General features: G+C 49.5%; 3 protein-coding genes across 3 annotated transcripts in view; 2 read left to right on the plus strand and 1 right to left on the minus strand.

Moving 5' to 3' along the window:
* Positions 1-2,924, minus strand: part of UBALD2 (UBA like domain containing 2) — a 12,859-nt gene extending 9,935 nt beyond the window's left edge. Inside the window, exons 1-2 of the mRNA XM_065416141.1 lie at positions 2,759-2,924; positions 1,278-1,340 (exon numbers count right to left, since the gene is read on the minus strand). Coding sequence (XP_065272213.1) covers positions 1,278-1,340; positions 2,759-2,878 — 183 coding nt within the window. The 5' untranslated portion in view covers positions 2,879-2,924. The remainder of the gene's footprint in view (positions 1-1,277; positions 1,341-2,758) is intronic.
* A 17,472-nt stretch (positions 2,925-20,396) lies between these two features.
* On the plus strand, positions 20,397-99,447 carry RNF157 (ring finger protein 157). Its single transcript, XM_065415828.1, has 19 exons — positions 20,397-20,484; positions 34,742-34,860; positions 60,342-60,430; positions 64,470-64,616; positions 65,446-65,563; positions 69,479-69,545; positions 72,079-72,122; positions 73,165-73,212; positions 73,582-73,653; positions 74,500-74,659; positions 75,599-75,711; positions 76,243-76,481; positions 77,440-77,548; positions 78,862-78,973; positions 79,675-79,859; positions 81,320-81,385; positions 82,765-82,813; positions 85,808-85,918; positions 99,320-99,447. Exons 1-19 carry the CDS (start codon positions 20,397-20,399, stop codon positions 99,445-99,447), a joined length of 2,064 nt encoding a protein of 687 aa, XP_065271900.1.
* An 11,874-nt stretch (positions 99,448-111,321) lies between these two features.
* FOXJ1 (forkhead box J1) lies at positions 111,322-116,843 on the plus strand. The gene is made up of 2 exons (XM_065416146.1): positions 111,322-111,855; positions 116,028-116,843. Exons 1-2 carry the CDS (start codon positions 111,322-111,324, stop codon positions 116,841-116,843), a joined length of 1,350 nt encoding a protein of 449 aa, XP_065272218.1.
* The last annotated feature ends 21,506 nt before the right edge of the window (positions 116,844-138,349 follow it).

The following is a 138,349-nucleotide window of genomic DNA, read 5'->3' on the forward strand; positions in this document are numbered from 1 at the left end:
TGAATTCGACGTATCAGATCCGACTTACCCTGTTGTGAGGACGGCGGCAAAATCGACTGCCGCGGCTCCCAGTCGACGGCGCTTACTCCCACCTCCGCTGGTGGAGTAAGCGCGTCGATTCGGGGATCGATTGTCGCATCCTGACGAGACGCAGTAAGTCGATCCCCAAGAGATCGATTTCTACCCACCGATTCAGGCGGGTAGTGTAGACCTAGCCTCAGGATATCTGACTTTGATGCCCAGCTCAGCCACTAGCTTGCTGCATGACCGTGGGCAAGTAATTTAATCCATGCCTCAGTTTCCCCTCCCACACTCAGTCTTGTCTATTTAGACTGAAAACTCTTCAGGGCAGGGCTGTCTGCACAGCATCTAGCACAATAGGGAACTGTTTCTGCTGGGGCCTCTAGATGTTACCATAATACTCTAATGCTGGCGAGAAATGTTGTGCCAGAAAGGAGGGAAAAAAAAGTATTAAGTGAGGAAATAAGAGCGTTAATATAAAGTTCCCAAGAGCCATTTTTCTGTTTTATTCCAAATCTTTTAGAACTGGCTGCAGGTTTTAACAATGGCAAGTACAGGAAAAGAAAAATCTATGGCTTAGCCTCCATCTACTATTATCCTCACACACAGCACTGGTTTAGTTTCCTAAAAAAACTTCCTCTGTTTCGCTAAAGAGACTTGCCCTCAGCCAAGGTCAAGTAAAGTTTTGCTGAAAGTTCTGAGGAAACATTCAAGGGAAAGGGCCTGCCCCCCTTTCCTATCCCAATTCACTTAGATCTTTTACTTGTTATAACTATCTAGATCTATGTGAAGACAAACTATTTCCTGGCAGACATTTTGGCTCTTGTTTACATTTGCAGTCTGTGTATTTCTCTTGTTGCAGACCAATATGGCTGTCACGAGAACTGAGAGTTTTGAATGCACACCCACTTCTGCTTGCAGCCTCCTGTTCCCCTCCCCGGTATCAAAGGTGGCCTCCAAAAATGTGCAAAACAGGGAATCCCTCCCCTTGGTTCCATATTTTTATATGGCTTGTCATAAGAAAACTTTAACAGGTAAGGGGGTGGTTAAGACTGGCATCTGATGAAGCATTTGTAGCTGCTTTTATGAGGCTCTCCCAGATAAGAAATAACCTTTTCAGATTTCATTTATTCAGATTAAGGAATATTTGGGGGGGGAGGGAGGGAAGAACACACCACTGTAAATTTCGTTCTAGCCCACAGGAAGTGAAGATAACATAGGGAACAGCACATGTCTGTGAAGTTTGGGTCACTTACCATTTGATGGTGGTGATGATTGTTGGGAATGTTAGTTTCTTGAAAAAATGCACTCAAAGCAGTCTGCAAAACACAACAACAATTAGTTAATTCCAGCAGTCAGACAGAGCAAAGGGGGAAATGCAACCACACGGGATAGAGGCTAGTGCTAGTAAAGACCCTGGAAATGTTTTGTTTTATAAAAAAAATGATTGGATCTTGTTTTTCCTCCCTTAAGTATGTTTCAACTGTAAACAAATAATTTAAGACAACAAACAAACATGATTGATCTAGCTGTTTGCATTTCACAACACAGGCCTGGGCTGGCTTTGAAATGCTAATTTTCTCCTCTGCAAAAGGAGAAATGAAGCTACAAAGGAATCCAAAACAAGAACACAGCCCCGAGCCCTTCCCCAACTGGACTGATCTCATGCCTACCTAACCCAGAAACAAAACACTGCCAGGCAAGGAAGAATCCGGCTGAAGTACCATCAAAGCACTTCAGTACACTCTGGCCAAGAGACCCCATGTCGGTTTCGTTAACACGAGTGACATTAAATCAGGGAAGGAAAGGGGGCAGTGTCATGAAGTCTCCCCAGGAATGTACACACACAAAAAAGCCTTCGCCCACGGGGCAGCAAGAAATTGACAAAGCCCCACGTGTAATTATTTCCTTTGATGTGAGCCTTTTTTTATATATAAAATACACTTGTCATCCGCTTCCTCCCCCGTCTTTATCCACGTGAAGGGAGTTAAAGCCGTTGTCACCTTACATAACATCCCCCCTTTAAAAAAAAAACACAACCGAAAAACGGCGACACCACATTTTACTACACAGGCTTCCTCCGTATTCCGCATCCCCGTGTGGGGCTGGGAAGCGGTTCAGCCCATACTGAATCCTCTCCCCAGCTCCGGAGCAAGCTTCCCCACCAGCGGAATCGGGGCGAAGAGAGACCAGACCACGTTTCTATGCTTCATTCCAAGGCCCGGGAGAGCCACAGATTTGGTTACAGCGCAATATATAAATAGGCACCAGGAGATCTGCAAGCCGGTTTCTCCCCCTTGGAAATTACATGAATAAAATGTATTCTTCCCTCCTCCCTTCTACCCACAACAGCAGCAACAGACATTACGTGCGAGGCCTCGTGAGTTGCTGGCCCCCGAAGGCACTTGCTGCAATAGGTAATCGTAATGAAGTCCTAGTAAAATGATTGTTTATGTGCAGCTCCCTAGCTTGCCTTTCAACGGCGGCGCCAGGGCTCCGTGTGGCACGGCCGGCCGTGTCCCAGCTCTGTTGTTATTTAAAGCCGCGTACACACACATTCCACCCCCACAACTGTTTCCAAGACCAACTGTTTTAGCGAGAAAGGGGGAGCGATTAGGTGGAGGAAAGGGGTGAATCCGAGGGTGAGAGGGGGATGGCAGGAGGAGCAGCACGCGAGGCCCCCACGAACCCCGCTCCCCTTTGGGGTGTCTCTCTCCCCCCCCCCCAAGCCACGCACCTCGAACTGCCAGTGAGCTGCCTGCAGCAATTGCTTCGCCTGGTCGGCCGCGCAGCCCGCGGCCAGCACGAACTGGTTGATCATGACCTGGTGCCTCAGCTCTTCCATATTCACCGACATGGCGAGAGAAACGAAACCACAACAACGAGGGAAGCGGGGCAGAACACACACACACGGTGCCGCTGCGGCGTGCGTGGGGGGGGGGGGGGAAAGAAATCCACAAAGGCCCTTCTCTCCTTCTCCTTCTCCACCCCACACTCGGCTCCCCCGGCCCCTCGGCTCGGCCAAGCCACCCCTGCTTCCCCCCGCCTGCTTCAGTCGGCACCAAGCCGGTTATGTTGTGCTCCCCCCTGCCTCAGCGCCTCGGCTGCTTGAGCACCACAAACAACAGCAGCAGGGGAGGAGCATGTGGGGAAAAGGGGGGGGGGAGGCCGGAGGTGTCTCAACGTTCCGTTCCCGGCGTTCCGAGCCCGCTGATTGGCCACCGCCGTGTTCTTCACATGTATGAACGTTCGATTCGAATCTTCCAGCTCCCCAGGCTGTGGCTGTTTCTCTCGCTCCCTTCCCCCCAGCTCATGCTTCATTGGGGGAGAATGAGCCATCGGGCTCTTTCCCCATTGGATGGCTGCTGTGTTTTGGATCGGGAGAGGCCCATCATTGGCCTCTGTCTTTCCAGGGGCGGGGTGAGGCTGTGCTCTTGTGCGAACTGAGATGGAAAGCCCGGCCGGCTTGTTGATTGGCTATCACCCCCTTCTGTTTTTCTCTGGTTGAAAAAAAAAATGTTTGTAAAGCCAAGTTCATTCAGGAGCTTCATTGAAACCAACATGCTCAGCTGGAAAAGCAGGACTCGACTGAGCAACAGCAGAAACAGCTCTGACTCATTTCCTTTGAAAGAACTAGTGATCCTGAGAACCAAACTTATCACAATAGAAAGCACATTTGCAACTTCCGATTCTTGCAGTTTATTTAATCCTGGAGGTTGAGGGTTGCTATTTCTTGTTATTTATTTATTTTTATTAGTTTTGAGACATGGCAAACAACGGCAGCCAATTTTCCCCCTGGAAAGCACAGTGGTAAAAAGCTGCAATGTCACAATTCTGTAGCACCTCAACCCATAGTGTCCTTTGGGGGGCATGGGAAGGATTCAGAATCAGACCCTTGGATGGATGTGTGTGAGAATCTCACTTCTAGTACAAAGTTAAATCTGGGGTGCAGGGCCCTGTTATCTCACTAGTTGCATATGTGGAATTCCCACTGACTTCGGCCCATAACTGCAGAGACAATCAGGTCTCTGTGGCATCAAAGCTGGGCTGTGTTCCTGGCTCTGCTACAGCCTCACGGCGTGACCTTGAGCAAGTGACATTGATGCTCTGTGCCTCAGTTTACCTATCTGCAAAATGCAGTTGATGATACTTCCTCACAGACTTCAAGTTTTTGAAGAGCGCAGACAATAAAGTGTTGAGTGCCATAGAATTGATGACAAACCAAATTCAAACAGAGGGTCTTCATGAGGCATAAATGAATGAAGCTGCACACCGTCCATGTGGGACAGGTAAGTGTCATACTTGTTTTACAGATGTGGAACTGAGGTATAGAGAGGTCAAGTAATGTGAGACCACACACAATGTATTGGGAGCGCTAATATTAGGGCTTAGGAATTCCTGACTTCCAGCCCCTTGCTCAGTCCACTAGCCTATGTTGGCTCTCTTGCTGAATTTGTGTGAAGAGCAATTCATTTTTCTTGAATGAGTTTCCCACCGGGACCATCTTTAGGAGCAGGCGATCAGGGCAGTCACCCTGCACAGCAACATCTGAGGGTGCACTTGGGTGTTCTGCTCTCTCTCTCTCTCACACACACACACACACTTTTTTTTTTTTTTTGCTCAGCTGCTCGGGAAGCACCAGAAAAATTTTCTGCCCTGGATAGCAAAATGTCTAGGGTTGGTCCTGCTTGCCACAGTCAGGTAAAGGTGACCTGCAGAGGCTTTTTACTTGCCAAAATCTGAATTTAAAACTCTAATTGGTATTTTTCCAAGAGCGGACAGTGTCAGGCACTTTAAACAGTGTATGAGATAGAGCAGCCTGCGGGAGTGGATCCATCCAGACATTTATGCTGAGGCAGGAGTGGGATCCAGGTTGCCAGGAGCCTGTGTGGCTCATTGCAAACTGCCTTAAAGGTGGGATTTGGGGAAAGGGTAAGACAAGGGAGGTCTCAGGGCAGAGCTAGTAGTTCCATGACTGTGCAGATCCATCATGCTTCTCATATTGGCTACTGCATCTGTGGCCAGCTCCATGATCCCAGGGGTGAGAATTCCTCCTACTCCAGTAGAGATCCCCAGCACATAGCCCAATTACCCAGATCTGTGGTCAATGAGAGGCTTTGCTACCTCCTATGCAGCATTAGGTGTTAGTGAGATGATTGACTTTTGAAGAAGAAACAGACACATCACCAGCTTCCCTCTTCTCATACTTTTAGGCCCCTGCACTCCACCAATTCGATTTCCCACAAGGGCCCCTCTGTTTCCTTTTCAGGCAAGCACTTCTGTACTTTCACTCTACACCAGCAACATCCTCCCTGCCATGTTACTGCCCTCCCCTTCAGATCCTGCCTTTAACCCCACCTTTCATTACATTCCTTCAAACACGTACCCCCTAGAGGGAACAGCTAAAAAATGTAACCACCGAAATGCACCATGTGCCACCTTAGCACCCACCCAACCTTATTTTATGTACTCTCACCCTTTCCCATGCAAAGGTCCCGGGTTTGTCATTTGATCTTAAAGCCTAACTTTGCAGATGCTGGTCCAGCTTTTCAGGTGGTGTAAATTGGTGTAAGAGTCTCTGTGTTACTGCTGTAAGCAATTAAACCAGGCCCAGTAATAAGCACTACACTTGGTAGTAAGTGTGTGGGCCTTACAGTCTGATCCAGCACCTGTGGGAGTCCTGCTGACTTCAGCAGCAGCAGCACATGGGCCCTGAGCCTGCCAGCTACTCTGCAAGGGCAGGGACCATTCCTCCCAGCTTCTCTGTGGAGCATCAAGCACACCTGTGGAGCTATCATAGGAAAGTTAAGTAAAAGGAGGATCTGAATTTCAAATACACCATTAATGACAGGTAACTCTAGCTGGAGTTGACATTTAAAACACTAACATTTTAATAAATTGCTGTTTACCTACAAAATTCCTTTCCCTGAATTTCCATCCTCCCCCTGCATGATTTTGCCAAGAACTTTGGCCCAGATTCTCAAAGGTTTTTAGGCGCCTAAGTGCCATTGAGTTCAATGGTTGTTGAGCACTTAAATACCCTTGAGGATCTGGGCCCTTGTGTTTGTGAAAAGGGCCACGTACCTGCTTGTTGTTATTAATACAAGTGTCAAATCTGCCTGCTTCCAGGCCCGATACTTTCAGAGATGTCACAATCCAATTTGTGATATTATAGTTCCCTATCATGGAATCACATCTCAGGAATGGTGAAGCCATTGAGCAGAAAGCTGAAATTTACAAATATCTTCCCTGTCAGCAAGGACAGGCAAGGGAAATACGCAGAGAGGACAGGGAAGTTTAAAGGACACTGTCCGGGCTTATGTGTTTTGCTTCCCCCCCCCCCCCCCGAATGGTATAATACATTTCACTCAGTGTACTAACCAGTGAGAAATTTGAGACAGAAATCTCTTTCCTGATCCAGTCATTCTTGCCTCCACCTCACACACATTGATTGGTTGTTGTAGGGTTGCTCATCACGGAGTAGCCTGCCTGCTGCTATTGTTTTAAACTTCTTTAAAGTATATAACTAAACAGAGAAACAAGTGTTGTCCAAAGAACTGCCTGGACTTTGCAAACAGACACAGTGAAAACAATTGATTTAAGATGAAAAGAGCCTGCAGAGACTGAGATACTATGGTTGATGGCAATTGTAATAATCATGAGGAGGACAATATAAAAACACAGACAGCTATGTATGGATTTTACCATGATGTCATCTAGTGGGTACATTCCATTGGAATATCAGCTCTTGTTCAGGCTGTGGGAGACGGTATTCTTTGGAGCAACATTTTGATCCAAATTGTCCAGAATTGGCCTTGCCCTACTTTTGCTTTCTGTAATTCGGTAACCCCAGAAGCATGAAAACCCAAACCAAAGGAACTCGACTGACACTCAAAAAATTGTTTCTATACGATCTGGAGTTTCCGGCTTTGCTAACATTTGCTGTGATCCGAAATGTGACCATTTCTTCTACATCGTAAAGGTCAGATTCTTGTGAACAAATAGGCATGATTATTCTCTTTGTACAGTGATTCATCCCCTCCCGCGCCTCCCCTCCAAAATATAATGCCTCCTCCTATTCAGATCAGAAACATGCCTCATACTTTCAGTCCCTGAGGCTCTGTCCTCCTGTCCAGCACACAACTCCCATTCATGTTGAAGGTGAAGAGAAAACGCTCACATTCCAAATCAATAAAGGCCAGCACCAAGCCTATACACCACTTATGGCCCATTGAAATAACAGGCATGGGTGAGGCATAGGACTTTGAGCTGGCCCTCTGAAGAGGGGTGATTGTAATGCAATGGATTGGTTACATTAGTCATCCAATCCGGGAAAAGAAACCAGACCATGTGGCTGATGTAACACAGCACAATTTATGAGTGTTCACACTGAATTGTTAGTGAAGAATTATTTGTTGAAGACGTGTGGAATAATTCCAAATAATGAACAAATCAGAGACTTGTCTAATGTGTTCAAACTCACCAAAAAAAGGCAGGGGGAGACGTAATTGGCAAATAATGGTTGCTTCAGTGTCCAGGTCGCTAAATAAGATGGGGCGTAACTAGTTGCCTGTTGGATGAGATTGTACACATTCAGCAGCCATTCATCCAGTCAGGCTGCCTTTGATTAACAAAGCCAAGTGACATGGTTTGATTAGCAGGTTACTATTTGTTTTACAGTAGCACCTAGAGATCAGAGCTTTATTGTGCCAGGTGCTGTACGTACACATAAGAAGATATAGTCCTTGTCCTGAAGAGCTCACACCCTAAATATGAAAGACATACTAAGTGTGGGAGAAAGGAAGTATAACCCCCATTTTAGAGATGGGGTCTGAAGCACAGAGCGATTACGTGATTTGCCCAAAGTCACACAGGAAGTTTGTAGCAGAGCCAGGAATTGAACCCAGACCTCCTGAGTTACTCTCTGGTGCCATAGCAAGAGGACCAGCATTCCCTGTTGTGATCAGTCAGTCCCTCCCCCTGAGGGCGACAAGCTGTAGACAAAACTAGATTTTATTCCTCCACCAAAACCACACTTTGTTTTCCAAAACCTTTTGGCAAATTGTGGATTGCAGCCTGCTTTCCCCTGATAGCAGTTAGAAAGCAAGGCAAGGAAGGGTGCTGAGAATTATCGGGCCAGATTCTGACCTCAGTCACACCAATGGGAATGCAGAATAACCACACTGCAGTCAGAGGGGTCTAGATTTCCCCCAATGTGACTGAGATTAGAATCTGACCCCTGATCTCTAGGCTCCCCCATGCTGCAAGGTGATCGTCATGGATAGTCCCCTGCTCCTATGCAAAAATCCCACGGAAGTCTTTGCCTGCCTATGTGGAGCTGCTTGCGGGATTAGGGCCTTGGTATGGTAGCCCACAACCAAGTGGAGTCATAGCAATGTTTAGTCCTGGACAAGTCTGTAACAAACTTCATCGTCATCTGTTCCCATGGAGATAAAAGAATCACTCGCAATAGCCCAACGGGCAATTGAGAAGTAAGTTTATTACACTGGCACTATCAGGAACTCAGCTGCCTCTGGGCTCGGTTGCCTAGCAATCCCATGAGCTCAGCGGGGTGCAACAAACCCTCAGTATGGCCAGGTCTTCACCAGGTCGCCCCCAGCTACGTCGCGCAGGGGTGTAAAAAATCCACAACCCTGAGCATCATGTCAAGCTGACCTGACCCCCAGCAAAGACAGTGCTTGGTCCAGGGAAGAATTCTGCCATCAACCTAGCTCCTGCCTCTCTGAGAGGTGGATTAACTACACTGATGGGGGAACTACAGTTGCTGTAGTGAGTGTCTACACTGAAGCAGCTGCAGCTGTGCCCCTGTAGCGGCTTAAGTGTAGACATAGCTTAAGTGACTCCCTTATTGGTTAGAAGATCCAACAGATCATCAGTTAAGCCCTGTAGCAACAGCAGCCCAGTGGCTGCTCAGTGTGTTCCATGCCCATAGCTGTGGCAGACCTGCTTCCTGTCCAGCCTGCTCCAACCCATGCCTGCTCCAGCCCTAGGCCTTGTCTACCTCTGAACTCCTGACTCCGACCATTGGCTTGCCGCCCAACCATGCCTCTGCTTCTGCACTCTGCTCCTGCTCTGATCACTAGATCACACTGCCTACATCTCAGTATGTCACAGACAAATTTCACCACCTTCCTTCCACCTACCATCCTTCCACATATTGGGCCAGTAAAACAAAGACAAGAAGTTATTACTGGTTATATCAATTCCCCCAAATAAACAAAAAAACATTGTGGTGATCTAGAAGGTCTGGCGCATATGGCTCTGCCACGTTGGGTATATATAGAATAAGCTATCCTTTTTTCCTAGGAATTATCATTGGCCAGATTCTCCACTTACTCACACCAGTGTAAATCAGAAGTAACTCTCCTGCAGTCAGTGAACTTATAATGGTGCCAAACTGGTGTAAGTGGGAGAAGAACTAGTTCTCTTGTCTTTATATTGTTAACACGAGCTTGTATATTGTCCAAAAATGTTATTAAAACAAAGATGTTTAAAATAAGTATCTCAAGGCAACAGGAGGCATTTCTGGTCAGGTTGTACATCAATAAGTATATTGATTTCTAGCTGCCTAGCTAAGGTTTTGGCTGCTGTGTCAGCCTCCCTGGGATAAAACTGTCTCTCAAAGTCATACATATCTGTAGCAGTTCCATCCAGCTGGCCTGTCTCTGGGACAGATTTATTTGAGTTTCTAAATAATGTAAGGAGGTGTGATCCATTCAAACTACAGAATACCTCTCTTAAAGGCATTTTGGCTTCCTTACATGCATTACAAATAACTGTACAATCATCAATCATTTCTTTTCAGAAGTAGCATAAATTTGTTCAGCCAGTGTAAACTGTCCAAACTCCGAAACCAATGGTTGGACTCGACTCAAACCAGCTCTCTCTGCCTTAGCAAAATCATCTGTCATAACTATATAAGGCAAATGTGGGGAATCACAAAGAAAAGCTTATTTTGGGCTACAGCAAGCATTTGCTTTTTACTCACCGTCAAAAATGTGCATTTATCTTTCACTAGAGATGGACCCAGGGCATGAAGTTCCAGATCTGGACCAGAACTTTCCTCAAGTTCAGTGGCATTCAGACCTTGGAGGTTCCAGTTCAGATCCTTTATGGAAATCGGACTAATCCATGCAGTCTGGATCTGAATTTTCTCAAAGTTTGAGGAGGTTTGTGTGGTGTACTGAGGACTGCGTAGGAAATGCAAGCTATCACTTTAAGAGTGGGGGAAGGGAGGATGGAAGAGTTCCTGGTCCTGCTTGCAGGCTAGATGGCTCTGTAGGGAAGCATGTGACCCTGAAGGTGCAGCGGTCAGTCTGTACTGTAGACAGACAGCCTAGAGGAAGGAGGGGTGAGTTGTGCCTCCCTGTTTTAGGGAGCAGCCTGCTTTGTCTGTCTCTGTGGTTTTGGTTCTCGTGTGTTATTGTTCTGAATTCTAAGAAATAATGCAGTGTTACATTATGACCTTCCAGCAATAGTATTTTGTTTTCATCTACCTTCTCTGTGTGCATGCCATGAACATAACAGTTTGCATCTGGGGTTCTGGTTCAGGGGCATCGCTGCTTTTAAACAGTTTGAGTAAGACAAAGACAATTTAGGCAAAATCTTGCAACACATTTCCTGCAGTAACTTGCAAGTGGAAGGAAAGTTCTCACACCTACAACACAAGTTAAGTGTGGCCAGTTCAAGGTGGATGTGACTTTCCATTGGCTCCTAGATAGATACACCTCTACTGGACACAATAAACCTTAGGAACGGAACTGGATTTCCTGCTTGCTGAAAATCCAATTTGCTGTTCCAACTGGTTTGTGGAAGGATATACAAGGCTGCCTTTAACTGTTGTTTATGAGCTGCTTATTTCTTACCTGTAAACTGACTTTAAATGCTGTTTTTAAAATGTTGTTTATGATCTGCCTGTGTTTTATTTGCAAATCAACAGGTCATCTGGGTAGACAAACAATAGCTGAGGGCCTCTTGAAATACCCCATTCACTACATTCATAAAAGCAGCCAGTGTAGTAGTCTGTCCAAAATGAAACACATTCATATAACCCAGTGGTTTTCAAACTGTGGGTCGCGACCCAATGTAAGGCCCTGGGTTGCGGTGGCTCTGGTCAGCACCGTTAAAAGTCCTGTTGGTGGTGCTGCCCAGCTAAGGCAGGCTAGTCCCTACCTGTTCTGACACCGCGCTGCACCCCAGAAGTGGCCAGCACCAGGTCCGGCTCCTAGGCGGAGGGACCCATGGAGCTCTGCGTGCTGCCCCCACCCCGAGCACTGGCTCCGCACTCCCATTGGCTGGGAGCAACTCCGTTGGGTCACGGGCATCAACAATTTTCTTCAACTGGGTCGCCAGAAAAGAAGTTTGAAAACCACTGATATAACCCATATTTGGACTGAAAAGCAGCTGAATTAGGACTAGAACTCAGCCCTCTTGACGCCTAAGCCAATATGCTACCTGGTAGACTAAACTGATACATCGGGTGAGTTTCGATGCTGGTTCTAGTTCAGCAGCAATGTCTATTGGTGAGACGGGTGTGGCTCTGCAAAGACACATCTGTGGTCAAACAGAATCTCACTGAACTGGTGTTTTGAGCTGGGGTGAAAGTAATATGAAACACTTAGCGGTGCGGGGACCCGGCTCTGGGCCCCCGGAAGGGGTGGGGCCTCGGGCGGAAGGGGCGGGGCTGGGGGTCAGCCTCCCCCAGCCATCCCATCCATGCTGCCCAGGGCTCTGGTCGCGATTTAAAAGGGCCTGGGGCTCCGGCTGCTGATGTGGTAGCGGCGGCAGTGTCCAAGAGCCCCGGGCCCTTTTAAATCGCCCGCCCCGGGGCAGCTGCCCCTTTTGCCCCCACCCCGTCGGCGGCCCGGGGTGGGGGGCCAAAAGGGGCAACGATGTTAAAGTGGCTACACTTTAAGGAGGGTCCCAACTGGCAGGGCCGCCACGGGTGGCGGCAAAAGGGGCAGCAACAGCTGCGTACAGGCCGGTACCAACTTCCTACCAGTACACCGTATCAGCCCGTACCGGCCCAATTTCACCTCTGTTTTGAGCCCACATTGAGTTCCCTGTGACATGCAGCAGACCCTGCAATAGGACTGAGGAGCTGTTCATAGGTTTTTTTTCCTTGCATAGGCAAAACGCTGTCTGGCTTGTTGGATGAGGGCACAAGTTGTTGGTATAACTAGTCTCGAGTGCGCACCTGGCCAGCATTATACAGCTAACCTGGGTTTGCTTGACATTGTGTTAGCCAGAACTGATGAAGCGCTCCAGCATGGGCCCAATCTTTCTCCCGTTAAAGCAGTGGTAGAAGTCCCCGTGTTTTCACTGGATTCAACATCAGACTCCATACATCCTAGGGTTCACTAGAAAAAGATTCCCCAGCTCCACTACACGGCTTAGTCTGTATGGGGGGTAGCTTTTGCCTGCCACAATAGGCTCATTAATCAATTTTGCTTGCTTACTCGCATTCACCATCTCCATTGTTAGACGAGCGAGGCCAGCAAAATCATCAGACATTAAGTGTTTTGTAGCTCCACTGTCCAAAAGAATCTGAGCTTCTCAGTCAGATTATTGACCCGTTTATTGATCCCTTAAAAACTCAAATCTTCAGTGGCATGAGCAATATTACCGAGGTCAAAAGTGAGTAAAGTTTCCATGGGCAATTTTGATGGAGTGCATAGACTCTAACCTTGGCATGAGCAGGAAGGGATTGATTAACAAATTGTCCTGAATCCAGGGCATTTATTAAGACAATCATGCAACACCTGCCACGGTGGTGGATGAAAGACCTTCCAGCTGTAATCAATAAGCAGTGGAAGGGCTGGTAATTAAAAGGTAGAGGGAAGTGTAACTATGGGCAGTTTCAGGCAGAGAGAAGACTGGAACTCGAGTCAGTGGGGAGGATGAGGGTAGACTAATCCCAGTCTATAAACTCTTTGTATGCATAGTGGGTGTTTCATGTATCACGGGCTGGGTAATAACATGAAAGGGCTCCATGCTTATCAAACTAAACTGGCTCTTTATTAAGAGAACTATTTACAGCAGTGCTGTAACTACAGCGAATGTTCTGGTCATGTGAAGGCAGACAGAGTTCCTGTGCCTCCTGCAATTGGTGCCCCACGGTCCATGCAGGTGGCTACAGTGGGCAAGGAAGGGACCATTCAGGGATCTCTGGCTACTCGCTGTTTAGCACAAGGCCTCTATGTTTATTTGACTGTTGGCTGCTTGGTGAAAAGCCTAGAGGAGACTAGAGTGGCCTCTTACTGTACTTCAAACCTCCCCTCCCCTCTGTGTCTTCACTCGTTAGGCCCCGGCAGTAGCTGTGTGATATGTGGCTCCATGCAATGCCTGAATCTGGAGTGAGAGCCTCGGCTTCCCTTCCCACAATGGGAGGTGAGATGTAGTTATGAGCAAAGCCTTAGAAACGAGCGGGAACGGCTTCCATTCTGTGAGAAGAGAGAGGGAGCCGGTGAAGGGACTTAGGTAGGCCGTCCAGGAAGAAGATCAAGTGAGCTGCTCCATATTCAGTCGATGGAAGGGGGAGAGGTGGGAAGCTGGGGTGGGAGGGGGGTTAGAAAGAGGGCGGTTCTGTTGGTGCAGGTTAAAGAGAACCACGGTTCTTGCAGAGACACTGGAGAGGATGGGGCAGGTTTTAGAAGTGTTATCAGGCAGAATGTGGCAAGGTCCTGGATTGGGAGAAAGAAAGGGAGGAGTCAAAGATAACCCTTCATCTGAGTGATGGGGAAGGGACTGGAGTTGTCCCTGGTGAAAGGGGAGAGTGTAAAGAGGAAAAATGAGACAATCTACTTAATCGAGGGCCTGTTTAAGGCTGTGGTGTGACATTCACAAGTAGGTACATTGAAGAGACAGGAAGAGCTGGGGTGGGGAGAGAGATCCAAGCGTCACGGGCACGGAGGTGATGAGAGAGACCATCGGAGGTCATGAGGAGAGAGGTGGGGAAGGAGAGGTCCAAGGACAGATCTGTGGGGAAACATCAACACAGAAGGGGATGGGCAGAGGAGCAAGAGGACTTGCTGAAAGAGCAGTTAGGGCGGTAGGAGGAGGCCCAGGAAAGGACAGAGTCATAGAAACCCAATGGCAATTTCAATCAGCACAAGATAAAAAGGAAGGTCATGGGACAGACTCATAGTAGATAGAGATGGAAAAGAGCTACTGAACTAGATAGCTAAGCCCATCCCCCTTGTGAGAGCAGCAAACAAGCTCCTGACAGAGGACATGTCAGATGTGCTGCTGATAGTGTGCGTGATCTTAGCCAAAAGGCCATCTGGAAAGCTTTATCTCTTACAGGAGAGAGCTTGGGTCAGAGACAATGAAGGGAAGGGTGCTCTGGGATAAACTGTCTGCGAAGGTAGCATATTCCAATCACCACTGAAGGGTTAAAGAAGGAGCTGACATTGCATTAGATGTAAGGACACAGGGACAAATTCTGATAATCTTACTCCCTGGAGTAGGCCTGTTGACCTCAGCGGAGGCAGCAGAGTCTACTAGACTTGGGAGATCTGAACTTCTTTCCAGCTTCTCCCCAGCTTAGGCAAGTCACTGTCTCTCTGTGCCTTGGTTTCCCCATCAGTAAAATTATGGTAATGATATTTCCCTTCCTGTGTAACGTGCTATGTGATCTTCACATGAAAATAACTAAGTATTAATCCATACAGAAGAATCGCTTCATGTCCAGCACTTCTCTCAAGCATCAGAATCCCCTTACATTTAATTTTAGTATTGTTTACATTTAAGGGCCTGATTCTCGGCTGGCTAATCATTGATGCAATGGGGGAATTTTGTGTGGGTGAGGAGTGCAGGACTGGGTGGGTCCTAGCAGAACATTCTGCATTGCCCCTTGAAACTCCAGCCAGTCATTCAAAAGAGTATTTTATTGTGCAGCCGAGGGTTCTGTCCAGTGAGGGGTTCTACTTGATACTGATGGCAAGATACAGGCCAGCGTTTCCCTACAGCCTTCATCTGCGACTCCTGGCAGGCCAGATGCTGTGCTGTTTTGCCCTCCCGTGTGTCCACTTCATGAGGCCGGAGCGGCAGCTGTATCATTATTAAGCTGGGTGATGTCAGCAACTAATACTCTGCACTTACTGCTGCTTCTCTGCAGTGAGTGCAGCTGAGTGAGGGTCAGATCCGATTTTAAAGCAGGAACTCCAGGCAAGGGGGATGCAGTAGAGAGTACAGACATGCTAGCAGGATTACAGTTCTTGGCAATCGCCCCCTTTAATGAATGCGCTGGCTTCCTAAGCTACTAGATGAATAGGCTTAGTGCTTCAGCCCTCGGGTCTTGCACAACAGATGCAGTCAGTCTAAACACTGCCTGTCTCTCTTCCATTCCCGCCCCCCCCAAGCGAGAGACGTTGAGCCTTGTACATTGGCCCAGCTATATCTGCCTTGACTTTGTTTTGGCTGTCAATGTTTCGCCTGACGAGATACAGTATTTAAATTCTGCAAGCAATGCTTTGAAAGGGGGGGAGGGGGAAGGGAAAAAAAAGACCTAGACTCAGATCCTCCTGTAGCAATATTCTTGAACAACGTTCCTCCACTACGGCACTGCACCATAAAATACTACGCTGCAGTACGACACCGTAAAACACCAACACTGGGCATAATGACTGGTGTTTTATGGCTCTTTGCGGGTGTAACTTTGAATTATTGTCTGCTGTAAAATCCTGCAGTCTGTTTAATGGGATTCATTCTAATGAAATGTGCTGGCTCTTTCTCCCCTGTGCCCATGTTTATACTTCCCTGGGGTTTTCTCTGTACAGAAGTGAATATGGAGATGGATCCTGAGTATTGAAATTCAGACCCATCTCTGGCATTTGCACCTGCCAACGCTGAGAGTAGTGCAGATCCAGCATGCTTAGTTCACTCCAGCTGGGAAATTTGCATCCAGGTTTGAATTCTGACCCTCCTCCCCAAAATTCAGGTAGGTCTGGATACGGAGTTTTGGATCAGACCATCTCTAGCTGCATGGGCCTGATCCCACAAGTTTCTCTGAGCCCTGCTCCTGCACCTTGCTCTGCACAGCTGGACTTCATTGACTTCAATGGGGCTTGAAAGGCAGGGATCTGCCTATGCAGAACAAATTGTGTTGAAGTCCCATTGAGTTCATTAGTGGTTTGCAGAATATATAGAGTACATAACTTCTGCTATGTTTTCCATCCCCAGCCACAGACTGTATTTCTAGACTGAATGATGTTTACAAAGACAGGAATAAAAGCAAAGTCCCAGTTAGACAGTGCAGTTTATTGTGCGTCTCTGGCTCCATAACACACTGTCAGTTTAGCCTCACAAAATGTCAGGGGCCTTTGCAGACAGCAGACTACTAGCAACCTTAAAGGTGTGGTACACAGAAAAGAAAATCGTAAGTTATCAATTCGTGCGCCTCCATTTCTTTTAGTGATGATGTCAATTGCCAATGTTACATTGTCTGTCAGTCTTAGTTTTGCTTTTATTCCCTAACATCGATGAAGTTTTATTCTGGAAAAAACAGATGCAAAATCTGGTTTAAGTTTAACATTTGCCTTTAACCTGTAATTTGCTCAAACCTAACCTTGGCTGCCAGGTTATAGCTGCTTGGTGAGTGCTCAGCATCAGGACTAGAGCTGGATGAATGGCTGCAAAAGAATTCGAACATGCATGTGAAATCTGACTTGTGATTTGATCTATCCGTGTTGTCTCCTTTTCTGCAAACTTTCACAGGCCAGTCTTCTGTTTGCACTAATATTTAAGGATGAGCTTTTTTGTGTGCAGATATGGGTATTTGTGCCGGAAATACTTGCCAACCATTTTCTATAGAAATGCAATTACTTGGCGTGTCAAGAGAATAAATGTGATACAAAGACCAATTGTAGTGTTCAGCCACCAGCAATACAGAACACCATGTAACCGAGTGTATCCTCCATCTCTTATCGTTTTTATAAGGGGATCAAAAGAGAGGGTAGCTACCCCATGAAATAATAATATTGGAGCTCAACAGATATGAAAAGAAGGAGGCATAGGGTTGCTGGAAAGTAAAATATAAGCCCTCAGTCCTGCTGTAAGGTCTGGGTGGGCAGATTTACCCATTGACATCATTGGAACTCCATGCAAGTGCAGGAGGTCTGCTTCCCCAGACCTTCTGCAGGATCAGGGCCTAAGACTCTGTTTGGCAAACAGAGATGCAAGATAGTGTGTCAACATGGGGGGAAAGGGGTGGGTGGCATGGAGAAATTGTTGCTTGTAAAATTAACATGCAAGCTGCAGGGAAAAATAAAGTGAACTAAAATAATATAGTGTGCTCGAAGGGCCAGTCCTGCAATCTGCATGGGAGAAAAACTCTTGTGGCAGTGTCTGATCCCGACATGTGTCTTGCCTCTGCATGAACTGCAGTGTCAGGCATTGAATCAGTGTTGTCAGCTCTTGGATGTGATTGCTAGTCTCATTTTTGGGCGGGTATTTTTCTTAAAGCTCCAGCTCCTGGAGTCATGTGAACATGTGAGACTCAGCTTCCATTTAAAAAAAAAGAAAAAGAAAAAGGCAAGTTTCTAACCCCCAGAGCTTCAGAAAAAAAGCTTGAAAATGAGACCTGAGTGTACCCCAAAGGTTCAAAAACCAGAAGGCAAGTAAAAGGAACCCCAAAGTTATTGTTTTTGTAAAATCTCATTATTTTTGAGGGCCTGACTCACGATTTTGCGGTTGGCAATGCTGCGTGTGTTCTTTACAAGAGAATCAAAAGCAATTGTTTGAAGTGAAACACAGCCAGCATTTAGTATGTTTAGAGCTTTGGGTGTTTGCACTAATTTCTTGATCCTTCAGAGAAACAGGAAGTTATACATGAAAGAAATGTGGAACCTCTGGAGCAGAGAAAAGCCATTAGTAGTTTCATTCATCACTGAATATACATCTTAGGGCAACATGGTCATTTATCTGATTTCATACATGCTTCTCTGATTTAGTATTTGTAGCAATTGTGATATCAACTTAAAGTAAATTCACGTGATCCTCCATTAATTTGCATGGCAGGATTGATTAATTTCTAGCATTTTTAAAGAAGTTTCTGTTCTCCAACATTTATATATGAAAATAGATCAGAATGATGATATTTAAAAAATGGCATCATATTCCCATGGAATCTTGTTCTGGAGCTGATACTCAAGTAGTTTGGGGAAAAGTGTGTTTGTATGTATGGGAACTCCAGGAAGCATTAAGGGGGTATCTCACATTTTTATAATGTCTTTCCTCCCAAAGTGCTTTACAGCTGCTATATGGAGAGCACCAATGACATGCAGCCACTTCTGGGGTGGAGCCTGACAATCACTTCACAGTACAATGCAAAACAAGGACGTAGGTGGGGAAATGAGGTAAAACCTCTACACTTAAAAAAAGAGCCACTGGTTTATCACGTCTGTACAGAACAGACAGTGCCTCTGGGTGGGATCTATGAAGGGACTTCGGCATTGCGACACTAAGCGCATGGTGCCTAACTTTTAGGGGCAGGAACACATCACGATCCCCAAAGCTGAGTTAGGTGTCTAGGCTCCTTATACAACAAATGGGGAGAAAGGCACCTTAGAATGGGATCCACAAAAGCCAGCATGCTAGGCGAGGAGCCACCTAAGTTCCCAATGGGAGATGCCAATGAGAGTGGTACGTACTAAGCCTTGCCCCTCTCTTGGAGACAGGCATCTAAATAGAGATGCCTATCCCTGCTAGCGATCCACAAATGGGAACTAGCCACCTGGAGGCAGGCAGCTTAGGGGGAGACCCCTGTTCAAATCCTTTCTCCCCCTCTGCCATGGATGAATGCTCTAACCACTGGACTGAAAGTTATACCGTGGGTGGCAGCAGCTTCTCCTCTGGCAGGATTTTGAATGGGCCCCGATCCTATAGGCGGCCCCTGAGCACGCCGACCAGATTGGATCCTGCATGCAATTCAGGCGTTTGCCTGCCTATCTTCCCCGGGGTTTTGAATCGCTCTGGGGTTAGGTGGAGACAGGTGTCTGGATGCCTAGACAGATGCAGTGCACGGGCCCCCAGGTAGAAATGCAGGCGCTGAGGAACTTTTGCCCTGACCGCTTAGGAGCTGAGCGCGTTTAGGCGCCTACAGGGTTTGGTGGAGTTCTCTGGCCAAAACTGGGGCTTAGGCCCCTAAAGCCAAGACTTAGGTGCTGACGTACCTTTGTGGCTCTGGGCCTAGGTTTTAAAGTATAATCAGCAAGGTACTGGGGCCCTGATCCTGCACTGAGCTCTGCGGGTGGATCCCCAGTGCAATCCATGGGCAGGGAACAACTGGCTGGGCTGGGGCCCAACTTCTGGTTTTGCATGTGAAAAAAGACACATTTGGCCCATTTAAAGGGAGTTCCAAGACCGGTCTAGCCTCAGTGGAAAGAGCCCATCGCCCCCGTCTAGTGAGCTCCCAGCCAGGATAGGGAAGGTGCTGTAAGCAATTGGGTGCCCCTTTGGTGTGGCATTGTGGAATCCCTCGGGAGGTCAGCCCCGGTGAACAGACTTGTCTAGCGAATCCTTCCAGCCCCTTGCGCAGAGGGAGGGGAGCGGGCAAGGCCGGGGAAATCCTGCGCAGGAGAGCGGGAGGGGCCCCACACCGGCTTCTCCATGCACAGAAGGTACCTCCGGCAGGTGGCTTCTGGGTCCAGCTCGCGGCTGCAGGGCCTGCCGCTGAGCAGCTGGGGCTGCTCCTCTCTCCCCGGGCTGGGGCTGGACCCGGGGCCGGGGCCCCCGTTCTGCCCCCCGAGCCCAGACCCTGCCCCGGCTGGGGCGCTGCTGCTGCAGCCAGGTGAGCTCGTGCAGCTGCCTGCAGGCAGCTCCTGCCCCCACCCCGGCCCGGCCAGTGACAGCTGCCTCCTCCCCGCCTCCATTGGCTGGCGAGCCGCCCTAACGTCAAGGCGGCGCCCAGCCCTCCGTGCAAAGGCTCCGCGCGGCTGCCGGCGCAGGGGGAGAGGATGCTGCTGCGGGCAGGGGCTGCCTCCCGGCCCTCCAGCAGTGGCGGCGGCGGCGGCATCCTCAGCCCTGGCGATGCAGGCACCATCCCCCGCCCCTGGTGAGCCGCAGTGCTCCAGGAGGGGCCCCCGCTAGCCCCAGCCCAGCCCGTGCATTCAGCTCCGGCGAGGAAGGGATGGGCGTGAGGGCAGCTGTTCCTGTCCCCTGCTCAGCAGCAGGAGAGTCAATGCGGCAGCCTCCCCACTGAAGGAGCAGTGGGCAAAGCCAGTGCGGTTGACTGAGGACACTGTGAGGCTGCCCTGCTCCTCCTCCTCCTCTCCCGCTTGCATTGCCTGCTCTTGCATTCATCCCGTTAGGAACACCCCAGCCCAGCCCCTGGATCCCCTCTGCAAGGCTCAGCCATGGGGGCGCTGACCAGCAGGCAGAACGCAGGGGTGGAAGAGGTGGACATCCCTTCTAATTCAGTCTACAGATATCCTCCTAAATCCGGTAAGGCTTAAAGAGCGGGGACATATGGGAAGCAATGTGACTGACCTGTGCATGCTCAGGAGGTAACTCCAACCTCAACTAGTCTCGCAATCATTTCATCCTGTGTGGCGAGGGAAAAGGGCTGGGCCGGTCCTTTTGCAGGGTGGGAGGCGATGCAGTAGTTTCTGAAGTTGATCAGTTTTCGTGGAGTTTGTTTCAGGAAGAATGAGCTTCCAGGCAAAGGTTCTCAAAGGTCTGGACTGCCCTAAATCCTCTTTTCCCTTGCTTGCATGCTGATATACTTTGTAAGACTGCAATATTTTTACACGGGGCCTGAATTATATTGGTGACATTCATAGCACCGTGCTCACTGGTAAAGAAATGACCTTTCTATTCTATTTGTTTTATTAATTGTATCGAATGTGGATATAGCTATAGGGCTAAATCCAGAGACTTAAGTGAGTTTTACTCAGTCCTTACTCTGGCAAAATTCCCTTTGAAGTCCCTAGTAAAAACTGAACTGGGACCACAGCATCCCACAATGAATTGCTACATACCCATCTTTGTATGTGCATGCATGGAATACACATTAACCGTAAATGTGGTGTCTTGTGTATGTTCACACAGGTTGGAATGTTTGGCTCGTGTGTTACTTGCATTTAAAAAAATGAAATGCATAAATGCTGGATGGGGGTTATAAAATTCTGGCCTATTACGCAAAGCTGTGTCGTCAGCTGTTCTTGCCAGCGTTATGCATTATTTGTGTGGCACGGAAAAGAACGGGTTACGAATATTGCAATAGCGAGGAAAGAACTTTGGGTTCTGATAAGAACTTCAGTAAGTACAGATTCAATTCCAGTCTGCCAGCTTAATGAGTCTCTTTTAAATAGCAGATTGCATTGATAAATTGTCGTGACAAGGTGCAAACAATTGTCTGGCTTTAAAAACTTAGCTGTATCATGTTCCACTTCATTTTTCTTTTGTGTTTTGAAGAATAATTCCCAGGGTGACAATATCACTCAAGGCACTAGGGGCTTGTGCTCTTACAGATACTCACCAGGGCTGCATGTTATTTTTAAAACCATTGTTTAAACTCCCATCGGGTTCCCTGTTGACCAATCTGAGACCAACCCTTCCCCTGAAGATTTCGTGAGTGTGGTTTGCAATTCTCCTAGCCGATGAACCTGTGCTTCTGACATGATCCTGCAGGCGGGATGCCTGGTCTAGATGAAACCACACAGCGTTGAGAGTCAGCAGTTCTGGGTTCTGATCTCGGCTCTTCCTCATGGAAAAGCGGGTGACCTTGAGGAGTCACTGACCTCCTTTTCCCCCTGTATAATGGGAATGCCAATATCTATCTTATGAGAGGGTTAAATTCAGTAATAATTATGAAGAGTTTTGTGATCCTTGGATGGAAGGTGTTATGGATGTGCAAAGTATTACATTATGGGGTGCATATTTTGAAGATGTCTTGATCCACTATGCATTTGTACTTGGTTTGCAAAATGAGCCTTGAGGCACTGAATATTATTAATAGGTTAAGGTAAAAGCTAAGGGTCTTCAGTGCTATAAGAAACTACTAGCTAATTACTAGCAAGGACCTTTTTAGAAAGAATTACTGCTAACATAAACTGTGTTTCTGTACTGAAAATATGTGCTTGCCTTTGTAATAGCCAGCACAGCTGGAATTGGCCTGCCGAAACATCTGTCTGGTTATTGGCGTTTAACAACTTCATTTCCACCAATCACACTACAAGGTGTATTCTGGTGGGGTCATCATTTTAAACAGGTGATGCCTGCTGGTTTTAATCTCTTCTTGATGCACACATGGGAGTCGCACGTTTTTACAGCCAGGGGAGTTATGCAGAGTCCCTGAGTACTGCAATAGATACTGTGAGCTTGGCATGTGCTGGGACTGCTGGAGATGATTCTCTTTCCGCTTTCCCATGAGCCGCTTTAAATGCTGTCATTTTTGTTGCATCCTTTTATTTTGCCTTCCTTAACTGTAACTAAGCTTTGCATCGTGACCTGATGGAAAATCTTTGGGAAACGAGTGACATTTACAGTAGGTATCTAAAGTTCAGAAGGAAAACTGTGAAGAGGAGGAATGATAGCTTTGTAGTTAAGGTATTGGACGAGTACTTGAGAGATGTGGATTTAACTCCCGGTGCTGCCACAGACTCCCTGTATGACCTTGGGAAAGTCATTTAATCTCTGTGCCTCAGATCCCCATCAGGAATGGTGGAAGCTTCCTAAAAGTGGGGGGGCCACCGGTGCCCAAACCATGACTCCACCCCCCATATTGCCCCTTCCCCCGAGGCCACACCCCAGGGAATCTATTCCTGGCTCTCTCATCCCAGGCAAGTCACTTAACCTTTCCGAGCCTCAGTTTCCCTACCTATGAAATGGGGGTGATAATACTTCCCCCACTTACTTCACTGGGATTTGAGAGGCGGAATTCATCAATGTCTGTAAGCTGCTTTGCAGTCCTCAGATGGAAGATGCTGAGGAAGGGCAATGGGTTAGTTTAGTATTACCATGATTTGATGTCCTCAAAATGTCAAGGAGTGAATAGACTGGAGGCCGCAGTGCTGGGGGTAGATGTCTTTTTCCTACTCCTCAATAGAGTGACCTCTGCATGAATGAGAAGGACTTCCTTATCTTCAGTTCAGTTGCTTGGCTGAGCACCTGCAAAGCTCAGTTCAGCTGCTAGGTGTTTTAGATGATTGGTTGGGTCCAGGTTATCGGTGGAGAAGTCAGGGCTTATAGAGACACTTATAGACGCTGTATCAAATCTGGTACTGGAGCACTCTGTTACCAGGCCAAGTGCAGCGTGGTGCAATAGGGCAGGTTCTAGCACTGTCTGGGTTCCCCATGTGATTTTTTTTTTTTTGATTTTTTTTTTAGTGTGTCTCGGGTCTAAAGTTGCAAGGCTGGACCAGGAACTGAAGTAGTAATTCACCAAGTCAGATGTTTACCAGAAGTTGTGTTGGGAGCAAATACCACCATCTGAACCTAAGATGACCTGGGACTAGTGACCAAGAGAGATTACAATTGTTTTGCTTGTGGTTTTAAGTGGGATTTTCTTTCAATTTTTGCGGGACAGCTGAGTTAGAAGAACAGTTCTGGGCAGCGGTGGGAGAGATGCTTGTAGTGCTGATTTCTACAAGTGTCATGCATCGCTTGTGTGAAGTGTAAACATTCTCTGAAATGCAAAAGTTGGGAATGTAAATCTAGAGATGGGTGTATTATTAAAAGTAACCTTCTCCAGAGGTGGGGGAACACGATAGCTGTAGCAAAGAGGGAGCGGTGGGGCTCAGAACGTATGCATGGTCCTTGGTTCCCTGCTTCAGAGGTGCGGAGGTTTTGCAGCTCCTATTGTTTTCTCATAGATTTAGGGGTTCTGGGCCTAACTGATCAGCCTGTAGCATGGGGCTTGTCAGTTGCCCTTTCCCTTACTGCGTAAGAGTCTTATTCTACCCAGCCATAGCTGTTTCTCTGTTGAAAGTCTGAGACGCTGCTTTGGCCAAAGTCATGGTTCTGCTGACTCAGGCGCTTTACTCATGCGTGCAAGTCGTCAGACACGTGCAGCCATATTAATGAAATATGGCCATGTCCTCTTGCTTCTCGTTAAGCTGGGTCAGGGCGGTTATGCGAAGAATTGAAATGCGCTATTATTCATTGTGTGGGAAAAGGTGACTCCCTTTCTCTGCTCCCAGTTGCATCTAGTTTCCTTTCTACTGGCTGGAAGATGCAAGTAACTCAGCTTGCACCCCAGGTTTAAGGGTGAAATTTACTTCAACTCACTAGTCCCGCTCTACGCTGGTGAAGCGTGCAGGAGGCCCTGTGGGGGCGATGCACCAGGGCTAGATTGTGGTTCTGTAGCTCCTTCCCCGTGCTCTGTGGGCTGGAAGAGTGGCTGTAGCGTCTCTTGCATCCCTCACGTGAGATGTTTAGAGCCACTGAATAGGTGTAACGGTGGACACTGTGCCTGTCTCCTCTCATTCACCTCTGCCACATAGACAAACGGGGAGCATCCGTTCATAAATCTCCTGTGCAGCAGCTCTGCTGGCATCTCCGCATGCAGAGCCCCACCGTGGGATGTGGAAGCCAATTTTGAAGACTGTATGTACTGGGATAAGTCAGTGTGTCCAGAACCCAACTGGAATCAAGATGCAGGTGTTTAACAATGAGGGTAACTAACTGTTGGAACAGATCACCAAGGGTTGTGGCAAATTCCCCATCCCCTGGAGTCTTTAAATCTATTCCTGGCTCTGTCTGGATGTCTTTCTAATGGATGTGTAGTTCAGCCTCAGATCGTTGGACTATTAGGGTATGTCCACACTGCAGTGAAAGACCCTTGGCTGGCCCGCATCAGTATTGCAGTGTAGATGTACTCCTGAGGCAGGAATCGCTGGGTGAGACTCAGGTCTGTGTTATGTAGGAGCTCAGACTAGATGATCCTAATAAACTCTTCCAGCCTTAAAATCTGTGAAAGCTGCCACCTGCAGTGCAGAGATCTGAGTTCACATCGGGTCTGATAATTGGGCGCTCACTGTCACACTGGGCCTTATCCATTATGGAATTGGCTTCAGAAACTATTTGTCAAGGAGGCTTGTTTATCTTTACAAGCTGATTTCCCCCACCCAGTGTCCAACCTACTATGGTATACAAAGGTGGTTTTTATTGAAATGCACAGACTGAATCTAAGGTGCTCTGAGCATACAGGTGGCTCTGACATGAGGAGCAGAGAGGGATCTAATCAACCAGTGATGCTGTGCAAACAAAATACTGGGGTTTGATGCCACGGTTAAGGTGCAGATGTGCTGAGTCATGCTGGCACGCTGATGGAATTGAGCATTCCATCCAGGTGACAGTCAAAAGAAGAGGAAGTATCGTGGTATGATCCAGGGGATTAGGTTAGGAGCCTGTGCGCTACTTCTGCCTTTGCCAGTGCCCTTCTGTGTGGCCTTGGCCAAGTCACTTAACCTCTCTGTGCCTTTGCTTTGCCTCCCACCCATTGGCTACCTGATCTAGATAGAGGGAAGAGATTCGGGGCAGTAACTGTCTCTCATGCATTGGCACAGCACAATGGGGCTCTATACTGGGTCGGAGTCCGTAGGTGCTATTGGTATACAAATGATACGAACAGGTTCCACTGGTTATATCACAGGCTGCCATAGGGACTCAAGGACTCCACGTTTTTGGCTTGTGGCTGCCTATTTATTTATTTGTTTGTTTAAAAGAAGACTGCCCTGACAGCGTTCTTCTGTTTCGGCTTTCTCCTGAGGGCTTCTGTCTGGCTTATTGCACTAATCTAAATGAGCCATAACACAATGGGCTACAGCAGGGCCGGCGCAACCCATTCGGAGACCTAGGCGGTCGCCTAGGGCGCTACAGTTTGGGGGGCAGTGACCGCGGCGGTATTTCGGCGGCGGGACCTTCCGCCGCCTCTGTGGGGGGCGGCATTTCGGGGCGGGACCTTCCGCCGCCTAAGGCGGCAGAAAAGCTGGCGGCGCTCCTGGGCTACAGGGGGGTGGCTTTGAACCACTTCCTATAGTAGGAAATGTAGACGTGCATCAGGCCAGCTCTTGAGACAGAGATGATGCCTCCAAAATCACCTGCATCCGCTGCACCTTACAGTGGGGTGCATCAGGTGCTCCTCAGGTTTCTGCCCAGACAAAAGGTGGGATGGAAGGATCCTAGTGCCTGAACTCCTCCCCCCTCCACCTCTCTTCCTTGCATGCCTGCACAGGGTTGGGTATGATCTTGCCCTGAGTTTGCAGTTAAAACACTGCTGACATTCTTCTCTACAGGAAAAACAGCAGTCATTGGCACAGGTTGATTACAAACAATGTATGCAGGTGTGTGTGTGTGCGGGGGCGGGAGGGGCTTGCAGGTGGCTGCTGGGGGTTCCCTGCTACCGCCTAAATTACTCTGGCTGGGAAATCTCACAGGGACTGAGATTTTGCGAGCTGTTAACACAGCTGTGGAGAGCAGGTGGCCAGAAGCAGAGGCTTCACTGTACATTTAGAGAAGAATGCCTTATGTGTGTTATTAGTGACATCTTAGATGATCCAATCAGCATTTTAAAAAAAAGTAACTGACATCCCCATTTTTAGCCGGGGGGGCGGGGATAATCAGTGGTTTGAGCATTGGCCTGCTAAACCCAGGGTTGTGAATTCAATCCTTGAAGGGCCATTTAGGGATCTCAGGCAAAAATCTGTCTGGGGATTGGTCCTGCTTTGAGCAGGGGGTTGGACTAGATGACCTCCTGAGGTCCCTTCCAACCCTGATATTCTATGATTCTATTCTATGTTGTTTGCTCCACTTGGATCAGGTTGGATAGTGGCAGTAGCCTGGTCAGTTTCACCTCTTTTTAATCAGTTTCCCTTTAGGGCTGTAATGCACTAGCCCGGCCCAGTTGTGTTTGGAGTCCCAATATGATTATTTATGCATCACCAACAGTGTGCTAAGTGCTTCAAGACAAAGTATGAATCGGGGGGGGGGGGCTCCCAACACATCCGCCCGTTTTCATTGTTCTTTCAATTTCAAACCCTTCTGTAAAAATTGTCACCCTCTCATCTGCCCTGTAACACTGCCCCATGGTGCACCTTTCAACTGTAAAGTGGTTTCAGCCTTTTGTTCCTAAGAGATGGGATGTAACTAATGTGTAATCCTAAGTATGAAGTGTAATGAATGGTGTGTATTGCAAGGAATGTGGTATAGCAGATTTGGAGCTGAAATTAAATGCAAAGCTGCAGTCTCAGATGATTGTCAGCAATAGATTCTAGAAAACCTGCAAAACTGGCTTCAATTGCTTTATGTGCACAGGAGTTCTCAAGAAGAACAGTGCCTATCAGCCCACTTGATGAGGGAGCTGTCTGTGGAGGGTGTCAATTGACTCCTGTTTAAACTGCAGTGTTTTCTATAGAGCTGGATGGGGCATTATCTTTCCCCACCCACCCCCTCCTCCCGAGCAAATTCTTCATGATCAGCAAAATGGAAACAGACCCACAGCGATTGGACACTTGCAAGAGAGCTTTATTTGTGCACTTAAGTTGATTAGCCCAGCTGCCATTAGCACATTAGCCTTGTATCGCTGCCTGCTGCTTGCCAGCTTCTTAGCCTTGCGCTTGTCTGTACTCCATGGAGGAGTTCTTTGTCTCGGAGTATACAGTATTGCAGGTGGAACCCTAATTAGATCTCTTCCAGAACAGGACAAACCCAAGATTCCTTCTCTATAGCCATTCAACTGCTGGGTGTTCGACACACACACACAAAAAGGAGCCTAGTGGCATCATTTGGATCAAATATGCATTGTGTACATGTGTGACTTCTCTGACATGAATACGTTGGCACGGGGGGATGCTGATACACGAGGCTTGGCTTAGTTGTACAGGTGACATGATGCCTTGTTCAAACTTCTGTTGCGTTTTTAAAATAGCGCAGTTCGCTTATACTGTATTCTTCATTTGTTCCTTGAGGTCTCAGAAGTTTTAGATCTTATTAGAGCCTGGCTCTCCCTCAACAATTTAACCATCCTTGACAGGGTTTTAATCCTCTTGAGGCAGGTGCTGGTTAAAGAATGATAATTAGCCAATAATAGGAAGCTTGTTGCTTGACAGAGGGGACTTCAAACCCCTCCTCCCCTCCCTTCCCAGCAGTGCCCAGGCAGTTAAAGTGTTTGGCTCAAGGGTTGATCTCTGGGAGAATGTTCAAAGCAAGCTCTTCACCGGCGGTGGGTCAAGGTAGCCGGGTTTGCAAGTTTTCCTGCACCTGGGTGTCAGCGTAGAATGAATCTCTAGTCTTGTTGCTCATGGCCTAGGTCCGTGCATGTGTGAGTGACTTAAGGGAGGAAAGGAAGCAAAGTATTAATACTCCAAACCATGAACTAGCGCTGGAGCCATTCACTTTGCACTCACTACAGGCTGATCAGGAGCACTTCTACATAGAGACAGCAAACTCCATGCAACAATGGATCTGTTGTTCTTTTCCCCCCTCCGCCTTTTGCACCTAATTGGGAGGGGAGCATTGGACCAGCACAACCCATTTGCTTCCTCCGTCTCCTCTTTCATGTGGATGAGACAAAACTGTCAATTTACCACTTCTCTCTTTAATCTCCTCTGCCATGACTGACGCTATTCTGCTGGGCCTATGGAACATTTATAAGGCTTCCTGCTCAATTATGGGTTGAAAAGCAAAGAGTTTTGTAGGTGGGCAGTAGCGGAGTTTTGATATTGAAAAGAGGGCTCAAGCATAGCTAGGAGCCAAGACATCTTGCTGTTATCCAGGTTACCTGGAGAAAAATCCAAAGGCACACATTGATCCAGAGCTTTAGTTGCTTGTGTCCAAATGATTTCATGGTAGCTGGAGTGGAAGATAGACATTTCCCCTCCAGTAAGGAGTTGTTTATAGATCTTTTTCCCTGATAACAGAAAAACAAACCAGCTTGGAAATGCTTTTATTTATTTTTTCCCTTTAATGCTTTTTCTTATTCCATTTGCCAACTTATTTTCCATACCCTGACTTCTTGTGTACCAAAGTGATCCTGTATTAGTGATGGTAAAAGGAGGGGTGTTTTCACTCAATTTTGAGCATAATGAAATCTGTCATATACCCCTCACTACCACAGCATATGGTGCAGTTATCCTCACCACACCCATGTGGGGTAGGTCAATGCTGTTATCTGTGTTTTATAGTTGGGAAATTGAGGCACAGAGAGACTAAGTGCACAAGGTCACACAGGAAATCTGTGGCAGAGATGGGACTTGAACCTGGGCCCCAGGCTAGCACCATAATCACTAGGCAACTCTTCCCCTCAGCCCCTTCTCTTACATCCCCCTTCAACCTATGAGCTGGGGGCAGGCGGCATAGCAAACCCCAAGGTTCACCTGACTGAGTGGTGTTGCTATTTATTGGTATTGCAGTAGCACCGAGACGCCGCAGCTGAGACCAGGGCCTTGATATGCTAGGTGCTGTACAAGTGCACAGTAAGGGACAGTCCCTGCCCGGCAGAGCTTACAGTCTAACTAGATGAGAGAGACGAAAAGTGCGTAACTGCTCTGCCAGGTGGTGTCAGCAGCAGCAAGGGCCTGGTTCACTATCTAGGGGTTCCTCTTCAGATTACAAAACAAAAGCAGCTTGAACCCCCACCCAGAAATCTGGGAAAACTAAACACCTTCCTTGGGCATCCTTACAAGGCAACATTTCCCCTCTCGCAAGGACTGAGTCTGCGTCTAAAAGGAAGACGGTGTTTATGAAGGGGAGAGGGAATGCAGTGTGAATGTGGGAACATGCAGCCCCAATGGCTCCCCAGGGGATGAGTGATACCATGCACCATATCCCCATTTCACAGATGAGGAACTGAGGCCCAGGGAGATCATTTGGTTTGCACCAGGTCACACAGGTTATCTGGTGGATCTGGACACAGCCCAGAGCTGCTGAGTCCCAGTGGCCACAAGACAACCCTTTATCTCAACAGAATGGTCCGGACTAATGTGAAAGGTGGAGGGGCTTGGGCCAACAACAGAGGAGGTAGGCGGGACAGTCTCCAAATCCCTCTGATCTCAGGGGAAGGAAGGTCTAAGCCTGCACAGGGAGCTTTTCCAGCATCATTGCTCCCTTGGGAGAAATGCAGCCGTTGACTCCCCTGCCCACCCCTGTGCCCAGGGGGAATAGGAGCTAGTGCTTGTAGCACTGACTGCTGTGTTGAGCTTCCCTGGGTTCAGATGAGAGCAAGCAACGTAAAGTGGCTTCCCTCTGATTCCCCTGCCTCCAAGCCCCAGTCCTGCAGAGGGGTTTCCATGGGATTCTGGAGAGGTGCTGCCCCATCTACACTAGCTTTTGCTCTCCCTTGCCTGCATCGGGGGCATTGGGCCCTGGCATTCGACTTCTTCTGACCTTCACCCTGAACTTCAGTCACTCAGGCAAGCGAGAGGCTGCCGGGCCCTATCTAGAACCAGGCATTGTCGGGGCGGATGCAGTGCCAGCTTCCTCACGCGGCTCTGCGTGTGCTCTCTATGGAGTGCCATGCACAGGTAAGAGACACCTTCCTTCTGATCTGCAGCACCTGCCCTGCAGAGAGCCCTCTCTCTCCTGTGGCTGAATCATGGGTGGGGAGCGTGCTCACTGAGAAGTAACTGGAGACCATCGTTCTCCCTGTGGTCGAAGTGCCCAGTCCAGTGGGGGCCTTTCCACTGAGCGTAGTGGGAAGTGGATCTGGTGCTAGATCAGGATTTGAACCCAGGGCTCCAGGATTGTCGAGCGCACACAATAAATGGCGCTGCTGCTTACTGCAGGCTGCCCCCTTTTAACCTTTTTTATGGGGCCTAGGAAACTCCCCTTAGAAGGTTTAATGTGCACTTCTATGATTTAGTCTTCTGCCCAAGTCACTGAATCTGTCCAAGTGAAACCATGTGATGTATATCCTCGCTCTCCTCCTCCCCAGACATGTGCCCATATCGGTTTTAGCAAAGGTTGAGGGCAGCTCACTGTTGGGTTCCTTCAGATAGCGGCTTTCTCTCTGTGAAACCATCTTACCTATAAATTATGCACGTGGAAAATGGGGCCAGAAAGCAGCAGGCATCAATAATTGATAGTCGAGCCTTCCTCAGCTGTGAGCTACGTCATGTACCCGCTTAGGTGTCTGGTGGTTTTCTTCTTGTAAATTGCACAGTGTAACTTTTAGCTGCTGCTCAGAATCATGTCAAATGTCACCTCACACCCTTCTACCCCCTGGAAGGCCCTGATCCAGCCTGGATAGACCCCTGTATCTGCATGGAGTCTGCGGGTGCCAAAGGGTGCAAAGCGCTCAAATGTCAGAACATGAAAATTAAGGTTAATTACACAGCTGTGTAAGTTAAGGTTACTTAAACAATTGTATTATTATTTGTGACATGGTAGTGCCTAAAGGGGCCAGTTTCAGGTGTGGCCCCATTGCATCAACAGTGAGAACCAGTCCTTGCACCAAAGTGTTTATAAGTAAGGCTACGTTTTAGTCACGGAGATTTTTAGTAAAAGTCATTGCCGGGTCACGGGCAGTAAACAAAAATTCGCGGGCCCGTGACCCATCCATGACTTTTATTATATATCCCTAACTAAAACTTGGGCCGGGGGGCATGGGTGCTATGGGGGGGCAGTCCGTGGGTGCTGGGGGGGGGGGTGGCCCAGGATCCCTGCTGGTCCTGGGGAGGGGTGGGGAGCAGAGGTGGGCGGCAGCCCGTGGCCCGGGACCCCCGCGGGTGCTGGGGGTGAGGGGATTTGCAGGGCTGGCAGGCTCCCTACCCGGCTCCTACCTGCATGTCCCCTAACCCTAACCCGGCTCCGCAGGTGCAGGTCCCATTGGCCAGGAACCGCAGCCAATGGGAGCTGCGGGGGCGGCGCCGCGGGCGGAGCCCCCTTCCCCCCAGAAGCTGCGGGGACATGCTGGTGTAAAGCTGGGGGTTGTAGGCAGTCACTGTTCGAACTGAACAGGTATATTGAGACACACAGGGTCTGAGTCTGATCCCACACCAGTTTTTAACTCCACTGGCTACACCAGAATCGTTCCTGATCTACAGCGAGTCAGTGAGAGCAGAAATGGGCCCAGTGTTTCCTAGTGTGTGTCAGTATCTCACTATTCCGGCAGTGTTTACTGGCTTAGCAGCAGAGCTAGACTGACTCAGCTTCTGACCTCTAGCTGCTCCCTTTCCTGCAGTTCCCAGGGCCTTTGGAGATATCCCTGCATTCTGGCATGACCGTGATGGGTGATGGGACGAGGGGTGGGGGAAGAGGGGCTGCCGCTGCTGTATTCTTTAGCAACCCTAAAAATTAAATCAAGTCTATTACAAGGATTAATGCCTCTGTTTCTAATCCCCAACGTTGATCTGCTCTCCCTCCATTTGTGAAACTGAAGAATCACTGGAGAACAATCCTCCCTTCACATTATCTCTTGCAAGTCAGAGGCTATCCATTCCTGCTGGCGAGGCTGGGATTAAGGCTAGCTCGTTAAAAGTTGGTTTGACCTTTTACTGTGAAATCTGTGAATTGTTTAGAGGGCGAAGGGGCAGGTGTCAGAGGTCTGGGAAATGTATGTGATGTATTAACTCATGTTGGGGATCTGCTGTCCCCAGGGGCAAGTAGATAGCGTCCATTAACAGGCAGTGTGCAGGCGCTGAAGGAAGAATGTGCTAGACATAGGTCATAATTAGAGGTAAACCTTAATTGTACTTTTCACTAAGGTACCTATACTGATGAAAACTGACCTCAAGATTTGGCCAACATGCTACGCCCTTATGCAAACAGATTCCCATTGTCTCCATTGGGAATTTGCCTGAGAAACAACTTGGGCTCTTCAATCATTTCTGCGCTCTTGAAAATGTTACCCTCAGTAAAATCTGCATAAGGATCTCAAAGTCTGACCTGCGGTGAGGTTTTTCTTGATAAAAGAGAGCTACTGGGTAATACAATCACTCTAACCAGTTGCAAAGAGACGCAACTAACTAGACCAAAGAGGCACTTTAAAATCAGGCTAACAGTTGGACCAGAAGCTGTCATAATGCTGCTCTGAGGAAGCAAATGGGACCAAAGGGATCAGGTTTGCCATGAGAGAGCCTTAAATGTGGAGTTCTCTCTTTCATATGATGTAATAATGACTGCTACTAGGGTGGAACTCCCAGGGCCGAACTGGGTCCCCTTTTCAGAGGGCAAACCCAAGGTCTAAGCAAGTCCTAGTGGGCTAAGTGACACCTATGCCTTGTGCTGGCCTGTGGGACAGGGTTAATTTCTTTGCAGAGCATCTGATTCAACCACTACTGATGCTTTATTTCACGGGCATGTAATGGACGCGGTTCTAGATTTGCAAATCCTGATGATTTTCCCCCTGTCTTTTGTTTGTCCAATTTCCCTTATTGCGATTTAAATAAATACATTTGATTAAACAAAGCCGAAGGGAGTGGCATTGCAGATCCGCTTCCAAGAGATGGCAAAGTCACTTCTATTGCTTAAAAACACAAAGGAGTGGGGAGGAGGGGGTTGCTCCATTGAAATGACCCTTACACGCTTCGTAGCAACTTGGAAACTGTCTGCTTTCCAGTGAAGATGGCGATCCTTTCAGTCTGACGGTGAGCAGTTTAAGGAGGCCCGTCCAGGCTGTCAGTGTCTGCTGGAAATAACCCACCTCCTTACCTGATTGGTGATCCTGCTGGGAAAGCCATTTAGTAACTTTCGCTGACTCCTGAGTGTAGCTAGCTGATATTCCTGGTAAAGGAGCAAGGGAGATGGTAACGGTAGGGTAGGCATCCTGGCAGAAAGCGCATGGGAACTCGGAGGAGTGGAGTGCACAGGTCGTGATGGAAAGTCCCCTTGGAGCAGCTGCGCCTGGAGGGAAGACTTAGGCTGGGGTTTTGCATAGAGTTATTTTGGAAGTGTCGTGGTTAACAAACCAGACTCCAGGATGACTCTGTGCAGTTTTGTTCCGAGTAGGACGGGAGCGCTACTTACTGACAGGTCCTTTTGGGGAAGCGTCATTAAAATGGTCCCCTCCTCTGAGCTAGATAAGAGGAGCTGCTGACATCAGGACAGGTGTCTCTTAAAAGCTGCCTTAAATTCTCCTCTCTTCCGTGACTCTGTCTAATCACCAAAATACGGTAACAGAACAACTCCCTGGAGTTTCCATTTCAGACTAGACAGTTAATGTGGACAGTGGTGCTGACCCCAAGCAGAAGGACTGTCTCAGCTACTCAGACAGTGTGAAGAATAGGGCTCCTGGTTCTTGAGACCTTGGATCATCCCTCCACCATGTCGCAGTTTTGAACAGAAATAACAGGAGTACTTGTGGCACCTTAGAGACTAACAAATTTATTAGAGCATAAGCTTTCGTGGGCTACAACCCACTTCTTCGAAAGCTTATGCTCTAATAAATTTGTTAGTCTCTAAGGTGCCACAAGTACTCCTGTTATTTTTGCGGATACAGACTAACACGGCTGCTACTCTGAAACCTGAGTTTTGAACAGGTCTCTTGTCAGTTACAGCTGGTTTTGGTGGCTTCAGCCCTGGGGGATTTAAGTGAAGCACTTCCACAGACAAAGCAAAATCTGAGCGCATTGACTAAACGTGTTTAATTTCAGTGGTGGCTCCGCTGCCACTCTGCCCGCAGGATGCGTCATTGCCCCAAGTGGTAGCATGTGACTGAGCTGGAAATCGCTGGGATCATTTCATTGCTCAGCAGTTTATTGAATTCACTTTCCAGCGCCATTCAGTGCATTTGACAGCCTCTATTTCTTCTGTCCCTTTTTAGGGAGCTACTTTGCCAGCCATTTCATCATGGGAGGTGAGAAGTTCGACTCCACGCACCCGGAGGGCTACCTCTTTGGAGAGAACAGTGACCTGAACTTCCTGGGAAACAGACCTGTAGTGGTAAAGTGAAATTCATTCAGCTGGGTTTGCAGTTAGGGAGGAATCTGATATTGTGAGACATGGGGCTTGAATTGCCAGTTGGCCCAGGGGTGAAAGTAACTTACAGGACTTATTGGTACTGCCGGAGTCCTGAGGGGGCGTGGCCTCATCCAGAAGAGGCGTGGCCTCAACCGGAAAGAGGCGGGGCCTCTCAAGATTTAAAGGTCCTGGGGCACCGGCTGTGGCTGGGAGCCCCAGGGCCTTTAAATCAACCCGGGGCTCCCAGCTGCAGAGGTGGCTGGGAGCCCCCGGGGCTCAGGGGCAAATTAAAGGGCCCGGGGCTCCGGCCACCGCGGAGCTCTGGGCCCTTTGAATCCCCCCCGCAGCTCCAGCAGCTGGAGCTGCAGGGGGATTTAAAGGGCTCGGGGCTCCCCACAGCCGCGGGAGCTCTGGGCCTTTTGAATCCCGGCACCAGCCCAGCCGCCGGAGCTGCGGGTGGGATTTAAAGGGCTCTGGGCTCCCCCCTTTAAATCCCCGCCGTGGAAGCCATACCGGACCGTACCGGCTTACTTTCACCTCTGAGTTGGCCAGAGAAATCTGTCATGTTTGGGTTCTTATCCCACACCTATCACCATGGTATCTGGGTCCGAGCTACAAAACTCAGATCCCTGGATACAAGCTTCCCAAAGTTTGTGGGGGTGTTTGGATTAGCCCATTACAGAGAGAGGTGTGGAAGGGACGGCCATGAATTTTAGAGTTGGGTGGTTTCAGGCCCATCCTTACAATTAGAAGATGTCTAACTGATGCTCTGCTTGCTGGGTAGATCCAACTAATTTCAACAGGCCCAGGATTTCGCCTTCTAAATCTGTGGGTGACTCTAGTACTGTACTCACAAAATGGAGATGCCGATAGCACCAGTGCAGGTGGGCAATTGACGAGCTTCTCAAGGCAGCCATTCCAGTGCAGCTCAAAGCGGGGATGCAATGTCCCTTGCCCTACCATTGCTGGCTCTCTTGAGAACACACACTGCCAGTGGCGCTGAGCTGTGATGCACCCAAATGAGGCCGTGCGCCAGAGACTACCCAGCTCACACTCCCTTGTGACGTGAGCTTGTGTTTGAGTCCAGGCATCAAAGACAGGAAAGGCTGGTGCATGCACCCGCTCCACCTACCATAGCTTCCATGGCCTCGTCTTTAATTCGACTCCTGGCGCATGTGACGAGGCCCAGACTCAGCCAGTCAGCATTCATTGGTTTGTCTGAGGGCCGGGCTGAGGGGCACAGGCTACCCCTGCTGAGGCCTGCACTCTGCGCACGGGAGGCTCCATTTCCAAACACTGGGTCCTAACTAGGCCATACTCTAGACGGGTCACCACCTGGATCTGTGCATTTTCCGTGATTGTCCGTCCTGTGAGTGCCCATGTGCAGATGCTGGATTTGTGATGTTCTCTCAGGCCCCTGCATTCAAAAATCAGACTCCTAGTGCGTTTGGTGAAGGATATAGGGGAGCATGCCGTACCTCTCTCCACCCCCAGAAGTGTGTGTAAAGCAGACACTCTTTCCCAATGGCAAGAGTCTGATTGTTGTCACCCAGCATCTTTTGCTGGTAACACCATTCTTCAGTGGCAGCAAAGACACTGATTGGTCTACACTGGGGGGAGGGGAGGTTGATGTAAGATACGCAAACTTCAGCTACGCGAATAGCGTAGCTGAAGTCGAAGTATCCTATTCGACTTACCCTGCTGTGAGAACGGCGGCAAATCGACCGCCGCGGCTCCCCCATCGACGCCGCTTACTCCTCTTGATGAGGTGGAGTACGCGCGTCGATTCAGGGATCGATTTATCGCGTCTAGATGAGACGCGATAAATCGATCCCCGAGAGATCAATTTCTACCCGCCCTATTTACCTAAGTCAAATACCTAAGTCAAAGGTTCTTAACTTGCCACTCACTACCACCCGGCTCTTCCCATACTGTTAACAGGGAGAGGGGTCCTGGCAAAAGAAGTGGCAGCACCGGGAAAGGTTGAGAACTACTCTCACAGGTGTTGAATATAAATACTGATGTTAGAGACCACACCCACAGCCCAGCTGCCGTTTTACACTTGACCTGCACGCGGTAATTGGCCTTGCGTGTGAATTTTATCATTTGCACTGACACTTAGAAAACTTGGCCTGTGAAAATCTGATTGCAGATTGACTGACAAACTGTTGCCTTTCTGTGTTCCCTTTGTTTTCCTCCTGGAGATATACCGAAGTATGGGTGGGTGAGTGGGGTGGCACATAAAGCACCCGCTTGGACCAGCATGTTTAAATTAGGGTTGGAAAGGGTAAAGCAAAAGGATTATTTTATTTGAGAACTTTGCTTTGTAATTGCTGAAATACAAATAGTCTCATCACTTCTTTAACTTCTGAAATTGACTTGGAAATGAGAGAGAAATATTTTCCAGCTATGTGGCTGAAGAGGAAGAATCTTAACCACATTCTACCATATTGACTCTTATCGTAGGGGTGTGTTAATTTCAGGCTATAATATTAATGTGAGTCACCCCTGTTGGGTCCTGTTGCTTTGACGTGACCGTTATTGCTTTAACAATTGGAGTGGAAAGTTCTGCAGATTCCATCAGCCCCTTTCTTGCTTTGTGAATTGCCTTCACTTCCTGCCCACCTTTGACGCGTGATGCGTTTCTGCATGTCATGTAAATTCTATCAGCGCAGCCTTCCATCTCTGTAACCCTAAACGGTGGGAGGCTTTTTTTCCCTAAGTCCATGGTTCTGATTTTCTTCTTACTTACCCCACTGTAACTCCTTTGGCTTAGGTGGCTTTACTCCTGATTTACATGGTAAATGTATAAATTTGCTTGTGTCCTCCAGAAATACTGCATTTAAGTTAGTTCCTGTCTATTTGTGACTTCCCTCAGAGACTTGCAGGTAAAATCCGGATTTTATTAAGGACGTGGAGGTCTGAGCCCTCGACACCATGAACTAGATCTGCTGTAGTTCAAACAGGAATCGCATCAGGGAAGTCTTAAGGCCTCTGTTACACAGGAAGATGATGATCACGGTGGTCCCTGCTGGACCATGGTGGTCCCTGATGTTGCTCTTCAATTACATGCCAATACACACACTTCTGACTCGTCCCACCCTGGCGAATCATTGGAGGTTTACTCTTGCCACCTGGCCTATGTTTGCTCGAAGGGCAAATTACCACAACGCAGCAATGGAAACAGGCAGCTCAGGATGAAAATTTAAGCTGTTCTTTTCCTAGCTGAGATTTTTTTCGTTGTATGTCATTGTTCCTCATGTTGAGCCCACCCACCTGCACTGTGGGGGGGTCTAACTCAGCCGGTGTAGACTAGGGTTACGTCTCCACTACCCTGGGGATGTGATTCCCCTGCTCGTGTACATGTAGGGTTACCAGATAGCAACTGTGAAAAAACGGGACGGGGGTGGGGGGTAATAGGCGCCTATATAAGAAAAAAGTCCCAAAAAACGGGACTGTCCCTTTAAAAACGGGACATCTGGTCACCCTATGTACATGTATCCGCACTAGCACTCCTTGGCCTAGTTAAAATCGCAGTGAGTTACAGTAATTCACACGGAACATTTACAGCAGTTCATGGGGCAAGGGGCAGGATGTCGGCAGGAGAGGGGGAGCCAATCCAGGGCCAATGTCACACCAGGAAGGACGAGGTCTGTTTGACTTCTCCGTCACTTCGGTTGGACGGCTGGCTGTATGCTTTATAAAAGTATAAATAGCAGGCTAGCCGCGGTAGCACAGAGAGCGGCGACAGAGGCATGGCAGAGCCGTGCCGAGCACCTACACACTGATTTCAGGCAGCTCTGGTCCTCACCCGCTCGACTGTACAGCCACTGCCCATGCTGCTGCGGCTCCCCTGCTTGCGCTAGCCCGGTGGGAGCTAGTGCGTGTACGCGAGCAGGGGAATCGCACCCCGAGCTATAGTGTGGACGCAGCCTAAGGTGTGTGGTTTACAATGGGCTATGGCTGAGACACTGAAACAACCTTTTACTGGGGCTTCCTGTCAAGTCCTGGGCCTCTCCCGAAAGCCGCATTCCAGGTGGTCAGACCCTTTGCTGCTCGGTTACTAATGAAGCCCTTGGGGGCTTGTGAGTGCTTAGATTGTGAACGCTAATGAGGCGTGGGGGGAACCCCACACTGCTACGTGAGAGGAAAGGCTGAAGGAAGGTTGCGGCCCTGCCACCAGGCCCAAGAGTCAGAGGGCAGCGCGCGCTCTCCACACGACTCGGCTCCAGCAGCAGGTGGGGTAGGGGAGGAGGCAGGGGCACTTTGGGCGAGCGGGACAGGGTGAGTGGATGGAGGTAAACAGAAGAAGGGACCTTGCATTAGGCTGGCCATGGGCCTCAGTCAGATTTCCCTGGAGGCTCGTGTTATCTCCCCCATGGAGCTCTTAGTCCGCATGAAGCGCACTTGCCTTCCCTCACCCCCCAGCATGAGCATTACAGGTCACACTAGCACTTCTTCAGCCTGCCCCTGCCGGGGTCCCCTCTGCGCCTGCAGGTGTGGTGTGCAGTCTGCAGGGCCCAGCATGCAGGAGAACCCGTCCAAGCAAGCTAGGCTGAAATGGACACCTGGTTTCCCTCTCTCATGCTCTGGGTGTGCAAGGGAGAGAGGATGACTGTGTGTGAGGGCGGGGGCCTGGTATGCAGGAGATTTGGGATCTGCTCCCAGCATTGCTGTTGGCTCCCTGGGGCAGGTAGCTTAGGGCTTGATTCTGAAAGAGGCTGAGTCCCCTGGCCCTGATCCAGCAGAACTCTTAAGCACATACCTAATGTCAAGCACAGGAGTGCTTAAAGTCAAGTGTGTGCTTTGGGGCCTTGCAGAATATTTGTGGACTGCAGCACATGATTAAATGCTGTGCTGAATTGGGGCCTACATGGTGACTTATTAACATGATCAATGCACTGTTAATGCAGGCCATGGTGCAGAGAATGCAGCTGCTGTTTGCCTGCATGGGACAGCCCGACCATCTGATGATGTGGTTGCCTGGTGAGTTTTATGATCTAACAGTTAAGTTTATCCATTGTTTAACTAAGGGGGGGAAAAATAGAACTTACCGTTCACCATCTTTGAAAGGCCCTGCCTCCCCATGCTCAGAAATGGCAGCTATATTTTGACCTACATCCTAGCATCAGACTGTCAAGATGGTAGCTTCTCATTTGATTATTTGTCTTCATTCCATTTAAGGCCATTGAAAGTGATGTATAATATCACTACTCATACTACAATAGCAGCTGAGGTCAGGGCCCCATTGTGCTGCTGGGCATGCCCCGAAGAGTTTGAAATCTAAAGGTCTGATCCTGCATACAGCTGAGATAGAAACATCATCCCCATTTTATAGACAGGGAATTCAGGCACAGGGTAGATCAGGTGACTTGCCCAAGATCTTAGAGTCTGTGGCAGGACTGGGAATTGAACCTAGATCTCCTGAGTCCCGGTTCAGTGCCTTAGCCAGGAAACCTTCCGTCCCATGGTTAGAGTGTTTTATCTAGTAAACTCAGCTTCCCCTTTAAAATATTACATTTTTTAATCGTTAGTGGATTTTAGTTAATTCCGCAGATGAGTGGCTTCTGGTGGCAGGATATATCTTTTTAATAAAAAGGAGAGCACATATTTTGGTGGGGATAATGTACAGCTGTGTGCAGTATTCGTCCATGCCAGAAATTATTCTTCATAATGGCCAAGTTGCTGGAGGGCTGTTTGCCTTCTGCTCACAAGAGTCCCTCAATGTGCCGTGTGCACAGTACGCTCTGTGCGAGTGAATGGAGAAGCTGTGCTAAGATGCTTTCTGTTAAAATAATATTCAGAATTTATAAAGCCACAAAGTTTCCTCTTTCTTACTGTTTTGAATGCACGAAAATGAAAGGTGGATCTGAGCCTTGAGATGTTTGTTTCTTTGTTCCATTGCTTGCACATTCGGTAAGTGGAAGAGAAACTCATGAATGGTGGCCTGCCAGGACTGGTTTGTTGTGGTTGGCCTGCTTGTGAATGCCGGGTAGTAATTCCTTGTTTTTTATTCTGTTTAAAGAGCACTGAAGCTTTTGATTTATAAAGATAAACACGCATTTAAAAGACTACATGGCTCTCACAATTCGAGCTGCAAATGTTTGTCAGATATTTGGGTTCTTTGCACTGGGTGCCGTATTATTTATTTATTTATTTATTTTTTTATTTGTTGTTTGTATTATCATAGCACCCAGGTGCCCTAGTCGTAGCCCAGGACCCCACTGTGCTAGGTGCTGTACAAACACGGAACAAAGAGACAGCCCCAGACCCAGATAGCTTACAGTACTGTCTATTTTCATATAAGCACTTAACAAAATAATTATGGATTGGAAAGACTTTGCTTGCCTGCTGAATGAACCTATTTGGAGGAGGGAAAGCACTCCTGTGATGCTGCGCGCCATCACTTTGAGGTGTCGGGATACCAGTGCCATGCAGCACCAAGGGAGTTAAGGGCTGCACAAGGATTTAGCTGTCTATTTAAAATCAGTGGGAGTCCCACAGCTAAACCCCTCACCCCCCCCCCAACATAAGAATGAAAATTCAGCCTTAATCCCAGTGTATTTTTTTTCCTCCAGCAGTGATTGCGAGAGAGCCTCCTGATTACAGTAAAAGCCTATAAACTGCCCACCATGCATGCTTCCTTGTAGCAGGGACCCTGACATCAGATAGCCTTTACAGCATCTGAGAGGGTAAACAAACAGCTTGGAAAGAATTAATGCTGCATTTCCAACTAAAGCAATGACATTGTTTGCTCTTAATTAATGATGGGCCTGAGCTGCAGAGCGTTGCTTTAGAGCCGCGTTTCTCCAAGGTTTCACGTGATTGGAGCTGGGGTTCTGGTTTGGCCCATTCTAGAGCTACTAGCTAGTCCCAACGTTTGACGTTAGGTGTGACCTTCCGTGAGGTTGTGTGGGATGTTTGGGTCAGTGAATTTGGTTCTTTCCGCTCTTAGGGTCAGGGAGTTCTTTGGTAGGACTTTCTCAGTGTACAGAGTATTGTCTCCCCAAACTCTTTGCAGAGCTCTTCTGAATGAATAGTTACAGCCTCTGAGCAGAAGGAAAAGAGATGCTTTGAGATGGGATTTTGAAATAAGATGGAGCAATACAGGAAGGCACTTCCTGGTAGCAGGAGATTCAGAGAAGAAGGGTCCTGCACGGAGAGTCTGTCTACACAGCCAAAGCTGTGCCTGGGCTAGTCTGTCTGAGCTAGCTTGAATCCAGCTAGCGCGGGTAATAGTAGCAACTCCGCCATCGCAGTGTGAGCTTCAGAATAGGCTGGCAAGCCAAGTACATACCAGGTCTATGTTGGGCTTGTACTGCCTGTGCTGAGCTGTCTTCATTGCTATTGTTACCCAGGCTAGCTGGATTCAAGCTAGCGCAGGTAGACTAGCCCATGCTCAGCGTTTGCTGTGTAGGCAGACCCAGAGCATGGCGAGACTGGGTGGTGGGACTGGGAGAGAAGCAAGGCATGTGAGAGGCAGGGCTCGTAGATGGGTTTTGGAGATGGGTTTGATTCTGTGTCTCAGCCACAAACTTCCAGTGTGACCTTGGGCCAGTCATTTAATCCCCCATCTGCACCATGGGGTCGATAATATTTCCCTAGGGGCGTCGGTAATTGGGAGGCCCGTGGAGGTTAGGGTGAGGATACTCCTGAGACAGCTAGGACTGAACAAGGGTTTTAAAAACAGGGAGGGGTGGTTTTGAACTGGATCCTGAAATGTATGGGGGGGGCGGCATCGCAGAGTTCCTTTGTCCATGAAACCCGCAGTCCATCCAATGACCACAAGGACCGTTGCTTGTTCGGTTCACTACGATGACGTGCGCCCGATGGTATTGCCGACCATCATTGAGCAGCTCTGCCATTTTGCCGTTGAACGTGCTCCACGCCACCCGAGAAAGCCGGGCGCGGGTTGCATTCCTGCAGCCTTCCCCTTAAGGCTTTACAAATACCTTCCCTGGACCGGCTTACAGTAGAAATCCAGACATCACCTCCCCACCTGTGTCCTGGCAGCACTGTGGCAGATGTGGCTGATACCTAAATCCCGACCTATGCGAATAGGACTTTGGATTCAGGTTTGGGCGAGCAGAAGCCAAGGTGTTAAGCAGTATCTGTTGGACGCTCATGAACTCTTTCCAATACTGATAGGATAAATAGCTCATCCTTAACATGGAAGCAGGAAGGAGGCTAACAAAGAAGCCTGACAACTTGATGCAGATTAGTCTAGACAAGCTTTTGCTCCCCCTGCCGCCTTCTTTCCTTTGGTTCTGTGTGTCTGGATTTATTTATTTAAAGAACAGCCATGAAGTGTCTGGGATCCTCTCGGAAGCTGGAGTTTGCCGCGTTGCTGGTGAGCTCAGCAGAGCGTTAAATGTCAGCCACTGTTGGGAGCCTGCCGGACTTGGGAGACATTCATTGTGGGCAGTGTTGCGGGGGTGTGTGTGTTATGATGTGCTTTACGGAGGGAATAAACCAAAGGTGAGTTGTCACGCTGGCCTACAGTGGGAGGAGCGGAGGGCACAGGAGAATCTCTAGGTCGGATGTTAGTGGGGACAAACCAATGTCAGGGGAGGAAATTGGGGGACAATAGTTGCTCTTTAAATGGTAAGTGAACGTACTTGGGGTTCTTGGAGAAATACCCAGGGCCATAACAAATGCCTACCTTGTGCACTGCATGGAGGCATCTGCTTTGACTGTGGCCCTATAGACTTTACTGTAGGGCCAGGAGGGGGAGACATTGGTGGTGGGAAGCCAGGTGTGGATATGTACGCAGACCCAGCCACCACCACGCTGTTGACCAGATGAACCCATTGAAGCCAGCAGCCTTGCCAAGCTTGATGTTGGCCCAAGGGGTTGGGTGGGGAAAGGTGAAAAGCTGAGTGGGCTCTTTGCTGCCATCCTTATTGCCCCTCTGTGGAATACAGTGGAGTTACAGCAGGGCTCAGCCTGGCCCACGAGCCAGAGAGAGAGATGGATAGGGAAGGAGGTGCCTTATCGGCAGCCTGCTGAGACTTTAAGGCCAGAAAGGACCATCATGATCATCTAGTCCAGTGGTTCTCAACCTGTGGCCCAATCTGCACACAGCTGCGGCCCATGTGACACCCTCAGGCAGTATATATATTGTGTGGCTGTGGCTCACATAACACACACAGCGCTGCATGTGCGGCCCACACTTGTAAATAGATTGAGAACCACTGATCTAATCTGACCTGGAAATCGCAGGCCACAGAACCTCACCCACTCACTCCTGTAATAGCTCCATAACCTCTGGCTGAGTTACTGAAGTCCTCAAATCTTGATTTAAAGACTTCAAGTTACAGAGAATCCACCATTTACTTTAGTTTAAACCTGCAAGTGACCCATTTCCCATGCTGCAGAGGAAGGCGAAAAACCCCAAGGTCTTTGCCAATCTGACCCCATGTAGTTGGTGCTTTGCTAGTCTTGTCATTAGCCAATAGGGTGATAGGGAAGTTGAGATCAGTCAATGAGGTCTTACTGTAATTAACTACAGTCTAAGAAAGCGCTGAACTGGAAATCTAAGGAGGCAGAGATCACGTGTGCAAAATAGGAAATATATTGTTAATGGAGATGTGCAACAGTTTTGCAGTAAAACTGAGACCAGTCAAAATGTGCCTGTGTCTGCGTTTCACTGCAGAGTCAGAAACGGGTCTATTTTTGTACATGCAAAACATTTATTGAAGGTTTTGTATGATTTTTCTTTGATGGTCGCCTGTTTCGGGAGGCTATTTCTGGGACCAAAAAATAAAATAAAAATAGGCAAAGTTTTGAGTGAAGTTGTGCTCTCGTTAGCAGAAGTGGCTTTGAAAATAATAATTTAAAAAACCCTCTGAAAAGATGCAAATATTTGACATGCAAATGCAGGATGTAAAATTTCATGAAAAGTCCAACTGTTCTGGGTGTGAAACTGCGAACACTTTCACAAAGCAACTCTTCCACAAAACTTCCTCATTTCATCCACTCCAAAGTGCTAGCATCCTTCCTGTTCTGAAGAATGCCTCTGAAATTCACAATTGCTGGACAAATCACTGTCCAGTTCTCTTTAGCATTAGCCCTTCAGCTGGGAGAATGGCGACTCCATCTCACAATACATAGGAGAGAACAATATAACTTGCAGAGATCGGCCCAAACCAAAGCCCGCTCCAGATCTGAACTTTGCTGGCACCTGTCTCCTACAATGGGTTGACCTGAACACCCCTGGAATCACAGAGATTTCACACCCAGAGCTGAATTTTGTGGGTCAGGTCCAGCTCAGTTGAGATGGGACTTTAACCCTTTATCACGGCTCTGTCTATTCTGCGTGTTCCCAATATATGCAAGGGTATGTCTACACTGCAATCAGAGGTGTGACTGCAGCACGTGTAGACACACCTGATCTAGCTTTGATCTAGTTGGCTTGAATGACAGCAATGAAGCTGTGGCAGCACGGGCTAGCTACTCAAATATATACCCAGGGTCCCTTGTAGAGCCCATGCACAAGGGCTTGTACATCCCATAATACTCACAGCTATTGTGATTCGAGCCAGCTTGGGTATGTCTACACGTGCTGCAGTCGCATCTTCAATTGCAGTGGAAACGTGCCAGTGCTAGAAAACAACATCACAGCAGCTTTCTCTCGCTCCAATTCTATACGTGACATTGGTTCCCGTTTTCTCCTTTTTGTGATGTGGATTGTGCCTGACTGCACTGGCCCAATAGCGCGCGATGACTCCTTGACGGGAGACGGAAGCTAATAAAGACTGGAAATGTGCTTCCCTGCTTGGAGAATGCAGCTCTCGCTTTCTCTCTGCATTGAAGACATAAAGAAAATCCTGGGGCAGCTGCCATTTGCCAGGCATTGCTTTACCATTTGTGTTCACGCATGCCCTCTGTTTATGTACTTGCTAATCAGACCATTCTTGCCATCAGGAAATTCGGGCCAGATAATTGCTCACTCGCCTACAAAAAAGCCCACTTGGTGTCATTTGTCAGCGCCTCGCTCGTTGCAGCGTTTTGCCTCGGCGCTGCCCGAGGGTTTCAGATGGTCGGTTTTCTCTTCTCAATGGCTTTGCATGGGTCCCATCAGCAGCGCTAACCATCCAAGCTTTGTCCTTACAGCTGTGCATGGCGTGGCAAGTTGTCACCTGTCTCTGTGCCCAGGCGTTCTGTGTGCCAGTACGAGCAGTTCTTAATGTTTGCTGGATCTTACCTCACGGCTGTCCACTTTGAATCCAGTGCAAGAAATCCTGCAGATCACTGTTCTACCTGCAGATCAGATAGTCTTGGAGTAAGCACCCTCCTCTGAACAGAATATGCCCACTCTGTATATGGTCCAATTCTCCCCCATTTCTAGGGGTTTGGCTTTTTTGGTAACTCATCTAACACCACTAGACAAAACTCAGCCTAAGCTTTCCTCGCAAGCTTGGCTGGTCGTAGGTTTTTCCATGCATGGCCTCTCTGTCCATAACCTTAGCTCCTACCTAGAGAGAGATTCTAACCCTCTCATGTCCTGACTGCGGTTAACAAGATTCATCAGCGAACGATTCAGCAGGGAAGAGGTTGGATAGGGCCTGGACTGGGATTTGGGAGACCTGCGTTTGATCCCTGGCTCTGCCACAGACTCCCTGCGGAACTTCCGGCAAGTTAGTTCATCCACCTGGTGCCTCAGTTCTTCATCTGTAAAATGGGAATAACATGTCCTTCTTGCACAGGGTGGTGTGAGAATAAAATCCATGCATGACTTGGAGACTCTGGGATGCTACAGTGATGCCGGCATTCCAGGTCCCTGGCTAGATAGCAGTAATTCTTTGCAGGGCCCTCTGCACCAACATCAGGATGGCTCTGGAGAGGAGCACTGCACCCCTAAGCAGAGTCATAGATTCTAAGGCCAGAAGGGACCACTGAGATCATCTAGGCTGACCTGTACAGCACGGACCAGAGAACTTCCGCCAAATTCCTGGGGCGTGTCTTTTAGCAAAACATCTAGTCTTGATTTAAAAATGGTCAGTGATGGAGAATCCACACCCGCCCCCCCCCTTGGTAAATTGGTCTAGTGGTTAATTACTCTCACTGTTAAAACATTTATGCCTCATTTCCCGTCTGAACTTACTGTGTGTGAACTTGTGTTAGACCCTTCTCTGCTGGATTGAAGAGCCCATTATTAAATATTTGTTCCCTATGTAGGTGGTATGGACTGTACTCAAGTCACCCCTTAACTTGCTCTTTGTTAAGCTAAATAGTGTGACTCGCGAGTGTTCGGGTCCGTCTATGTAGCAAAAGCTGGGCAAGCGCTAGCCTGACCGAGTGAGTTTGAATCCGGCTAACAGTGAAGACAGCGCAGCGTGGGCAGTACCAGCCCAGCACAGGCTCTGGGTAGGTAATGTCCTCCGCTCTCCAGCCTGCACTGTCGTGTCTTCTCTGCTGTCATTACCCAGCGCTAGCTGTGGGAGGCCAGCCCGTGCACAGCTGTGCTGTGTCCACAGACAGTCTGCCAGCCTGTTACACTTGGGCTACTACAGAATTTGCCTTTTGGTGGCTTGCTGGGCTACTGTGGTTGTCTTCCTCTAACAGGGCAAGTTAGGTACATTTCTGGCCAGGTGATCAAAAGATGCTATTTCTTGTTATTAAGGAGATTTGTTACGAGTGAGGTGGAGGTAGGGTGACCAGACAGCAAGTGTGAAAAATCAGGATAGGGGGTGGGAGGTAATAGGAGCCTATATAAGAGAGAGACCCAAAAATCGTGACTGTCCCTATAAAATCGGGACATCTGGTCACCCTAGGTGGAGGGCAGTTGTCAGCTGAGGTCTCTCAAGTGGTATGTGCAGGCCATGAAACTATACACTAGCTGAACGGATATTAAACCTACTGTCCTTGAAGCACTGTTCGTACTCCCATGGCATGCGTGGCCAGCTTAGACCAAGCCAGACTGTCCTCTAAACCATTTGACAAGCCATGGCCTACACTGGATAGGGATGTAGGGTCTAACCCGCAAGATGCCGAGTGTCTCCTGACAAGAGCTGAGTGCCCTCCATTCCCACTGGTGTCTGTGGATGCTAGAAGACCGTAGCCATTGCGTCCCCACCTGTGTCCTTGCAGGGCTGTGGCTGCTTGTACGCGGTACCAAAGACCTGGTCTTTCCTGCTGGGGTGAATTTAGCCCTTCCCTTCTGCTTTTCCACATCCCCATGGTAACTTTGTACAACAGGCCCCTGAATGCTTCTTGCTGGGATGGGAGATCAATACCAATTTCCAGTGCTTGGTCCCTGCAACAGACTGTAGCGTGTAATAAACACGGGCCATTTGGGGGAGGGCAGAAAGGGCTGTAGAGATGGTGTTACTGTCTGTCAGCACAGTAGGTGCTGGGCTGTAGCTGAAGTTCGACTGGCCAGATTCTGCTGGTACTTGGGTGTAGGTCGTGATAATAACTCCACTGACTTCAGAGCTAAATTATAAATAAATAATTAAATAAATTAATGGAGATATAACTGGAGGTTATTGAATCCAGCCCCCTGCCTTCACTAGCAGGACCAAGTACTGATTTTGCCCCAGATCCCTAAGTGGCCCCCTCAAGGATTGAACTCACAACCCTGAGTTTAGCAGGCCAATGCTCAAACCACTGAGCTATCTCTTCCCCCTAGCTTCTGGCTCTGTGCGTCTCGACAAGTGGGCTTTTCTTCCTCCTTCTGTAGGATCTGACTGCCATCTAGGCTGCAAGAGGGACTGTCCTTTCTGTTTGTATGGGACGTGGCTATTCCGAGGTGTAAGGGGACGTGTCTTCAGAACGGGACAGTAATAATACAGTGGCAGGACTGGAGCTGTGGGGTAGGGGTGGGATCAGGGGTGTCAGTGTGGACTCCTTTGGGTTCAGGCAGGGACAGTCTTACCTTTGATATAAAATTACTCCCTGGGATTACCCAGGGCTTAGAGCAGTGCTTGGGAGCATTACAGGACCCTGTATGGCTGCAGACTGGCAATTTATGGCGCTGTAGAGCGTCTCCAGGCTCCTTAGCTACATAGTTTCAAGGCATGGAGTCCTGGACTTTGTGTGAATGGATCCGGGCTCCTGGGTTACATGGACACCAGTTCAGGAAGCCTCATTTGTTAGGAAAGTGAGAAGCGCTGTCTCCTTCCCTGTCACTTCGCTTGTCCTAAAATGTCTGTCCCAGGCATGGAATGAACATGGAAGCTCTGATGGCCACTTCTTCCCTTTTCGAGTTCTCTCTGGATCTCTTGCATGAAGAAGGCGGATATTTACTCCCAAGCTTGCCCACTCTGCAGTGTTGCGAACTATTTGGTGCTTTTCTTAAAGGTCCGGCTGCAGGAGTCAGGTGATTTATGTAAGAATTTCAGCTTTCATTTAAAAAAAACCCCAAAAGTGTCTGGCCCTCCTGCTGTCAGAGAAAGGTGTGACAATGAAGTGGGTATGCCCTAATGGGTCAGAAACCAGATGGCAATAAAAAAGACTCAAATTTTATTTTAAAAAAGTCTCATGATTTTTTTTTTTTTTAGCTATCTCAGGATTTTTCAGTGCATGAGTTTCAGTACTGTGTATGCAGCATGGATCTTATCCTGTTTTGGATCTGATTCTGGGAGGGTTTCTTAGATTTGCACTGTTCAAATGCAACTGGGCTCGTATCAGGGACTGGATTTCAGTAAGCTGTCTCCTTCCAGCTACAGAATACACAGCAGCCTCCTTTACTACATTCTCAGAAAGGTAGGGGTTGGGGATGCTCCAAACTCCCCCGAGCTCTGTGGATTTTTCCAGAATCCAAACCCTGATCCAAATTTTCTCGTCCCCTCTTTGTACAATGGGTCAAAACCAAATCTCCTGCTCTAAATCCCCCTGAATTTGGTGTGGGGAGCTTCAGAATCTGAACATCGATCCAGACTTTGTAGCCTGGTTGGGCCCATCTCTGATGGCTACCAACTCAGTGTCTGTGTGTGTCTATGTTTGAATGCGACCCCATCCTCCAGAGTTGGCGTGTTCACAGCACACCTCGGCAGGCACACAGGGCCTCTTTCAAGTCAATGAAGCGAGGGGCTGAAACCAGCCCTGTGGTCTGGAATCATTCATCATGGGGCAGGTTTTCTGCTGTTCGGTTGAGGGAGATGTTCCATGTATCATGTCCTGAGAGAGGCTGAGCATGCACAATTCTCACTGAAATGAAGGGGATGGGAGTGGATAAGCATTGACATTGGCCCCCGTTAAACATCCTCAGCAGTAAAATAGATTGGGAGAGATGCACAGAATAGGTGTGCTCATGTGAGCGATTGTCTCTGAAGAACAGGTTCATCTTCTATAAAGATGTCTCAACAGCTCCTTAAATGCTGTGACTGCTCCTGTAGGAAGCTCCTGTGGATTTCGGGGGCTACTATACCCGCTCTGGTCAAAAGCTTCCCTGCCAATGAAGCTAATTACTAACGAATATCTGGGGGCAAAGAAACTGTGTGTGACAAAGGCCCTGCTGAGACCAGCCCGGGGAACTGCATTAGCAACCACCCTGGAGGAAAGGTGACTCTCCAGAGACCTGCTAACCTGCTCCTCAGATCCAAACACACCTGTATGTTGGAGGAGTTTGGATCCAGAGCTGCGTTCTGGGGCTTGTGCCTGACTCTACAGCTAATAGGCCCTGGCATTATTTGAGTAACTATGTCAGGCTGATGTGGCAGCTTGTATTTGTTTAGAAAGCTGTCTTGACGGCATTAGAAATGTAACGGCTCTCTCAGGTGTTGGTGAATCAGTCCTTATGAAAGGCATGCTGTACAAAGTAGGGAATGCAGACCACACAAAGCAATTGGAGTTACTCTAGGATTTGCTCTATGGGCCATGATCACATTGCACCAGGCAGGTTTTGCTGAAGTGCCTACCCTGAACCAGGGCTAGAGAGGAGTTTCCTCAAGGACTGCTCATGAAGGCGTTGAAACCAAGTGTACAACCCCAGTCACACGCTTGTTTCCTGTCCTGATCACCCACGTGCTTGTTGTTACGAGAAGGCTGTATTTAGCTACCATGTCCTCAGAGTAAAACTGACAACTTCTTCCAGACTCTGAAAGTTCACAGCTTTGTCTAGCGCTGGGTTGGCTTTTCAGATGTTACAAACGTTGATGTTTGTCTCTAAAGTCGCAGCTCTGTTATTTCGATGTGCTGACTAATTATGATACCACAAACCAAACTGATTAAATAACCAGAGCTGCCTGCTGTTAGGACATGAGCCCCAATAGATTGGGGAGCACAAGAAGAAATGCTCTTTATCAAAAAGGAAAACAAGTCTAAGGTCCCCTCTCTCATTTGAAAAAGAAATTGCTTTGTGTAACAAATCCATGGTAATGCAGGTATTCTCTGTTGCCCTGTGCTGCATCTCGTGACCACTTGGAACTTCATAGTGATGCAAGGGGTAGAACGGCGGTCCCACTCCCAAAGGACAGGCCCTTTCCACTTGAGCTAAAGGAAGATCCTTCATTAGCTGTTAGCAGTATAGGGCCTGTGAAACACAGTCAAGTGGTTCTGATAAGGGCTTGTCAAAAATCTTCCCTGAAATTGTTTTTTTTTTAATGGAAACTTGGGTTTTTGACTGAACACACTTTTCTGTGTGACAAGTGGCTGCTCTCTGGAAAACGCTGATATGCTGGTTTTTGATATTTCTCTGAAAAATCCAGGATTTTCTGGGGAAAACGTTGACAAATGATCAAAATCTTCTGGAGGAAACCCCACTATTTTCCAACCGGGTCTAGTTCAGCTTCTATCTGATGCTAGCTGGACAGTCCCAGGAGCTAGTTCAGTGTGCTGTTAACTTACACTGTACACGGCCTTTTTAAAAAACTGGATCATTATTCGAGCTGGCCAGAAAATTTTGGGCAGAGCAGTTTTCCGTCAGAAAATGAAGTGTCATCAAAATCAAAATGTTGGGAGCCGTGCTGGTAATTGTGGGATAGCTACTCCGAGATCTGCGTGGCTGTAGTAATAGATGCAGAGTACAAACTGCATTTGAAATTGCATCCCCAGTGCGGCCATACTGGGCTGACCTGCACCAGTACTGTCCCACTGGTTCACTCGCCAGTGGTTCACTTCTCTAGTCTAGATGCAGCTAATCTCCTGATTCCCGGACCTGTGCTTTAACCACTCTAAACAATGCTGCTTCTAACATGGGTTGAAATGGGTTTCTGTTGACTTAGACACCCACTGCTGCTTTGAGAAATCACGTGGTGTGCGTCAGGTGTAGCGTGGCTCCGACGCAGCTCTCGGGGTTTCCTTGAAGCCGAGCCATGAGAGAATTGAACAGCTGTCCAACAGCGCTGTTAAATTAACTGCGGAGCGCTCTTTCCATCCAGGGTGCCCAGAGACGTTTATATTAATAGCCGGGAAGTCAGGGGCAGCAATCATGCGGCACAAATTTCTCTCTTCTCTAGCGTTTTGTTCCAGATGAAATTAGCAATACTGCAGGGTTTCCATTTAGTTCTCATGACTCATTAAAAAGCTCATTACCTTGAAGTTAATGACTCAGCAACCTTTTGCCTCCTTAAGGCTGTGTGTGTGGGGAGGGCGGGGGTGGTGGAATGCGAAGATGTCTGAGATTCAAAAAAAAAAAAAAAAAAAAAGGTTTACTGACTATGTCATTGGCTGGGAGCCTTGCAGTGTCATTGGCTCATGGGTGTCTGTGCTAAGTGCCTGAGTTCTGACACTTTATCACCTCAGACGAGATCTGAAGTCTCCGCTTCCCTATGATCAGCAAAATGGAACAAGCTTACAGAGGCAAATCATTTCCCGTCCTATAGAAAACTGTTCTCTAACAATCACCCCAACCTCTAGACATAGCTGCATTAGCACAGAGCTGATTTAATGCAACAGACTAAAGGACTGGATTCTGCTTTGTTACTGTGGTGACAATCGGGAAACTCCTGGAGATCAGTGACATTACATTGGTGGGAATCTTTTGTAAGTGTGGCCAGAAGCAGTCCCAGATGATATTGAGACTGTGGAGTTATGCAAGCTGTGAAACTTTAGTACTTGTATACTGCACCTTCAGATTTTGGTGTAAGCCATCTTGTTCTGGAGTCGCTGTAGCCTGTTAGAGGAGATGCACACGCTATGCTCTCTCTCATGATGCCTCTATGGCTATTCTTCTTCGGTGCAGGTGTAATCAAATTAGGCCTGAATAAAGACTGGGAGTGGATGGGTCACTACAAAAACTAATTTCCCTCTGCTGATACTCACACCTTCTTGTCAACTGTTAGAAATGGGCCACCTTGATTGCATTGGCCTCATTAGCACTACAGAAGTGATTTCCCCCCCCCCCTCCCCGTCCCTTGGTATTCACCCCTTCTTGTCAACTGTTGAGAATAGGCCACTTCCACTTTAATTGAATTGGCTTGTTAGCACTGACCCCCCACTTGGTAAGTCAACTCCCATCTTTTCATGTTCTGTGTATTTATACCTGCCTACTGTATTTTCCACTCCATGCATCTGATGAAGTGGGTTCTAGCCCATGAAAGCTTATGCCCAAATAAATTTGTTAGTCTCTAAGGTGCCACAAGGACCCCTCGTTGTTTTTTCAAAGAGTAGTTATCAATAGTTTGCTGTCAAACTGGGCGGGTGCATCTAGTGGGGTCCCACAGGGGTCAGTCCTGGGTCTGCTACTTTTCAGTATCTTCATCAGTGACTTGGATAATGGAGTGGGGAGTACGCTTATAAAATTTGCAGATGATACCAAGCTGCAAGGGGGTGCAAGCACTTTGGAGGACAGGATTAAAATTCAAAACAACTGTGTCAAATTGGAGAATTGGTCTGAATTCAACAAGATGAAATTCAATAAAGATAAGTGCAAAGTGTGTGTGTGTGTGTGTGTGTGTGTGAAGGAGAAATCAAATGGACAATTACAAAATGGGAAGTGAGTGGCTAGGTGGTAACACTGCTGAAAAGGATCCGGGGGTTATAGTGGATCACACTGAATATGCATCCGATGAAGTGGGCTGTAGCCCACGAATGCTTATGCTACAATAAATTTGTTAGTCTCGAAGGTGCCACAAGTACTCCTGTTTTTTTTACACTGAATATGAGTGAACAATGTGATGCAGTTGCAAAAAAAGGCTAATATCATTCTGGGGTGTGTTAACCGGAGTGTTGAAATTGTGCTGCTGTCCTGGGCACTGGTGAGGCCTCAGCTGGAGACCTCTGTCCAGTTCTGGGCACCACGCTTTAGGACAGATGTGGACAAATTGGAGCGAATCCAGAGGAGAGCAACAGAAATGATAAAAGATTTAGAAAACCTGAGCTATGAGGGAAAGTTTTTTTAAAAAACTGGGCATGGTTAATCTTGAGGAGAGAAGAGTGAGGGGGGACTTTGATAACAATCTTCAAGTATGTTAAAGGCTGTTCTGAAGAGGACAGGGATCAGTTGTTCTCCATGTCTGCTGAATATAGAACAAGGAGTCATGGGTTTAATCTGCAGCAAGGGAGGTCTAGGTTAGATATTAGGAAAAACGTTCTAACTCTAAGGGAAGTTAAGCTCTGGAATAGGCTTCCAAGAGATGCTGTGGAATCCCCCTCATTGGAGGCTTTTAAGAACAGGTTGGACAAACACCAGTCAGGGATGGTCTAGGTTTAGCACACGGGGTGACTTCCCAAGGTCCAGGCCAGCCCTATATTTCTATGATTGCATGATCAAATTTGGAACCCCTCCACCCAGGAGGTGAAAGGAGCATTGCCGGACCTGAGACCTCCATTTAGACACCCCCCTTTCATTGGATTACAGCTCTGGAGGATTCCAGGGCATGATGGATCCTTTGTTAGCAGGGAATGGTTTTGAATAGAAAAACATTTTTTGCGGGGGAGAGGGTTTGTTTTGGTTCCGATTTGCCATCTCCCAGCCTTGAACGTGTCCCGTTAAATGAAGCAAGAATCAAGTTTTCGGCCAAGCCTGACTCTTCATTCTTGTGGAACAGCAGCCTGCTATCCCAGCAAGGTTTGCCAAACAGCTCTAATGTCCCTTCTAAGGCCGCCCCGTTAGAGCTTCGTGGCTTCAATCAAATTCTGCACCAGAAATCTTCTGTCCTCTTGGACTTGCTGTAGAGGGTCAGAGCCCTTTAGTCAGTTAAACCGTGTGGAAGAAGGTGGAACTCCACTGACTTCAGCTGGAGTTACGCCTGCTTCCAGCATAGCTGGATCTGTCCAATTATCTGTCCCAGTTATAAAAGGCGTCATGCCCGATTGCCGCTGTTGTGCGGCTGGTTTAAGGTAACAATGCAGTTTCACCACTCGGTGGCGCCAAAACGTTTCAAATAAGGAGGCTGTTTGCAGTGTCTGCCGGACCGTGGCCTGTACACTAGGAGCGTTACTCAGGGTTGGTGTTTGAAGATCATGCCCTGCTGATTCCATTCATAACTTTAAACGTTCCCGGGGTGGTAGCGTGTCTGTGCAGAGGAAAAGCTTTCACAGCTCTCGGGCTTGGGATCCCACAGCTTTCTGGGAGTTTTGCCGGATTCCCACTGACTTACTTGCATTGAGAGTTGGGTGCCAACAAATGTACACTTGGAAAAGTCTCCCTGGAGTTCGCAGTCTGGCGCTCGCTGTTTGGAACTGGCAGTAAGTGGTTCTTGAGAAGAATTAAACTAATCCAACTGGAAGTTCTCTGGGGCGGGGACTCTCTCTTGTGTGTGCAATACCCTGCACTATGGAGCCCTCCTCCCTTATGGGGGCCTCTGAGCTCTGCCACAATAGAGTAGCAATTAGCAAAGAACAAGAAAGGCAACTCTAGCCACGTGTGTTCACTCCCACATGTGTTTTCCCAAGCATGCGTGTACCCTGAATATAGCACTTCTATTGCGGTGCAGGGAGCATCAGGCCCAGCCGGCGTGTTCAGCAGCTTCATCCGTGCGTGTCTGCGGCAGGTACCTGCCTGCTGTTTAGTGGTGCAGTTGCTGATGGAAGCTGAAAGGTGAATGTGGCGTGCGGTCTCCGGTTTCCTTTTGAACAGCCTCACAGTCGGAACAAACAAAGCTTTGTAAAAGCCACTCGCAGTATGGGAGACGGCATTGTCTGTCTTCTAGAACAAAGGAGAGAGTGCGTGTGAGAGACACAGAGAGAGAGATCAACTAATAGTGCAAATCTTTGAACTATCTGGGGGCTGATTCGGCTCTCACAGTGGAGTTACTCCTGATTTACACCAGCAGATGTGATCAGAATGGGCCCCGTTTTTTCCAAAGATTTCTTTTTTTAAGCCATGAATTTAAATAAACCCAGAACAACTGTCCGCGATGCTTTCAAAACCACCAAGAGCATCCCTGAGTCAAACTGTTCCGTTTGTGACTCCCGCCAGCGTTGGTCTATGGTGTTTCAATGCATATCTGAGTCTGCAGCCATAGATCTGACTTCGCTGGAGAGAAAAGGATACATTGGAAACACCAAAAGAGCGAACGCAGGCTCTGTTAGCACCCAGGAAATGAGATTGGAATGTCACAGCTGCATGGCTCGCCCATGCATGGAGGATCTGCTAACTGGCAGCTGCCCTTGCTATGGGCAAAGCCTGGCTTTGCTCCCCCACAGGATACTAAATGAGTGTAAATTACACTCCTAGTGTGCCCTCACTGCGTGCCAGGGTGGTGCAGCTTACGCTGCGTTGCCCCCTTGATCTGTTTTCTGATTACACTTCTTTGCTGGCCTGGCTAGGAGAAGCTGTGGGAAGATTGTGCTATAAGACAGTCTTCTCCAGAGCTGCTGGGCTGCGCAGGGGTGGGTGGCCACCCAGAGGATGGTACAGCATGTGCCCAACTCTGCATCCAGCAAGTCCTGCAGAGAGGCCGGACAATGGCCTTGTGGAACCCTTGCACCTTTCGCGGCTTGCGTGTGCCCCAAGGGGGGTGAGGAGGAGCGGACCTCACAGGGGAGTGCATGGCAGAGCTGCCCCAGGAGAATGCAATCGGCTGCCAAGACTCTAGCATCTCTAAGCCCCTCAGCATCTGGCATCGTTTCCACCCCAGTGGCCGCTCCCTGGTGATCTCAGACCTAAAGGCTCTGCCCTGCCCCTGTGAACGGCAGCCAGCCTGAGCGCTCAGCTCGTGCGCTCAAGGTCACCTCGACACACGATTGCAGTGCCTGCCATCCCCCAGGCATTGATCCTGTGTGACTCCGGGATGCCGCGGCCCCGGCCCTTCCTGAGTCAGACGCCCTCCCGAGGTGGGAGAGTACTTTGTCGCCACCTTTCAGTGCGGCTCCCGGAGATACCAAGTATCCCTCCTCATCTATCTCGGGAGCGCAGCTGGTTAAATGGGCAAATTTGTATTCATTCCATAGCAGCCAGGCAGAGACTGAGCTCTGTCCCCCTGATCCTCCTCAGGGAGTGCGTTCTGCAGCATCAGCAGTCTAAAAATACCCACCATTAGCATGCTGGACACATTAGACTCCGGCAAAAGGCTGGCGGGGAGGAGAGCCAGGGGGAACAGGATCTCAAAGGTGCATTATCTCTCCATCCAAAGGAGCTGGAAATCAAAGGCAGAAACCCCACTTCATGGAACCTTACGACCAAACCACCTGTCTGGTTTGCATGTAAAATCTCAATGCCGCGGTTTCCACGGCAGCCACATCGGAAATGTTTGCCAAAGCCTGGACAGCACTTGAATCCCTCCTACCAGATAGTTTAGGTTCCTGACTGGAATCCTACCAGGCACTCCATTCCCATAAGAACAGCCATACTGGGCCAGGCCAATGGTCCATCTAGCCCAGTGTCCTGTCTTCTGACAGTGGCCAGTGCCAGGTGCCCCAGAGGGAATGAACAGAACAGGTAATCGTCAAGTGATCCATCCCGTCTCCCTCTCCCAGCTTCTGGCAAACAGAGGCTAGGGACACCATCCCTGCCCATCCTGGCTAATAGCCATTGATGGACCTATCTTCCATGAACTTATCTAGTTCTTTTTTTTTTTTTTTGAACCCTGTTATAGTCTTGGTCTTCACAACATCGGGCAGAGAACAAGCCTGAGAAATTTCAACCCAAAGGGGAATTTTTCTGGAATGCTGTAAGTGTCCGAATAGAGCCGCAGCGTCTCCTCAGCAATAACTCTCAGCAGAGAACTCCAATCGCCCTGCTGGCTGGGAGAAATTTCCCAATCAGTCCAAAGACAAATAGGCCATTATCGGATGCCCACAGGTGCAGTGGCATTGGATTGTCAGCCCTTAATGTCACTTTCAGGAGAGAGAACTCTGGCTGGATTCTGATCTGTTACACCCATGTCAATCTGGAGTAACCCACTGACTTCTAGCCACAAGATGATGTTGCAATGCAGCCTTGAAGCCCCCAGTTGGTGAGAACGTGGTAGGGCAGGTTGAGTGGTGATGGAGGTCTCGCTCCCCCTCTACTCTCCTGGGCCTTGCAGATGGTCAGGGTTCTGTTCTCTCAGGCCAGGCAGGCTGCCTGGAGGAAAGGCCATCCCCCCTCCTGGTCTGGCTGGGCCGGTGTGAAAGGAGAACGTGCACGTGCATTGCAAGGAATTTGGTAGCTTCAATCAAAATCCTTAACCAAAGCCACCCTACAACTTGGTACCGACACCCAGAGCGGGGTGGGCTCTATCAGCTAGGTGGGCGGAGCCGTGTGTGGGAACCATGCACACTGCCCCTGCGCATGCTGTCCGGCTCTGGTCTGTGTTGTCAGTCACTTACTGTCATGAGCATGGGGGGAAATTAACCTGATTTGTAAAAACAAGCCCAGGCTCGGCCTTGCAGAGCTGGGGGGGCTGAGTGCTGCCGCGCAGATCCGGGTGTCGCATCAGGCGAGCGCACGACATGCTGCTGCTGCAGGCGTTTTGGAGAGGTCTGGCCCGCAGGGACCTGACCCGCCTCTGTCCAGCCACAGGAAACGAGCAGCCTTGTCTGCTCTGCGGCGGACGCTCGGAGGATGACCTGATGCAGGCTGGATCCTGCTGGGATCCATACCCAGGACTTTGTCCTCCGAGTAGCTGGACCCAGGGCTTCCGCAAGAGTTCCAGGTGCTCAGCGCGTCTCCGGGTGAGGCCCTAGGTGTGGATGCTGGGGACTCGTGCACCCAAATTCCCCATCTCCGTGGCTGCTCCCTAAAAGGGCCTCAGGAGCTCAGTTGATAGCACCCTTGGTATCAGGCCGATTCCGAGGATGTTTTGGGTGGAAGTCCTGTGCCAGCCCTGGGTCAGGGTGGTGGGAAACTGCACTGTCCCACCGGGCAGTGTTCAGGATCCGGCCTGGGAAGTCCCAGTCTGTTTCATAAGAGACTAGGGCAGCAGAGAGGCAGCTGCTGAAACCACCAGCGTAAGGATGCGCTCCCCATGTAGTTGCATGAGTTGAGGGCGTGCCCTGTGCTTCACCGTGGGCACAAATGGGATCCTTTCTCTGCGCTAGACTGGAGACACGGCTGGGACCTAGGCACATACGAGACATTGCTAGGCTCCTCCGCTGGCAGTGCTGTGCAGCGGGGAATAGCCCCGTGCACCATCTCTTCCTGAGCAATAGCTCGTCACGGTGCCGGCGCAGGCTTCGGCTTCTAACCTGCTCTGCCTTTCCCAGCAGGGAACCTCGATCCCTGGGCCGGGCATCGTGCTTACCTTGAAACCTGCGCGGCTCCGAAAAGCAGCCCCGGGGGAGAATTACTGAGCCAGGGCCCCAACCTGCAAGGCGCTGAGCATCTGCCGTCCTCATGGAAGTCAGGGGGAATTGAGGGTGCTCTGCACCGAGGCAGGATCAGACTCCCTGGGCCAGATCCTCAGCTGAGACAACTCAGTCTAGTTCCCTTGACATCAGTGGAGCCATGGGAATTGACTGGGTCCCCACTTTGCACAGGCTGGGTGGCATGGAGCTAGTATTGGATCCCTGCTTGGCACAGGTGGGAGGAGTCTGGGGATTATATTCCCATTTAACACGATGTGGGGACGTTTCGGGGTAGTATTGGGTCACTGCTTTGCTTGGGGTCAGGGAGTGGGTCGTCCTGGGTCCCGTTCATCCGCGGCTGAACAGCTTTCTGTGGGACGAGCTGGCTTGCGTGGAGGAGTGCTGCCGGTGCTGGCGATTTCGTCAGCGGTCTCGTGCTCGGTGGTGCTGTTCTGCGAATCTCGGCTTCCGGGTAAAAGTGACAAAGCAGGTGTCTGGGCCTTGTGGCTAGGGCGAAAACTGGAAAACGTGACCTTGGAAGTCTCAACAACCAAAAAGCAAACAGAAAGCCCCAGCACGTGTTACTGTTCTTGTACAAATCTCATGGCGTCTAAGCCGATCTCATGACTGGCGGAGGAGGGGGGCCGAATTCTGATTGTTGATGCTGGGGTTGGCCATACGGGGAAAGGGGCTCTGTCCTGTTGCAGAGATGAGGTCTGTGGCCTCTGACTTGGCACGTGCACTTACTCCTGACCAGGGGATGGTAGCCAGGCCTGCTGCAGGCTGAATGATTTCGACTTAGGTGATGCCTCGGCCCCTGGTGCTACAAAAATCAGCTGTTTCAATGTTCTCTCTTTTCACCCTAGTTTCCTTACGCCGCCCCACCCCCCCAGGAGCCAGTGAAGACACTCAGGAGTTTAATCAACATCCGCAAGGACACTCTGCGCCTAGTCAAGTAAGTTCCTGTTTGCAGCAGTGGGAGTTCGCGTGGCCTGGCTGGGAACCCTGCTCCAGCTTGCAGCATCCCAATGGCTTAACCAGTTAGGTGCTTGCATCAGCTGAGCAGTGACGAATCCACCCATGAGGTAACGTCCCGAACCGCCTCCAGAGGGAGCTCTACACCTACCCGTGTGTCTGGGTTAAAGCAAGGTGCATGGCTCTGGGCTGGCTGGGAGGGGATTTGGGATTGCGAGGAAGGGATCTAGCGGGACTGGGCCCTGAATGGAAGGAATAAGGGGTGCCCAGAATCCCGTCTACACCTGGTTGGTGAGGGGAAGCTCATGAGTAGATGCTGGAGTGGAGGAGTCAGCTCCCCTCTGGCACGGTGTGTTAAGAGCCACCCGTCAGCCGGCATACAAAGAGGACTAAGCATGATTTTAGTGAAGCCACTGACGATGAATGGTGGTGCCACGAGGCGGTGTCCCACAGAGAAGCCCCGCCCCCACTCCTGTTATTGGACAGATGGCTCGCCTCTTGGATTTTCACCTTCCTAGCTGATCTGCAGGGTCATTAGAGGTGACAGCAGGAGCTAGACCAAGCTAATCCCTCTCCCACTGCCAGGTCTGGAACCAGCAATCAGAGCCAAATGCAATGCAGCAGCGCAGAGTTCAGGCCTGGCGGGGAGAAGTGACCTAGGAAAACCAGTGCAGAGGCGAGGCCGCAGACCAGCCACTCTAACCTGCCTCCCTTGCTGGGACACACTGCAACCATTCTTTCTCTCTGCCCTTCTCTCCCTGCGTCTCTCAATTCTGATCCCCTTCCTGCTTTCCCTCGGGCCTAGAGTCCTGAGGAGCAGGAGGGAATTGTGCAAAAATGTGCCTACGCCATTGCCCTGCGCAAATGAACAGCGAGGGGCCCAAGAGCCCCATGACACCATCCCGTGGGCGTGCAGCGATTGCATGGGACGTGCGCGTTCAGTACCCACCTTGGACGGAGGCTGGGTGTTCGTGAAGTGCTTAGAGAGCCTCAGATGGCTGACGAGGGGGAGTGGGAATCGGAAAGGGGGGCAAGTGTGATTTTGTTCCATGCAGTAGAAACTGTCTCCAAGCTGCGGCTCTGTGCCGAGCACTGGGATCTCCCCTGTAGCTGCGTGGCCAATCAGCAGCCGCGCTGGAGACTGGCTTGCAGGTGACCTCCCAGGGTGATGAGCAACCGCAAGGGGTGAGGTGGGTTTGAATTCACATGGGCAGTAACGTACCGGGGGATTCTCGGGGCTGCATCGTGCAGAAGGGAATGCCCGGCTAGGAGCGTCTGACGAAGGGCGGCTACTTCTCCCCTCTTCTTAAAAAAACCCGAGGGAGAGAAAATGGGGGAGTGAAGCCTGAGGGTGGGAGGGAAGGAAAAGAGAAGAGGGGAGAAGGAGGGAAATGGGAGTGATCAGGTGACACCATTGGCGTGAGTTCATGGATTCTTCTCTGCTGTCTGCCTGTGGTGCTCCTTAGGGGAGCGTGTGTCTGGGCCAGAAGATAAACATCTGCGAGAAAGAAAAGGTGAAGGTGGGGTTGGAGAGTGGGGGCCAAGCCTGAGTGGGCAGTGGGGCAGCCAGTGCTGCTAGTGCCCTTGCTACTGCTGCACTGGGGATTGCGGCTCCGACTCCCACTGCAGCCAAAGGGGGCGTGTGTGGAGGGGCTGCACGTGCCCAGGAGGAAGTTAAAGCCCTGGCGAAGCTGCTGCCCCGAGCATCACTGGAGGCTCAGCTTAAAGTGGACTGTGGCAAGGTTAGCATGGGAAATGTTCTGCTCCCACCAGGCCGGGAATTTGGGGGGTCTAAGCAAGACAGTCCTGCAAAACCCTTGACTGTCGGGAGGTACGAATCTGTGACTTCCCAAAAGCTGAGTGGAGATGGGTTAAAGGTGGAACTGACACTTCACGGCACCAGCTTTTTGTCTCTTCCAAACTTGTTTTTCTCTTGCATCCTCCACGTTCCCAGCACGCACGAGTCACTCGTGCAGATCGCTAACCTGCTGGGCAAACAAAGGGAGTTCTGGAACATTCTGTACCCTGTCCATGGATTACGTGGAATTTACTGCTGCCTTTGCAGTTATTGTTCCAAATGGCTTTATTAGAAGGAAGGGTAGGAATGGGGTCTAGTGATTAAAGCAGAGGAAAAGGAGTGAGACTTGGGTTCTGGGCTCAGTTCTGCCACTGACTCATTGCGTGACCTTGGGCAAGTCATTTCTCCTTTTTTGCCCCTCAGCTTTGCTCTCTGTTCATTGGGGGGTGATGATATTTATCTACCACACCGGGGCGTGGAGAGGCTTTAGTCCATCAGCGCTTGGCAGGTGCTTTGAGAGCTGAGGATGGAAGGCGCTAGAAAAGGCTCAGAAGGGTGGCTGCAGTTTGTCGATTGAGTCTCAGAGCGATGGCCGAGTTAATATTCGGACATCTCGGGTTTTATAGAGCGTCACTGATCGAGAGCTGTTGCATCTGGGAAAAGTGAGCACCTCCGACTTGGCCTCAGTTGCTCCCCCCAGAGGCTAAACTGCAAATCTCAACTAAAGAATGTTGGACGCTCTTTGTACAATGCGGAGTTTGGCACAAAACTGGACTCTAAATGCCATCCAGCATCTAGAGTGTACTGCTTCTCTCCTGCCGGGCGCATTTGCCTATTCATCTGTGGACTGCGTCCTGCGCTGCTGCCTTTTACATCTCTGGCTGGCCCAGCCCCTGGGATAACTTTCCTCCCAGCAGCACATACGCCCAGGCATGGAGGCAGAGCCATTCAGAATGAACAGAGGCTGAGCTTGCTCTTGGAATGCAAATGTGGGTTTCGTTGCAGTGAACAATGCCAGGGTTTATAGCACTGGCTCCGGAGAGCGCACACAATCCCCGAGGAGGGGAAACAGACCAGACAAATCCAGTGAGTCGCTACTTTGCCCTATCATCCCGAACAGTGCAACACAAGCGTTCTCCGCATGACATTGGGCCAGGGGGTGGTCTCATTTATACTGATGTACATCTGGAGTGACTCTGATGGTAATGGTGTTACTTCAGATTTACATTTGAGTCACCCTCCAATCGGAGCACTGCCCGTGGCACCTTTTATTTATCTGTCACGTCCCTGGCCCCAGTCACCGGAGCCTCTGAGCGCTTCTCGAGCGTTAATGGATTTAGCCCCACAACACCATTGGGAGCTTGGGCAGGGCTGTTACCCTTGTTGTAACATGGGGATCTGAGGCATGGAGAGGTTACAAGAATTGCCCCAGGTCACACAGGAAGTCAGTGGGGGAGCAGGGGGTTGAATTCAGGTTTCTGGACCACTTTGCCATCCATCCATCTTCCTCTATTGTCCTCTGTACTGAGCAGAACGGAAAGGGCAGGCCAGACTCCAGCTTCGATTAATGAGGAGTCGCCCTTCCTTACCCCTAGGGCCTGAGCCTCCTTTCTCCCAGGAGCCAAACCCTTCCCTCTGCCGGGTCACTCTTTGCTAAAGCTACTGATCCACTGGCCTGGGTCTCCTATGAATTGCCCAGTATGACTTGAAATACTCCAGCTGTTTGCTCTCTATGGGGCTTCTATACACGGCCCTTGGATCCAGCCCAAAGCTCAGAAAAGCCTTGGATTTTAAGCTGATTTCCCCCCACCCCACCCCCACCCCCAAAAAGCTTCTTGCCCTCGCTTGCTGGGCAGCGTCAGGCCTCGCACTGGCCGAGGCATGGGGGGATGGGACAGAAGCGGATTCTTGTTGTCGGGTGGTTGGATTTATACAATCTCTGGCAGTAACGTTGTTACACAGCACTGGGGACCACTTCATCCCCCTGGCAGCCTTTTAGTTGCTGGTGTCTGCTCTTCTTGGACATGGCTGGGGTTTGTTGTCCAGCCAGTGCCGGTCCTTGGATGCAGCTCCGTCACATATTGGCTTTTCCAGAGGGAAGGGGATGGAATCTCTAGTTTTTCCCCAGAGTAGTTACATTGTGCTCCAGAGCCTTTCACGGGGGGTGTTTAACGGGCTTCTGGATCTGGGGTAAGTTCTGTCTCCCTCTGTGATTTGCCAGGTGCACGGAGGAAGTGAAGACCCCTGGCGAGGAAGTCAGCAAAGCCAAGGTCCACTACAATGTGGAGTTCACCTTTGACACCGACGCGCGAGTGGCCATCACCCTTTATTACCAGGCTACCGAAGAATTCCAGAACGGAGTAGCCAGGTGAGAAGAGTGCAGGAGGTTCCGGGGGAGGCATTTCCTCCATAAACGAGGGGGGCTGAGGAGTGGGGCTTTCCCCTGGCCCTTGGCTAGTATGGCTTCCCGTAGAGCCAGGCCTGAGCACAGCTCTCCCTCTGTTACTGCCCGGGAGGATTGTTGCTCCAGGGAGCGAGAAGCCCAGTGCACTGGGACAGCTCTGCCAGAGGCGGTTCCCAGTACAGCTTGTTCAGTTTTGCTGCCGTTGAAGATTAGAGGTGGGCTCCCCACACTCCTCAGCCCAGGTGTCAAGGCCTGTCCCAGACCATGGCCTCCCCCAGGAGTCCTGGCCAGCCCAGCGCCCCCCGCGGCTTTATTTCTCTTCAGTGAGTTGAGAGTCCTAGACTGCCTGAGTCTCATCCCGTCCCGCCTCCACTTCTATGCGGAGGGCACCCGAGAGGAGTATGGGCTCAGAGATGTTCCTTTGCTGGGCTTCCCCTTACACAAGGCTGAGGTGTGCTAAGCAGGTGGCCCACTGCAGGACCATTAGGCCTTGACAGAGTGTCCCCACCTTGCCAAGGGGAGTGGCCACGTGTTGATCTCTCCCCATCCTGGATGGCTGGTGGGACATCAAAACATGCCTGAAATACCTTTTGACCCTCAACTACCAGCCTTCAGCCACCTTGGATAGGGACTGATGGGACCAAACCCAGGTTTCTCACAGAAGACCTGGGAGGAGGCGGCTCTTGTCTCTGCTCTTCGGGAGCGCTCCTCACTGGGGTGAGCCGATGCACTGCGGAAAGGATAGTGAGAATGCAAAGCCTGGGCACTAACTCTGTCGCCCTGTGATTGGCAGCTACCTCCCCAAAGACACCAGCTTGCAGTCAGAGACGGTCCATTACAAACGAGGGGTGTGCCAGCAGTTCTGCGTCCCCTCCCACACCGTCGATCCTTCCGAATGGGCAGAAGAGGAGGTAAGCCAGCCCGGCAAGAAGCCACGAGACGCAGTTTGTAAGCTCTTCTCGGTCAGACACACTCGCCGAGGTCTGGGCTGCCCCTGTGGGTAACTCCCAGCCATTGGCATGTGCTCTGTGGTTTGGAACAGCTCCTGGGCCGTGGCAGCAGAGTGCACACAGCTGAGTGGGACGTGGGTGGCAGTGGCATGTTGGGAGCCAGCGCAAGGCTCATCACTAAGTAAAGAGAGGAGGAAGCTGGAAAGCAAGTCACAAAAGTCTGAGGGACCAGTGCTAGTGATGAACCAGTGGCTGGGAATCACTGATCAATAGCACTGATTTAAAATAAACAAGCTAAAGCAGGGTCATGTGGAGCCCTTCAAAGCTGCTGAGCCCTGGAGAGGTAAGGAGAGCGCTCTCCAAAGCTGTAGAGCTGCATGGCTCTGCTCCATTAGAGTCTGAAACTGGGATCCATGTGTCCTTTGTTTTCAGCATGGATAGAATCTGGTTTTGTAGAGATATGCATACCCTTGAGCTGCAGAGGTATCAAAGTGCCTCGCAGCCATATAGTCGTCCTTCTGTTGCTTGTGTGGCACCTCCATTACCGGAGGTTTGCAATCATGGTAGCCCGTTCTGAACAATCCTCTGCTAATCTCTTTGCAGATGGATAGTCCTTTTGATCCTCTCAGGATACCACATCGTCCATCCACGGTCATCTTTTTTCTGCCTCAAATTCTTCTGCCATCGACTTTCCCTGCTGGTGCCTGCAAACACACGTTGCCTGCTAAATCTCTTAAAATGTGCCCTGCAAATCAAATGTTTCTTTTCATAAGATCTCTGGCTAGTGTTTGCTGAGTTCCAAGCATCTCCAATACTTTTAGTTGGTTACGTGGTCTATCGGTGATATTTTCAAAATTCTATAATACCAGGATTGGAAGGATTCTAGTTTCTTTCTTATCAATTGTTTGGATGTCCATGTTTCACAGCCATAATTTAACGCATCAAATGTAAGTTAAGAGTCAGAATTCAGTCTTCAAGTTTATGTCCCTGCTCATCTTATGTTTATTCTTCCAGAATGCCTCTTCCACTCTTGCTATTCTGGTGCTAACTTCAATATCCAATCTTCTGTAATGATGCTTCTTAAGTAGCAATAATTTCTCACTTGCTGTACAACTGTGTCGTTCACTGGCCTCATGCATGTTTTCCCAGGATCCTTGCATACGACCCTAGTTTTTTGTCTTGTCCATGTTCAACTCTAGATCATAATCTTTGTCATCTTCATATATAATTGCCACTAATTTCATCAAACTTTCTTCTGAATCAACAGCAGTGTGTCGTCTGCATAGCAAATGCTATTTACCTGTTTTCCTTCTCTTTCTTAGATTAATTTAATCAAACACTCACTATAAATGTTGAGTTAAGTTGATATAACAACCTTGTCTTACTCCTCTCTTGATCTCTATTCAATTTTCATTTTCATCTCCCATTTTGCTTTCTGATTCCCGTATCATTGTTTTATTACTTGGAGTTCATATCCATCAATCCCCACAAATCTTCATATGTTGAGCAATTTGTAGTGGTAGGTGCTGTCACATGCTTTTTGGAAGTCAATGAAACAAGTGTACTGTTTTCCCAGTTTCAGCCAGTCTTTCTAATGTCCGCTTCATGTCCCTAATAGTGTTTATCATGCTTTTTCCACATTTGAAGCCGTTATTTCTTTCACTTATTTCCTCATCAATCTTTCCTTGTACTTGGCCTTGAACAACTCACAAAAGTATCTTAGAGGCATGAGACAGTAGGCTGACTGTTCTGTAGGCTTTACAATCTATGGCGGCGGCCTTTGGGGGGATTTGGGTACACAGTGATGTTGTAAAAAGCAACAAAGAGTCTTGTGGCACCTTATAGACAGACGTATTGGAGCATAAGCTTTCGTGGGTGAATACCCACTTCGTCAGACGCAGGTGGTGATGTTGTGAAGACTTCTGGCAATTCTCCAGCCTGACTCATTTCTCCTTACCTCTGACAGGGCTTTCAAGCCTTTGTCCCCGATGCTTTTTAACAATTCAGCCAGTATTCCATCACAACCTAGTGCTTTTCCACATGCTGCCGTGATTTCTTCATCCATTATTGGCAGATAGTCATAGTCAGATCTAACAGGGAAGAGGCCTGGGCCAAAATGCAGAGGTAATGAGCAAGGGTCAGCCAACGAGGTTTCAAGAAACCTGTGCCACAGAGGGGTGGAAAACAACCCACTCTTCATTCTATGAAGCTCAAAACAAATAGTAAAAAAACAGGGGACCTTTAACAATACATGGAACTGAAAAAGACCCTGAAAACATTCCAAGCATCAGCAACTGTACCCCATAAAGGAGAGAGCAGAATTAGCTCTGTGGGTGGAATCCTGTCTTTCTCACCCTAGAGAAAGGGTCAGTGCCTAGATGCTACAGTGACTGGTGCTGTATGACTAAGAGAGGCTTTTTAACTCCTTCGCTCCTATGCACCAGAAAAGTAGCATGGTCTGGTACGTTCTGTTCATGGTCCTTGTTAGAATATGGTGGGGGTGGGGGAGGAGGGACTTGTGTTATGGGGTTAACTAAACTGGTTTGCATGTGGTTAAGCAGTGACAGATTTGTAGTTGCATAGAGCTACTGAGTAAACTTCAGTGCTTTACGTGAAACTGAGGGTCCTTCACATCCCGGGATGTACCAAGATGTAATGGCACCATAGCAGCGTGAGAGCTTTGAGGAGCTGAGAGCCGTGAGGTGCTTATTTCTGTGCGTCCGTATCTTACACCTTCACTGCAGAGAAACATCCCTGGGCACTTCTTAAGGGTGTCAAGTATCAGAGGGGGTAGCCGTGTTAGTCTGGATCTGTAAAAAGCAACAGAGAGTCCTGTGGCACCTTTAAGACTAACAGATGTATTGGAGCATAAGCTTTCGTGGGTGAATGCCCACTTGGTCGGATGCATGTACTGGAAATTTCCAGGGGCAGGTATAAATATGCTGGCAAGAATCAGTCTGGAGCTAACGAGGCTAGTTCAATCAGGGAGGGTGAGGTCCTCTGCTAGCAGTTGAAGTGTGAACACCAAGAGAGGAGAAACTGCTTCTGTAGTTGGATAGCCATTCACAGTCTTTGTTTAATCCTGATCTGATGGTATCAAATTTGCAAATGAACTGAAGCTCAGCAGTTTCTCTTTGGAGTCTGGTCCTGAAGTTTTTTTGCTGTAAGATGGCTACCTTTACATCTGCTATTGTGTGGCCAGGGAGGTTGAAGTGTTCTCCTACAGGTTTTTGTATATTGCCATTCCTGATATCTGACTTGTGTCCATTTATCCTTTTACGTAGTGACTGTCCAGTTTGGCCAATGTACATAGCAGAGGGGCATTGCTGGCACATGATGGCATATATAACATTGGTGGATGTGCAGGTGAATGAGCCGGTGATGTTGTAGCTGATCTGGTTAGGTCCTGTGATGGTGGTGTAGATATGTGGGCAGAGTTGGCATCGAGGTTTGTTGCATGGATTGGTTCCTGAGTTAGAGTTGTTATGGTGCGGTGTGTGGTTACCTCGTTTTCTCCAGACTGATTCTTGCCAGCACATTTATACCTGCCCCTGGAAATTTCCATTACATGCATCCGACCAAGTGGGCATTCACCCACGAAAGCTTATGCTCCAATACATCTGTTAGTCTTAAAGGTGCCACAGGACTCTCTATTGCTCTTAAGGGTGTGTTCGCTGTAATGGATCAGATCCCTAGCTGGTGTAAATTGACATGGGACCATTTGCATCACTGGGCTGGCTCCCGCGACTGGTGTCAATCGGTGTAGCTCCATTAAAGTCAATGGAGTTGCATTGATTTATACCAGCTGAGAATCTGGCTCAGTGACTCTTCCTGCAATAGTCACACATTTCCTTCTCTCTCTCCCTCTCTTTACAGCTGGGCTTTGACCTGGACCGAGAGGTGTATCCCATGGTGGTGCATGCCGTCGTGGACGAGGGAGATGGTAGGAACAGACCCTTGGGATTGCAGGGCTTCATTTCCCTACGTCCGCAGCGAGGTGGATGAGCTTTAAGGCTCTGGTGCCCCGCGCGACTTGCCCTGCAGATGGTGTCTGTGTTCTTACAATGCAGCCTCCGTTTGCGCAGTGAACTTTCAGCGTCTGCTCTTGAACATGTGTGTTGCTCCAGTCCCCTGTGCTGGTACAAGACAGCCCAGATGGCCTGATAAATGGATTTACTTTGCTCTTGCTGGAGAGGGAAAATAAAGGCTCATTATTGATTCCTCGGCAGAGGTTTTTCAGCCTTATCCTCAAGGCCTTTGAGATTATCAGCTCTTTGGGGCAGGGCCTGTCCTTTATGCTATGTTTGTACAGCACCTAGCACAAAGGGCCCGGCCTGGCCAGGCTCTTTTAAATATCATGGAAATGTAAACATTAAATAATAACAAAAGGCCATATCCAGCTGGACGTACACCCGGGGGCATGGATGCTGCAGCACGGCACATCCTGCAGTTGCTTCATTTAAACTGGAAAAGGGAGGGGTTTTAATGAACGATCTCCCCTGGCCAGGAGCCCTCGAGCCTTTGAGGTTGATATTCAGTTCAGGGCTCAGGACCCCGCTGAGCACTCTGTTCGAGGGCCCAATGCACAGCTTGCTGAAGTCAATGGAAAGCTTCCTTTTGGCACCAGTGGGCTTTGGATCAGGCCCTGGGGGAAGGAAAGCGAGTCCTGAGAACTCCATAGCGGGCCTGACCCTGGACACTGAGTGTCCTCTGCCCTCATTGAAATCCAGGGCACGCAGCACTCTGCAGGATCAGGCCCTGTATGGAGATGGCTGGGGGTGTTGTAGACCCTCCCCCGGCCCCGTCTTGCAGAGTTTAAGTGGCACTGGGGGGCTGTCAGGGAATTCTGAATCCAAGGAAATGCATTTCCCCTGTGCTGCAGCTGGGACCCCCTTATCTTGCCCTATAAATATTTGTCCTCTGTTTTTATAAAGGTCACTCAATAAGGTGGTTACACTTTCTCTAGCCCAGATAAGGAGCCCGGGCAGGGCTCAGCTTTCCCCTGGGGAAGTGGATGGTTCCTGGCTTATAACAGCAGCAGCTCTCATTGGGAGCACAGGCCAGGCCCCCACCAGCACAAACAGGCCAGGAACTCTGCCTGGGCGCTCTTGGTAGGAACCCCACTTCTATGGAAGCTTTGTCTTGGGGGTAGGGTGACCAGACAGCAAATGTGAAAAATCGGGACAGGGGGGTCAGGGGTAATAGGAGCCTATATAAGAAAAAGACCCAAAAATCAGGACTGTCCCTATAAAATCGGGACATCTGGTCACCCTACTTGGGTGCTGAGTATCCGACCTGAGCCTTTCCCCTTAGCCCACTGGAGTCTCTCCAGACTCTCAGGAATTGGCTGACATGGACCCAGGCTTCCAGCGCTGCCTTGTTAAAAGCCCTTGTCCTGCCCCTGGGGAGTGCCCTCGAGCGGAGCAGCATGCGGAGTGAGGGGCACTCCCAGATGCAATGGAAGACGTGTCCTTTCGTAACCCACACGTTCCTGTTCCTTGTGAACCTTCCAGTGTGCGGCACGAAAAGATTTGGCCTGTCTCCGAGACCGTTCTTGCCCAGGGACCAATATGGTCTAGGGGGAGTCAGCATGGATTGGGGGACTGGGAGCCAGGGCCTCCTGGATTCTAATTCTTGCTCTGCCGCTGACCCGCTGGGAGTCAGCCACTCGGCTTCTTCGTGCCTCCATTTCCCCATCACGCAGTAGGGATACCATCCCCCAGGGGCGCTAGGAGGATTAGCCAGTTGAAGTCTGTACAGTGCTTTAAAATGTTACAGACCGGTTTTCTGGATGATCCTCTGTCAGAGAGGTGGGAAATAAGCTGGTTCTAATAAGGTCACAGGGCAAATGAATTGCAGTCAGTGAAGTTACCCCAAAGAGGAGTTTGGCCCTTGGCATTCCCAGTTCATTCCCCTTACATCCTTGTGCCTTCGCACTGCAGCTTTGCGACAGCGTCACGGTTCCATGGGGACGAGCCGGGCTTTGCAGCAGTCGTCTCAGTCCCATATGGGCCTTGGGTGTTACGCCCTAGCCCTGATCTGCTGGGCAGAGGCAGCACATTGCAGCTCGTACTGAGCATCCACAGAGCCATTTCCCTCCTGACGGAGCGAAAACCCTCCACGTAACAGCTGCGCCTTCAACGGGTGGCTGGGGAGAGGGACTAGCAGCCTAGCTCACATACGTGCTAACCCATAGCAGCCCCTGCCTCCAGTCTGTAGGAGTTAAAGAGAAGAGACTGACCGGTTCCTCCTGCCTGACCTTGGGAACGTGTCATCTTCCCTGTATCCAAACATGGCACCCTTCCCCCCTCTGCTTTTCCCATTGCAGTGCCCAGCAGGCAGTGCTCCTGCCCCAGATCAGCTGGATGTGGTGTTCCGTATCCCACTCCTGCAATGGGCGCTGGGGCAGTGACCCGGATTCCCAGCTGCAGGGCATCCCTTTTACCTCTCGGCCCTGCCCCTTTTGTATCTTGCAGAGCACCTCGGCCACTGCCACGTACTGCTGGCGACGTTTGAGAAGGTGAGTGAGTCTCTGTCAGGTCCATGTACCGTACAGTCTGGCTTTCCTGTCCAGTGGAGTGGGCCGTTTAACCCCTTTCCTCCCAGCATGGATGGGACAGCAGGACCCACAGGACAAACTGCCACACGTGGAAATCAAAAGGCTGGCACCTAACTCTGGGTTTAAGCCCCGAGGGCAAAAAATGATCTAACTTTTGAGGTGTCGAGCCCGATATCCAGGCTGCTTATTTATTATTTGCCTGAATATTGATTTGAGAGCTTAACTTTAGGCCCTCAAGTTGGAAACTTTCGGTCACAATGTCTAATCCATTGAAACAGCACTGGAGGGGCCTTTGTGTTGCATATTCCTGTGGTACATTTCTAACTTTACTATAGCTTGATAAACTGGTGTTTGCATACATGGAGAAAGAGAGCAATCTTGATATAAGATCAGCTGGTTAATGGAGAATCTGTTGGACGTCTACATGGTTAGGCTTGGCTGAATTTGGTTTTTATTTTTTTATCATTTTGACAGATGTTTATTTTTAAGCATTTATTTCAATTTTTATCAAAGTAAATTCTCACAGTTGTGCATAATTAGGGGGTTTAACCATTTTTATCTATTTATCCATATTTTCACGATTGTGTGAAGTTATTGGGGGGGGGCAGACAATGGGATGGCTCAGACAATCGTTATTTAATTACAGTGGACGTTGAGATTCAAAAAGTTAAAGCTTTACAACCGTTAAAACACAAATGGTCAGCATCACATGTCCAAATAGACAAAGTAAATAGCCTTAAATCAACCTCTAAGAAGTTCTTAAGCAGCATTTCCTGACTTTGCTTCTCTGTACATTTCCAGTATTATCAATGGCAACATTCTTTCATCAGTTTGCATGTGCATGTGTGAAATTGACATTTACTGATAACTATCTAATCCTGCCAAGCCTAGCTACAGGTGTCACAATATACAGCATGTGATAAATACACCACAGCTCCCTTCCCTCCCTCTAGCGTCTATGGTTGCTTTGGATTAACTTGGAGTACAATTTCCTTGTTTTCAGCATGCAGATGGTAGCTTTTGTGTGAAGCCCCTCAAGCAGAAACAAGTGGTGAGTGTATGTGGGGTTGGGGCTGGCTAGCACTGGCCTGGTCCTGGGGGCTGAGGGGCAGTTCTTCCTTGCTGGTGGGCTGGCCTGGACGGGAGCTTGAATCCAGGAAGGATTTGCGGGTCTGTTAGAATCACTGGTGCGATGAGATGTCCCCTTCGCAGCCAGGGCGTGGCATGCATAGAGACAGCCTGCACCCAGCGTAGGGCTCTGGGAGTGGGGTGGTGGGGAGGGGGTCCCTCCTCACGTGGTGGGGAACAGGAAGGCTTAGAAAGAGGCCGTCCCAAGGAGACTATCTGAAATGAGCTGGCGTGGCGGCACCAGCGTAACTCTGCATCGCCCATGTGACTTCCCCGTATCTGTGGGTTCCAGGTGGATGGAGTTAGCTACCTCCTTCAGGAGATCTACGGGATCGAGAACAAATACAACACGCAGGACTCCAAGGTAAGGGTGTGTCCCCCGGGGGTGGGACGCAGGTCCTGGGAAAGGGAGGTGCCCTCCTTAGTCGCCGTTCTCTTTGGAGCACACATCTCTCCTCTTCCACTTTAACTTAATGCAGTGACTGTTTAGCACTCTCAGGAATAGGGAGTTTATAGAACAGTGCATTGGCCTTGGCCCAGTGCTTCTATTGCTCCACAATGGTACGCTCCAGCTATCCCTGCTATCCCAGTCTTGGGTTCCCCACACTGCGTGGCCAGTGCCCCTCAGGCCTGGCCAGCAGTGCCCGCGGCAATCCCAGGCTCATCCCATCTTCGCAGCACTCCAGACTCAGTCACCCTCCTCTTGCTCTGGTCCAATCCTGGACCCACCTTAATGCCTTTTCCACCCAATAAGCACTAGGGGGAGATCTCCAGGCTCATGTTCAATAAGGATTTGAACCAAGGCCCGTGGAGGTAAAAAGCCCAAGTACTGAGGCTCTTTTCCATGGGTCTTCCTGTTCAGTTGTCTCTGCACATAGGGCTGCAGTGACTCTCTGGGGTGAATCCTTGCCTGTCAAGGACCCTAGCTGCTGTGGAGCTGGTGCAATGCTGGATTGGTGGGAGCTGCACAGGGAAGCCCCAGGCATAGCTCCTCGGGGCTCCCTGCGTGTTTGGGCAGCAGTGGGTTAAGGGCTGAGGTGGGCCAGTTGATCTACCACTCTGCAGATCTGTGAGCCATTGACCCCTGCAGAACAGGAGCTGCTCGGGCTGCTGCAGGCTCCCACTGCAATAGCAGCCACTCCAAGGGCAAGGCTTTCTCCCACTGTGCCAAGCCCAGCTGGAGGGCCTCATTCTCTCTCTTCCTGCCCAGGTGGCTGAGGACGAGGTGAGCGATAACAGCGCAGAGTGCGTGGTCTGCCTCTCGGATGTGCGGGACACTCTGATTCTACCCTGCCGCCATCTTTGCCTCTGTAACACTTGTGCGGACACCCTGCGTTACCAAGCCAACAACTGCCCCATCTGCAGGCTGCGTAAGGCTCAGGGCTCTTTTCAGATCCCGTGGTGGAAGAGGACTGATTCCTATGGGGGAGGATTGAGGGGGGGCATTGTCCCAAGTTGGTTTACTCTTTAGCTTGGGAAGATCTGTCTTGCACATTCTACACATGGAGTTCACGCAAGACAAAACTCTTAGCTTCACCCAAACTGCTCATGTGATGACTCTGTGCATGGAGCTGAGATTGGCTGGCACTGGCCTTTTCCTAGGGAATGAGAGCAGTTGCTCCTAACTAGTGAATAAGAGCTGGCTGGTCTGGAATAAGGGCTTGAATCTAGGAAGGACTGAGGGTCTATTAGAAGCGCTAGTGCATTGACAGACATCGTCATCTGCCTGGTGTTAGAGGTAGCTCCATGCAAAACCCTTTTCTATCATTTTTACAGCACTAATTTCATTTCAAGAAATTTTGCACCTGCATTGTTTGTGGGGTTTTGGTTTTTATTTTTTTCAAAATTTTGTGAAATGAGGTTTTGGCATTGATAAAAAAAATACCAAAATTCAACATTTTTTTGTGTGCAAATTCTGGGGCAAAAATCTTTGACCAAAACTTCAAGTTTGGAATTTTGAAAATGTTAGTGTCTCCTGCTTGAAAATAGGTCCGTCCTGAGTGATGAACACGTCATTTTTTTCCCCACCGAAAACAGCTGTATTTTTAAGGTGGAAAAACCTGAAATTTTGCAGGTTTTACACAAAATGTGTGAAATTTCAACAAAATGCAAAACCTCCAATCCTGAACAAATGCAAAAACCTCCAGTTCCATCCGGACGATTTTGTATGGCCTTCACTAGCGTGGAATAGAAGAAATAAAACAGCACTTATGAAAACAAGCGGCATTCTCCGGGGGGGTTGGGTCTCCCGCTTGTTATATTAGAAATGAACTTTCTGTATCCTTCCCTCCCCTCCCCCCACTGTTCAGCATTCCGAGCCTTGCTCCAGATCCGAGCAATGAGGAAAAAACTTGGCCCTCTCTCTCCAACCAGCTTCAGCCCAATCATCGCCTCCCAAACGTCCGATTCTGAGGAGCACTCGGTAAGTATTGACCAGAGAAGCCAACCCATCAGCCCTCGCGTGCGTAGTCCTGACCCCGCTGTTACTCCCCACGGTGTATAGTCACTGGGATGCAAAACAGCACCCAGGCTTCTAAACAAAGGATAACCCAGGAAGGGGAATTCCTTCCACTTTCAAGCCTGGGAGTGCTGAACTCACACAACATCCAGGAACAAAGTGCATTGACAGAGCTGTGCGGGGTGGGGAATCCGGGGCTGGACTAATCAGGGACATTGTAGCTCAGGTTGAAGGTGCATTGGCAAAGCTGAGGTGGGGCGCAGGGCTAGCGTAGTAGGGGGCTGAAGGGTGCGGTAGAAGCTTGCACAGCTCTTGCCTGCTCTATGCCTCCCTCCAAGCGGTGGTCTCGGGCCCCTGCGTTCCTGGCCACCAAGTTTCGTATCTATAGGCCGCCGCTTTGGAATGAATTGCCCTGCCTGGAGCAGAGGGGGCAGTTGTGTTGTGAAACATGGGCTGTTGAATGCTCATTCCCAGGCCTGTCTCTGCTCCTTGTAGTCTTCTGAGAACATCCCTCCTGGCTACGAGGTAGTGTCTCTGCTGGAAGCTCTCAACGGGCCCCTCACTCCGTCCCCGGCCGCCCTTCCACTGCACGGGCTTGGGGACAGCCACGGGGCAGGGATGTTGCCGTCATATGGCAGCGACAGCCACCTGCCTCCCATCAGGACGCTCTCTCCCCTTGACTGCTTGTCGGACTGTGGCAGCCAAGGGCTCAAACTCAAGAAGAGCCTATCAAAGTAAGTCACTCGCTGCCTTTCCCTTCCGCACGTTACCGGACGCTCTTGCAGCCAGAGGGAGAGGGACTCTGGCCTAAGCTTCCTCGTAGGGTCCAGTCCCCAGCCCTTAGCTTCCAAAATACCCACTGGGGGAGGGCAGAGCAGAGATGGCAGGATCGGGCCCACATCCAGTAAAGCCATGTACTTCTGAAGGGCCTGATCCAGCTCCCTTTGGTGCCAATGGGAATCCTTCCATTGACTTCAGCGGGCTCTGCATCAGGCCCCGGGACCTTCCCCTGATGGGTCCTATCTGTCCTGTGCTTCTTCCCTAATGGTGTGGTCCTGCCTAGCATGCTGGAGGAGAAACATCCTCTCCCCCGTCCCCTCAGTGCTGCCTCAGGTGTCTGTTGCATCCTGATTCTCCAGGGGACTGTTGGCACTTGGCAGAAATGCTGTGGTGGAGACTTGCAGTAGAAGGATGAATGTGCCAATGCCAAGGAACCCCAAGTGTTGGCTAAGGGCTGGGTCCTGTCGGATGTCAAACACCCTCAGTTCCTATTTGGGTTCAGCTGGAGTGGGGGCAGCACCCCAGTGGAACAGCTCTGGATTTATCCCGGTATAACTGGGGACAGATTTTTGGTCCAGAAAGCAGAACAGATGGGAGGAGGACCCCGTACAGAGAACAGGGCGAAGGAAAAGACGCTTGTTTCACTGATCCATGTAAATACCACTTTTTACCTTGCCGTTCTGTCTGTCATTAAAGGTGCCCCAGAGACCTGATGTGTGTCTGGGCTACAAAGGGTTAACACCCCTGCCACATGACTGCAGCTACAACTGTTACACCCTCCACTGGCCCGCTCCTGGAGCAGTGGCTTCCTGTGGAGGGCTGCAGCCAGTTGCGTTGACAGCATGGGTTGTGCTAGTGAAATCACTGGAGCAATCGTAAGTTAACAGGCTGCTCCTTTCCCCTTCTTGCTAGGTCAGTTTCCCAGACTTCCTCGGTCCTGCACGAAGAAGATGATGAGAAGTCCTGCAGCGAATCAGAAATCGGGATTTCCAGGAGGAAGTCTCCTCATCAGCATGAGGAGGTGATTATTTAACAGGGTTCTGGTCCAGCTGTCTACTCAGCAAAGAGACCCATGGAACTGGCATTCTGGAGTTCCGTGTTTGTTTTGTTCTGCAGTCATTCTGTATAAAATGAGTCCCCGTTTGCAAGCAAAGCTGTGTTATTTTTTTTCTAATTGGCAACCCTGCAACTCAGCCTGGGATCTGAGAGTCAAGCTGGGCTCTTTCTTTCTTGTGTATCATCGCCAGCAATGAAGATTCTTCAGCCAAGTGCTGTCCTCTCTGAATTACCCCCGTGTAGCCCTGTTGCCCTCTGGGCTTGCACAGATTTAACTGGGGGCATAATTTGAAGAGGCAGGGGATGCGTAGGTGACCGTGGAATCGGAGTGCAGTTAATATTTCTGATACGACCAGAGGCAGGAAAGGATCCTGCTGGTTGTCCCAGAGCTGTATTGGTTCTGCTGGGCTGATGGCAGTAAAACATAGCAGAGACTTAGTAGATTGGACTCTGAATGCCCTCTCAGGGCAGATCTGTTAAATAAGTAGGTGCTATTTTTACACAGTCATTTTCTGGGCAGAGTCATTAATTCGCCTCTCATTCACAGCCCCTGCTATCTAACACTTTGCAGGTTGAGTCAGACCCCCATGATACCCATGTGATGTGGGTCCATATTAGCCCCCTTGTATAGATGGGTAACAGGTGAAGTAAGGTCATAGAGTGCAAGTCAGTGGTAGTGCTGGGAATATCACTCGAGAACTCCTGTCTCTCAGCCTGGCTCTCTGACCGATAGGGATAGAGGATGCTGTCTCCACAAAGATCAGTAGTGGAGTCTGTTGGTGATCAACCAATCTGTCGTGCATGGCCCGAAAGCCTCCGGCTCACTCATTGGTGGGTTCCCATTCTCCAGTGCATTCGAAAAGATGTCCACATCAGTCCATTATCAGAATCTCTTAGCAGTTTGATGGCTAATGTGAAAGGAGTTGGAGAGTTTTAGTCCTAATGTACAGGGGGTCCATGCTGCAAAAAAGCACTCTGATAATTGGCTCAGTTGTTGGCAGCCTCATCAGCAAGGCCAAAGGCGGAATGAGCACCAAGAGTTAAAAACCCTTCTCCCCCCTAGAGGTGGCCCTTGGAGAACAGGCATGTTAGTGGGACATTGTGAAGATACCTGCTCTATTTATTGTCCTGAAGCTTCAAAGACTTTAATCTCCAGGGCTACCAATTCAGAAACTGCCAGGAGCCCTAAATGCCTTGAAAAGTACCAAATTACGATCAGTTGCTTCATCTGCAGGGACCTGTCATCCTCTTACTTTGGTGTGTTTGCTCTCCTTCCAGGAATATGGTATGACACCAGAGAGTGAAAACCTCACCTTATCCTCCTCGGGAGCAATAGATCAGTCTTCGTGCACAGGAACCCCTCTCTCCTCCACCATCTCCTCCCCAGAAGGTACGGTAGGAGACGAGGGACAAGCAGCATTTCAGTGGTCACTTGGCTTCCTGATGGCTGCGTTATGCAACGCCATAGGAGCACGTGGCACTTTGCATTTGAGGAAGAGAGGACAAAGATCTTGTCCCAAGATGCTTCCAGGGGTCTGATCCTGCTTGCCTTAGTCATGTCTGCACTTGGCTGGGAGTAATGCATGAATTAGGTGAACAGGATTTGAGCTGGCTTGTTAATATCTTAATGGTCAAATGCCGCCATCTGTAGATTTCAGAGATGTTTAGGCCAGAAAGGGGCCATTGTGATCATCTAGTCTGACCTCCTGCATAACATGGCCGGAGATCCTCACCTAGTGATGCCTGCATCCAGCCCCGAAGTTGTAGGCTTGATGCAGGCATTGCATGCAGCAGTAGCTTATTCCCATTTAAGCAGTTAAGAAGCCCCCCCAGAAAGACAAGCGGTTTCTTTGTCAAGTGTTCAAAAGGCAGTTACCGACTGCAGTCTCCAGGCCACCCGACGTGGAGGCAAGGACCCAGCTTGAAGGCGCCAGTACCAGGGTTTGGAGAAGGAGAGCGTGCAAAATCGACACCCGTCATTGTAGAATCCATTTTGCAAACTGTTTCCTTTGCAGTCAAACCTGCACAGCCACAGCTGCTCTGCCCTCTCTAATGCTGCCCTGTGTTCTCCACGCTTCCCTTTCTCCCTAGATCCTGGCAGCAGCAGCCTGGCCCAGTCCATCATGTCCATGGCCTCCTCCCAAAGTCAGCACTCCCAGATCAGCACCGACACCATGTCTTCCATGTCTGGCTCTTATGTTGCTCCGGGCACAGAGGAAGAGGGGGACATGCTCCCATCCCCTGCTGCTGCCAGTGGGATTCCTTCAGAAGGAGAGGTAGGTATAGCGGACCTACAAGCATTTCATGCATTGGGGGAGAAGCTGATCGCCATCTGGGGTCAGCAAGAAATGTACCTCTTTGTGGACTAGTATTACACAATGTGATTGATTATTTGCGGGTAGGGCTGTATGTATGCCGGGGAGCAGTGATTTGCGGAGGGGAGGGGAGTTTGTATTCATGGGGGTAGTTTACATCTTCATGTGAAGCATCCAGCCTTGACAGGCTACCGGATTAGGTGGACGAGCCGTGCGGGAGCCTAGTGATTCCTTTGTTCATATGGAATAACACCAGAGACTCTTTCACTTGTTTTCACTGCACTTCTGCTTTAAGATCTGGAGTCCAGTTTTCAAAAAGCTCAAGTGCCTTAGTCAACAGGGACTTAGGCCCTTTGAAAGTCAAAGCAACTTAGACTGCTAAGTGCCTAAGTCCTCTTGAAAATGGGAGTTAGGCTCCTAAGTCACGTAAGCACATTGGAAAATTTGACCTCGGGCTATTAACCCAACTCTGGTCTGACTGCCCTTCTAGACGGGCTGCATCAGCACTCCGGGCACTAGAGGGTTAATGGCTTTGGAACGCATGTGCAGTGAATGATGCACCCGTTTGTCATTTCAATTTGGAGCAGCTAAGTTTGTCATTTTCTAAAACCTTTTGCTTTCAAACAATAAAGGAAAACTTTCTGGCAGAGGAGCCCTGAGGCCTTTCTCCTTTCCTTTCCCTTGCTCCTCCCACTTTCCTTTGTAACTGTTAGATCCATTTCAAAAGTGTGTGTGAGAGAAAACACTGTAGAAAAGAACTGGCTTTTGGAACCGGCGTGGTCCAGTGGGGTAGGGCACTCGGCGTGGTCCAGTGGGGTAGGGCACTCGGCGGGGAGTCAGGAGACGGAGCATCTATTCCTAACTCTGCTACAGATTTGCTGTACAGCCTTGGGCAAGTCAGTGCACCTCTGAGGCTCTCCTATATATCTGCTGAGACTGTCAGCTCTTCAGCACTGGGACTGTGTCCGTGTACGTCTGCACAGTGCCTAGCACAATGGGGCCCTGATCTCAGTTAAGGCCTCTAGGTGTTATTGTCATACAAATAACTTCAGCTTTTTGGTTGCCCAGGGGGGTTATCCTAAACAGCAGCTTGACAAAATTACTGTCAAAACTAGAATTTTGAAGCCCTGTATATTGAACTCAGAAATATTTTTTTGGCTCAAGGGACATGGATTGGAATCTTCCTTGAAAAACATTTTTTTTTAAGCTCAATTGTGCAGCACCAAATAGAGAGAGTACGTCGGCTAATGAGCCTTCCTCTGGGTGAGCCTTCGCCTTTCTGAAAGACAGCGCTGGGGTCTATTATCCCAGCTACCTAAGGGCAGCCCCTGATGATGGAGAACGTTAGCTGCGTATTGCATTGATTCACGGACACACCATGCAAGTAGAATTGTCTGATTTCTCTTGTCCTCCTTTTGCAGTCAACCCCTGTGGAATCTCCAGATAGGAATTTTGTCAGTATCTCTGCGGAGGAGCGAGACGCGGAGGTAAAAACCTATGTTCAAAAGGAAGGACCTTGTCACCAGCCTTTCCTAATGATCAGTGAGCTACGTAATACACTGGATTCATGTGTGTGATCACACCGGTTGCTAGCAGCTGGTCCCATTGCAGTGCTTAATTTGTACCAAGGCTGAACCCTGGCACCTCTGGGCTTGCCAGGTCAGCTGTGAAAGTAAAAAATTTGGCATCTCTTTCGTTACAAATTAAGACCTGCCACAGCGTGTATAAGGCCTTGCTATTTACCTGACGGAGCTATTCCTTAGCTCAAGCTTTAGAGGCGTGTGCTTTTGTGCTGAAAGTCCTGGGTAGAGCTGTGTGAGTAATGAATTATTTTATTTGGTTTGCTGGCAACTCAGAATTTGAAAAAAAAAAAAAATCATTTCGGGTCAAACCAAAAATGAAATTTTTGGCACATCAGAGTTTTTAAAAAATCCATTTCTGGTCCAACAAAACGTTCCGTTCAGCCTGACATGAAAGGCTTTCATTTCAGTTTGGAGCATTTTTAGGCTTTAAATTTTTTTTAAAAATAGAATTAAAGGCCATTTTCAAACAAGCACTTCAGACTGAAAAACTGAAAGCAAATGTTTTGATTTTTTTTCAGAATTTCTTCTCTGCTCTTTTTCAATGCAAACAAATTGTCAACATTTGCAGAATGTTTTGGTGCTGCAGAATCTGCCTTTTTCACTGCCAAAAAAAAAAAAAACAACAACCAAAGTTTCAGTTGAAAAACTGCACCCAGCACTAACCCTGGGTTCTGTCTCGGCTGATGACTCACAGTGGCTCCGTGTAGGTGGCCTGAATATAATGACACTCGGTGTCCTAGCTTGTCTTCCTTGGCTGGAGAAACGAGAGTGTCAAGCTCTTGGGGGGTGGGGGGGAACTGAGATGAGTGAGAACTGCCACCAGGAGAGTTTTGTCGTAGCATCGTGAGGTGAGGAGATGCACCACCCCCGGCAGGACTGGCAGTAGCTGTGGGAGGGGCAGATCCTCTGGCAGTGATGCAGATTATCCCTGGGACAAGCTCAGAGGATGAATATTCAGTAAGGCGCGCAGGACTTTGCCTGGGTTCTGCGGAGCCTGGACCACATTCACGCTGGCCTGAGTGGGCGGAGTGCCGCCAAGTCCCTTGGCACAGCGCCAGGCGGGTATCCTGAGCGCCCTCAGGAGAGTCCGAGTGAAAGATGTGTGAGTCTGGCTACGGGTGCCTGGGGGAGCTAGGGAAATGTAGGGGGATGGAGGGCAGCATGGGTTCGTGGCCAGCGTGCCTGTGGAGAGGAGGCTGGCAGTGTTGGAAGGACTCAGCTCTGGGTTCTTGGACAGAGAGTCCTCTGCTGTTCACGTTCACTGCCTGTCTTCTGTGTCTCAGGGGAACGATGTCATGGAGGAAGAGGACGGATCTCCCACCCAGGAAGACGGTAACAGACGTGGATCATTACTCCCCTCTCTGCTAGTTTTTGTTCTGTTTCATTGGCAGGCGGCAGAGTGTATGCTCAGGGCATCGTGCCTAGTCAGAGAAGGGGAGCCAGCCTTCCCAGGAACGCTATCCTGCCCAATTATTGAGTGGGGAATAGGAGGGGGGCGTCTTCTCTTCATAACAATGAACTGGGGCTCAGGGCGGAGGGGTAATGGGGAAAATGAGAGGGTGGGAGTTTTGGCGGAGGGCGGGTGGGAGAAGGAGACTATGTGGCTTTGCAGTACGTTCAGGCAGGTGACCGAATCCTTTGATGTCAAAACTCAGGCTCTGAGGAGTCTCTATTCCTGTATCAGGTCCCTAAGGGAGGCACGGACGTGGTTCTGTCTGCACAGTAAGTGGTGTGTAGACAGTACAGTTTGCAGTGTCCTGAGATCCTCCTCCTTCTCCCTTTCTCCTTTCCCCAGCTGGTTATCTGAGCTGCAGCTCAGGCCTTTAGAGGGCAGCAGAAACTAGAGATGGGCCCAAGCCGAAGAGAGGATTGTGAACATCCCAAAGATGAAGGGGTTTCTGCTCTGGGGGGGTTGGTTCAGGTCCTCTGGAGCAGAAGCCAAAGTGTTCTCAGTGACGGATTATCTTCTCCACTGAGTAGCTGAGAAACAGTCCTGTTTAGGATGAGCCATTAACAGAGGAGAGAAAAGCACGGGCGGAGCAGAGAGGAGAAACCCTGCAGGTCTATCCTCCCACTCTTCCTCTTCCCAATTCTGTCTGTTTGCCAGGCAGCACCAGCTCTAATGACAAGGACCGTGGCCTATCAGAAAGGAGAAACCTAGTGGATAAGGTGGGGTTTCACAGAGGCTGCCATGTTAATTGTAGCCCAGCTCAGCTAGTGCCCAGGAATCCGCAACACAGCGTGAGAAGCAGAAAACAGTGGGGTGTGCTTGGGTGGCTCAGAAGGAAGCTGTAACTTTAGGGACTGCTGCAACGGGGCTCGTTTCCTTTCTGCGCCCGGCCCAGCTGCATCTAGAACGCTGCGCAGAATCTTTCTGGGCAAAACCTACCCCGCATACAGAGCACCAGCAGGAGGCATAGGCACCAGCTGGGCCCTCAAAATGAGCAGGACCAGGCGTCTTGTTAACTCTCTGCCCAGGGGTGAATTTAGCTTTGCCAGTGAAAAGCTAACAGGGCGAAACTCACCAGTGACTTAAGCAAATGCAACTTCACTTACTTCGTTGGAATTCCACCCACTTAGGCCAGTGGGGAATTAACCCCAATGTCTCTTGCAACACCTGTATCCTCTTTAAGCAGCCCCTGCTGCAAGGAACATGTTTATAGCTGAAGCATTCGTAGCTGATATGTGCTGGAGGGATCAAAGAAGCCAGGTGTCCCGGATCCACAGAATCAGTGCTACGCCCCCAGCTCTGGAACAGGCTCTGGGAGGAACCCCTTTGATGTGCTAGGCCCTCAAGGGATCTCACTCTTCCTTAGGGTAGGCCATGCAGCCTCCCCACCCTCTGAAACCGAACCTCTGGGGCTTCAGCACTGCTGCTTCGCACCCTGAGCTGTGCTTAGCGAGTCCAGCTGAGACAGACTCCGGGTAGAGACTTGTCTGGACCAATGCACCTCCCTAGTATTTGGAGTGACACGCAAGCAACATTTTCAAAACAGCGTAGGATTTGAGTCACCTGGACCACAGCAATGGAAGCCCTTAGGTTAGCACAGAGAAATAAAGGCCCATTCTGGTCAACCCAGAGCAATTCCCCTTTCCATGTGTATGCGTCTCTGGTTAGACATGAAGCCAAAAATAAATCCCCAACCCACCTTGAAAAAGCAGTTCTCTCCCCCCGCCAAGCATGGCATTTTCCCATGCAAAAATAACAGAGCGCAGACTCTGCTGTTTTGTTTCTTTACGGTAAAATCTTGCTAATTAGCCCTGATGACTGGGGGACTTGTTCCAAAGTGACTGAAATTTGACAACTAGCAAATCAACAAAAACGTACTTAAAATAATCATCCTCGAGACTGCAGCGGTGTGAAATGTCTTTTGTTCATTCATGTTAACCCTTGCAGTTCACTTTAATACTAATCCGGCTTCATTCTGCACCAGTAGATAAATCAGCCGTGAACATTTTGCAGCTCAGGCACAAATGATCAGATGCCATTCCTGCTGAGGAACTGATCTCGTGCCCAAATCAGTGGAGATATTCCCATTGATTTCCCTGGGTACTGGATCACGCAGTATTCCAAGGCGGAAGTCTCTGGGCAAAGGGAGGTGGATTTACTAGTGTAAATTGGGAGGTTTTCTTTGGCAGTCAGTTGACTTACCCATGTGTAAAATGGGCATATGAGAGGAGAAACAGACACAGGTCTACCCTTTATCTGGATGATAAGAGCACCATCAGAGAAAGATGGAGTAGGATTTTGCAAAGCCTGACTGTTGTGTGTTTTGTAAATTAGGTCTGATCGACAGTTAACTCTGTGCTGAAAGTGGGGAGAGGTTGCCAGCAGTTTGTATTTTGGGGGAGGTGGCCGTGGTTATCTCCGCCGATCAGCACAGTGAGATTCGACTGTGTTAGTTTTTATTTTCCAGCCCCAAATCCCCATATTCAGAAATGCATCAGATACAGACCAGAGCATGGACAGGGAGTAATCTTACTAGCTGCTTTCTTTAGCTTTTCCTAGCTACTCTCTTCTCTGCCTTTTCACCTGCATAATTACTGCTCTTACAGATGTTTCTGTTAAGTATCCTCCTGGATTCCGCAGCCCTCCTTGGTGACATCAGTTGTCATGGCACAAGAAAGGAGGCGGCTGGGGAAACGGAGCAGGATGGCTTGAAACAAACGCACGCACACGGATCTGACTCCTTATTGTCCACTCTCTACCCATGTAGTTCTCGTTGTCATTTTTAGAGCGATGTGATTACATTTGATTTCCGTCTCTCCTTTATTTTATGAGGGGGGGACCCAATTGCCTCTCTAACTGCGTTAACTCCGTTACAGGCCAGAGGACAGGTGCTTTCCTAGGTATGGAGTGTGACAATAACAATGACATTGACATCGCGAGCGTGAAAGCGCTGGACAATAAGCTGTGCTCTGAGGCCTGCTTCCCTGGTGAGTGGCAGTCTGCTGAACATGAACTTTGGTTGGGGGGAGGAGGGGACAGCATTTCCACTCTCCCTATCTCTCACTCCCCACTCCTGTCCCGCTGCAACAGGCGTGTGTGTGTGTGTGTAGCTAGGCAGCCGGGAGCAGTAGATCATCTGGAAACAGGCTGAAGATGTTCCATTGTAGTGCCCACCTTCTTATGAGCATAGTCCTGGATCAGGGCCGCTGGGGCAGGGAAGGACTGCAGGTCTCCTGCTCCCGCTCGAGTCGTCACGGAAGGCTGTGAAATGAATCCTTTGCCTCTATTGACCAGAGTGTCCAGTAGGTCTCGGCCGTCTGTTGCTTACTGGGTGAGCCCTGAAGCCAAACCAGCCCCGCCTCCTTTTCAAACCATGCAGCCCTCAGGTGAGAGGGTGGGATAGGGAGCTGGGGCCTGTAGCCCAATACCGTATTTTGTAGCCAGACAGGGCTGGGCCATGGGAGAAGATCAGTGATCTCCCCTTTCCTGACTGCTCCCAAACCTGCTGTTCTGGGCCTCTAAGGAAAAGGGTCCAAAAGGGAACCTAGAAATACACCGTAGGACAGACCTCTTAGGAGGCCGAGTGGCGGGAGGTCCTGTGAGAAGCTTTGCTCTTCTCCCGGTTTTGTCAGCGCTCGCTGAGCGTGAGTGAGGAATGATGCTGGCTTGGTGGGGGTTTCTACCTGCCTAGGCAACTTTGCTAGTTTATGGAGGAGGGTTGTTGGATGATCATCGTTTGTTTATTTACCAGCCAGTGTCTGCCTTTGGGTCCCACCTTCCCAGTGAAGAGCCCCCATGTTGCAACATGCAGTTATGCACCTTAGCCTGCAGTGCAGTGAAAACCGGCTTTGGTCTGGTCATGCGGACAGGAGCCAGGCTTTATCCACGGTCGTGAATCATGCTGAAGTCCCGCAAGGTGGGAACGTGGTTCATGCCTGTGTACGCTGCCTGGCCAGACTGGGTCTCAACTGGGACGCGGGCTACTGTGTTGTTACTGGTTCTTCTTCCAACACAGTGGCTTTTCGTAGCGTAGGCCGCATCTTAGTCACAGCAGCGGCGAGTCTGCTGGTTAGATGTCGGAACGTGTGCTGCTTGTAAGCAGAAAATAGATTGTTTTAGTAACACAGGCCTTGATTGGCTGCTGGGGTAAATTGGAGTCGTTCTGTCAGCTTCAGCGGAGCCGCACTGATTTGTACCAGCAGCTGATCTGGCTCATAGTCTGTGACATCCAGTAGCCTTCAGACTTGGCAAAAGAACAGCACAAAATTCCATCAGGCCCTCTTCCTACTTCCAAATAAAGAACCAGCCGTGGCCACTGGTCAGTTGCTTCCAGGCATCCTGGAGACCTGTTCTGATCTAAACACCAGTGCTTCAGAAAGTGCCATCCACAAAGCAGGTGAATAGAGGGGTAGCCAATGAATGGGTGTAAACAGTCTAGTTATTGCTGGTTTTACTGTTCCTCCAGTGGGGCTCCCAAAAGACCCATCTCTCCTCCCCACTTCTTAACTCTTTCTCCATTTCTTCCTGCCACATTTTTTTACTAACTACGGGTCCGTCTCTCCTGTATTTGTCTCTTGAGTTTGTTTTCACTGGACTCCATCTGTGTGAAAGTTCATGTTCACTCTGTCCCAACACAGTTTTCTCAATCCATGCTTCTGTCCTTCCCACGCCCAGGGTTGCTCAACGGTCACAAATTTATTGAGAGTTCCTGAACGGGTCTGGATGGGAGTAGGGGTGGGGATAAAGAATCACAATTCAGAGCTGCTGTGGGATCTTTCCTACGTATCAGGGTTGCTTTCTTAAGTGTCATGGGGGCAAGATGGAGTTGTCAGTTCAGTGTCAGGGAAAGGGAAAAGAGTAAGAGTGTTGGATCCCAGCGCTGGTTCAAATTCACCCCTTGACAGCACTAGACTGATTTTTGGCCCCATATCAGTAAATTTGTGGACAAGCTGAATGCAACCCTGCCTATCCCTCCCATACACCCCTTCCCCAGATCTGTAAATCAGGTTGCTCCCTGACGGCTGTAGACCTGACATATTTGGAGAAACCTCCAGACGATCTAGTTTTATTAGCTGTTGTGGGTGGGGGAATCCTTCACCCCACCCAAAAAACGCTGGTGCCTCCTCCTCTGCCGCCTCCTCTCCTGTTGCAGCCGTCCTATTTCTGTTACAATTTATTCCACTTGGGTAAATGCAGCCAAGAGGTCGAGACAATATAGGGTCCTGTCATAGAACAGAGCCTGCAGTAAAGGCAGCAAATTGTGCATTCAAATGCCTTTCTCCTGGGCTGGCAGCTGGTTTAAAGCTTCCACATGCAGGGGTGGTGGGAATGATTGGGCCAAATCAGACACTCGGCTCCTTCCCTGTATGCTCCGGATCTGGTAAGAAGGGACTCCACATAGTAGCCCAGAGCCAGGAGCATCCTACCTGAATGTCTTGGTCAGGTGATGTGGTTGTTCCCTTTTCTAATCCGGGGTTTTGCTAATGAAGTAGCCATGTTGTGGCAGATAAGGAAGGCTGAATAAATACTCAGGGCCAAATTCTGCCGTATTCCACTGCTGTGAATCCATTAGGTTCAGTAGTGTTACTGCCATGGTTGGCATCCACGGAACCGAGAGCAGAATCTGGCTCTACAGAGCAGAGCTCCTGCTGGGTTTCATGGGACATGGAGAAGGCCAAATCTAAGGAGCCCTTGTGGAATAAATTGGGCACTGAGTACGCGGCCGCGAGACGTGGTGTCCATCCTCCAGCCTGCATGGCTGTCTGGCGGCTTTGCTGCTTGTGAGTCCCGTTGCAGAGCTCTCTCCTGCCTCGAGCGTGGGGCGTGGCATGGGTCTCCTCGCTCTGCTCGGGGCGCTCTGCATCTCTGCTTGAATCCATCTCCTGCTTCAAAGCAGACAGCACTACTCACCTGGGGGAGATGGGGAATGCATTCACGAACCGCAACGGAGCACAACACCTTAAGGTTGCCTGTCCACAGATACGCACGGTCCCAGCCTCCTCACACGGACCTGCCCGGTGTCTGTGGATCAACTAGGGGCAGAGGCTCTGTGCATGTTCTGAGCCTGAGTTTCCTCTTCTCCACTTGTTCTCCAGTCTCTGACCAACATCCCTCCTTTTCCCCTTCCCCAGAGTGACTCCTAACCTACTCTGTAGAGCTCTTCATGAAAGCCAGCTGGCTTAATAGGGGCTGGGTTTTCATTTTACTCCAGGATCCAGTCCTTTATTCTCCCCCTACCTCCTTAGTTCTGACTTTATTCTATGGGTTTCCTTCCTACAGTGTTTCTTTGGTGAAAAGTTGACTCCAATAATAGATGCTGAGGGTAGGTAGTGTGGATAGAAATACAAATATCTAGAGATAGATAGAGGAGGTGCAGATGGAAGGGAAGTCAGTCCAGAGAGAATTGGGCTTCTTTAGTCTGCAGAAAAGAAGAGTGAGGGGGGATTTGATAGCAGCCTTCAACTACCTGAAGGGGGTTCCAAAGAGGATGGAGCGCGGCTGTTCTCAGTGATAGCAGATGACAGAACAAGGAGCAATGGTCTCAAGTTGCAGTGGGGGAGGTTTAGGTTGGATATTAGGAAAAACTATTTCACTAGGAGGGTGGTGAAGCACTGGAATGGGTTAGCTAGGGAGGTGGTGGAATCTCCATCCTTAGAGGTTTTTAAGGCCCAGCTTGGGATCATCTAGTTGAGGTTGGTCCTGCTTTGAGCAGGGGGTTGGACTAGATGACCTCCTGAGGTCTCTTCCAACCCTAATCTTCTATGATTCTATGAGAGGAAGTTATGTGATGAATCATGAGGTGAGCGATTCCTGATGGAACAGATGATTCATAGTAGAGCTAAGGCCTGATCCAATGACTCCCATTGATTTCAATGGACATCAGCTCTGGCCTTTATTGAATAGGTTATTGAATCATCAGAGAAAAAGAGCAACTCTTTGCAGTACAGTACAGGCATGCATAGGCCAGAGCCTCAGCTGGTGTACAAGCTCCACTGAAGTCAGTTTCCCACCAGCTGAGGATCTGCCCCACGTATATTCACGTGTCGATCTTGATGCACAAAAAGAGGTGGAGACAATGAGAAAAATGTCCTGTTTCTTTATCAGTTTCAGTATCTATTTTATAATACCCCTTCTGCTGTGGGGTTCGCTCTGCCGCACCCATCCCAACCCTGGACTGTCTTCTCTCTGCCTTGTGCACCAGCAGCAGCAAGAGCCTGGTGTGCATTTAATCTCAATGAATTGCCTATTCCAATTTACTTTGCATTGAAACAAAACTGACCTTGAAGACAGCTACATTTTTTGGCAAGAGATGTGTTTTCTGAGGTTTGCATTCCACACATCCACCTAAAGGCCTGGTCTACACTACGACTTTAATTCGGATTTAGCTGCTTTAATTCGAATTAACGCTTGACCCGTCCACACAACGAAGCCATTTAATTCGAATTAAAGAGCCCTTTAATTCGATTTCTGTACTCCTCCTCGACGAGAGGAGTAGCGTCAAAATCGGTATTGTTAATCCGAATTAAGGTTAGTGTGGCCGCAATTCGAAGTTATTGGCAATTCAATGTTATTGGCTACCCACAATGCAACGCTCTGGAAATCGATGCTACTACGGTAGCTTGGACGCACACCACCGAATTAATGGTGCCTAGTGTGGCCGAATACATTCGAATTTATAAAATCGGTTTCCTAAATTCGAATTATATAAATTCGGATTAATCCTGTAGTGTAGACATACCCAAAAATTGAGATAATGGATGCAGAAAGCAGCATGCACAGCAAGAAGCAGCCAGCTATTCAGAACAGGGAAAACTTGAGCTTCTTTTTCTGCAGATTCAATGCACCCAGCCGCTGTCATAATGTGCACGTCCATGCAACAATTCCAGGAAAATTGCGTGGGCAGCTCTGATTGCGTCCAGGTTACTGGAGGCGATTGAAAGCCGTGACCACGCTACTGTTGAACTGTGTAAGGCTTTGTCACATTCATGGGGTTTGTGACAAAAACCTTGCCCCTTGTGGTGTTTTCACAAGGCATTGTGGTCTTTCCACCTCCAGGCAGCGTGTGGCTGAGCAACATTCGGTCAGTTCTCATCAATGCGAATCTGTAAACGTCCAGTGTTGTGCAGCATCCAAGAATGACCTGGATTTTTAAATGGTGGAATTTATTTTTTATTGAAAGATAAAGAATTTTGCCCAAAACGGTGTTGATCCAGGGCTCCCCTCCCTGTGTTTTCTGTAATTTGGGGTGTGGGGGTTGGAGGGAGGCTGCCATGTTAAACCAATGACTTTTTTCAATGATAAATGGCCAGCCTTGGAAATGATACATGAAAGCAGAGACACTTGATCACTCCTTTCACTGCTGTGGATGTCTTTTTAGAGGAGAATTAGGTAGGAGCATCCTTGGAAAGATCACAAGGCAGCATCCCTCAGGGAGACTTGATACAGCACAGGAGGGTCTCGGTTACGCTGCCGGCCTCACAGCGGGGACGAGGTTTAAATAAACGTGACAGGCTATTCTGTATCTTCAGCAGATTTAAAGTCAGGCCAAGGCCCTTGTTGTAATTATGTAAAGTACTAGAAGCGTAAGCATTTTTGCAGCAGGCTTATTTCAAATGGCTAACTTCTATTCTGGATGCTCTTCCAAGAGTTAGTTATTATGGATCTGATCAAAAGACCATTGAAGCAAGAGAAAGATGGAGGAAAGTGTAGGTCATCAACTGAGCAGGGAAGGAGAGCTAATAACCAATGACATCAAAAAAGTTGAGGGGTTTAATGCCTATTTTGCTTCAGTCTTCACTACAAAGGTTAATGGTGACCAGATACCCAGTTTAATTAATATTAACAACAAGGGGGTAGGAATGCAAGCCAAAGCAGGGAGAGAGCAGGCTAAAGAAAATGTAGATAAGTTAGATGTATTCAAGACAGCAGGGCCTGATGAAATTAATCCTAGGGTTCTTAAGGTAGTAGCTGGAGCAACCTTGGAACCATTCGGTTGAAGTCCCAGCCAGCGCTACATTTCTGTGATTCTATGAAGTCGGGGTGGTGTGGGGAGTGTATGTAATGGATACCATATTTCTCTGTATCAAGTCTCCCTGTGGAATGCTGCCTTCTGATCTTTGAAGGTCGCTCCTCGCTAATCCAGTTCTATATAAAGAGCTATCTTAGTGATGCAATGTCTAGCTCCTAATGGATTTTCTCATCTTGTTAATTTCCCGTCACCTCTGGGACCTGGAGATTTATTTGTGTAGCTATGTAGCTCAACCTCAAAATGAAAATCAGTTAACATTAGAAACATAGAATTCCACAAAACGGCAAATAATCTTTGATGCAAAAATGCCAGAGCATTGTAAAGTGAGTGTAAACAGTGTGATGTAAAGGGGCATTAGTGTAAATCAGAATTGGGCCTCTAATGTCAATTAGCAAAAGATAACTCTGCTATTGGGGAATGATTTGAAGGTACTGTATTACTGACCAAAGCTAGCAGGCGGTTTAAATGGACACACTTTGCAATATACGGTGTACACCAGGGATCGGCAATCTTTGGCACACGGCTCGCCAGGGTAAGCACCCTGGCGGGCCGGGCCGGTTTGTTTACCTGCCACGTCTGCAGGTTCGGCTGATTGCGGCTCTCACTGGCCGTGGTTCGCCGCTCCAGGCCAATGGGGGCGGCAGGGGGCGGCAGGAAGTGGCGGCCAGCACATCCCTCGGCCCACGCCGCTTCCAGCAGCTCCCATTGGCCTGGGAAGGCGAACCATGGCCAGTGGGAGCCGCCATCGGCCGAATCTGCAGACGCAGCAGGTAAACAAACCGGCCTGGCCCGCTAGGGGGCTTATCCTGGTGAGCCGCATGCCAAAGGTTGCCGATCCCTGGTGTACATCTCAGTTAAATTGGGACCTTATTTTGCAGTGTGGGTGTCCAGAGATAGCCAGGGCCGGTGCAAGGAAGTTTCCCGCCCTAGGCGAAACTTCCACCTTGCACCCCCCCGCAGCCCTGCGGCAGCTCCCCGCTCCTCCCCCCGCCCTGAGCGCCCCCCCCAGCAGCAGCTCCCCCCCCCCCGGCTCAAAACAGCTGATTGGCGCCGCAAGCCTGGGAGGCGGGAGAAGTGGAGCGGCGACCGCGTGCTCGGGGAGGGGGCGTAGCAGAGATGAGCTGGGGTGGGGAGCTGCCGCGGGGGGGGGGTGCCTCAGCGCAGGGGGGGAGCTGCCGCAGGGCTCCCCACCCCAGCTCACCTCTGCTCCGGCCCCTCCCCGAGCACGCTGCCCCCGCCGGCAATGACAATAATTGCATGGAGCGGTCGCTGCACTGGGAGAGGGAGTCTGAGCCGCACGTGTCAGCGCGCCGCCGACAGCCCAGCCCAGGAACGCTGTAAAAAAAAAATTTGGAGGCACCGCTTTTTGGCGCCCCCAAATCTTGGCGCCCTAGGCAACCGCCTACTTTGCCTTAATGGTAGCACCGGCCCTGGAGATAGCAACCTTTATTAAGGGCTTACATTTTCCAAGTTGCTGATCAAGGGCAGCCTCCATTTACTGCACTGGGAAGAAACTGTGAGTGCCTCAACACCTTTGAGTAATGCATCCTTTCTTTAGCTCGGAAGCCTGGTAAATTTTGGCCATTGGGCTCAGTTCTGAACTCCTGTCAGTATGGATCAGATGTGACTCCTCTGAAATCCAATGGGAATACACCCACGTCAAACTGCACTGATGTGAATTCAGAGTCAAGGTCATACGGTTTCATTTTGATTGTTGTTTACTTTCAGAGTAATTCACTCCACTAGGTACACAGCACAGCCCTCCACAGAAAGCTGCCTGGTGGTAGCACACTCTGTTTACATGATGCTTATGTAAATTTACTTTCTGCCATAACACTTCTTTCAGCAAAGCATAGCTACATTAAAGGCCAAGAGCGTGTGCTTAGTAAATTGCCCAGTATTATCTTTGGACATTGCTATATAAAATGAGCATCCAGCAGATCTCGTATGGACAGCTATCTCTTGGGTAAACAAGGCTGAGGTATTCTCTTCCTCTCCGGAAATATGTAATATTGCAGCTCACTGTTTTAAAAGCTGATCTGTTTGATCCCAGTCAGAGCTGTCATAATATATGAAATCATTGTCTTAAGCAAGAGCCATTTGTTTAAAAATATTAATAATAAACTATTACAAACTCAGTTCCAAACAAACAGGCTTTTACCCAACTTGAGTTCTAGCTTTGTCTTCTTTGTTTACCAGGGCCGCTCCCTGTTTGGAACACTATACAGCACAGAGACATCTAGTGGCTGAATAATATACTCTAAGGCCAGGTCTACACTACCGCGGTAGTTCGACGGCTGGCAATCGAAGTTCCGGGTTCGATTTATCGCGTCTGGTCTGGACGCGATAAATCGATCCCGGAAGCGCTCGCCGTCGACTGCGGTACTCCAGCTCGGCGAGAGGAGTACCGCGGAGTCGACGGGGAGCCTGCCTGCCGCGTGTGGACCGCATCTGAACCGCGGTAAGTTCGAACTAAGGTATGTCGACTTCAGCTACGTTATTCACGTAGCTGAAGTTGCGTACCTTAGTTCGAATTTGGGGGTTAGTGTAGACCAGGCCTAAGTAAGCATATTATTAGAAGGGCTGCAATTCACTGATCAGGAAAAGGGATCCTTGTGTCAGTGCTTCCAGCAGAGGGGTGGGCAAACTACGGCCCAGGGGCCGGATCTGGCCCCTCAGGGCTTTAGATCTGGCCCGCGGGATTGCCATCCCCACACCGCTCCCAGAAGCAGCCGGCACCACGTCCCTGTGGCCCCTGGGGGAGGGGGAGCAGAGAGCACTGCAAGCTGCCCTTGCCTGTGGGTACCTCCCCCCAAAGCTCCCATTGGCCATGAACGGGGAACCGCGGCGTGCGGAGCCCTCTGCACCCCCTCCCCCAGAGGCCGCAGGGACGTGGTGCCGTCCGCTTCCCGGAGCAGTGCGGGGCCGGGGCCAGGGCAGGCAGGCAGGGAGCCTGCCCTGGCCTCGCTGCATGCCGCTGCCACCCCAGAGCCGCTCCAAGTAAGCGGTGCCGGGCTGGAGCCCTCACCCTGAACCCCTCCTGCCCCCCAACTCCCTGCCATGAGCCCCCTGCCTTGAGCCCCCTGCCGCAGCCTGCATCCCAACTCCCTGCCCTGAGCCTCCTGCCTGCACCCCAACCCCCTGCCGCACTCCGCACCCCAACCCCCTGCCGCACTCCGCACCCCAACCCCCTGCCGCACTCCGCACCCCTCCTGCACCCCAACTCCCTGCCCTGAGCCCCCACTGCACCCTGCACCCCAACCCCCTGCTGCACCTTGCACCCCTCCTCTGCCCCAACCCCTTGCCCTGAGCCCCTTCCTGCACCCCGCACTCCCTCCCGCACCTCAACCCCCTGCCCCAGCCCTACATTCATGGCCCTGCAAGCAATTTCCCCACCCCGATGTGGCCCTCGGGCCAAAAAGTTTGCCCACCCCTGTTCTAGCATGTGGTCCTACTTCTATTTAAGTGAGTAGCAATAGGATCAGGCCCATAGTTTCTCAATCACTTTGGGGTCTGTGGTGTAATACATATACTGTAATACATTGTACAAACAAGTGTTTGACTACTTAGTGCCCAGGGTCTGGGAGAAAATGGCCCCGAGGCACTTCACAAACAAAGGTTTTCCCAACAGTGGATTTTCCCAGAGTAATTCCAGTGGCAGAGGACGCATGAGAGGGTTCCTGGGTATGTATTGTCAGAGTTCCATGGGAGTTGGGTGCTGATCTCCCACTCAAATTCTGCAGGATTTGGGCTTCTACCTACGTTAGGTCCTTTGAAAACACCAGCCTAAACCCTCTTGGACCACTTGATCCCTACACCTTGCAGGCATCCCCCACAGAAAGTCTGTGGAGTGTGAACTCCATGGGGCTAACCCTGTTCTCATTTACACTGGGTTAAATCAGGAATATCTCTATTGACATCAGTGGAGATACATTGGTGCAAAACCAGGGCAGGTGCAATCAGAATCAGGCCCACTGGGTTTGGTGGCAGGAATGTTCAGGGTGCAGCTGCATCCAAACACTCCCAAACCAGAAGTGAGCCCAAGCTGTGTAATCTTTTTTCACAAGGACACATTTGTTTCTTTCTCTTTGGCAGTCGGGGACAGATGTGAGGGAGCCATGCAGATCCCGGGGATGGACAGGAGTTTGGGAGGAAGAACTCCCAGTGGGGAAGTCTGTCTCTCCCTTTATAAAAGAAGCTTGGCTCGTAGACGTGAGCTGTCCAGGCCCTGTCCTCAAGACTCGTCTTTTGCGGTTCTCTCTTCCATTAGATTTAACCGTGCACTCCTGTCTGTGGTAATCGGTGGAGAACTCCACCGTAAACTGGGGCGTTCATATGCTGTGAACATGCCATTCAGCTTGTAGAGTGGAGTGGTAATGCCGTGCTAGAACATGTGGCTTTGTTTCCCAACCCAGCAGTTTTAATGGCATGACGTTTGGAATACAATGCCTGCTGGGTGCCACTTCTATCCCTTCCGCCCAGTAGGGAGCCAGGGTGGGTTCCTTCCATTTCTCCCATCACGGCCAACTCAGATGGTCTCTAAGGAACATCGTCCGAGCTGGAGCACGGTGCCAGAGACCTTGTGTTAACTCAGCCGGGGCGTGGTGGGGTTTGCATGGAGAACCTCCTGCAGTGATACAAGGATCACAGAGTAACGAACCTCCTGTGTATTGCTGTTTCTGTTTTGTGCGTGTGTCTTTTGTTCACCATTTGTTTTTGGTCTTTTCTACTGAACAGCCATGGTTCCGGAGTCCTGCCCTATAAACATTGACGAATAGGTATGAGATACGCAAAGTCCGAACAACCCTCCCTCTCCTTTTACTGTTTTAGACTTGATGAGCAAAATTGCCCCCAGGCCACGATTAATGGGGAAAAAAATTTGGCCCCACCCCTGTACACCTTGATGGTGAGCGCGTCCCCTTGAGAACATGAGGGGATTTCCAAACCCGGTGAGCCTGGATCACCACTGCTCTGCACCTGGGGTCGTCACTGACACCAATGCACAGTGGGCGTCAAACACTCCTGGAGCAGAACGTTTCACCCCCTGGGCACTGGCATAACGGATGCCGCAAAGTGCAGGACAATGGAGAATGGGGCCCACTGCTTGGATTCAGTGCGAAAGACTGGTCGTATGTTGGGGGGCTTATTCTGAAGCTGGGCTGCTCTCCTCCGGCCCCCGCCACTGGCTGTGGTTTAAAAACAAACAGTGAAGGCTTTGGTGAGTTCTGCCGGCGTGTGCTACCCATCCACATGCAAAGGGAAAAAGCCACTCCCAGTGCAAAAAACCAACCAACCCAAAATAATACCCTGGGGTGGTTTGTAGGGGAATAAATTACCCCTCCATGGCATAATGGAATATTGCTTTGGATGGGGAGGGCAGGTTCTGGTTCGTGTTGGAGTTAATCAGGCTGAGAGCCGGGGCCCAGAGGACTAGGCCTGATCTGGCGCTATTGAAGTCTAAGGGTTCAGTGAGAGCAGTGACTTGCCCAAGGTCACACAGGGAGTCAGTGGCGGAGTCAGGAACTGAATCCAGGTCTCCTGAATCCCAGTCCAGTGCTTTAACCCCCAAATCACCCCGCTTCCCTTTTCTAAGCAGTTCCTGTGGGGTTTGAAACCATTTCTCTCTTGTGGACTATAAGGGCCAGCGTTTTATAGGTAGTTAGGTGCCTATCTCCCATTGAAGTCAATTGGTGACAGGGACTTAAATACCTTTAACAATCTGGCCCAAAATCGCTGTGCATTGCTTTGAAAACCTAGGGTTGTAGGTCTGAACAGAGCCCTCCTACTCCCCATCCAACATCCCTATTTTATACCCTGAGAATCCTGTTGACCTCTTTGTGTGCATTAGCAGTTAAGGTCTTCAGCCTCCCCTAACCTGCTGGATTTGACTGATTTCTGTTGACTTTATGCCGTGAGAAAGTACATGTGAAGTCAGTGACCTTTAATCCTGAAAAAATCCCATGTGTACCTAGAGCAGTGATAGGCAGCCTTTGGCTCTGGCCCCACGTGTGGCTGTGAGAGACCAACAGATCTAAGACGAGCATCTTATGCCCTACCTAGTCTTGGGCAGGTGACCCAAGTCCTCTCCATAATGCACACAAAGTGGTGGGGGAAATGCTAAACCCTGGGATCCCTCTCCATCTTCCCAGCAGCCAGGAAGGAAGGGGCAAGCAGTTGATGGACCAAATTCATCCCTAATGTAATTTCATGGCAGTCAGTGGAGCTACACCCTGGATTTGCATGGCCCAGTATTTGCAGGGACCTTGCCGACAGCCAGAAAACAATCCCAGGTGCCATCCTGACGCTGCTTCTCCATGGTAGCTTTCAGCAGTGGCATCAGGCTGGGATTGTGGTGGCCCCACGATGTGACATACACATTGCCCTTTCAGGATTAGTTTTGTGTCTCTGCAAGGCCTGCTGCTGCTGAAGTGGCTTTCCAGGTCTCAGGGGCGGAGTGGTGGGAGAACCCCCTGCTTCTGGGATGTTTCTTCGTTCTGTCAGCAAATCAACAAACAATGGGGGTGGTGCCATTTTGATTCTGGAGCAAAACACTCCAAGGCTTGTGAACCTTGATGTAAACTCACGGGAGTTGGTCGCCTCGTTTAGCATTGTGCTGTAGGCAGGCTAAGCACCATAAATTTCCTGGGCAAAAGTGTAATGCCTTTGGCCTAAATTAACACAGACACACGCTTCCTGCACTAAGCAAAAATCCCGGCTCAGCACGGCGGTTATGTTTTTAGTTTATCTACAGCTGCAGGCTCTGTTCAGAAGCCAGGTAATTAAGACATACAATGGATTGTTGTTGCCATTGTACATTTTGATTGAAGCGAGCACTAGCGTATCCCAGTCATTTCCACAACAAGGAGCCTGGGCGATCTTTGTCCTGCCGCAACCAGCCCCGCTTTGAGGCAGCAGTTTTCCGTCTGGTGGAAGCCAGTTAGATGAAGTCATTTTTCCCAGCACGGGTTGCTGTAAGATGAGGTTCTCCCCCTAGCTGGAATCCCCACTGGTAGTTTGCAAAGCGCTGAAGCAACGTGGGACTTATTGGAGCGCCGCTGTCTGTGAACTCACACGTTTACCTGAAATTCTGCCCCTGGCCCTGAACTTCTAGAAGTTTGGCTGAAATGGGGCCCAGTGAGGAGACCAGCCCGCTGTAATGTTGCAAAAAAGAGTCCAAAACCCAGCTGTTAGCAGAGCTGCTTCCCCTGCTCCCTGCAGCTGTCCCATCCTTCTTCAACTATAGGGCAATTCCACGCTGTGCCCAGATTTAAAATATCAAGTGGTATCTCAGTGGTCCTCTGCTCTCTGCTGACAGTGGGCACCGCTGTGCAGTGTGTAATCGCTGTCTTCTCTTCTCCAGGTATCAAGGGGTCAGATGACAACGCCCTGACCCGCAGGCCAGCCCAGAGGCACCATCTGTCTTCCAGCAGCATCAACCTGGAAGAGGAGGAAGATATGCAGTGCATGATGGGCCCCCTGGCTGTCTGAAGAGACTCCACCCTCTCTGGGACTGCATGCTCATTCCAGCATCACACTGGAGGGAGGGCAAAGACACCCCCCCCCACCACCACCACCACACTTCCCCAGCACTAAAGAAACGCAGAGCAGCAGCTCTGTGGGCATTAACACCTCAAATCCAGCCGATGTAGCGATACTGATTTTTACACAGTTGAACCTGGACGTCTCATTGCTCCTCTCTGTGGACCCTTTCCCGATATTTATGCTAAGACAAACTGGGCTCACCGTGATCACAGCCGAAGGGGTTTTGTTTGAATTAAGGAAGAGTGGCTACCCAGGTCTGAGGCTTTCCAGTCTCCTCCTGACATCTATCCACGTGCTGTAGCCAAGGGCTAGTTGGTTCTCTCTCCGCCCACTCCTGTCCCCTTCAATGTGGTGACCAGGGAATAGGGGAGGAAAGAGCTGATGTTTTGCGCCCTTCCTCCACTCCTGCCTCTTCTCTCCAGTCTTCACTGATAGTTAGAGCCTCTAGCTTCTTAGCTGGGCCCCAGGGCAGCGCTGAAAGGTCTGCGTGCGTGACCCCGCAGGAGATGTTCCAGGGTGGGAGGTCTGCATGACAGCGAGGGCCTCCCTCCGGGGAAGTGGGGGAGGGGAACGAGCGTTTGTCTCCGGGTTGGAGAGGTGGGCGCCGCCTGCACTTGGCGGTTGGTTAAGAGAGGAGCATGACTGGGAGCAAGCCTAGCTGCCCATGGGCAGGCTCTCCCTCCCGTGTCCATCTGCATATAGCTCACATCCATCTACCTCGCAAGCGTGCAGTATCCACCTCGCTCACTCAGCTACACGCACTCTGCTGGTGTAAGTTTCCCCAAGGCCTGAGCCATGTAAGGCTAAATCCTGATCTCATTAAAGTCAATGGGAACGTGGCCATTGCCTTCAGTGGGACCAGGATTTGGCTGCCTGTGCTCGTGATGATCCTCTGAGGGGCAGGCTCGCACACACCCATGGGGACATCTGTGCTGGTGCATGCAAGCAGGTGAGCTTACAAATGAGGACTGGCATACCTGAGTAGGTGCACTTAAGTGTGCAAAAGACCGTGCATATGTAGGCTTATGTACATGCCAGCGTGCATGGACCCTGAAGCACATATGTGCACGTGGGTGTGAGTGCATATTCACATTTGCTCAGCCCTCCCTTGCCCTGCCAGGTGGTGATATCTTTACCCCGACACCGACAAGTGAGGGTCAAGCCTCCAAATTCGTGCTTTAAATGTGGCTGATTTCACACCTTCAAAATATCCCCTCAGTCCCCCTTACCCTCCTCCCTCTGCCATCCTGCGGCTCCAGGCCTTTCTTCCTGCTGCAAAACCAACCCAAGCAATAACCCAGCTCCCCGGCTCTGAGCCGTGACTCAGCAAGAGATCAGAGTAAGGGCAATTATTGGCCTGGAAGTGGGGGCTCACTTCTTAATCTTCAGCCTTTGCTTCTGTCTGGTATTTAACTAGAGGATCTGGGGCAGGGAAATGGTAACCTAGTTCCCTACAATGAAAGCCACAGCAGGGGCCCAACAGCCAGCCTCTCAGAGATGGTGAAGGGACTTTTCCACATCCTCCAAACTGCCGCCATGCTGGCTCCATTCGTCTCAGCTGGAGGGGGCTCAGCGCCAGCCGATGCCCCTCTGTCCGGAACAATTGCAGGGACAAACTCAGCCCCTCTCTTTGTTCCTTCTCTCTAAAGCACCTTGCCGAGAGCGTCGGCAAACAAGGACGTGTGCGCTGCGTCGCCCCCCGACCTCCTACCGCTGGTACCGTTCCTCCCACTCCACCCCCACTTTTCACTCCTCGGTTTTCCTTTCGATTTCTGACCTGTTAGTCTTGGAGCAGCATGGCGAAGGGCACAGATTGAGCCCAGAGGGGGGGGCCTTTAAGAATGCAGGATAAGGCGGGGCAAAGCGTAGCAGACCCCCAGCGGCCAGGGCCGGTGCAAGGAAGTTTCGCGCCCTAGGCGAAACTTCCACCTTGTGCCCCCCCCCCCAGCCCTGCGGCAGCTCCCCACCCCCCCTCCACCCTGAGGCTCCCCCCCCCTGCCCAGAGGCGCCCCCCCATGGCAGCTCCCCCCCTCACCCTGAGGCAACCCCCCCGCGGCAGCTCCCCACCCCCCAGCACGGGGATCCGTGTGGCAGCTCTGACCCAGGGGTTCCCCTGGGCTACCGGTGGCGCGCTGACCCAGGGGAACCCCTGGGCTGCCTACCGGCAGCTCAGACGCCCTCTCCCTCCCAGCGCAGTGGCCGCTGTAAAAAAAAAAAAAAAAAAAAAAATTGGGGGCGCCGCTTTTTGGCGCCCCCAAATCTTGGCTCCCTAGGCAACCGCCTAGTTGGCCTAACTGGTAGCACCAGCCCTGCCAGCGGCCTGTGGAGTGAAGTGATCAGCCTCCAACCATTCAGCTTGCCCTTGGGACAGAGGGAAGGCCCGGGCTTCTCCCGCAGTTACCAAGGGGCCCTTTGAGAAGCCCGAGGGCAGGTGCAGACGGAATGCCAGGAATCATCTGAGTCTTTGTTATATTTCCTACCCGAAATACCCCTCAATAAAAACACTGCAGCAATCGACAGTAGTAGTAATCGTAGCTTTTTGGGAGTTGGAGCCTTTTGGCCCATTGCTGTAGAATACGATAGACAGATGAACCAATAGCAGACAGAACCCACCCACCCCCCGTCGTCTTCCCTACGCTCTGTTTTCTCCGTGCTACAGCTGTGTGTCCGGTGCGGGCTGAGCGTGATGGACCCCACCTTTCTTGGGCCTTGGCTCTTTCCCGCAGGAGGAGGAAGGCGGTCAGACCCGAGGTCATGCATGTCCGTGACTCTCACCATGCAGAGCCCAGAGTGATCCTTGGAGCAGAACGCAGGTGGCACGATCCCAATCTGCAACTGCAGAGTGATTCTATTCCTGCAGGTGCATGCACCAGGGTGGGGGGGATGTACACTCCTGTATACACACCGGTGCACTTGGCAAAGGCCGTGATGCAATATGTACTTATTGCTGCATGGTTCTAACGGTGAATAAACCTGTTTACATGGGAGGTGCAGCCACTAGCTGGAATTGTGGGTTGTGTTTGCACAGGGAAGGGGTCCATTGCCTTTACAGTTTTCTGGTCCATTTTTACCTTTTCTAAGGCGCCAGGCCAGGGCTCAGCCAGTGCTACTGCTGCTTCCTCTGTGCAAAGAGCTCTTATCCCTTTAGGCTCTTGAAATGTGCTGAACAGCTGCAAGTTTCACTGAAGCCAATGGGAGCTGCAGGTGTTTGGAATCTGGCCCTTAAGAAACAGCTTCCATGTTGCATTTCTGTGGCAGAATTTCCCCTTGGCCTGAGTGTCCGGCTAAGGGGGGAGGGGATCCCCAATCTCTCCAAAGGCTAAAGATTCTGCCTGACAAGGGCACCCCAAAGCACACAAATTGTAACTTGTAGTGCTGGGCAGCATGTCCCATCGGTGCAGGTTAAGGCCAAAGCTGACCAGCTGCAGGGTAATATGGTAAACTCAGTTTCTGTTGCTCTCTCAGGAAAGATCCCAGTATGGGAACTATGGTTTTGGGTTTGAATTTTAAAAATCAAGTGGATCTCTAGGTTGGTTGAGGGCTCCTGGCAAGCTGCCATGGTGGCCCTCTCTCACCTGGTCAGTTTCTGCCCTGCCCCATGCTCTCCAGCTTTTGCATCAGGCTCTAGGGCAGATTTCCTGTTCTCACCAGTGAGACAACACTTCAGCCTCCTTGGTGGAGACTCACTGGAGCCCAGTCTGAGCAGCCATACCGGAGCTGGGTGCTGGCTGGAAATCAAGAGTCTTATCATTGAGCAGATGGTAAAGACCAGGTTGTAGCATAAACAAGGTGACCTAGTCAGGGGTTTTCCACTTTATCTGCTCTAGGACTCTCAGGTCTCCTGCCTCCCACTGCTAGTGTGTGTCCCAGAGAGACTGGGGAGGGGTTACCAGGCCAGATTCCTTGGCTGCAGCATTCTCTCTAGGCAGTGCATGGAGCAGGTTTAGCAGTCATTGTTTATTCTGCTCTGCCAGTCAGAATTGAAATGACACATAGTAATTACAGTATAAGGGGAGGGTAGGAGGGTCTGGGTCATATTAGCTGGTTAGATAATTGAGTCATATTCCACCCTTGTTTACACCAGTGGAGTAATTCCACTTCAATTGGTGGAGTAACTCCAGATTTGCCCTGGTGGAACTGAGAGCATCATATGGCCCACTGGATAATGAAGCTTTTTGTGGCTGGGAGGAAAAGACAGCCCATTCAGGGGAACCTGAGGGTTTCTGCTTCCCAGCATCCCTGCATTATACGCTAGCACCAGGGTAAGTGGAAGGATAACAATGAACCTAGGATGGCTACATTACATGCTTACCAAGGCTTTCTCTCTCCTGGCTTAAAAGGGGACATAAAGAACTCTTGGGGCCTGTTTCACCAGGGGCATGGAGAGCGGGTGTCCTGGTGCATTGCAGGGGCAGTTCTCCTGGACTGGAAAGGAATGAAGGGGTCTTTGCTCTTTGCCTTTTCTGACAACCAAGTTCTGGAAGAGAGTGTCTATTACGTTTAACAGAGACCTTTAAACCAGCTGAGCCTGTCTGAGCCACGCAGGGAGCTGCAGAACAGCAGTGAAGGAACAGGGAAATGGAGCTCCACCTAAGGTACTCACATGAAGTGACTGCTTAAGCTGGTAGTATAGGGTGATTCCTGACTTCACCTTTAGCTTACTGCTATAAACTGAATGTGTGAATGAATCTGGGTGACCAGGTGGGCTGACGTATTGTAGCAACCTTCCCCCATGAGAGACGTGGGTTCACATTCAGTTTGGCAGCATTATAGTAATTCCTACTGGGGAACTCTGTCTACCTGATGGGCATTTGGTGCTCGGGAGAAGCCAGCTGAGATCCTTTGGAAGAGCCATTTGGGTGATCAGCATTACCCAGCAGGGTGGTTTGCAGGCAAGTGTCGGGCAGGCTGGCAGAGCTTTCCAGGGGAAGCTTACATGACCCCTTGCCACAAGTGAAGAGACACTCATCCCAGCCATTTCTAGTGGAGTGGTTCTCCAGCTGTGGGCCATGACCCACTGGTGACAGGGGGAGTCCTCCTTGGTGGGTCAAAGAACAAAACATTTTGAGCTGCCAGCAATGGGCGACTGAGAGGTTTGGAGGAGACCTGGGTTCCTGGGGGGGGACTCTAACTCTTAGAGTACTTAACAAATAGGGAAAGTTGAAGAGCTAAGGCGAGCGAGGAGGTTCAACTCCTTGAGATGCACAGCACTGTCTTGATAGTGCTTGTGTCTCCAGGAGCAAGGTCCTAGTACTACCAGCCATTCATAGATGCACTTGCTGGTGCTCTTCGCTCACTGCTCAGCCTAATTAACCTAGATCTTCATCTGTCATGAATTTGAGAAGAAAGGAAACCAGTTCCAAATCTTGCTTCAAGCATGTTCTTGGTGGTTAAAAGTATGTTTAATGAAAGGTTATCGGGCATCTGTTAAGGGCCAAAAATCTTCTCTCCGTGACACTGAAGGAAATTCAGAATAACTTTACTGACTTCAGCTGAGTTCTCCAGATTTACGGGGTGCAGTTGAAAGCAGGCTTGGGCCCTTGTATCTCAGCCAGGTCGCCAGCCAGACAAAACCTGCATGAGCCAATTTTTCAAGCACCATTCTGTGTGTGGGCAAAGACATTTGGCATTATAAAGAGACATGCAGCATGAGGGAGCATGAATGGGGATGTTTTGCTCACCCTTTTCTTAGCTGTGACGATCAGAAAGCTCAGATAAGGAAGAAGCTCCTTTCCCTGTAAGCTCTGAATGGTTTCTCTTCCTAGCGATGAAATGGATCTAGAGGTTTTGGTTGGAGCATCTGGTACAATGCTGTTCAGCAAGGCAGAATGCAGCTGATCCATGATGACTCAGCTGCCGGGTCTACCTGCAGGTCGGGGTCACTGACAGAATGTAGTGATCGCTTACAATCAGCAGGTGGCATACATTAGTCGGAAACACGGCCGAGGATTAGTCAGAGGATGAACGGCCCCGCATTCTTGCACAAGGGGTCGAAATTATTCTACATTATTCGCTTCTCCCTGACCCAGAGGAGAGAGGGGACGCAAAAAAAGGAGCTTTATAAAGGGCGGGGGAAGAGCAAAAAAGAGGTTGAGAGCCCACAACGAAGGCTGTGATCAACTCCAAGTAAAGTATGACTGATGAAAGAAAACGAATGGAATGATTCTGTGCGCGTAGGACAGGGGGAGTTTGATGCTGATGAGTAATTACTAAACCATACTTTGCATGTCTATAGCACCTGCCATCGATGGATTGCAAAGCCCTGTAAAGGAACTGATGGATGTTACTTAGATTGTAAGCTCTTTGGGGCAGTGGCCCCAACCCGGGGGTGTGTGTTTGTACAGCGCCTAGCACAACGGGGCCCTGGTCCATAACTGGATGCCTAGAGATTACTGCAATACAAATAAATAATGATCATCCCAATATCCCTTTGAAGTAGGTCTGTATTATTATCCCACTCGTGGGGCACCGAGTGAGTAAGTGACTTGCTCATTGGTCACCCAGAAAACCTGTGGTAGATGAAAGCTAGAGACTGGATCCCTTCGAGTCCCAGTCTTGCCCTGTTGCTTGGATGCTGTATCACTGGGGGGAGAGGGAGTGAGCTAATCAGTGTGGCATCAACATTGTGTCTCCTTTTAAAGCTGGGCATTTTATGTTAAAAGGGAAACGCTGATTATCATGCCCCACAGGAATGGGTTTCCTCTCTATTGATCTCGGAGACTGGGGAACAATCACATCAGGGCCAAATCTGGAGAAACGGGCTCACGATTTAACTTACTTCGACTCAGGTGAGCTCCCATTAACTTCAGGCGAAGTTTCCCCTCCATACGGATGGAGCTGATGCAGGGTAAGGACGACAGGATTTCCCCTGTAATGACTGGCTGGGAATCCCCGGGAAGCAAGGCTGCCCGTACTCAGGGCTTGTCTTCACGTACAGCGCTGCCGAGGCACAACTGCAGTGCTTTAATAGAGATGCTACTATGCTAGGCATAATGAATCCACCTCCCCGAGAGGCAGTAGCTATGTTGGCGGGAGGCGCTCTCCAGTTGACCTAGTGCTGTCTACGTGGGGCATTAGGTGGGTATAACTACATCGCTCAGGGGGGTGGATTTTTCACACCCCGGAGGGACATAGTGATACTGATGTACGTTTGTAGTGTAGACCTGGCCTAACAAACCCACCTGGTCTCTGGAGGTTTAAGGGCCTCCCTGATTCCTAGTGAAGAAGCACAAGGAATTAGGGTTCTTTATGGGGGAGCAGGTACGTTCTGAGTGGCACCCAGGGGTGTTGTGCTGGGAGCACAAAGGAGCATGGAGAAAAGCAACATCTTATTTAAGGAAGGCCCCGTATCATACCCCCTCCTGGGTGGTTCCGCGAGCTCTAACGCGCCCCGACGCCCTGCTTGCTGACCACAAGGCAGTTGCTGTGGTAAAGCTCTCAGGTTGTCTCTGATGAAGCCAGGAAGGAAAATCATTTTCTGTAGGATTTGCATTAAGTATAAAGCAGCCACTCACAGGCTGTCTCCCGGTCCATGTGCTGCCCACCCTGCTGTCAGAGATACATTCCCTGAGTGGCACAGGACACTTCAGCTGGTTATTATTAAAACTCCAGAGTCAGATTTTGCTTAAACACAAACCTCCATTCCAAACTGCGTACGAACTTGAAAACGTTTAGCAGGGCGCCTTGGCTGCCCATGTGCTTGGTAACTGCCTAGATGCCACGAGAAAGGACTGAGGCTTTGTGGGAGCTCCCAAAATCGACTCAGTAGCGAGGTGCATAAACAAAGCGTTTTATTGATCACTTCTGTACTGCCTGCCTGTGTCTGCATTCACTTTCCCCACACATACACACCTTCCCACCAGTAGGAGCGCTAGTGTAGACAGGGCTGCAGGTTCTAACCCCTGTCTTGTCTAACCCCGCTCGGAGCAGCTCTAAGGTGACATGGAGGTTAGAACACCCGCAGCTGCTAGTGCTTTGTTCACACTAGAGTTCCCCCTTTTGCTAGCATTGGTAGAGCTGGATCAACGGATGCAAAGGTGGGGAATTTTAGGGAGTGCAGGGATGGAGAAAACAGAAAAGACCTAAGAGCATCCACATGAGGTGATGGAATCTCCATCATTGGAAGTTTTTAAGAGCAGGTTAGACAAACACCTGTCAGGGAAGGCCTAGATAATACTTCATCCTGCCATGAGTGCCGGGGACTGGACAAGATGACCTCTCGAGAGCCCTTCCAGTTCTATGATTCTATGAGCATTGGCATAACACCCAAAGCCTCGCCCCAGCAATGCATGTGTTGTGCTCACTGGAAAACCTGAGATGGATTCTCTGCTGGGTCGCCTCCCCTTTGGTTGGTCCTGAGTCCTGGGCATGACTATGGAGGGGATGGTCCTAGGCTATCACAAGGTGCTCTTTCAAACATGCTCCTTAGCTGCCGCTCCCAGGTTGTTCACAGGCTGCTTTGGAGGCCTGGGGGACCAGAGCTGTTATCCCACAGGGATACTTTATTTGGAGAATCAAAGGATGAAAGTAAATTTACGTTACCCTGATTTTCCTGCTTTATTTTTTGCACTGGGGCAGCACCTTGGGTGTCCCAGGGGAACCCTCCCCCCCCACTGCCTGCATGGTATAGTGCAACCTGCACTGTTGAGCAGCAGCACATGCTTTTAGCTCTGCAGGCTCCCTGTGCATCAGCCAAGATAGCAGCCGTCACATTCGTATAGGAATGTGTTGGGCCCAATCCATCCCTGGTGGGACTCTGTGGCACGTGGCTGGCGAGGATGCATTGTATGATGCTGTTGTATGGAAGTCGCTATGCAAACCCCGGTGGTACAGTATTAGGGCGGTTGTTCTCCAGTTTCAGGAAGAGATCAGAAGCTGCTGATCACTATCACGGGGCAAGGAGTGGCAGGCAAATATCAGCACTACTGACCGGCCTGCATCTCCGCAGTAATTCAGTGAACTTCCTTGACACGGCTCAGGAGCTGAAGGAAAACCAGGGCCACACAGTCTCAGCTCTTCCCTCCCCTTCCAGTCCTTCACCGGAGGGGAGTTTTGTTTATCCCTTTCGCTTCCCCCATGGTGCAGCCCAGTTGCAGCACTGAGATGACTGATTAAAAGGGATTTGGGCTGCCAGGAGTGTGTGGCCATGTTGCCGTCCCATTGGAGGGTGGGCCCAGATGCAGAGCTGAGGGCCAGCAACCCTTGCATACTAAACTCCACCTCAGAGCTCCAGCTAACCTGGGGCAGTGCTGGGCTTAGGGAAGCGTCTCCCACTGACCCATGTTGGCTGTACCGGGGAATGTGCTGTGGAGAGCACTATGCTTTTCTCTCTTGAGCGGGAGTTATTTTTCATTAAGGACTCTTAGAATAACTGGCTTCTGGGGGCAGTGGGGCAGGGAGTCATTATGGGGGTATGTGACTGTAACTGTCTTAATTAAAGCATAGAAGAATCCAGCAGTCCCTTTGATTGAGGGGTCTGTCAGCCCCTCGCCCCCCTTCAGCTTTCTGCCTGAGCTAATGACTTCAGGTTACACACAGAGGTCACAGCTTCATAGAGCCCAGGCAGGTAAGTGGAAAAGGGGCCCATTTCCTCCCAGATGCCAACTCCACTGACTGCAACAGGGCTGCCGCAGGGGTGAATTGGGCCTCCAAATGCTTAGCAGCATGAAAGGCTTGCTATTAATTCCTTCTCCAGCAAGGAGAGAGCCTCGGGAAGAGTGGGGACCTCTGCGCAGGAATGCTGCCTCCCCCTCTTCATCCTCTCCCAGCAGCAGACAGGGTAGGCAGTTGGAAAGAAGCCCCCTTCCCTGGGCAGCAAGAAGGGGCTGGTAAATGGAGTTTAACTGGGCAGAGGGGATCCTGAAATTTGTCCCAAGGGAGTGGAGAGCCGAGGGTTTAAACCATTCCCTTCTTTTCAAGGCATCGATCATTCTGGTTGTCAAGTTGGGGAGGTTTTGGCAGCAGTTTCTTTAGCATCCCGATGAAGAATAGGCATCTGTGAGCTATTTCAACTGGACTTTAATTTGTCTTAATGAAACTCAGAGCAGTCATCCCACCTGGCCCCTCTTTTGCTGCTACCGCGTAAATCAGTGGACGGCGATCCCCCACATACCAGCTCCATCCCCTTAGAAAACAAACCGGGCCCAGTCTTAGCTGGGGATTTAGATGGGTGTTCCTTCCTAGCCTCCAGATGTTAAACATTCCGATCCGCCAACAACTTACTAAGGAAAGGGGGAGAGGAAAGAGGGGGAAGAAGAAAAAAAAAAGTTTGTGCAAAGTGGCAGAACTACAGATGAAACTGGCAAGTGACTGAGCTCTCCATGGAGATCAATGGGCCAATGGCAAGGATGGAAGCTGTTTATAGGGGAGGAGCGTCTCCATAGCATTCAGCGAAGCCTTTTTGAGCAGCTACTTAATGACAGTCATTCTGCTGCTTACAAATCACTGCAGCTCTGCAATAAAGGAGCTCTGGCAGAGCTTTGGGTAATAATTTATCCAAGGGGGGAAAAGTAGAAATTCCCTTTTTTCCAGAACATTCCTGCTGAGCTGTGAACTTTGGAAGCCGTGGGACTGAGATAAGGATCAGGTAAGGACCCCAGACATATTTAGTGAGTTTGTTTTTGTGGCAAATGCATTTAGCTTTATTTCTGCAGCCCAGGACATTGGAAAGTGCAGATATTTTTTCTGCTGCTGAAGGTGTCATACCGGCTAACCTAATCAAGGCCGTAAGTAAGAGAATTTATTTGAAAGTTAATGTGTAACTACGCCATCGTTTTGGGGTTTTTTACTTGCAGGTGTATTTAGACAGAGCATTTCTTTTTCCCACTGCACAAAAGTATTCTAGAATTTTAATGGGTTGGGGCAGTCACACCTCAGATTTTTGTTTAGTTTTGCACCTTTTGTGTGTTAAAGAGAGGGTGACTCTGTTGCAAATCGTCACTTGCTGGGAGTTCCTGGATTGTTACTTTATTTTTTTGAATTTCGAATCTCCAGCATTTTATCTTAGTTATTTAACAGCGACATTATCCAAATCAGACACCAGCAGAATTTACCAGTCCATCTGGCTGTTAGCTTGGCACGGAAGAGATGCTACACACCTCTTTGGCCTGAAATAACATTTGTATTCTAATCGTGACTGCATTTCTCTTTGGAAGAAATACACCGTTATGACTGCCAAAGCAGTCAAAGGGATTTAGATGCATCTTCCATTAAAATTAATAGATGCTATACCTCTAAATCCCCTGGGTTGCTATAAATATCTTTATACACCTGTTGTTTTCAAAGATGGCAGGGCCCTGCATAAAGAAAAAAATGAAATGCAACAAGGAAATGGAAGTTAGTAATCTAGGAAATACTCAGGGCACTTTGACAAATGCAGGAGGCTATTATTTTGATTTGTCACCCATGGAATTAAAGTCCACCAAGAAAAGTGTTAGCACCCAGAAGGAGGTACAAGTCTCTGGTTTGGTGTAATGCTCCCATGGTAATTCTAATACAGTGTCAATAGCATCAAAGCTGCTTGGATTCTGGTGATTCAGAAGATAGCTTGCTGTAAATGGCACAAGTGAACTCCATCTGCCTTGTGTGGGAGGCTGGATGGAGAAGGGAGACTCAGCCATCCCTGGCGTGACTTTGGTGTCGTCTGCAGAGGCACACCAGGGATAAATGGAGCCAGGCTCTTTGTGGGCGTCAGGTTGAAAACCTGTTGACTATTGTGAGTTGCCTGTTTGTCAGGGATCTTGAATCTCTTCCTGTTGTTCTTGCAGGATCGCCCCTTTCCCCCCTCCCATCCCCCACCTCGGTTCACCCCACACCTCCTGAATGTTGGACCTGCCCATTCTGGCCTCCCCAGACATGGCTGACAGCTGGTTGAACCTGCAGTCAGAGGAAGAAAGAGGGCAGGAAAGCAGCATGGGGGACTCTGCCAACCTGGACGACAGCCTGACCAGCCTACAGTGGCTTCAAGAGTTTTCCATCATCAATGCCAACGTGGGCAAGTCTTCCTCTTCTCCCAGCAGCTCGGACCCTCACGGCTACCACAAGATCCCTGGCTCTGCTGCTCCTTGCTCCCCCTTGGCTGCTGACCCAGCTTGCATTGGGATGCCCCACACCCCCGGCAAGCCCATTTCATCTTCCACCTCCAGGACTACTCACCTGGGGATGGGCATGCAGGCCCAGCCCTTGGAAGACATAGATTACAAGACCAACCCTCATGTGAAGCCCCCTTACTCCTATGCGACGCTCATCTGCATGGCCATGGAAGCCAGCAAGAAAACCAAAATCACCCTTTCGGCCATCTACAAATGGATTACGGACAACTTCTGCTACTTCAGACACGCTGACCCCACCTGGCAGGTAGGGATCCCAAAGAGCCACCGTCCCTCCCTCTCTGCATCTGTCCCTAAAGATAGGCATGTGCAGCCTGCTGGTGGGGTTGGGGCGGACTTGCCCTAGCTGATCAGACACTGCAGTAATGGTGCCAGTAGAAGAACTTGGGCAACTAGATGGAGTCAGGTATTCCTCAAGAGCTCCGGCTCCAAATTGGCCCAGAGCAGTACAAGAAGGAACAATGCCCACCATGTTCCAACATTGTGCCTCTAGCATCCATTACACATGTGTTTAAAGGAGCATCAGGAGCTGTGCTGCCAATTCTAAATGGTTCTGCAGAAGTGGGAGTCTTCCTGTTGATATATTAACATTGGCAGCAGACCTTCTAATGGTGGCACTCATGGCAGCAGTTCTTTCTTTCTTTCTTTCTCTTTCTTTCTTTCTTTCTTTCTTTCTTTCTTTCTTTCTTTCTTCCTCAGGATGCAATTAATGACTTTTGGTGTGTTTCCTGCCCAGGTCTTTTGCCTTGAGTGAACATTCTGCAGCACACAGAAGCTGCTGTAAATGAGACCATAGCCCAATATAAACAGGAATTTACCCTTGTAAAAGTTAGCGATTATCTATCACTCCTCCAGTGCTGGACAGAGACTGAGATTGGCGACAAAAGGACAAATTCTCCTCTGTTACATCAGCACACTTCAGTGGTGCTGCACCAGTGTACTGGAGATGAGAATTTGGCTCAGAGAGCACAGAAAGGAGAGGAGAGGGACAGGGGGAAAGAAAAAGACAGTGGAGGAGAGGGGATGAGATTGGGGGACAATGACAAAGGGAGGATGGGAAAACAGGGAGAACGAGTTGAAGGGAGATTGTATCTGACATGTTGAACTTCTATATCAGGATCAGAGACCCCAGGGAGGCTCCCCTATTCCAGAGATTAGAAACCCAACAGTGCCTTGAAAGGTGGCTTTGACCAGGCGAGCTATTGGCCGCAGTGAGATGCCCATTATCCTGCGATAGGCCACTGCCATTTTGATGATACTGAAAGGTACAAATTCTGCTGTAAGCGCTTGAAACTCCTCCCTGCCGCTTGACGGCGCTCCCATTGGGAGCATCTCCATCCCTGAGCACCACCTCCTTGTTCTCTTCAGACGTACGAGCTGGCAGCCCTAAAACTGAGGACTCGTTTCTTCAGTCCCCTGGTGGATCAGTGAATTCATCAGATCTCTGAGCCAGCAATTTCTACAGCCACAAAGGAAACGATCTAGGGGAAGGGTTAATACCTTCATGTAGAAAATCCCTGATCATCAATGTTTAGATCTGCAAACACTGTTCCTTTCCAATGTATAGCACAATGGAAAAGCTGTGCCCCCTTTCAGTACAGAGCCTCGTATCCTCCAGGGGCTTGTGGCATGAGGAAGAGGAAAGGTTTCATCACTGTGATGAGAGCCCTGAGCCTCAGTGTTCCTTTGTCTTGCCTTCCTTCTGCCAATGGAAAAACATGTCCAGGCAGCTTCCTTTGCCTTCTGTTCGAAGGAGGAACAACTTGCCTAGATTGCTGGAGATCATCATAACAAAGATAATGATAAGTAACACCCTGCACTCCTTTCAAGACTGAACCCTGCCCTAAACTGGCTGCAGCCTGGGAGTTAACCTGAAGATGTTCCCCAAACTGGTGGGGGGAATCACTGGACCAGGTTCATCTCTGGTCACAAAGCCACCTTAGGCCCCCTAGGGAACATATTCATCACAAGGACCTTCCCCACCTACACTGGCTCCATGCCCTCCTCTCCCTGGAACTCCTGGCACAGGAGGCGTTCCAAGGGTGCGTCATGGGTAGGAGGAGGCGTGGCCAGGCTGTTCCCACACCCTGGTTAATCCCAGACTGCTGCAAGGGCCATATTGGCCACGGCAGGCAGGATGCCAATTGAGTGTTGCCCTCGCCTGCGCTAGAGACTGAGCTGGCCCTGGCAACCCCAGGATAGGAGAGATTCAAGCGCCTGTTGGAGCCTACGCTGGTCTCTGCAGCAGCACAGGAGTGAATCAGGCCCATCAAACCCAGGTTCTCAAGGCAGTGGGCACTGGCCAGCCACAGATGAAATGGCTGCAAAATCCAGTTTCCACGGTTCAGCTGTCTGCTTACCACGTTAACGTGCCAGCTCCTTCCGGCTGTCGACCGTCCTTTTAAGAACAAGGAGACCAGACCTGCCCTGCTCAGGACCTGACTCCAGAATTGTTCTGGGTTTAAACAAAATCAGTCTGACAAAACAAGGAGTTGCACCCAGGTGGAGGTTAGCTAAGCCTGGCAACAGCCATGGGACCAGGCCTAGATCAACCAGTGCCCACTGCCTCCCATTCAACCTCACCCGCTCTACACCGGGGTGAATCCTGGACATCTCCAACCTCCACCTTGTGCTTGTGATAGCGCCCCAATCTCCATTGCGGGCTGGCACATGCACCACCAAATGGGAGGGGGCAGCAGTATCTGGTTCTGCTCTCACTCCGTAAATTGGGAGCAGTTCCATTGGAGCCGGCAGGGTCACACTCAGGGTATGAGTGCTGGCAGAGTAGGGCGGAGTACAGTCACAAAGGCTGCGAGCACCAGCGATTGAGGGAAACTCACCTCGATAAAGAACCGCCACAAATAAGAGTTCTTGTCAGTTTACATCCCCTAGAATTAGCAAGTCAGCGGTCTTGGGCACTGGGGAATATACAAGAGCAGGGAGGCAAGTGGTAGTATTTTGACTTCTCCGAATTCTGGATAATTAGCATATTTTCAATTAAATGGGTTTATAAAAAAAAAAGTTCTCAATCCCTCTCTGCAAAGATGCAGGTGGTTAGCTTGCTTGTTGCAGGGAGGAATGATAAATATGCTAACTGGCTGGGTAATAATCAACTGCAGGCAAGCCAGGCTGAATGAAATTTGGGGCTGGGGGTGGAGAATTTGGCTTGGAATTCTCTGACCTTTGTAAAATTTCATTAAACAGTAAATTCTGAATCCCTGGAGTCTGGAATGTTTGCTGGATTCCCCCCCCCCCTTTCTTTCCTATTCTCCCACCATAGCTGTGTTCTCATCCCTCTACCCCAATTCCTGTAAGTGGAGACAGACTCAAAAGGTCATGCCACCCATACGCAGGGGGAGATGGATAGATTCCTGTGGGAGCTGCATGCTTTGGAGAGGAGCCAACTTGCCCAGGGAGTTTCAGCCTGGAGGAGGGGTGTTGGTTTTTTGTAGTGTTTTTTTTTTTTTGTAAGGGCTCCAGGCATTCAAGCTTTGTTTTTGCTATCCGGCAATACGGATTATGGATGAATAAGCATAAAGATATCCAGGCAACATTTAAAAAAAAAAAAGCCCTTCACCATATCCAATCTCTTTACACCCTCTTAGCTTTGTATAGTGTAACACAGCGTTATTTACCCAATAACTGAGTTTCCTTTCTGATTATGCACATCACTCTAGACATTCATGTTTTTCAGAGCAGCTCGACGGGAAGCAGAAAGTCCCTTTTCTTTTTTCTTTTTTGCAGCTGTTTTGATTTGTGTTTAGGAAGATACGGACAGTGATTTCATACCAAGCTTTCCTAAGCCTTGCGGACAAATTCAGCAACGGTGCTCGAAATAGGAGCAATTAATGGGGGTGCAAATCCAATGCAAATGGGTGTCCGTGGCCAAGACCAACCCCATGTCAGAGTAGGACTAATCAGCACGTGGGCCTGTGCATTGAGGGCATTTCCGCATGCCTAAGTGGGATCTAGGTGCTGTGATGACACCAGAGGTAGTAGGGTATCTACACTTGGCTATTTTTGCCAATTCATTTCCCACTGTTGCTAACACTGGCACAGTTCACACCCCATCCCGCCTTTCTATGGGACTGATCCAAATTCAAGAGAAAAGACTCCCGTTGAATTCAGTGGGCTCTGGATCAGGCCCCTTGGCTCTAGCTGTTTTGGATCGGTTTGGAATGGAGGTGGCTGCCTTCCCTTTGGTACTTGCACGGCTGGCCAAGGAGGTTTCTGCTCTGCCACACAACTCAGGATTTGGCCTGGGATGTGTTTTCCTGTTGCAGCCATCTCTGTCTCCCGATTGTTGGAAGCTCCCTGATGGTCCTATGTATCTTCACCCCACTGGAGGGGTTTATGTTTTGTAATGGATCGTTTACAAAGGTGCACATGTCCAACCTTGCTGTTTTCTTTTGGGTTTAGAATTCCATCCGGCACAACCTATCCTTGAACAAGTGCTTCATCAAGGTGCCGCGAGAGAAGGACGAGCCGGGGAAAGGTGGATTCTGGAAGATCGACCCTCAGTACGCAGACAGGCTCATGAATGGGGCCTTCAAGAAACGCAGGATGCCCCCTGTGCAGATCCACCCAGCCTTCACCAGCAGAGTCCAACAAGAAGCCGGGACTGTTGCCAACCAGGCAGCATCCTCTTGGTCCAACGACAGTGTCCTGAATGTCAACATGGAGTCACAGCAGCTGCTCAAAGAGTTTGAGGAAGTCACGAGTGACCAGAATTGGAACCCAGCGGATGGGAAAATGGGCCACAAACGTAAGCAGCCATTGCCCAAACGGATGCACAAGACAGCTCGCCTCTCTAGCTCCCCCTTGCTCACCCAGGAAGAACAGACAGAGCTTGGCTCATTGAAAGGTGACTTTGACTGGGAAGCTATCTTTGATACCACCTTGAATGGTGACTTCTCCACTTTTGAGGATCTGGAGCTCACACCTCCTATTAGCCCAATAACCAGAGATGTGGACTTGACAGTGCATGGAAGACACATTGACTGTCCACAGGAATGGTGCCCAGTCGGGCAAGATCAGGTCCTAACAGAATCCAACCAGAACAACTTAGACTTTGATGAAACCTTCATGGCCACTTCTTTCCTTCAGCATCCCTGGGATGAAGAGAGAAATGATTATCTCTCAAATTCGGTCAACATGGACCAGTTGTTTGAACTCAACGACTCTTCTTTGCCCACAGACATGAGTGACTGGAGCAGTATGGGATCTTTTTTATAAGAGGCCGCTGCTGGTTAGAAGGATCAAGTTAAACCCAGGTAGACTTTATCTATTAGCAAGATACTCCCAGTGCTGCTGGAGATTACAAGGGACAAGATCTCTAGAAACAGGGACATACACGTTGACTTTTATCAGCTGCAAAGTATGGTTATTCACAGAAACTCCAGAAGAAACCCAGAAGATTTGGCTGGATATATCTGTAAGCAACACATCAGGAGAAGTCTCTGCCTCTTGGGTTTCCCTAAGAGAAGAAATAACTACTTATTTTGGGACTCTGGTTTTTTAAATAAATGTAGATTATCCTATGTTTGGTGGGAATGGAAGGAGCATATGTTCCCTCTAGGACAAAGGAGAACAGTTGCTAAGTTACATGCAAGAGCTGAGATTTCCTGATGACTTTGGACATTGTAGACCATGTGCAATTTCCTTCTCCTTCTTCTCCATTTCTCTCTCTCTCTCTCTCTCTTATTTTTTTTTTCTGTCCAGGGATATTCCCAGGTATAACATGAGATAATTAAGTAGCAGGTAAATAAAAGTCCCTTCTGGGTTCTATAAGTTCAACCTCCCTCCTGAATTGGGGCTAGGGAAGAAGACGAGATCTGTAAAATCAGATGCAAATCAGCAAGTCGGCCTCTTCAGATGTTTTTGTATAGTCTATTATATATAAATATATATCTATTCAAAGAAACCTATATTTTTAGCACAATCAGTAGAGTAGCTTTTTGATGGGACGGCAGTGGAAATGAGGTTTTTTTCTGTGCTGTATAAAGACTAATGTTAATTGTTCTGCAAATTAAAAATGAAGCGTGTCAAATGTTTATTGTAACAAAATATGCAAAGGAAAATTCCTACATCAGAAGCAATGAATTTCTTTAAGGATCGAGAAAAGGATGAAGACAGGAGAGAAGGAGAAGAGACTTGGCTTTCTCCAGATTGTGCTCTTACTTATTTTTGTATCCTGAACTCCTTGCCTTGAGTCACGAGCGACTGTATTTGCTGTAAGGCCTAGAATGGTGTCACTGTGAACCTGCTACATTTCTGAATGATTGACAAAACAATGTTCTATTTTCTGATCAGAAACTGTGAACCGAAAGCATCCCCTTCATCAGCCTGTATGTCAGGCTCTGAACAGCCTCTGCGACGATCCAGGAGACAAATCAAGTTATGGGTGATTAAGGACCAAGCCTTCTTCTCCCTCAGCGAGACAGCTGTGATCAAACGTTGCTTTCTTTTGGAATTGTTATGTTGGGGTTTCCCATGCAGGGGGATGCTCACCCGCTCTTGGTGATTTTGTATTTTATTTAAACGAATGTTCTTGTATGGGACTAACGAAAAATGAAATCTGGATCCGGGGCTCAGTCAGGGAGTAAGAGGCCAAAGACTGTGTGTGCAACAAACATTAGTTACGAACAAAAGCAGAGTTTAGAATCCTTTCTCTGCCTTACCTAACGTGTCCCCTTTACTCTGCTCCTCTCCTAAAGTAATAATCAGGCTGACCACTTACCATCTCCAACCTGCTGCACAAAGGTTAACCAGTTAATTCTCACAGCACCCCTGCAAGGTAAGTATTATTATCCCCATTTTACAGATGGGGGTGACGAGGCAGGGATCAATTAACTGATTTGCCCAAGGCCTAACAGCACAGCCTCGCTCCCAGTCCTGTGACCATACTGCCTCTTAAAGGTGTGAAGGGGATGCCGGCAGGCTAAAGGTTTCTCCAAAGCAGGTAGAAAATATCATGGTGTTTTTGAGTGCCTGGAAAGGCAGAGCAAGGAGAGGCAAAGTGCCTGACTCCTTTCTCGAGACATTTAACAACCTGGGACCAGAGCCTCAGCTGGTGAAAATTGCTGTAGCTCCACTGACTTCAACAGAGCTATGCTGATTTACCTGCCGAAGATCTGCCCCTAATTGGTTTGCTAATGGGAGTGTGGACAGGTATCTGTGAAATATGCATAGGCAGCAAAGAAATATTATGGTAGTTAAAAATAAAAAATCTTGCTCAAACTTGAATTCAAGCTCTAGAGAATCAGATTCTAAGCCTCTCTGTTGGTACAGGCAATATAGTTAACGTAAACTAGCTGCTAGTTAGCAGAAAGATGAGGTTACTTTGGAGTGTGTTAGACTTGTTGAAAAACATAAAACTATAAACTTTTTTTGTTCGTTTGTTTAGAAACTATAGTAAGAATTTAGGAACCTTGATGTGAGCAAACTAACTTAGCTGGAGTCTAGTTGTCGTTTAAAAAAAATAGCCTGATTTAATGCTGGAAAAGACAACCCTTGTATTAACTAATGAATTAACTTGCATTCAAGGTCACAGAGGTCGGAAATGCAATGCATTGCATATGGGTTTTCAGGTACATAGGGCTGGATCCTCAGCTGGTGCAAATCGGCTTAGCTCCATTGAGGTCAATGGAGCGACTCACGCTTACAGCAGCAGAGGATGTTGACCCATTGATCTCCATACAGGTGGCTGCTGGAGTGGGGTGGAACTCTTAAGGTGTGTCTACACTTCAAAAAAAGACCTGTGGCTTGGCCCAGGTCCACTGGCTTGGGCTCAGGTTGCAGTGCTAAATATTGCAGCGGGAGCCCAGACTCTGAAACCCCATGAGGGGGATGGGTCTCAGAGCCTGGGCTCCAGCCCAAGCCTGAACATCCACACTGCAATTTTTAGCCTGACAGCAAGAGCCCTGCAAGCCCAAGTCGATTAACCTGGGCTCTGAGACTCATTGGCATGAGATTTTTTGTGCAGTGTAGATGTAACCTTAGGGTCCATGGTTTAGACAATGCTCCCCTGGATCTGGCAGACAATCAAAAGATACAAGCTGCAATGACTGCCAAATGGCTCCAGAGGGTTGGTCCCATTAGTCCTCCATAAAAATGAGGAAGTAGGGTTGGAATTTTAACCATCTCATGTACTTAGTGAACAACCTCCAAAAAACCTCTGCAAAAACTAATGGGGGTGCCCTCCACCAGCCGGCACTGCTCCGAGAGCTGGCTGCATTTCCACCTGGTGAGATATGGCTGCGTGGCTTTCATCTCCATTCCAAGGCTACTGGTGATCAGACTGGGCCTACTCTAGTGTTTTGTTTCTTTTTTGTAATGCTTCATTTTTTTTGTTTCTTTCTCCTGTTTTGGGGCCTGTTTCATACAGATGCTGGAAGAACTACAAAGATAAGTGTGCAATTTAACCTTTTTCATGGAAAGCTATTTACAATTAAAAAACATGTTTAAATGAAAAACTGGTTTTGCCTCCTTGTTTCCCTAATGCACTGATCTTGAGTCTCTTTCTGTCTAGTACTTATATGGCCCCCATTTACCATGGCAGCCAAACCCCTCACAATATAGTTAATGCATTTATTCTCACAGCACTCCTGTGAGGTTGGCCAGTGCGGTTGTCTTCATTGTATAGATGGGGAATGGTGGCACAGAGAGGCTAAATAACTTGCCCAAGGTAAGACCGAATGTCTGTGGTGGAATAGGGACTTCAACTCTGGTTTCCCAAGTCCAGAGAGTGCCCTAACCGCTGGACCATCTTTCTTCTCTTTTCATGGAAGTATAAGATTTTTAGGGATGGGAAAAGGACATCAATCTGAGGGATCAAGATGTAAAATGCAATATTATTATTATTTCTACTACAGTAACTAGGGGTCACAGAATGTAGGGGTCACCCAATGAAATTAATAGACAGCAGATTTAAAATAAACAAAAGGAAGTATTTTTCACACAATGCACAGTCAACTTGTGGAACTCCTTGCCAGAGGATGTTGTGAAGGGCAAGACCATACCACGGTTCAAAAAAGAACTAGATAAGTTCATGGAGGATAGGTCCATCAATGGCTATTAGCCAGGATGGGCAGGGATGGTGTCCCTAGCCTCTGTTTGCCAGAAGCTGGGAATGGGCGACAGGGGATGGATCATTTGATGATTACCTGTTCTGTTCATTCCCTCTGGGGCACCTGGCATTGGCCACTGTCAGAAGACAGGATACTGGGCTAGATGGACCTTTGGTCTGACCCAATATGGCCGTTCTTATGTTCTTAATGTCTAAGGGCTCTCATGGGTTGAGAAGAAAAGCTTGGAAATATGACCTAAGTGTGCCTGAATCTGCAGAGATCCTGCAATAGTAGCTCTGTGGAGTGTGAACTGCCTCATTCATCTTAATGGGGTGTTAACACCAAGACTCATTGGGTTGGGAGGCTTGGCTGATGTTAACCCCAGCAGAACTGTGTGTGTGTGTGTGTGTGTGTGTGTGTGCGTGTGTGTGTGTGCGCATGCAAGGGCCACCAAAAGTGCCACAGGCTCAGACCACCCAACCAGGTATGCCTCAGTTACTGGGATAAGTCCTGGGAGATGCCCCTGCTGCTGCACTTGTCTGAGGGTGAGGAGAGGGGACCCCTGCAGGGAGCAGAAACTCCTGGGAGGGAAAGTAGGGCCCCATGCCACTGTTCCAACCTCTCTGGTATGGGTGAGGGGCCCCCATGTCACTCAAAGTGAGGAGATGGGGCCACAGCATGGGGTGGAGCCAAAAGAGGTCTTGTGTCTTGGTGGGTCTAGGCCCCCGTATTGCCTTAATCTGTCTGTACAGTATCAACACGTAGTAAGAATCAGTGCTGAAGACGTTACCGTCTAACAACTAGACAAAAGAAGGATTATTCTCCCCAATTTACAGCTGGGGAACTGAGGCACAGAGAGGTGAAGTGACATGCCCAAGATGATAAAGGGAGTCTGTGGCAGAGCTAGCATCTGAACCCAAATCTCCTGAGTCCTAGTCGCATGTCTTAGCCCCAAGAGCACCCTTCCGCCTCACCCATTCCTCTTCTCCTGATAGGACCCGTGCTCCTGTTGATGTCCAAGGCCATCAGGGTTGCCTGTAATTAGAGGTTCTGCAAACCCACGTATGAGATGTCTGGGTTTCATTGCTCCAACGGGAAACATTTTCACCCACTCTGGTCTGGGAACTTTCACTCCAGGGGAGAGCAGAAGAGGCAACTTTCCAAACACAAAGAGCTAGGGCCCAAAGTCTTTACACAAGCAAACTTCCATTGGGCCAAATCTTGAGGTCTTTTAACTCAGTCCTTCCTCTGTTGGAACATCCACTGACCTCGAAGAGACTTTCACCTGAGTGATTTGGCCCACATTTTGCGCACACATATTTTTGAGACACCCATGATGCCCAGCACTGGAAACTAATCTCTCAATGGTCAGTTCATTGAGGGACTCACCCAGCTGGCTGGAAGTACCATATACACCTTTTTCTTTTAATACTCTAATGGAGAGGAAGGACCATAGATGGTAACCAGGAGATCTGGACCACCAGGAATATGTTAAAGATGTCCATGGAGCAGCGGGATGGCCCAGTTTTGGTAGCTGTAATGATGTTTTTCCATCTAGACTTCTTACAGTACAGAGATGTGTGACTGTTTATTGGCAGGGGAATTGTAAGACACTTGGGAGTAATAAGACTAAAAACACTTTTAACAAACAATAGTTCAGACCAGAAGATATTATATGTCCTTATTGAGTTCAAACTGTCTCCTCTAGGTCCCATAGCTGCCACCAGGGAGGAGCCATTCAACTTAATACTAGGGGCTCTCTCTGAGTTTTGCCCTGATCCCACTTTATTTTGCCAGGGCAGAGAAAGGAGCATTTAGCGCCCCACATCCTCAAAAATTAACTGGATGGAAGTGGGGTTCAAGGGTGAGGCTCTGGTCCCCTTGAAAGCAACTGGATCCGCAGAAGCCCGTTCTAAGAGCGGTTGTGGTGGGAAATGCTTCCTGTCGCTCAAAGCCAGCCAGCCCTTCAGAGCAAAAGAAAAGCCCCAGCAACCCAGGGAAGGAGGCCATGAGCTGGGGAGGGTGGGGGAACTACACAAAAGAGACGGTAACAGATGAAACCACTTGAGGTTAATTACACTGAGAAGCAATTGGCTCCACAAGGATGTTAGAGGCAGGGGGAAAAAAACTTGAAAGGCTGGGGAGGGTGAACTCTTCATGACCTTGGAGGTGTGCAGAGGCAGGTTATTCGGGGAGCTGAGCCCAGCACATGGTGGGGATGGTGAGGCTATCTTTACCTAGGGGCAGAGGAATGGGACAACAGTGGGTGAGGGAGCACAGCCAGCCACAGAGAGCAAAGGGACATGGATGATTTTGCATAGAATGTTTTCAGTATCATTTCAATTTGACCTGGCCCCATTGGCTGCTGCCTGATCCCCAGGGCCTGATGGCCCCAGGGGTTGCTGTCTGATCGCTTGGCTCAAGGTAAGATTTTTTTTTTTTTTTTTTACTAGCTGCCCTCTAGGTTGGGTCAACCTGAGGGCAACTCGTTTAGTCTCAGTCCTGGCTAATGCGTCCCTGAAGAGCAGTGGGAATTAGAGCCAGGAGGAGGGTGACACGGAGAATGAGTGCCTTCGTTAAAAACAACGCGGATCAGCTGCATCAGCTCACAGGCGAGGAACAAAAAGCAGCAGACGGTGAAGAGGGAAGGATGAGGCCAAGCGGCTCAGCACTGCCGTGCAGGTAGTCCAGGGCTAGGTCTCTAGTCTTGGGCTGGGGAGGCCTGGGAGCACTGGAGGCACGTCCAGTTGCTCAGCCTTATCCTGCAGCCCTGAGGGGCTCCAAAGGGAGCCAGGGCCGTGCGCCTAGAACAGAAGGCAGGCGTTTGTTACAGAGGAGCCTTGAGAACAGGGGTATAAAAGCAGGCCGAGGGGACATGAAAGGGCACCTGTGTGCCCTGACAGAGATGGGGGACCTTCCCCACCCCCCAGAATACACTGAAAGTCCAAAGTCAAGGGCAAAGGCAATATTCTTTATCCTTTAACATCGAAGGATCCTAGAATGTTTTTCAAACAGCCTGGGATGGCAAGCACAGCCTGGTCTGTGTAATAAACAGCCAGTGTCTCTTTAAAAATCTGTGTTCCTGGTTCTTTAAAAAAAAAAAAAAATCTATTGGGTGCATAGATGCAGGGTAAAGGCCCTTGACCAGAAACCCTTCTGCCACCACCCCCTTGATCTTTGGCACTAACTTTCTCTCTGCAGAGCCAGTGCATTGGCACCACCCATAATGCACCTGCATCAGCTACTCTCCCAGCACCACCAATCCCTGCACCAGGGCCCTATAGAAAGAGAGCAGCTTCTACTACCAGCAGCACTCCTCCTAGCAGGAAGGGTGGAGCCATCTCACCATTGACTGCAGTTGGTCCTCCATGCAGCAGAATCAAAACTAGCATCCAAGGTAGGTGTCCTGGTGGGGGAGATAAAGGCTGTGCATGTGTTGGACACTGGTAAGAGGGCACTAAAAGAGAGAAGGCGTGGAGGGTCTTTAACCTGATCTGGAGGGAGCGCAAGGCAATGGCTCACACACCAGATGACTTAAGCCACCATAGCTTGCCCCTCTGTTCATCTCAAATGGTCCTGAAGCATGGATCATAGAAGGGATCTTGAGAGGTCATCAAGTCCAGCCCCCTGTGCTAAGGCAGGACCAAATAAACCTAGACCAGGCCTGATAGGTAACTGCACACATGGGAATCCCACTGAAATGCAGCCACCTCTGGGAGGTAGGGGGAAGCTGCTAACTAGAACACAGTGGCAAAAGGGGGAGTTTGGCCAAGCCATAGCCATATTCTTAAGAAAAGAGCAATGAGGATTATAATGTTCATGCAAAGCAGACAGAAGCTTGGTTTATAACTTTTGGTTCAATCGCAAGTGAGATTTGGTGGGTTGTTTTTTTTAAAGTCCCAAACTGCTGGAGTCCTGTTATCATGTAAGAATCTCAGCTTTCTTTTTTGTTGGTTTGTTTTTCACAGTGCGTTTCTAGTTCTTGTCGTTGTGAGAAAAGGTTAAAAGCATGACCCTCAAAGGGTTAAAACCCAGAAGGCAAATAAAAAGATCCCAGCTTTGACTGTTTCTTAAAATCTCCTGAGTTTGGGGGAGGGGAGTGACTTCTGATTTTTTGACTGCTCAGTGTCAGCCATGCTGTTAGAAACAGGGCCATGTGAAGCAGCCCTTTTTAGCTTTTGCAAGAGGCAAGCTGCTTGCTTTTGTTCAACCCCCCCTTGAAACAGATGAGCATTTTGCATGGATGTGGAAAATTTAAAGGGATGACAAACATAATGCCCCAATAGGAGATGTGGGCCTTTAAAGTGTGGGGGGGGAGGGGGAGAGAAGGGGGAGCACAAGCAAGATCTGAAACCACCACATTTAGTTCAGCTGTGAAACCAACAAAACAAACTTCCAAGCAAAATTTTTTTCAATGGGTTTTTTTTACAGCAGCCAGAAGATGTATGACTAATGTGTGTGTAGGGGGAGGCCTCAGCAGACGGGGACAATACTGTAGTAACCAGGGAGAGGGGAGGGCTTGGAGGTCTTTTCTTCCATCAAAGCTTGGAGCTTTCTTCCAGCCAAGGAGATTGAGAGAAAGAATGCAAGACAATAAACTTTCTCCCTGGGTTGTAAACTTTGCCCTCCAATGCAGGCTAAAGAGACTGGGCTGCCTTTTACAAAGCGCTGTGTGTACTCAGTGAGAAAAGGAGAGAGAGAGAGAAAGGAAGGTCAAGGCCCCTTCAGAGCCTGGCCTGTCCAGGCTTGCCTGGGAGAGCGTGATTTTCAAACACTGCAGCTTGCAGCCTGGCCTCTTTCTCTCCCATAGATCCCACTGCTTCAATCCGTTCCCGGGGCAGTGGCGCGTTCTCCCCCCACCCCCCTGCTCCTCTCCACCCCCACTCACACACAAATGCTACAGTGAATTGCAAAACTAACTAGCCAAATGGGAAAGTGGGGGAGTGTATTGGTTTATTTAGCCAGGCAGGCTCCCAGTGAGGCTTGGGACATCTCTGCAGGGGCTAAAAGGCTGTTTGCCAGTTTGACTAGCTGCTGCCCATGCCAATACACTTGCAAAGAAAACTGCAGCACATGTCCTGATGGCAGCAACACCATCTAGCATATCCTATAGGTGCTGCCCGGAACAGGGCCAGACCTGGACTCCCCCCTTAGCCTTCTCTGCCCAGAGTCCTGCTGAAATCAATGGTGTTACGCCATGTTTGGTTCAATGACTCTTCTACTGTTTTCTCTCTCTCTCCTTAAACTTTTACAGCCCCCTGGTATCTGGTCATCTGCCTTTCCACCTCCTCCCTCTCTCTTATGTCTCTCCTTTACTATCTTTCTTGTGTTTCTCTTCTCTTTCCCCTTCCTTTTACCCCTCTCGCCAGGTGGCAGTGTAGAGACAAGGACTTCTGTGCCTCCGTGACATCCCCTGAGATCCAAGGGTTTTGGGGGGCAAACCCCCTGCCTCTTCACTGGGGAAAACCCCCACACCTGCAATGGGAGAATTAAGGAGAGACTTTGCAGAGTCAGAGAGTTCCCATCCTCCTGCATGGGTTGGTCTTGTGTGGTGGAACGTGGGCCCTGTCCCTATGGGAACTAGAAAAACCTCTTTATGCAGAGGTAATGGACTCATGAAGGCAGCATTAGAAGTGTGTTAGTACAATAAGGACTTTAATGGTTACAAATATTAGTGACTGAGGAGTACGTACACAGGTTGGGATGACCTGGTCTCCTTCCATCCTGGCTATTATGATGCTACTACAAATAGAATCGACTGGCTTGCTAGATTAGTATACTGAACCCAGACGCAGCTGTGTAGCTTCAGCTGAAGTCAATAGGAACGGTGCATGTATCAACAGACATGGGCTCCAGGGCCTGATTCTGTGCCCCGAACTGGGTATCGTCAATTTCACCAGTGCAAAGTGGGTGTGAAATGCAACCCTTCCAATGGGGGAAGTGTATTAATTACATCCTGTGTGCACTCACTTTGTCCAGGTGCAGCTGGCCACACAAGAGAACCAGACCGGTAGTCTTTGCTTCCACTGCACTGTCTTTCCATATCATGTCCTATTCTATTACTGCCAATTATTCCCTGCTCAGGGAAAGCCACTAATGTAAATAGCCACTTAGTTGTCGGGGCAGGGTTAGACAGATCCGTGGTTAGAACGCGAGCAGCGGATCTCTGCCTGAGCGCCTGGCTGTCACTGGTGGATCTCATCAGCAATAGCAACAGCAGAAAACGTAAGAACTGTCGAGGCCAGACATAGCCATGGGTGTTGGGTGGAGTTATTTCAGTCCACTGAACCATCCTCCATGGTTCCTATGGTTTTGCTGAAAAGATTTAAAAGAAAGCTCCTGCCTGTTCTGAAGGAGATGGGGGATTAGCCGGATTCCTGGGTTGTCAAGCTCGTAGCTAAATCCCCACTGCACTTCAATTGGAGATGGTACATTTCCTCCTATCCTGTAGTGTTACTGTGGACTCTGAGGCCCTGATCCAGAAATAACACTTAAACACATGCCTCACTTTAAGCCCACAAACAGGCATTTGGGATTTTGCTTAAACTGACTCAAGAGCTGAAGAGTTTTGCTAGACTGAGGCCTTAAAAAAACAAAAACAAAAAAAATCCCCCCCCCCCCCCCCCAAAACTGCCATGCTCCATCCTAGAGGTGGCTGCATTTCAGGGATGCAGGAAGCGATCCTTCTTTGTAAGTGTGCGGAAGGGAAGCTGGGCAAATCTGGTAAGCCTTCATTCTGGCTAAACTTCTCTGAAATCATGGAGCCAAATACAGGTAATAAGCACCTGTGACTCCTGCAGAAACCAGTGGATGCCTTGGCTGGGTAAGGAGCTTCAGGGATTACTTCAGAGTTTATGCAAAGTTTGTGGAGTGTCTAGGGATGAAAGGATCCAGGCATCAATGCCAGCCATTAGGATCATCACAATCATTCCTTTATTATTTATTTCCCATATTCCCCCAGATGTCCCTTCATCTATCATCCTTTCTTAATGGGCAAACAACAACACCTCAAACCAATCTCCCGTTCACAGAGGGAACATATACACATAAGCCCTTCTTTTCTCTCCTTTTCTTGCCTTCTCTTTCATTGAGCTGGGGGGCTGGCACAGAGCCAACCTGGCAACAACCTGCTTTCACTTGCTAATCATTCTAAATATTGAAAATCAACGCTCAGAATAAACAGCTCAGAGATTGGGGCTCTCTCTAGTCTGTTTGGAAATGCTAATCTACCCAGCTTTTGTTTTCCTTGTGTGGATTTGATGCCTTGTGTTCTGAGGAGGTCACAGCTGATGGCCCCCCTGTCCCCTTATTTTTTCTCATCATGAAAATTCAGCCAGTTTTAACATACTAGACTGGGAGGGGAGGGGGGCAGGATATAAAAGGAGGGAAGGGAATGAACACGCTTTGCATAGCAATGAACGAACCTCCAAAGTTTGGGAATTCAGGTTCCCAAATAAGCATCCAGAAGTTCAAATGCTTTATCCAAACGTCCCCGTGTCTGCAGAATTGGCCAAGAAATTTAATGGGAAGATTTCTGGTGAAGTTTCTGGCATTTCCGCTTTGAATGGCAAGTCCCACAGGTAGGAGTTCAGGTCCAGGGCTGAGATTTGAACTGCTCCGAAGTTTGAGAGCATCTGGGTGCAGGACACCTACCGGAAGAGAGAAAACTCACCCAAGGCTTGGACAAAGGGCAGCTGTCCCAAGTTCAACCCATGAAAGACGGAAGTGATGCTGATCTCAGGAAGCTAGACTGGATCATTGTCATGGTCCCTCTGGCCTTAGACTCTTTCAGTCTAGGTATGAAGGAGGAAGCACCCTGAGGAGCTGCCAGTATTTTATCCTCCCCAGTCACTGAGGGCATCGGACCAGGCATCTCAAGATGACACTTCAGACCTAGCTACTCTGTCTCCCCAGGAGGGTTTTGCCACCTTCTCTCAGATGGAGACTGGGTCATAGTTGTCCATGGTTGTGTCACCTCCAGGTCAGACTATTGTAACTTGTTCGATCTGAGGTTGGATGCAGCTGCTAGAGAGAGGCTGAAGGGTCCAGTGGGCAGCAGCTACCCTTGTTTACAGCAAAGAGTGATGTTAACACCTCACAGCTAGGCTTTGCAAATGCTACTGGCTCCCAGTTTGCTTCATAGGCCTGGGGCCGGATTATTGGTTAAGCCGAACCTGCACTCAGTGTAGGAACGGAGGTGGGGGAGGAAGCAGGGAAGACGGTTGAAGCCTAGAGCCCTTTATATGACCAGAATAGCATAAAGGAAAAGCAAACCCACAAGGCACTTCACTTGGATCCCAGTTACTTTGCAGGACCATTCTACCCCCCATAATCACCCAAGACAACCGCACTCCTCCGGGGTGAGAGGCCCAGGTTCGAACTTGGGACAAAGGGCCCTGGCGTCTGGAACTCCTTGTCAGAAGATTGTGCCCTAATGGGGTTCAGATCCCAGTACAAAACACAACTCCTCAGTAACTCAGCCGCCCGCGTTGCCCCATAGCAGAGAGCGAGAGCAGGCTTCTGGGCTGCTTAATTCCATGCGGTGCTTGGGAGCCAGCTGGCACTAGGAGTAAGGGGGGCAGGTAAGTGCTTGAAAATCTGATCTCTAAAATAGGGGTGGGTGGGACATTTTCCCTTCCTGCCCCTACCTCCCATCCCCACCGCTCACAATGAGCTAGGTGAGGTGAGTGTCATTATCCCCACAAAAGAGCTGGGGAAACTGAGGCACAATGCAGGGCAGTGACTTTGCCCAAGATCTGGAATGGACCCAGAGCTCTCGAAATATATACATTTTAAATGCAGTGACAGATTAAGGTGCAGCCCTCACTGATTTTCTCTCCCCCCCCCCATCCCCACTTTTTTTCTAGCTGCACTCCCTTCCTGCTAGTCCTGTAGCCTCCACGTCCTCTTCTGCTCGTGTCCTGTTTTCCAGTCCCCTAATCGTGAATATATTTCCCAGCATCACCCACTGTCTCCCTTCAGGGAGTGTTTTGGGGACTCTGGCTTTTTTCACTGAGCCTGGCTGTTTCCAGCCATCGCTGCCTGCGACAGTGGTTTGAGATGGGCAGACGAGGAGGCTCTTCCCCAGCCTTGTGCCATGATGGCACCTATGCCAGCCGCAGCGTATGTGTGTGTCCTACCAAGCACGGAGCCCCAGGGAACCCATCTACTCCACGGCTGTTATTATTACCTTTCCCTTCTCTCCCTCCCTGGAGAGGCCAGAGAGGTAAACAAATATAAACAACGTCCATGGCACCCAGCCGTTACAGGCTGACGTTCCTCTCAGCTGCAGCGGGGAATGCGAGACAATGGGCCGGCAGGTCGGGGCATGCCCGTGAAAAGAGAAAGGAGCTTGGAGAATTAGGCCAGCATTGACCCGAACCAACAGGTGCAACCAGCCCCTTTCAGCTCTGCCTCGGACAATGTGTAAAGGCTGTCAGGAGAAGATTGCTGTGAATTCCAACCCCCCTCCTCCAGCCCCCTAACCCAGGCCCAGGTAGTTCGCATTCTTCCTGCAAACCGCAAACTCAGGAAGGTGGGGAGCTGCGGGCTAAGAGGCCTGATGTGGGCGGGGGGGGGGGGGGGGAGGAGGAGGGAGAGGCCTTGCAGAAAAGAAAATGCCACCAATGACTCTGCAAAGCCAGCAAGTGTTAGGGCTTTTGGTACCTAGAAAGGGGGTTTAACCCCTCACTGCTGATGCTCTGCATGTGTGTCCTGAATAAGTCACTTTGCCTTGCGTATCCATTCAAGAGATGGGCGAGGGGGAATCTATTGAAAGAGCAGCTCAGGTCAGAGAAGTGCCCCTGGTACCTCCTTATGAAACCGATCCAGTATTGATAACCCCTAGTGTTCAAACAGCAGGAGCCCGGGCTCCAAAATCACGAGATTGCCTTAAAAATCCTGAGATTTTTTAACAATAAATGTTGGGTTCTTTTTATTTTACTTCTGGGTTTTGAGCCTTTAGGGCAGGCGTGGCCAACCTGAGCCTGAGAAGGAGCCAGTGTACATTTCCAAAGAGCCACAGTAATACGTCAGCAGCCCCCAATCAGTTCTCCCCCCTCCCGCCGCTCCCAGGGCCTCCCACCCACCGGCAGCCCTGCCAATCAGCGCCTTCCTCTCCCTACCAGCTATTTCGTGGCATGCAGGAGGCTCTGCAGCCATGAAGGCTAGGAGCTTAACTTTTAAAAAGTGAAAGCTGAGATTCTCATGTAGTTACTTGTCTCCGGGAGCTGGGCCTTTAAGAAAAATATCAGCTACCACAAGAGTTGCCAATCCTACAGGATCTACTTCCTGTGGGCCTGCTACTCCACTGGCGTTCACCTTGAGTAGGCACCTTCAACAGTGCTAACTCTATGCCCAGGTATACATGGCTACGCAAGGTACAGAGCAGTGGAGAATCAGGCCCAGGGTGGATTCAAAGGAGAATCAGGTTCAACCCCCCTTTGCAGTTGGGGTAAGATTGGTTCCAAACCTGAACTTTGCAGCTGGCCCCTGTTCTTTGAAATGATCCAAACCAACCCCTTGGAGCCAACCACCCTGAACTCTGGGAAACTTTAGACCTGCTTCTAATTCATAGTCCCGGCTGCTTTCCTGCCTTATGAAAATAGGTTTCTGCTGGGTTTTACACCTGTTAGTCTTGCAGAGAATGAGCTGGATTCTATTTTGGCTTGTGCATCATCATCAACAGAGGAGTCCACTCTTTTTGGATGGAGAACATTACTGGTGTTGGTGCACAAGCTACAACAACCCAGCATGACTTTCATAGAATCATAGAATATCAGGGTTGGAAGGGACCTCAGGAGGTCATCTAGTCCAACCCCCTGCTCAAAGCAGGACCAATTCCAAACTAAATCATCCCAGCCAGGGCTTTGTCAAGCCGGGCCTTAAAAACCTCCAAAGAAGGAGACTCCACCACCTCCCTAGGTAACGCATTCCAGTGCTTCACCACCCTCCTAGTGAAAAAGTTTTTCCTAATATCCAACCTAGACCTCCCCCACTGCAACTTGAGACCATTGCTCCTTGTTCTGTCATTTGCCACCACTGAGAACAGCCAAGCTCCATCCTCTTTGGAACCCCCCCCTCAGGTAGTTGAAAGCAGCTATCAAATCCCCCCTCATTCTTCTCTTCTGGAGACTAAACAATCCCAGTTCCCTCAGCCTCTCCTCATAAGTCATGTGCTCCACACCCCTAATCATTTTTGTTGCCCTCCGCTGGACTCTTTCCAATTTTTCCACATCCTTCTTGTAGTGTGGGGCCCAAAACTGGACACAGTATTCCAGATGAGGCCTCACCAATGTCGAATAAAGGGGAACGATCACGTTCCTCGATCTGCTGGCAATGCCCCTACTTATACAGCCTAAAATGCCATTAGCCTTCTTGGCAACAAGAGCACACTGTTGACTCATATCCAGCTTCTCGTCCACTGTGACCCCTAGGTCCTTTTCTGCAGAACTGCTACCCAGCCATTCGGTCCCTAGTCTGTAGCAGTGCATGGGATTCTTCCATCCTAAGTGCAGGACTCTGCACTTGTCCTTGTTGAACCTCATCAGGTTTTTTTTGGCCCAATCATCTAATTTGTCTAGGTCCCTCTGTATCCGATCCCTACCCTCTAGTGTATCTTTCATGTCCCGGGAGGAGTTTGCAGGGCTAGTAGTTAGAAGTAAACCTTGTTGTGCTTGTAAACTGAGCACATTGCCCCTGGAAACCACTGAGACGGAATGAACATAGACCTCCCGATGCTGTTTACACATGGTCACTTTTCGGAATAGAATGGAGCTCTCAGGGCTCTGGCGCATCCCTCTTGTAGGATAAGGAATGAGTTTGAAACCATGGGACAGAACACCCTCCAGAGTTGTAAGGGTCTAAATGACCATGGCCACTAGTGACTGCTTTTTAAACCCAGCCCACCAGAATGAGAGCTTCCTCACCGTGATGGTGTCGGTGGGTCACCGTGCAAGCTCATGTCACAACTCAGTGATGATCATACATAGCATTTATATACCATTTTTCGTGCCATTGATCCCAGATTTCATATGTTTGTACTATAACGGCAGGAGTTGGTATTCTTACCTGTATTTTACAGGTGGGAAAAGTGAGGTACAGAGATGCTAAATATCATGCCCAAGAACCCACAGCCAAGCCATGAATCGATCCCAGTTTCCTGGTGCCTGACCCGCTGGACCATGACAAGCTAGCCTGGTTTGGTTTGAGGCCCCAGTCTCAGCTTGAGTGCCCCACACAAGCAGCTAGCCCCAGGCCAAAATGGCAGTAATGACGTGAGACCCCACTACTGTATCTGGAGACATCCAGCCACAGCAGGAAAAGTGCTCATGGGTGGATCTGCTATGTCGTTCTGTACTCGAACATCAAAATGCTGTAGCCACCCCGAGCCTGGGACCTTGGATATGAGCCTGGTTTTACAAATATTCCCAGCCCATGACTTTTTCCTGAGTTCTGATTGAACCTGTTTTGGCCTAGGCAGGGCCGTATTCAGAGGTGGGAGCAGTAAGGAGACAGCGTCAACATGGTGATTACAAAAGCCTGTGTCCTAGCCACACCAGCACTTACACTGTAGTTAGCACCCATGGCGCTGCACCATTGGGGAATTACAGCTGTTTGCTCGTGCAGAAGCAATCTCTGGGTGTGTGCGCCCATCTGCTTGTGCATGGGAGCAAAGAGATCTGTTCGTGTGGGTGTGCACACACTCTTTTGTAGACTAGAAGGATGGCGTGGGGGAGGACGTGAGAGATGGACACTGATGAATTGGCCGGAGGAATTTGAGAGGTGACCCCCATGGCCACAAGTGTACTGTGTTTGCGGGAGGTAATGGTTTGCTCCAGCAGCATTTGGTATGAGACACATTAACAGGGAGGAATGTATAAATATCCAAAGGTCACTGAGCTCCACTGGATGGAACGTGATTTGCAGTTACTTCCACCACGTTAAAGGAGCCTGCCATAACACTCAGACACTATGGTGAGGGGCGCGATAGGAAACCCCGGGAGAGAGAAAGAGGAGGAGATTCCGTCCCCTGGGAGTCAATGGCAAAACTTCACTAGGGCCAGAATTTCACCCAGAGCCTTCCATGCTCAAAAGCCAGGAGCTTCTGTGTGACAGAGGCAAATCCAAGCCATGCCTGCCTGCAATATAGAGACAGGATAAAACTGTAGCCCACATATTCTGCTGTTCCTCCTAACTCACTTGAAATTGGACCCTACTCCACTTGGCATCAGTGAGAGTCACATGGTTATATCCTTGCATATTGCTTCCAAAATGCACCCTGCATGGGACCTGTTCTTCTCTTTGCCTCTAAGGCACCATGCACAGCCATGGTACTTTTTAAAAACATAAGACAATAGATCACCGTTGCTCAGATGCTTTAGCACTGTGATTGAACTGGAGTAAAAACTGAAGCTCTGGCAACTCTAGGAGCCTGATTCTCAGTTACATGCTTTAAGGAGCCTTTACACTGCCAACTTTACAGCCACTTTAAGCACCTTTGTGCTGCCAGGATGATGCAAAGGGGCCTTAATATAACCGACAATCATGCCCTAGAAGTTTATGGTGTTGATTTCGACCTGTGAAACCCCAAATGGCTGGATCCTGGCTGCCTCTCTCCCTTTCTGATTCATGGGCCTGCTCTGTGCACAAGAATTGCACTGATCTGTTGCTCAATTGATTTAGTTAAATTGGTGTCACCCCATTGGGTGGGCCCTCTTAACTCAGCAGGTATCAATTTAGGTTCCAATTTGAGTGTGAGGTCAGGCCGCAGTCTCTGGAACTAGTAACAACAAAAAACAAATGAGCAGATAAAAACAAAGGGAAAGTGTTAGAGGAGGCTCTAGTGGACAGGGAAATAATAATCCTTTTCCTCCAGAGATCTCTCAAATTTACAGGAGGGGAAATTGAGGCACAGAAAGATGAAGTGACTTGCCCGGGGTCATACAATAAGTCAGTGGCGTTGACCGGAATAGAACCTAGGACTCCTGATTCCCCCTCTAGTGCTATATCTACTGGCGCCTGTTGCCTCGTCAATGAAATGAGATGTGTTCACCAGCCACAGGACAGGGAATGTGGCAGACAAGTCAGTGGTTACGATGAAGCTGAGGAATGAGAAGAGCTGGCAGTTTGGACCCACTTTGCAGAGTAGTTTATTTTAAAACTGCAAACACTAGGAAAATAAACACCCATCTCTATGGCTGTCTGAAATTTGATTTCCCTTACTGTGATGCCAAAGTCTACTTGATCTATAGATATCAGGGTTGGAAAGGTCATCCTGGACTACTTTTTCCTGCCCTCTGGGTCACTGCAGGATGGGACATAGATTTGCACAGCGATGGACATTGTGATTCAGCATCTCACCTAACATAAAATCCAGGTAGCACCAGGTGCGGTAGCTACTCTACATGCGGGACCAGATCCTGCCCTCACTCACACTCATGCAACCAGTGATATCAGACTCTCTCTTTCAAGTCTGGTTGGGAATTTCCTTCCATAGCATTTTGGATCAGAGACCTTCAGACCTTTCTTGGCTTGTGCACATGGGATTTGGGGCAGTTATTAGCATCTCATTCTTCTCTTGTATAGGTTGGCTTCTTGGTGGTGCCAGGAACCCTGGCAGAAACCTGGCTCTAAGGAGAAAGGCGAGTGGGGGAGGGGTTATTTCTAGCCTCCCAAATCTCTTCATCGCTGCCTGCTGATGGGATCTGCCTGTGCTCCTGGACCTTGGACAGCATAGCTGGAGGATTCAGAGTTGCAGGGGGCCGAACACTAAGTAAACACTGTAAAGCGTAGGCTAGTTAATCCTGATCATTCATTTACAAATAGTCATTTAGGGACCACTATGCAGGCAGCTATCAGTGCAGAGGGAAGGCTTTCCCAGCAGGACCGTAATTCCCTGGGCAAATAAAGCCCAGGGGAGGGAGACCACAGCTTGGGCCTGTAATGCACTAGTTGGGGTTCATTCTGGGATATCAGCCTGGGCTCTTCCTCAGGGGCCAGCCAAGAATATTTTGTCATAGGGAGCTAATCCACATACAGGGCCTCATCCTGTCACTGCTGGAGTTTTGCCATTGACTTCAATGACCACAGGAGCAGGGCCCTGGATGATGGATTTTCAGCTTCTCCTGAGGGATCCCATTGCTAACTAGTCACTCAGAACCCACGGTACTGATGGTAACACTCTGGCTAAATAGGTTGTGTTCCCCTCTAGTGGCTGATCCACAAAGAGGATAACCGCCTACTACTACTGCCATGAAGTCACTCCTCTATCTCTGTGATGGAGACCTCTGCGTTTCAGCTGAAGGTCTAGTTTCTATCTCCACTGGATGCCCATGGTGAGGGAATTGTTACACCAATAAATTGTAGAATTTAACTGCCTGGAGCCAGTGTGCCAAATCCTGCTCTCTATTCCACCCTTGCTCATTGGGAGACTAATAGCTATCACAAATCCCACACTTAGGGAGCACTGAGGGTCTTCGGTCTGAACCACGCTGGAAGAAAAGGTCCCAGCCAAATTTTAAAGAGTAGGAAAGTGAATCCCTTGCAAGTGCTCTGATCACTGGCCATGGCCTCTCTCAGCAGCTTACTGCTCATTAGTTTAAGTCCAGGTCAGTAGTATCCAAAACCCGCTACCTTCTCAGTCCTATTTGGGTTCCCGGGTCAATGAGTTTGTGGTCTCAGTTAATTTCCCAGGAGACGAAGGTCCCCCCCCCAAAATGCACCATCACCACAGGACTGAAGCACAAGATGCCATTGACGTGGCAACTGCACCACCCTCTTGCCCAGAGTTCAGTGGGAGATGGGGCAGTGGGAAGCTTGCACTGCTGCCTATGCTGTGCCTGCTCTGTGCATCACATTCTCCAGGGCTGCCTACCTAGCAAATCTCACCAGCACTACATTTATTTATACGCTGCCAGCGAGACTGAAGAGAAAGTCTGTACAGAACTTAAGCCTGGGGGAAACTATTTAGCAGGTGAGCCAGCAGCCATTACATATTGAGCTCCTGGACTTTGCGATTGCTCCCAGGTCCAGGCTGCTCTCTCATTGTCCCATCATGGTGCTGCCTTGGGACACCGCCTCTGCACCTGTCTTTTGTAATTCTGCTCCTCCCTTACATCTGCTCTGCCCAGGGCCTGACATCTCTTGCTGCTTCTGTCCCTAATTCTTGTCAACGGGGGGCCGGTGGGGGAGGGGACGCTTGATCCTAGCTACGGCATTTGGAGCAGGGAGTGGAGGAGAAGTGGACTTGGCCATCTCTTGATGCTTCATCCATTGTCTTCTCTCTGCTTTGGACCAGGCCCTTAGAGCCCCTGGGTAAATCTACACTGGAGCGGGAAGGTGTAATTTCCAGCTCGAGCAGATATACCTGCACTAGCTCTGATCGCACTAGCACACTACAAGTGGAGTGTAGCTGCAGCAGCACAAGCAGCAGGACAGGCTGGCATCCTGAGTACATACCTAGTTTCTTGTTGGGATAATACTCCGGACACTAGCCCCTCTCCCTCCACCATGGCTACACTTCTATTTATAACACAGTGGCTTGACCAGAGCTAGCGCAGGTATGTCTCCTCGAGCTGGAAATTACACCTCCAGCTCTAGGGTAGACGTGCCCTGAGTGAGACAGGTCTGAACCCCGAATTGGTGAGCACCTGCAACTCTCATGTGTGGGGCTCAGCACCTTGAGGTGGTTATAGGTGCCTGGCCTTGCCTGAATATAGCTTCAAGCTTCCAGTGAGATGTTGTTATAAACAACAATCCCAGAAGGGACTTTAACAGGAAGGATGGTTCCCTTCTAACATTTGCACCTCCAAATTCATGGACGCTCTCCTGCATGCACTCTGTCTGTCTTGCTCCCATACACACACCTGTATGCTTGCTCTCTCTTACACACACACACACACACACACACACACTTATTTTAACCCTGTGTCTGCAAGTGAAATCTGGATGACACAATGAAATGGATAATAGACTCTGTGTCTGTGGGTAAGATCGGGGGCGGGGGCGGCATGGGGAAGCGGTGGTTGGTGGCATTGGGGAGGTTGTTCCCACGCATTCTATCATTCTAGGGCATCAGGAGGTCACGCAGGAAGGGGAGGAGGAATCTGAGGTGGGGGAGTGCTTCCAATGTGGGACGTCCCTTCAAGCAATAATGAAGGTTTTGTAATTTTATGTTAATCCTGGCTGCTCTGGACTCTGTTCTCTCTCTCCTCTCCCACAGCAAATGCAAAAGCCTTTTGTAGACTTCTCACTGCCCTAATCTTTCCTCGTTGTAACATACTGGGAAACCTGGAATCTCAGCACTCAAAAGGGTATTGTCAAATTTCACATATACCGCTATATCTATCCACACGTGCTCCTCTGCAGTCATAGCATGCTTACATTGCTGTGTGTGTAGGACCTACGGGAACTGCAGCACTTTTTGTAGCATATTTAATTTTGCAGTAAAGAAGTAATCAGTTTTAAGCAAGAATCCTTCCATGATACTAGGAAGACATTTAACCATAATATAAGGGTAGGAAACCATTCACTTCTGGAGCTACTAATACTTGGTTTGTTTTGCCAGATTCTGATCAAAGCTATATCCTTTGCGTAGCAGCCCTTCGGAACGTGAGAGGGAGCACTGGAAATCGCTTCCGTTCCCAGCTCTCTCACTGAGTTACTGTGCGGCTC

Source organism: Emys orbicularis, chromosome 13 (assembly GCF_028017835.1).
Source record: "Emys orbicularis isolate rEmyOrb1 chromosome 13, rEmyOrb1.hap1, whole genome shotgun sequence".
NCBI classification, from domain to species: Eukaryota; Metazoa; Chordata; order Testudines; family Emydidae; genus Emys; species Emys orbicularis.

Bases quoted from the DNA above. Each gene is read 5' to 3' on its own strand.
- FOXJ1 (XM_065416146.1), top strand. From the start codon at position 111,322: ATGTTGGACCTGCCCATTCTGGCCTCCCCAGACATGGCTGACAGCTGG. The intron at 111,856-116,027 runs GTAGGGATCCCA...TTTTGGGTTTAG, and splicing joins ACGCTGACCCCACCTGGCAG to AATTCCATCCGGCACAACCT.
- RNF157 (XM_065415828.1), top strand. From the start codon at position 20,397: ATGGGGGCGCTGACCAGCAGGCAGAACGCAGGGGTGGAAGAGGTGGAC. The intron at 34,861-60,341 runs GTAAAGTGAAAT...TTTTCACCCTAG, and splicing joins TGGGAAACAGACCTGTAGTG to TTTCCTTACGCCGCCCCACC. The intron at 72,123-73,164 runs GTGAGTGAGTCT...CCTTGTTTTCAG, and splicing joins TGCTGGCGACGTTTGAGAAG to CATGCAGATGGTAGCTTTTG.